Below are 126,703 nucleotides of genomic sequence, written 5' to 3' on the forward strand. Positions count from 1 at the left end.
ACTGCGTCCTTCCTGATATGACTTCCACGTGCCACTGACTGCACTTCCATGCGTGCTGGGCTCCACCTGGTGGCAGCTTCATTTGAGCTGTGCGTCTCCCTCTTTTTGCAGCATTTCCACTGTGATTCATTTGTAGATTAGATTGGATTCAAGGTGAGTTTCTCCAAAGGATCTGCCTTTAAGTGGGAAATCCAACCATACGTTAGGGAGTTCTATACTAAATTGTGACCTTTGACCTCCCCAGAGACTCCCAGGACGTCTTTATCGAGACTGACTAAACTGCAGAAATCCATTCCCTCCACAGAAGGCATATTCAGAGGCTTTGATTAGGAAAATATAGACACAGTAATGCACCGATACATAAGTTCAGGTCTCTCTTTGAAGTCAGGCCTCTCTGAAGGGTCATCAGACCTATCCTGTCACACCAGCTCTCATTACGACCTCCTTCAATACATCCATGGTTCTTCTCTGTGGTCTTCTTTTCCTCCCACCTCACTGGCAAGAGCTCTGATACTGAAAGCTCTGTTTAGGCAGACTGCAGTAAAAACTGTGTTAAGAACAATGTATGTAAGCGCATTTGCCAAAAATGCAGCCTTTAAACTTTCTTCAATCACCTAGCAACAATTCAGCTTTTCTGCGTGCATTCACATAGTCGGGCTGTAAACAGGGTCAGTTAAAACAGTTAAAGGTGTGACCTCCTTTTAGACATCAGAAACAAGTCAAAGGGCCTCTGAGATAAAGAGAAGACAGATTATTTATTTTTATCCAAGTAAGAGGTTCTGTGCTTTACATGAACTGTGTATTTGTGCAAGTTTACAAGTACTGTTCAATTGTTCTTCAACTCAAATATGTAATCAGCCAATCACATGGCAGCAACTCACCTCATTTATTTATGTAGACACATCAAGACCTGCTGAAGGTCAAACTGACAATCAGAATGGGGAAGGGAGGTGATTTAAGTGTGTGCTGGTCTGAGTGTTTCACAAACTGCTGATCTACTGAGAGTTTCCCACACAGCCACCAGAACAGAGTGAAAGAGAGAATCTCCAGTGAGCAGCAGTTCTCTGGGAGAAAACGTCTCGTTGATGCCAGAGGTGAGAGGAGAAAGGCCAGGCTGCTTTGAGATGACAGGAAGGCAACAATGACTCACATAATTTCACAGCTGAGCAGAAGAGCGTCTGAGTGTAAAATGCTTTGAACCTTGATACAGATGGGCTGCAGCAGCAGGAGGCCACACTGCGAGTCACTCCTAACAACAGCAATCTAAAGCTACAGTTCAAACAGGTCCACCTAAGCTGGATATTAGAAGACTAGAAAACGTCGTCTGGTCTGATGAGTCTTGATCTCTGCTGTAATATTCAGAAGGTAGAATCAGAACAGCTCCCTCTCCTGGTGGTGTAACGTGTGGGGGATATTTCCTTGGCACACTTTGAGCCCCTCGAGCATCGTTTAAACTGAACGACCTGCCCGAGTGTGTTTGCTGACCACGCCCATTCATCTTTTCACGGTTTCTTCCAGCAGGATTATGCACAATAACCCTCAAACTGGAGTTCACTGGACTCAAACGGCCTCCACAGTCACCACCAGTCTCAGCTCGCTAAACTGGAACAGGAGGGTGTGCAGCCAACAAATCTACAGCAACTGTGTGATGCTGTCATGTGAATATGAATCTAAATCTTTGTTTCCAGCACCTTACAGGACAGTTAAAGCAGCTCTGAAAGCAAAAAAGGGGGTCCAACAAAGTGTCAGGTGAGTATATTCCACCCAAACTTGTCAGTTGAGAACACTTTAACCCCCCCATCTTACCACTTTTACAATGTTGCTGCTCATGTGTTTCTTTAGTGCCACTAAACAGGAGCGCAGAGATGATGAGGAGAGCGTCGGTAAGCCAATGTCAAAAGCTTTATTGTCAAAGCGTTACACAGATATTTATATATGTATATATAAAAAGAGAAGAAATCACATTTTCAATCAACCTGCAGGCAAATGTGACCCATTACAGCTGATTCACCTTTAAAACAAAAACAAATTACGGCTGAAATCGACACTAGAACAAAGCTCGATGCTCCATTTCTCATCGTGACCTCTTGGATTCTCGTATTCGTCGTTAAATCTCCTTTTAGTGCGATTCTCAGGAAGGAAGGCTGCCCTAACATCGTGCAGCTGAACCAGGCAAAGAAACGAGGAACTAAAACAAAGTGTTCGAGCTCTGACTCGACTGTGCCCGTGGTCACGTCGGTACAGTTACACTCGCCATGCAGCTTCTGAACTACGCTCAGGAATACGGCGCTAAGCTTGAACTACCAGAATCAAAGTGTTAGAGTTCGGCTACAACTAGAAAACTTTCAGCAGCTCTGAAAAAGCAAACACTTCAGTGACAGCAGGGACGCGGATACATTTTCATGTTTTATTACTTTGTGAAGCATAAAGGGCCATAAACACCGCTGACCCACGACACAGTGGAAAGCTTCATTTAAAGTGAGGTACAGATAATACACGGTGTTACATAAGGGACCCTTTGGTTAAAGTGGAGGCCAATGAGTGCTGGGCTCAAGGTTAGCAATACTGAAACTGAGAGGGGGGGGGGGGGCACAAAAAACTAAAAAAAGCTCATAAATACAAAGTTGGTCTTCGGAGGAGGAAGTGATATTTCTCTGTCTGCTGGGTGAGGTGTAAAGGGCAATGTGGGCGTGACCTTTAAACAGTCACATGGGCTTTTGGCTGAAAGCCATCAGGCCTCTTTTGTTTTCAGCCTTAACTGGAGGAGGTGTGCCCGAAAGCGTTGGCCCCGTGGCCTGACGAGCTCCTGTTCTCTACAAGGGTACGTGGCTGAAGAGGTAGGACACCGACTCGCCGTTGTGGGTTCTCCTGATGGCCTCCGCCAGGATCATGGAGATGTCGATGACCTGCAGGAAATAACGAGTTTGTAACGTGAGATAGAAAGTAGCACAAATCACATCTGCTGCAAGCCTCCTCCAGCCTTGCTCTTCTTCTTCTTCTTTTTGTTGCGCGGCAGCCGTGGCTGGCCACCCTGTTTCTACAACTGTTTGTGTATAAAACCTTTTTGTTGAACACATTTTAACAATGCTCTGGCCAGTGTTCGTCTAGTGAGCACAGGCTGACCGATCACCGTTTACCCCAACATGCTGGGTGTGAAGCACTCACAACAATTTACTCTGGAGGAGGCTGGAAAGTTTCCTGAAAGGAGCCTGATACGAGTCGATGAGTCACTGATGACAGCGATGCTGAGGGGAGTTGTTGAGCATTTGCAGACCTTTGCAGGTCAGAGGAGGCTTGGAGAGAGCAGTGGAGGAGAAAGACAGTAAGAAAGAGATGATGAAAATATGTAGAATGGTCATAGGAAAGAAAGAAAGAAAAATTAAAACCAACTTAACATCCATTTTTGTAAAGCTACATTTTTGTGTTTTAATTCTCAGGAATCTGGAAGTTTCTAACAGAATTAAAGAAAACCGACTTACAACAGCAACATTTCCCTGAAGGACAGAAACTGCAGACAAACAAAAGCTCAACCTGATGCCAAGTGTTTACCTCAGCAGCTGTCAGCTAAGAACCAGGCCTGTAAAGCTGAACAGGTCATACCACTGGATGTCACTGTTGTATTATGATCTTACACTGTGGTTCTACTCAAAAGCTGAGCATTTGTAACCACAGCAGAACTACATGAGGGAGTTTGAGGACCTTCAGCTGCAGTTTTACACCTAATTAGCCAAATGTAGTTCCTGGAAATCCAAACAGGATCCACACTATCCACCGCTGCAGGTCTGGACACCTTTATCACTGCCAAAGTGGTAAACTGGTAGAATAAGCTGCTGCACTGCTGTAGCCAGTGACGATCCCAACCAACCGAACATCAGTCGGTTGAGTTCTGTGCACCATCTCATCTAAAGACGGCAGCTGTTGTGTATACCTGTATTTTCGGGCAGGCCTTCATCTTCTCCTCCTGCGGGATGGTGTTGGTCACCACCACAGCCTCGAACGGGGCGCTGTTGATGCGAGATATGGCCGGCCCTGAGAATATGCCGTGCGTGAGGATGGCGTAGACCTTCACAGCTCCAGCATCGATTAGCCTAAAAGTGGAACAATTACCAAAAAAAGTCACTACATTTATACATAAAACGAGCCAAAGACAAAACCATCTAAGTGACACCGACTTGTCGGCAGCGTGGCAGATGGTCCCGCAGGTGTCGGCCATGTCGTCCACCAGGATGGCCACGCGGTCCTTGACGTCACCGACCAGCACCATGCGGTCCACCTCGTTGGCCTTCTTCCTCTCTTTGTGGATGAGAGCGAAGTCCACATTCAGACGGTCCGCGATGGACGTCACGCTGAGCGGGGGACAGGAAAGAGGAGGGACATGCACAGACTCAACCCTTAATTGCTTCTCAAACAAGTCGACTACAAAGCTGTGACTGAAATCCCCGCAGTGCGCCCTCGTTTCTCTACAGGATGACATCAAATAACTTCCAAAATGGCAAGCAGTTGGCAAACTAAGCAGATGATAATCACCGAGGTTCTGCTGATCTCTCCTAATGTCACTGTGAAAAGACTTGGAGCTAAAGCTTGAATCAGCACATCAGCCATCTGCAGCACCAGCAGACCCTGAAGTACGTTCACTTTCCCCCTACACTAAACATTGAAGTATATTTTCTACACTCAATACAAACGAATGGCCAAACAGATGGGGGGGGGGGGTCAGTGCAGTCTGTGTGTTCTTGATATGACCAGGTGCACGGCCACTTTCAGGACCTTTGATGTGGTCGGAGTCCAGTGTTGGGAAGGTTACTTTTAAAATGTATTCCATTACAGATTACAGAATACATGCCCCAAAATGTATTCTGTAACGTATTCTGTTACGTTACTCAATGACAGTAACGTATTCTGAATACTTTGGATTTCTTAATATATTATCATGCTTTTTACAACTACGTGAATGTACTATTGCTGTGTGATTTATTACTATTACTGAAGGTCCGCGACTCCAAACTGTAGTAAAGGGACCTCTGACTAATACGGCGGGGTCCCTGTCGGCTCGTAGCCGAAAAATAGCTTTACTTTGTTGTGTGGGTCAACTTTTCTGGCGAGAGACAGAGAGAGGCGTTGAAAGGCTGCTCCAACGGAACTTATTGTTTCGGAGGAAAACAGGAACACGGTGTACAGTCGAGTCTTAACAGCTTACTTACAACTGGGCTCGTCAGGCTCTCTTCTTGGCTGCAGTGGTTATTATTATATTTACATGCTTCCAGCTCCTGTTTCTGCTCGATGACAACTCGTACCTTTCCACTCCCCTTTTTCTCCCTCCTCGCTCACAGACACATAACGTGTATGGCAGTCCATTCTCCCTGCAGCACGGACTACACTGCCCATGATGCTACATTCTTTAGAGCTATGCTTGTAGCATTCTGCCTGTTAGCTTAGCACAACAACAACAACGAAAAGGCGCTCTCTCACCCAGGAAACACACAGTCGCAGAGAGAGAGAGAGCGTAGCCCTGTAACCATGGCAACCGTAACGCTGCCGCCTGGAACAGCAGAACGTAGCTGTCAAACAAAACCCAAACAGTCCTGACCCGCGACAAAATGAAACAGGAAAGTACTGCCCTGTAATCCATTTATTTCAACAAAGTAACTGTACTCTGAATACCACCTTTTTAAACGGTAACTGTAACGGAATACAGTTACTCATATTTTGTATTTTAAATACGTAACGGCGGTACATGTATTCCGTTACTCCCCAACACTGTCGGAGTCACATCCCTCAGAGTTTTGTCTTAGCCACCGCAGCACGATGCTACCTCCATCATGCTTTACCAGTCATGCACCAATCAGATGACACTGGGCAGGTGATAAAATATAATGTGACACATAAGAGCCTTTTGTCTGTTTTTTATTGCCTCTTTTCCACCAAAATAGACCCAACCGACTATTTCAGTTGTTTTCCATTAGTACCACTTCAATGTGGGTGGAGTTGTTATAGCAACGTGGCCGGGATGTCCTGTGATGTCATTTTATGTGACACAAACACAATGGGGCACATCGAGGTGATGGTACACCTGCTGCTAAACAGATGGTAAACATCTGCACCTTGTCGTTGGTTAGTGTGGAATAATTTTCCTCGTCCAATCGGTGGCCTGCAGTCTGCTGACGTCACGTCTTAAATGCTACCACCTAATAATGGGAAACCCTAAAAACAGAGATGAGCCAAGTCAAGCAGCTGCTGGTGGAAAAGAAGCTTTTTACTAAGGGGGAGCTCCAGTCCAGCTTTTATGGCCTTTACTCCCCCAGCGTCGCTGTTTGGCCAGCGGCCCTTACTCCCCTTCAGGAACCTTCCATGAGGCATCATTCTTTTGCAGTGATCCCATAACGTGTGCTCAACACACTCCTGCCTCAGCTCTGTGGGTCATTCCTTCAAGCTCATGATGTGGTTTTTGCTCAGTCACCATCAGCACTGAGGCTTTACAGACACGTCGTTGCTGAGGGCGAGCAACACAGCCCCAAAATGACATCACAACACTCACACAGAAAAAAGAAACACTGAACCGTGTTGTATCGGCGACTGCAGCTCGCAGACGGCAGCATTTATTAGAGCAAACACGACTTTTCCAATGAGCCGCTGCCACTGACGACACGCTGTTTAATTTAAAGAGTAAATCTACTGCTGCGAGGTGCCAGCAGCTGCAGCACAGTAACACAACTGCAGTGACATAGCATAAAATGAGCCTGCACGAGACAGTCTCACACTAGAATTGAAACTGAAAACATTTTTCTACCTGGGATCTTCGTGTTGGGTCGAGCGCTTTAAGGAGTTGCTTAAAGCCCTCCTTTACCATCACATCAGTAACTTTCATCCACAGCTCGAGGGAAAGGACACGCAACGCATTGCTATATCGCTGATAACGCAATATAATGATACAATTGCGTACAGTCAGATATGGCACAGCCTTGCACGTCACACTCTTGCGCACCCAAAGCTGGACTCCAGTCATGATCCAGAAACCTCTCAAAGACGCTTAGGAGACACAGGCATGATGGGACATGAAGTTTGAATTTGAAGACGGCACAAATAAATAAAAACAGTGGTCACAGTTCACTGCATACAGTCCGTCTGCAGCTTATTAGCATTTCACATCATGCAGAGATACGTGGTGCTCCTTAACCCCGCTATCTCGTGTCGCTGCGGCTTACCGTTTGGCTCCTCCTGCATCTGGAGACACGATGATACAGTTCTTCCACTCAGGAATGTGTTCTTTGATCCACTGCAGGACGGCGGGCTCGGCGTACAGGTTGTCCACAGCAATGTCGAAGAAGCCCTTAAAAACCGGACCAGAGTAAAACGACAATTAGCTCTTTATGCATGCAAACACAACACGTGTAGCACAAATAGAACTGGATCAAAGCATACATTCACCTTCAAATCACTCTAAGAAACTGTTGCTGTGAAACTGGCAGCTTCGTATGAAGCTAGCAGCAGTATTAGGTCCATCTACAAGCACCTGTGCAGCCGTGTGTGAGACTTAGAGGTGCTAACAGGCAGATTTGATGGTCTTTATGTGGCGATTTCTCAGTCTGTACGTCAAGTTTGGCAGTAAGAGGTGGAAACACTGGTGCACCAACCTGGATCTGTGACGCGTGGAGGTCCATGGTGATGATGTGGTCCGCACCAGCCACCGACAACATGTTAGCCACCAGTTTGGCTGATATGGGTGCTCGGCTCTGAGGAAGCATTGAGACACAGTCGTTGGAGGCAAGTATGCACGGGTAAATACGCCGAAAGGACTTTCCCCCTCCTATATGGTGACCATACTGTTTGTATAATCATTTTATGTTGACTCGCAGCACCTTTGAACATTTGTGCTGATGTTAATCAGCCGGCTTTCATTTTCACACATTTTATTTACAAAAATGAAACTAAAGCTATAAAAGCTCCAGCAACCCAAATAAAACCCCTCCCTTGTTTTGCTACAAAGTTCAAAGTTTGTGTGTTGTGATTGTCAGCTGCTGAAGGCACACGTAGACGGCTCCGTCCTTGTCAGAGTCCTTGCTTTGGGGGTCACCCCAGCAATGTAGGTCTGGCTGCCGCTCGGGGCCTGTGCTGTTTAGCTGCTGCGTCTACTCGAGAGACGCGTCAGGGCTTGTTGACAGAACACTCGAATACGTGTTCATGACGGTGGAGCGGCGCTTAGGCCGGTGATTAGACTAAATGTGGCGCTTGGATATTCATGATGGCTAGATGCTCACTGCACCAGGATAAAGTGAGCAGCTGTGAGTGGAGTCTGAAGTACGTGAGATAAAAAGATTTGAGCTGTCAGGAGGACGTTCATTATTCACCTGAAACACATTACAGCTCTGTAGGAAGTTAGACCTGTTTTCTCCATCCATCTATTTCCTTCCACTTATTTATCGTGGAGGTGGGCGGCCTCAGGGATCCAGCTTTTTCAGCCTTGATCAAATTTAACTTAAAAATAATAATAATAATAATAATAATAATAATAATCTAGCACAAAATGAGCTTGTTGTTCAGAATGAATGTGGTAAATATGGCTATTATATCCTGTAGTGCAAAAGTCACAGCTCGCAGATTTGTTGTCGCTCGTGCAAACAGAACAGAAATACAACATATAGGACAAAAACTGAGTTTGCACAATTCTAATGAGCTTGAAAGTCAATATTTGCCTTTGTATTTCAACACAGCCTGAACTCAAGGCCGGCTGTCTTGTCATATCTGTCAGTAGTATGTGACTGATCCCCCCCATCACTGCTGCCACTGATTTTCAGTCCAGTTCTTGTGTAATCTGACACCATCAGCCTCTTCTCCTGTTGCCCTTCTTTAAGAACAGTAACCTGACAGCCACCAACACATGCACTATATTGGACAATATATGTACTACAAATCCCAGCGACAGCTTGGCTGTTTGTGTTGTGAAATGTGAACCGGGTTAAGTTTGTATAGCGTTTCCAAATGAACAGAATCTGGCAGGAAGCCTGAAATCGGCACGTTTTTAAAGTAGAATCTTTATCTGGTGTAAACGAGGATGAGGTAAGAAAGTGTTCACAGAGCTTTGACCCTCACGTGCTACGATGAGACTTTATTAGATAAGTGGAGCTCGGCGCACACGCAGGCAGAGTGAAGGTGGAAAGCAAGGAGGAGTCAGACAGGACGCTAATTCGCTGGATCAGAACCTCTGCAGGTGCTAATTAGTTGAAAACCGCGTCCATCTCGCTGCTTCGTGCAGACGTGATTCTCCACACTCATCACACCAACAACTGTGGCAACACAAGATAATGATTTACAAGATCAGCAGCTTGAGCCGGTTTCTGACACGTCAGTCTGCCTGCAAACCGACGCCGCTGCTGACCTTGAGGGATTTCTTATTAAAACGTCAGTGCGATTAAGTTAATGCGTCAACCTGCCAGAGGGGAAGCAGAAACGTTCTCCGAGGACCTGTTTGGTCTCGTTCTTGAGATTTTGAAATCTGCATTTTAACGTCTCCTACAAAGACAGATTTTCACTCATTACCCAGCAGCCTCCACTCGAGCCGGCGCCCACAGGACCATTTATGTTTGTATAAGCTCACAGCTGCACTGCAGCCTGTGACTAAATGCCAGTTTACAGTAGGGCTGGGCCATATTATACCGTTCACGGTAATACCGGTATAATGTTAGGCAACGATAGGAAAATGAAATATCGCGATAGAATGGGAGTAAAACGCGCATGCGCAGTGCCTTTGTTTTCATACGCACATGGCCGATTGTTGAGTGAAACAGATGAACCAGAATTGGTTTGTAAAAATGGTGCAACTTCAGTGATGTGGAACTGGTTTGGTGTTTGTCCGTCAGATACAGACAAAGCACATTTTTTTGCAGAACATGCAAGCGGCCGTCGTTATTGTCGTATTTGTCGGACTAAGATGCTCTTAAATCTGGGAGTAATCTGGGTCCTAAACTCCGTATGCTTCATGTCAAACAACACTGCAGCATCACTAAGAGTTAAAAACTGTCTAAATTCTTTCATCTTTAATAAAACGATCAGCATTGCTGCTTTACCAGGTGTAACTATAAAGTTTAACTTCCAGGCATCCATGAAAACAAAAGTTATTACATTTAATGGAGTTAGAAGTTAGCAGGAAGCTAGCGGAAGTTAGCTCGCTAGTTTCGCTAGTTACCTAAGCATGATATAGCATGTTCTGACTGAGAGATTTCTGAAAAAAATCAAACGTACAGCTCTGCTATCACTTCCAACATAAATGAAGACAGGAAACTAAACAGCAGTGATGTTTGTAGGGTTACTGAAGTTGGGCTAGCTGGTATATAATGATGTGCTACGTGACCGCTAGCGACACAGCTATGTTAGCATAACATAAACAGTGAAGCTGGAGGACGAACACTAACACTTTTCCACTTATAAAAGTTAACGTGAAGGTTCTTCATGGTTAGAGACAAATGCAATCGCATGGCAGGATGCTGTAAACGGACCAAACTTCAGTCAGGAGAACAACTGAGATAATCCATCCACAATACGAGGTTAGTCATTAATATACTGCAGCAACATGGGAATAGAGCAGCTGCCAGAGAATTCAACATTAATGAATCAATGGTACAGAAGTGGAGGAAGCAAGAAGAATGAGTTTAATAAAGTTTGATTTATCTGACTGCTTTGTTTCGCTTAATGTGCCTTATAATCCCGTGCACCTTATGGTCCGAAAAATGCGTACTGCACACTGCAGTTTAATGTTGCAAAGCACCTCTTTTTAACTTCAGTGGATATTATACATGGTTATGCTCAGGATATGTCAGCCCATTTCTACTGGAAATGCCTTTTGGTTAAACTTTCAGCAAGGAATTTGCATTTGCACTGTTACATTTTTATAAAGCTTTAATGTACATAAAAACCAGCTTCTTGTTTAAGTGAAAATAAATGGAAGGTTGTCTTTTTGCGCTAGTAATGTTGTGGAGTTGTATTTTGTCTCGCATCAATTATATCATCAGTTATATCGTTATCGCAAATTTTCAAATATATATCGTGATAAATATTTTTGGCCATATCGCCCTGCTCTAGTTTACAGGATTAAAGTCATATAAATATATATGTGGCTCGCAGGAACAAGCAGAGGTGACGTTTGTACTTTTGGTTCTGAACTCTTTCTGGTGTTAGGGTTTCAGAGTGGTGAGGCGTTTACCTTGTCCTTCTTGTCCTGTCGGGCGTAGGGGAAGCAGGGGATGACAGCAGTGACACGGGATGACGAGGCGATCTTGCAGGCGTTTATCATGATTAGCAGTTCCATTAGGTTGTCGTTAATTTCCCCACAGCCGCTCTGAATGATGTACACGTCTTCACCACGCACACTTTCCCCAATTTCCACACTGTATAACAAAAATGTAGGCAAAAGAATATATTTTACATCCACACAGACACACGACCCTGTGATCTTTGAGTAAAACGACCAAAGAAACCCACAAGACTGAAGAGACAATGAGACATTTGACAAAACGACCAAAACCACACGTAAACAGACAATTCAACCAATGTGGTACAAGACCACAGAGACACAACAAAAGCCACAAAGACTTTAAATGACCACAAAAAAAGAGAGATGAGAAACAAGCTTTAGAGTTTCTAAAGACGCAGAACGTATCCTCAGAGTTACCAAAGAGACTCAAAGCAAAACAGTCAAAAAGATTCAAAGTCACCAAAAAGACTCAAAATGACGCAAAAAGGAAAAAACGCATAAAGAAAACCCACAGCGTAAAAACACTTCCAAAGAGATACAAGTCAGAGGCACAAGACCACAAAGAGAAACTAAACAACACTAAAAAGCCACAAAGAGACTTTAAAAGACTCGAGACAGAATATAGCCTCAAAACAAGCCCAAAAATCTCCAAAAGGCCAAAGATGCAAAATTACCAGAGACATAAACTGAGCACAAAGACAGAAACATAACTTTGGTGTCTTGTTGCTTAAATCCAGGTAAAAGAAAAACTCAAGGATGGATCAGTCAAAACAACAACAACAAAAAAGCACTCGACCACTTTATATTATAAATCTGATATTAAAACTACAGGATTCTGTGATGCTCAGAAAATCCCCAACAATACATTTACCTTTATATTGACACTCACACAAACTGCACTGTGGGACACTGCAGGTTTTAGTGTTAAAGGCCAAGTCTGGGCTGAGTCCCTCTGCTCAGGTTGAACATGTGAAGCTGACACTGTGTGTGTGTGTGTGTGTGTGTGTGTGTGTGTGTGTGTGTGTGTGTGTGTGTGTGTGTGTGTGTGACATTCCTCTGTGGGAGATGACCAAGTCCCGTCAACCTCAGTCATGTGATCACTGCACGCACAGCTATGCAGAGGGAGAATCACGATTAGACAAACAGTTAATAGAACTTAATTACATCAGCAGAGGCTGTGCAAACACTGATACTGTATATCGCTCCAAGTCTGCAAAGTTAGTCCACTAATAGCCTCAAATTCTCCCTTTATCCTCCATGTCTGGGTCTTTCAACTCCATCAGCTTGAGCTGAGTAACAGAGTATTTTCCCCAGCCTGATCATCAAGGGAAAAAGAGCACAAATAAAAAGTCTCCATGCCGTTTTATTCCCAGGGATTTACGCTCTTGTTTTTGTCACAAAGTGAAGTCTTAGTCAGAAGATTTGAGAAGAGCTGCCATCGCCTCCCTTTATTGTGAGAGGATGAGAAAATAATCTTTGTTTTGTGTCGCACAAACAGCTGCGTTCCCAGGAGAGCAAACACGCCGCAGATAATCAAGAGTTTCCCTGGATTTTTGTTTTTTAAAAGCTGTGAATGGAAAAAGGATCCAGACACCTTTAAGAGAGACTGCAGATGACCAAACAACAGATGCAGTCGAGTGCATCACACAAGGAAATCCTCTCTGAGTAACCCCCCCAGCAATGAAATAGTCACTGCAGCCCCCCCCAAAAAAAAAATCAAGACACTACATTTCTCGTGTTACTCCATCCAAAAGAAGCCCAGCAGCTCCATATGTGCTGAATTTGAAGCTGCTGGGGGCTGAGAGCTCGGGGTCAGCACAAGCATGCAAACATGAAACCAAAAGGTCATCATCCCGCAGGAGAGTTCAGACAGGCTGCACACATTCAAGTCCACAAGCAGTAAAAGTAATAAAAGCCCCGTGGAAAGCTGAAAGTTATTAAACAAGGGTCGACGCATGCGTGTGGGCACTGGATAAACTAATGGTGAGCTCGGTATTGTGGATATAAGCTCAAATTAAGCGCATGTGACACAACCAGTGGACAGTTAACCATCTTCCCTCATACACAGAGGCAGCAGAAACAAGCTGTGCTCTTATTTAACATGTAACGTATCTCTGTGGCTGCTGTGGACTTTTTAAATGTATGCTAATGCCTTCAGATGCCTTTAGCTATATTTCGGTCTATGAAGTTAGCAAGCTAACTCAAGAGTGTGTTAAAATGACAGCGGGGTAAACCAGCATCCATTATCGGACGTAGTTGACCCCCGCACACCAGCGCACTTTAACCGAGACAACGACGAGCGAGGCTTGAATCAGTTATACCGTAATAACCACAATTTAACTTAAATTATTTAACAGCAGTAACAGCCTGTTCCCTTCTCAACAGTAGCGTTTTCCTAGCTAACAGAAAATCCCTTTAAATGGCTACAAAGCCGAGTTTGATAAGACACGAGCTCGTTGTGGAGTTTGCGACGCAGATACAAAATACGGCATTAAGTGTTACGTGACGCTGGTTTACACCTGTTGTTTTGAACGCACGCAAGACAGGTGAACAGAGCATTTTAAGTAATAAAACAAGTCCTCAATGATAAGGATAGCGCAGGTGTCCGATAAAGGACGCCCCAACTTTAGCAAGCTAACCTGCTATGTTTACATGTGGTTAGCTAGTCACGTGTAGACGTGAATAGTAAACTATTGTTAGCCAGAAGCTAACCCTCCCACATGGGGACACCGAGCCAAAGCACTGAGGGCAAAAAGAGAAGACAAACCCGTTACGCGTTAATGTCAAGATAACTAGCATAGTCTGCAAATCCCAAATATACTCACCATGTCTCCTGGTTGCTGAATTTCTTCGTTATCACTTTCCCCAGCTCCAGTCCCAGCCGATCCGCCACTTTCTGGGACAGGTCGTGGTGGGAGCTCCCGCTAAAAAGCACGATGTTAGGCATGTCCAAAAACCTGGAGCTGCTTGTTCGAGAAAAAGAAAAATGAAGAAAGGTATAAAAGACACGAGGTGTCCCCGCTTTAAGGGTGCTTTGGGGGGAAGAGAAGGGGGAAGAAATGAAGCTTAAGGTTGGAGAGTGAGCATCGCACCGCTGCTGGGACCGTCGGCGGAGAGGAAATACGAGCTCAGCGTTTACACGGTGAGGGGAAGTGCCTGCCCCTCATTGGACGGCAGAGCTGTCCACTTATGAATGAAGAACGTTATCTCAAGACATCTTTCAAATCGATCTTTTTATTGGCTTACACTGTCCCAGGTTACCCCATGTCTGCTCAGATTTCACCGTGTAGCATGTGACTTTATTACCTTATAAATTAACTCCTTAATATATTGATACTATAATCAGAATCAACATTTTATTGCACAACAAATATATATGCTTTCCCATTTAGTGCACATTAAGCAATCTTAAACTTTTATTCTATTAAAATAAATATATATATATATATATATATATATATATATATATATATACTCATTTCCATTTAGTTTGTCGAGAGCATCGTAGTGTAAAATGCCCCAGCTTTTATGCTGTTTTAATGTGCCAAACTAATTGTTAAATATTCTTATGAATTAATAACTACACAGCTATTATTCATTCCAAGAGAAACAAGCTTTCCTTTTTAAATTCGCTGTTAATTATTAATACCCGAAAGCCTTTCCTCATGCTATTCTCATTAAGGCTCAATCCATCTAAAATCCTCACATCTTTCCAACATTTTCCACTCGACGAGCCCAGATTTACCCAAATATAGTGTGGTTCAACGTTTGAACAAACATAATTGCTGTGAAATTGTAGTTTTATATATGAAATACTTTTCTAGATTATTTATTTTGAAAAATTGTCCATCCAACTCCTTTACCTTTCTTTTTTCTTTTTTTGACTTAAAATCTGAGCCAATGTTTGAAAACGACACTGGCGTCAGACACTATTAAAGATAAAAGCCTGGAATTCTCACTGGTGTTTGTGGGATGTGTAACGTGGGACAGATACGTTGAAAAATAGCTGAGTATGAAATATTTTTAAACATTCAAGCTGTCCTGTAAAGTCACACCTATTAAAACATACCAATAAAAATTAAAATAAAAAAACTAGTGATAATTTTGAATGGTATATCGTTGCAATTCACAAGCATGCAAAATGAAGCATATAGAATATTTTTAAGAAAATATTTTATCACAAAAGTGAATAAAGTTATATTTTCACTCAACTTTCATGCTGGATTGAGCAAATATGACAACCCTTACCAGAAAAACAAAAATATCAGTATATAGTTGAATCCAAATAGAACAGAATTCTGGAAATGGTAACCATTTTAATAAATAATATTGTTAAATGTTTGCATATTCATATTGAGTTTTGAGAGCTACTCTACCTACTGTTGTTGGACTTACACTGCCCTGGAGGAATCCAATATTTCACGTAAAGTTTTTAAACAATAGTAAAAGCTATTAAAGGTCAACAAGTGCAAATAAAAAAAATATTGTACATAAAAGTAAATATGTCAAAATCGATCTATCAGCAGTGATTAGATCGATCTGAACTTTGCAGTATTAAAGTTTTAGGCAAACCAGAGATGGAGCAGAAACCGCGTGATGATTTGAGACGACTGACGAGCTTTTATTCCTGTGACCCCGTACGTCATTTTGCTTCTAAGCTATATACAGAAATGCAATCAGATGAATGCCAGATTTCTTATTTATCAGCGTTTTTGATCTTTCAAACTTTGACGTTTAAATCATGTTCTAGACTAAATGTTTGACCACAGCTGATAGTGACTGCTTGGCCTTTGCCCAAATGCAGCCTGCACACTTGTGACACTGGGTTTTGTAATTCGATTTACTACTCAGAGAGAAGTCATCTGAGACTTTATGCCTCTCGTGGTGCTCTTTCTTGCCGTCACGTGGTGGCCAGCTAATTTTTCAGCTCAAGAAAGAGCATGACTCCACTGTCTGCAGATACCCTGAAACCCCTGAAACCAATACTACTGATTATTTTGGATTGATTTGCACTATCACAGACTGAGTAATCATTTCAGTTGTGTGATCAAAGAACATCATCAGCTAGAACGTGACCAGACACCAATGATTGTATTGATTAGGTCCAGAATCCTGGTCACTGAGGTCAAAACCTCACGAGGTAGCAACAAGTTACCCCAATGCTGTCAATGATGACAAACCAATAACACGACTGGAGCCGCTCGTATTTTTCAGAAATATATTTTATAGATGATGTCAGAGATGAAATGTCCAAAGCGTAGGTCCCAAAGAAAGATAACATTTTTCATCAATAGAGACAAACAACAAACAAAAAATAACTTTTTTAATCCATTTACATGTAAACCAAGAATTGCTCTTGAGCCACAGTGGTTATATATATGTATAGAACTGGCCGAGGTGGGTGTGACAATCAAACGACGATGCCCTTTTCCCCCCCAAACCTTTTTCTCAACTGATTTCTCCAGTGCCCGTTTAGAAATCTTTGAAAGAGGAACATTCTTTGGGAGCGTCTTTAAGGTCTGAATGTAGCAGAGGTTTGGCAAAGCACGTTTCTCTCAAACACAGTTCATACAAGTCGTAAGTGCTTGAAATCACTTATCCAATAAGAATGATATTAAATGTTTCTCAGTGGAGTCATTTGGACAAAGTCCTTTGAATTGTTTGCCCACCAGAGAGGAAGAAAAAAAAAACATCCCTCCTGGAGCTCTTGGGAGCTGCCAAGGGAGGTTTTTTTTTTTGTTTTATGTTTTTTTTAAATATATAAGTCCTCCAGTGTTCTTCTTCTATTGTGCAAATACACTTTTTGTTACACAGACAAGCAGGCATGCTGACTCACAAACCATGCAAAGAGTTAAAGTTTGGCGCGAGCAGACAGCAAAAAAAGAAAGAGTAGTAAAAAATCTACAACTTAAGCAAGTAACAAGTGGAATGTTTGGTTAGAGATGAAAAATATCAACTTAACCGCAAATCTTACAAGTTTAGAAAATTATATCAACTCAAATTTAGACATTTCTTTCCTCTGGCCTGTCCTACTGCTCATCCACGTCTATTATTCTGCTGTAAGTGGACCAGTTTTGGTTGTAGACAGCTGGGCCTTCTCTGGCTAGAGTTGGCCTGATAAGGGATTTTTAAGACAGATACCAATATTTTTTTTTTTAATGTATATATTTTGAGATATCGGCTGATATTTTTTTCCTTTTAAAAAACCAAAAGAAATTTCCCTAAAATTTGTTAAGTGTACTTATTTATTTACTTGTCTAAGCTCTGCCCGACTGTGCTGGGATTAGAAAACTCAGCCTTTTCTGGCCATAGCCTGACTGATAAAGGATTTTTAAGACTGATACCAACATTTGGTGATCTGAAAATCCGATATTGTGATATACCAATATACGTTTTTCTTTTGGACAAACAAAAAAATTTACCCTAATTTTTTTGGGGGGGTGTACTTACTTATTTATGCTCTGCCCAACTATGCTCAAACCAGCTGGTTGTCTTTGTGGCGCTGCATAGTGGCCTCTGGTGGACACACTATGTAATGTCAACACTCATAACTTGGTGAAGGGTGTTTCTCTTCTTTATTTTTTAAAATTCTCATTTATTGGCTGTTATAAATGCCATTACCAATAGTATGGCAAATAATTATGGTTGAAGTTTTGATAAATCAATTGGGGTTCAAAAAAAATGGGACTCACCTTGTGATGCTCAAAGACATAAAAGATATTTTAAAAACTCAGCAACGTGTCCTCCAAAAATCAAACGTCTTCATGGATAATTTATGTATAATTTATTTCTACTGACTAGATCCGCTAGCCAAAAGAAGTATGCAGATAGTATTAAAGCTCATATTGGGTTCGTTTAGTGTCAGGACAGCCACTGAACATGAAATCAGCTAAAAAGAAGTTGTTGATTTTTGATTGTGAACTCCTGTCAATCCTGTCATATTTGCAACAGTAAAGTGTTAACACCCGTGGAACGTAAGCCCCTGTTTATTAGTTTTAATCATTTCCTAAACTGTAACATCCAAAACCTCAAAAAGTTGCCATTTTATACAGAAATGGGTCAGAACAGAAACTCAGATCTCCCGAGTCTCCACTGACAAAAATAGCGAGGGCAAAAATACATCCGCATTACCATCTGCAATATGGCATCTAAGCCTAATCACAGTTAGATGGTGGATGTATTTTGGTGGAAAGAAAATAGCTTCTACATGTAGCTCCTCACAGCAAGATTTGTGGATATTTTTGTATAAGTGGGTCATCTTTTTTCCTCTTTTTGAGCAGCACAAGGAAACTTCTTTTTAGTCCCATTATATTCAAAAGCCACAGGAATGTCTACAGCTGATATCATCAACAATGGGCAACTCGCACCGGAGCAATCCGACTGGATAAATCACTACAGGCCAGAGGAAAAACACGCTCATTTGATTTGGGGGATGAAAAGTCCCTTTAAAAATAAACATGACAGTCGTCTTTAATCAGGTGTTTAACAAAGCAGTTGACAGATGGGGGCTCATTCGAATGTATTCGATCTACTCTTCGTGTCAGGTCAGTTCAAAGCAGGAAAAGGAAGAAGGAAACACCGACGTCACGGACATGATAGTGCCACACATGCTTAGAGAAGGACTTTGAAATGATTGGCTGATGTTTTCCATCCCGAGCTGCTTGAAAAACAAAAAGAAAGAAATCCTTTCGTTGACATAGGTGTCCCCTTCTTTTCTTTTCCCACCACAGAAAACTCAGCTAGCTACATAAGGTGGCCTCTAAACGTCGTTTTGTTTGTTTTTTGGGTGTTATCACAGTTGAAAGGTAAGCGCATGTCGCACATGCACCAGAGGAAATGTTAGGCAACAAAGTGATCAAATGTCTTGACTCTGTAGGTGTTTAAAAAGTCAACCGCGGTGCCGCGTAGCGACCACTGGAAAACAGTGCAGTCGATGACGAGTTAAATATGCTGCTTTTTCAAAGTTCATGGAGTAACATCTTACACCATACTGCTTTTCTTTTTTTGCTCACAATATCATAGCTGTCATTAGTTTAGAGTACATTTATAAATTTTTCCATATACAAATCTCCTATAAACAGTACATGTTATAAATACATCATTGATGAAAATGCAGAAAGGCTTCAGGGAGCCGTAGAAAGAAAGAAAGAAAGAGTTGCTCCTTAGTTCTGATAAATACAAGAAAGAAAGAACAACAGTACTAAGGACGTGAATGGCAGCCCTATAACTATTCAGAAAACGGATAAAAACACAGAACAAAATCTATGGATGAAAAAGTTAGAAAAATAATTTTATACAGTAAAAAGTAAAAAAAAAGAAAAAAGGAGTGGACACGCTTACCAAACACACTTCTGACGTTGCAGAATTGACAAGTTGATGCGAAAATCATACATGTAAAATACAAACAAAGACAATACTCGATTACTGCCTCTCAAAATATATTCAATTCAATATACATGGCTGATGTTTAGCTCACAATAGTAACCAAGGTAGTTGCCAACCGGCAAAGCATGGGCTCGGCACACACCTGATCTGTGAAGGAGTAAATCAGTAAACATTGAACTGGGTATTGGGCGCCTTGTCTTAAAGGGCCAATACGTGAAATGTTTGTCGGCTTGCCATCTAAGTGGAGTTAAGTGCTGCTGTAAATCCAAACTCATGCTTTGGCTTTCTCTTGCTTGGCTTTCTCTTTTGGATAACATTCAAAATATCTTGCAGGTAAAAAGAAACAAAGAAAAAAAACATGTCTGGCCTCTCTGCTCAAATGCATGCGTTTTACAAAGCGACGACTTCGATTAAAGGGAAGCTACATTAAAGGCTAAACCTTTTCTAATTCCTTCTTTGAAGGTCTCCATGTTTGCACCTTTAATTTTTTTCCTCTACTGAAGCTGGCAACTACCTTTACAAAGCGCTTTCATTTCCTTCTTTCTTTTCTTCCTTTTTTACAGAAAAATAGATCCATCCAAAAAAAAAAAAAAGTAAAGTAACTCTTCAAGAGAGGCCGTGAGAGACATAAATGCTGTCTTCGTCACGTTCCAAGTAAACATGCTGAAAGATTGTTTGCTATATTTTTCATCACCCCCCCCCCCACAAGAAAGGACTTGAAACTCTCCTCCGTCTCCCGCACCCTCGGGCCGATTCCTCGGCGAGAAAAATCTTAAGGCAATCTTTTCCTGAACAATCGTGAAATCCAGCGGACCCTCACCAAGGCACTCCTCTAACTCGTCAACCTTCGACAACAGGCTGGTCCGGCGAGGCGACGGAGTCTCACCGTTAAAATCTTTGTAAAAGCCTACTCAAACTTCGGCCCAACCAAAGTCCACAGTGAACACATTTAGTAAAATTATCTTCTCGGTTGCCATGATGCCCCCCCCCCATTTCTTTAGGGAGGGAAAATAGTCAAGAAAAAAAGAAAACAAATCCCCGCGCTTGCCTCTTGACAGCTGGGGACGTCTGCTGTCCCCGTGTCCGTACTGGATGTGGTCAGAGGGCAGCCGCGTAAAGCACCGTATTTTCTGCACAGAAGTGTCATCGCACCTTTCGGTGACGAGATCTGATCTCGCCCCTGCCCTCTCCCGATCGCTCCGCTCCAAATACGCTCGCCCGCTGCCGTGATCACTTGATCAGCCGCCGAGGGCTAACATGGGGGTGCGAAGACTGACAGATAAAACGTCTCTGAGCGAGCGCTTGCCGGTATGTTTAAACAAGTTTTTTCCAGTTCAGTCCTCCTCTGTCTTCTGATTGGCTCCCTACTCTTGAGGCTGAGCCCACCCCCTCTCCCTCGTTTTTTTTGGCCGAGGGGCCGCCAATCAAGGTGACTGACGTGGTGAGTGGGGTTATTGGGGACTAAATGAAGGGATCAGTCGAGACTCTTTGCTGCTCAAAGAGGCGTTCTCCGGAGAGGTCAATGGTAACGCGGTGACACCCTCACGTTTTCGTCCACTACAGCGGCTCCTCCTCTTCCATGGGCTCCTCCTCAGACCTGCTGAGGAGATATAACACAGAAATATTAATACTAGACCTCAAGCTGTCATTAACAAAATGCCTCCTCAACTTTACCAGCACCATCGAGGACTGAAAGAATGGGAATCCAGTGTGGAAAGATAAAACTGCAATTCTTCTAGCGGCCACTTGGGGTTTGCTCCAAAAGTGAGTCAATCCCCATCAACTCTCATGTTAAAATAACTCTACAACTCTAAAGCAGAAAAAACATGTTGGCAGCTGGCAACAAAAACAGTTTTGGTCTCGATAGCTTATTTGCTATTTCCTGACACCTACACACAGGGTCTTTTTTACTGATATAGAGGCATTTAAAGGTTTTTAAGACTAAAGGCCATGACACACCAAGCACATTGCAAACTGTCCCCCAACTCCCTCAAAAAACCCACGAAATTCCAAATGTTTGGATGCAAATTTGTTGTGTAACGTATGTACACACACTGACATTCGTCCTCATAGATTGCACTGTGAAAAAGACTTGACTCAACATCAAGCAACGATGAGCAGGTCCTGATGTTTTACAGTTAAAGTTGTGTCACGATCGCTTTCACGTATGTTTCATGATGTCAGTGAAGCAGTTTGAACTCAGAGCCAGTTGACCCAAAACAATGTCCAACTGTGCGTCTGATAGTGAATATTGATTGATATTAAATAGTATTAGTATTCCTACTACTATTATTAAAATAGTATTGTTTTACTATATGATTGTATATTCATTGTATATTCAGTACGAGTGCGTTTTGAGCTGAGTGTGTGTTTGGTGTGTACGGCTACATTAAAAATAGGTCATAAACTTTACACATCTGGTGTGTAAAGGCCTTTAAAGTTTGCATGATTGATCGCGTCTCTGACCTGAAGTGGTCGATGTGGCGGCTGTTCGCTGCATGGTACGTCAGCTAATTTAACTTCGTAAACTGGACCTCTGGACTGTGTTTGTGCCTTTTGGATCACATTTAATGCTATTTTCTGACAAATAGCACACATTGCTTCTTGTAATTGCACTAACAGGACGTTACTCAGCACTTGTTAGCGGGTAGATCTACACCCATGCATCTAAATCTCTCCTTCAAGCCATTCAAACAAAGGGTAGCATCAGGAAAAAGTTCCTCTCTGCTTTCACCTTATATACTTTTTTTCTTCTTTTGTGCAGATGATTTCAGCCATTTTAGCATCCTGAAGTCAGTTATTTAAATATTAAATGACATTAATTTAAGACCTTAGCAAGAGTGAAAGGGCAGATTTACAAGATGCTAGTGAGGGCTGCTGTGGTTTGGAGATGATGCCCCTGACAAAAACACAGGAAGCTGAGTTGATGCTTAGATGTTCAGAACAGAGAAGATTCATGGATGTAGTAAAGGAGCACATGTTGGTTGGTGTGACGGAGGAGGATGTGGGGGACAGGGTGAGGTGGATCCACTACGGTACAAGAAGTAGAAAATGTTCTTGTTGGCTCTTTGTTTAGGTTGCTTTATAAATGACCTTTGACCCTATCTAAAGACAAACAAAGTCACTATGATTTCATCTATGTTATCTCTTTAAAGGCTTTAAAGTTGTAAATATAGTCCAGGGAGTATATTTACAAAATATACGTGCAGTTGATCAGTATATGCAGAAGTTGTTCAGTAAACGAATGAATCTTTGAGTTATTCGGAGGTTTTATTGGAGGTTTCCATCAGGATTAAATATATTTAACAACACGTTACTCCGACTGCAGACTTGATGTCAACGACAGAAAGTAGTGACTTTACTGTTGCCGGGTTTAAAGGTTATATAAAGTGTATAACTACTCTTAAGTCAAGACTATTGCTCTTAACACTGTGTTTACTTGTGGTTTTGGATCCTTACCTTTGCTCCATGGCATTAGAGTTGGCCACAGAGAGAGAGGCCATGGCGCTGACGGCCTCAGCCTCCTCCGAGTCTCCCCGTTTGGCTTCCAGCAAAGAAAGCCCCAGCCGCGGCGAGTAGCGCTGCACCGAGCGCCAGTACTTACCTGAGAAGACGGAGCAGATAAAAGACAGGAGGGAGAAAAAACAACAAACGCAGAGGAAGTGAATAAAAGTAAAGCATTAAGAGGGCTGACCTTAAATATATGAAGCTCACACGAAAATGAACCAGAGAGAATCTTAAAAAGTAAAAATAGATATTCTCTAATAAAAATGTTGCAGACTTTATTTTGTCACAGAGAAATGACATGTTGAGTGTTACTCAGCTTGCCTTTCACGTACTACTTCCATGAAGGCTAAACCCTTTGGATTGTTTATGAAGCTACAGATACAGATTAGGTTTCTAATAAACTCTGTCCCTGTGGGTATCGGTGTTATGAGTCGGTGCTCCTGCAACGGTCAACTCACTGTGAGTCTCCAAGACTTTCTCCAGAGAGCGAACAGCGTTGGGGTTTGGCCTCTGCTCGAGGACAGCCTTGGGCAGTGGGTCCAGCTGCATGGGACAAAAACACAGAGAAAACACAAACATGAGCGTGCAACAGCTTCAACAGGATGACCTGCCAGCCTTTTTTAATGAATCTCAGCCGCTCCAGGACAGCGACGTCTATCGACTGCCCCGGAGTTTAAGTGTGGATCAACAAATAAATACAATAATAATATAAAGACTATTTTATAAATAAATAATATAAATACAATAAATATATCTAAAAAAATCTAATAAATAACAATAACTATTTAAGAAAACAACCAGAAAGAAATGAACCAGTAAAATATTGCTGCCCGGCCTCAGAATCCTTGTTGACCCTGTGGTGACATTTGAAAGTTCTGTCAGTGTTTCCCGACCTTTCGGAGCCGTTCCACATATTCCACATATTCCACATATTCCACATGAGAAAAATCCCACAGCACACCACCAAACAAATTTCACAAAAAGCATATTGATCATTTTTCTCTGGGCACCAGGCTCTGTTAGCTTTTTTGCTTTCTTTTGAACACTGCTCTACGACTCCCCCCTCGGGCACTACGACTACTTTGTCGTTTCAAATATTTATCGATTGCTATTACGTACTGCGCTGCCTCACTCACAGCATGACTATTGTGTCATTTCTTCTTCGTCTTCTGTTTCACTGGCACTCGGCAACCTATTTAATTAGAGCAGGTAGTTGTACTGCCCTCTAGTGGAAGAGACTGTAATTGTTCTGCCCGTTACTCACGCCGGTCATTACTGATCAGGTGGAAGCAGATAATCTTCCACGGCACACCTGATCATTTCTCGCAGTACAGTGGTTGGGAAACGCTGTTCCAGGTGACTTTCTTCTTGAGTCATCGCACTCATCCCTCCTTGAGCCTGGTTATTTTCGAGGTTTCTTCCTGTTAAAAGGATGTTTTTCATCCCCACTGTCACCAAAGCGCTTACTCATATTACTATAGGCTCTTTACCTTACAGCAAAACGTGCCTTGAGGCAATCTGCTGTTGAGATTTGATGCTATATAAATAAAATTAACCTGAATTGTTGTGTGTCCACGCTGCATGCCCGGTTTTGTGACGACTTTAGTCTTCACGGCTGGAGAGTAAAATGGAGTCGACTCACACTATTAAAACTGGCTATTTTAGCTCCACCCCTTTAAGCCAAACTTCTTCTTATTAGCTAAAACTTGCATACGTTTTGAGAACATACAGAGCCGAGATGTGTTTACTTAATCACTAACTTCTCCATTTCTTCTCATGTCCACTTCCAGTCAGTTATCATGTGTAAGATGAGCAGGAACAAAGGAGCGTGGTCCGAGTCCTGCTTCGACCGGTCTTTGTTTCTAACGTCGACCCTTTGAGACGTCCTTTTATTAGGATTCCAGCCTTGCGTGCTTTCAGAGTGACCTCCTTACCTCCTGGCCGAGCAGGGCGGCCACGCAGGCCTCGGAGGCATCACAGATGGCGGTGAGGTCGTGACCTCCCTCTAGAGCCAGGACCACACGGCCTCCGGCGAGGGTCATCAGCTGCCTTGTCAGATAACCGAAACCTGAAGAGAGTTTACAGGAAGGAGGTGAATGCACTTAAATGTATCTGAATGCCTTCCACAGCTGCTGAAGTTCGTTAACATTTTAGCGCTCTGTTAGACTCGGCTTCAAAGCTCGGTCAGCAGCGTGCGCGCGTGTGGAGCGGCTGGAGCGCGAGATAAGAAACACTACCGATAATCTCCCACTCACATTTGGATGTCAGAGTGTAGCCGCCCAGCGGGGGAGGGTGTCCCTCGACGGCGTCGAAGCCAGAAGAGACCAACACGATGTCTGGAGCAAACTCGCTGGCTATCGGCATCACCACTGACCTGCGAGTGGAAGGGCGGGGTTCAAAGATTAAACAGTGCATCAGCCAACATCTCAACATCATCTGCACAAAGGCGACGCACAAAGGAGAAGCAAGCTTCAATCATTATTGATTTCATGACAAACAGTTGCTTCATTAAAGTTCGACAAATTATTAAAGCTGATTATTAATGAGCGTCACACAGTTACTTTTATTTGTTTCATGAGATAAAAAGCTGAATATATCTGTTTCATCCAGTTTCATCTATTAAGAAAGTATCATGTGATTAGTTATGGCCGTCCAAACAGAAACATCCACCTGAAGAAACATTTGGTATCATGACAAAGGAACAGGAGCTCTCAGAAAGAAAACTTTGTGATGCTTTTATTACAACACGCTGACGTCTGACCATTTCACCTTTCATTGTGTATTTTCTTATCTTTACCCACATGCTTAGAGCAGAGCCTGAAACAGTAAGAAGTTTGTCACAGAGCTCTCTCCACGCTCTTTCATATGATGAATATTAATCGAGATGGTTTCTTGAACAGTTTTTAAGGTCAATTTTGAACTTGCTAACAATGACGATCAAAGTCAAACACTCAAGGCCCCGCATATTGTTGTGAAGTCTGAAGGCCAACAAACAAATGGAAGCCATTATATACGCCCTCCCTTTAAGGGAAAACTTTATTTGGGAGCAGGGCTTTAAAGGCAGGGCGCTTAACTCCGAGGTTTGTCGTCAAAAGTTAAACCGACCCCTCACATGTGCTGAAGGTTTATCTGGTACCTGAAGGCAGCCAGGTATTCTGCATCTCCCATGGGCGGGTCGAGACCTCCGGTGAAGGCAACGTTGACGTTGAACCCGACTCCAGGGCCACTGCCCACCTGTGGAGAGGAGCACAAACTTCAAGTGAGTGTACGACACAAATAAAAAGGAAAATGTCCTTTTTTTAAGCTTTTTAGCTTCTTTTGGGTAATTACAGGATGCTTCTCCCTACTTCAGATTATTTCTTGCCTTTTGATCAAGATGTCTTTAAAAAAAACTACGATTAGAACAGAGCATTAATAAAGTGATCCTTGGAGAGAGTTCAACTGGAAACGAACAAGATACACCCGGAGCCGACAGATAACATAAACTTGGAGTGCGACCAGCTTCAAGAAGTGTGGACTGAAAAAACTGGCAACCAAACTAAAAACTGTCAAAAAGCTGAAGTGGACCAATTATCATTATCCTTTGCAGCTCCACGGTTTTTATTCTTGGACTCGAGTTCATGTTTAAAATGATCTTTATTTATTTTATACTCCTCAGTTCAATCGCTGTGTGGAACAACTCGTTTTAGCTCGTCTCCCTTTAAGGCAACTTTTCTTCATCACACTGAGCCATAAAACACAGCGTGAAGCTGACAGGGCTAAATTATACACAATTTTATCTTGTTATGTGAAGCTGGCCATATTTAATATGCGTACCCTGGCCACCAGGTCAACTGTTTATTGAGGCAACTATCTAATCAGCCAATCACGTGGCTGCAAAATCCCAGCAGATCAGGAGTCCAGCCACGTTCAAAGTCACTTAAATCACCCATTCTGATCTGACTTTGAACTTCAGCAGGTTGTTTTGACCATGTCCACATGCCTGAATGCACGAGCTGCTGCCATGTGATTGGCTGGTTACATATCATTAACAAGCAGCTGCACAGGTGTGCCTAATGAAGTGGCCACTAAAAAGTAAAACAGGTCACACACTCACCTCATCAGGTGCTCCGCTTCCAGGGAAGAAGTTGCCGTCGTCGTAGCGATGAACAGAGATGTAAAGGACGTTGGGGTCATCGTAGAAGGCTTGCTGGGTGCCGTTGCCATGATGAACATCCTGAGAGTAGAAGAAGAAAATAAATCTAACTGGTCTTAAGAAAAGAAAAATCTGCATCTTCTGATTAGCGTCACATGACAGAGGATCATGTGACTCACCCAGTCCACAATGAGGATCTTGTTGACATTCAGTCTCTGCTGCAGCAGTTTGGCTGCGATGGCCACAGAGTTGAAGTAGCAGAAACCCCTGAAACAGCAGCAGACGGAGGGCAAGAGCTCCTGTTTGTTATGAATATCTTTGCCAGAGCTCCATTTTCATTTTTGTAATGGGACAATTTAAAGACTTTTTGAGGAGAATATGGAAAATAAATAAAGCAGGGCCCGAGAAAGCTGGCAGAATAAAGGCTCTCAGGATTTTATGTGCAAATAAACTCAATGGTTTATGTAATTTCTATTCCAGACGAGCCCGTTCCAGCTCTGGCTTTTGTATACGTGCAGATTAAGTGTCTCCAAGTCAGTGTGGTGACGGCTTTGGCCTTACATGGGAGTGCTTTCCTCCGCATGGTGTCCAGGAGGGCGGACCACAGCGAAACCATTCTGGAAAAAGAAGAGGCAGGAGCGACAGGAGTCTGTTAGCACTGATCACTGTTTCCTCTGTGATCCTAACCACCATTAAAAAACATCATAACTTAGCCTTTAAGTGGGAAACTATTACACACGAATCAAATGAAACGCTGAGAGTGTGACAAACATTAAATCACAGCAATACAAAGCGAACGGAGGGTTTAATAACTGCAATAAGGCTGCAACAAGTTTTGGGTTAAAACAAGCAATGATGGCCGTTTGTGTTTGGGGCTTCCCACGATGCACTGAGCGCTTAATCAGGAGTTATTATTAATCCTGGTTCTCTTCCACAGAATCTCTGCCAGAGGCTTCTTCCTTTTAAAAAGGGAGTTTTTCCTTCCCACTGTTGCCAAGTACTTGTTCATAGGACATTTCTGCAATTATTGTAGAGTCCTTATAATATAAAGCGCCTCAAGGTGGCCGTTGCTGTGATTTGGTGGTATATAAACAAAACTGAGCTGAGCTCAGTGAGCTGTGAAACATGGGGACTGCAGGTAAACTACTCTGCAGTTATTGATAAAGGTGAAGCAGCCAATACGAATTAAGCTGCGTGCTCTATTTTTTCTAGAAACTTCTTGCTTAAACTTGTGAGTGATGCTCTCAGGTAGACACCGAGTTGTCTGCAACCACTGGCCAACTGTGCATGGGGAGTTGTACCTATTGAAGCATGTTGGTGGTAGCAGAGACGCGTTTACTTTGAAGGCAAATGATTTTCAGTGTGAACTGCACTGATTAAAGTTTCACTACTGCTGACTCACCAGTTTGTGAATGATTGGAGACAAGCTGACAAACTTCAAGAGATTGGCACAATCTTTTAGTGACCAAAGCAATCACAAAGATGTTTTGGACTTCACCTAGCGACAGCAACAGACACATGCTGCTACTTCAACCACATGTTTCAGTAGCAGCATGTGGTTGCCAAGACATCCAGAAGAAGAAGAAGAAGAAGCTCTGAGTAGAGACCCTGCTCCTTCTCATCAAGAGCCCACTGAGGTGTTGCAGGTGTCTCATTAAAATGTCTCCAGGTGCCTCCCTTCAGAAGCTTTCTGGGTACCCCCAGCTGGGAGGAGACCCCGGGGCAGATCCTGAAGTCACTGGGGGGGTTATATATATCTCATTTGGCCTTTGAGCATTGTGGTATCTCCCAAGTGGAACTGGAAAAAGCTGAAGAAAAGGACATTGGAAATACCAAGCTCAGCCTGCTCTGGCTGGGTGATGCAGAACGAATGAAAGGGGGTATCTTAAATTTTAAGTGGCAACTTTGGGCTTCACTCTGAAGTTTCAAAGACTGTGGCAGAACTGCAGCACATAAAACACATTAACTTTGCTGCATCGCAGTGGGAAACAGAGCAAGAAGCACCAGACAGGTGTAATCAAGGTTACCTTTAGCTCTCCAGTAGCAACTTTAAAAACAAGCTCTACCACCGAGCCGACGGCGAGGCGAGCCGCGCTGGAGGAGTGGACCTCGTTCCAAATGGTGTCGCTGTCCACCTAAGACCAGAAAACCGAGTCTCATGTTGATAAACTGGCTTGGAAACCGATGTTGAATAGTGCAGGAAGTGTGAGCTGTTTTAGCCCCTTTTAAACAAAGCAAACAAGCATTACTTACCCCCACCCCTCCACACGGGAGCCGAACAAACATAGGAGTGATTGAACCTGTCGCAGGAAACAAAGATTCAATTTGACATTATCAGCAGCTGAGTGTGAGAGAGTGTGTGTGTGTGTGTGTGTGTGTGTGTGTGTGTGTGTGTGTGTATAAAGGCTTACAATCAAGTTTCTGTCGGAGTGGGTTGGTTCCATACAGCAGGACGTGGGCTTCAGAGTGAACTGTCTGCAGCTCTTCCAGAGTGGCCTTCCTCCCACGGATGCACTACACACAGACAGACACACAGATGGATTCAGCTCACATAAGCGGTTCACTACTTTGTGCGACGGCTGGTGGATGCTGGATATCTACATTTTTTGCAAGCCTACCTCACACTGAGCTCTGAGTCCAGTCTCTTGCAGTCGGGACCAGATGCTCTGAATGCGTCCCGCATGCTCCGGGTGGCTGTTGGTGTTGCCGCACATGCACTGATGCTTCTGCATCAGGGAGTCATACACGAGGCCTTGGAAACACATGGAAACATTCACTACACTCGTTCAAATGCTCGTACACACTGATTGTGAAATACCACCTTCATTTTTGTTAATCTACACAATAGCGGTCTAGATGAACGCCTTACTCTTTTATTTTGAAAAGCTGAGGCATCAGATCCTTGTTTGATATTCGCTGTTGAGCTGTGCTTTTCCCGCACATTTTTCTGTAGTTTGGAACTGAATCGGAGCAAAGTAGGCCAAACTAAAAATATCTTCAGCTGTGGTGCTCGCATGCAAGAACTGTCACAAAAGTGCGCTTCCTAAAAGACACGCTGAAGCGGCTGGGAGGAGATTTAAAAAAAAAAAAAAAGAGGTTTCTCCTCAACGAGTGAAACAACAGAGTGGGAGAGACAAAGATTTTGGCAAGATTCACTGATCCAGCTCGTCTATTTCTGCTACCAGATGGAGGCTGGAACTAGCCCAACGTTTTCTGGCCAATTCACCTGATTTCTGGGTGATTTTTTTTTCTTTCCAGTCCCGAGTGCATTAAGATGGAAATTAAACTCACAGGGAGGCGGCTAAACTGCCGATGAATCCTACTGGTTGCTTTACGGCGATTGTAGATTTGAGTTAACGTGTAAGCAAACGAGCACGCACACAGTACGTGATGCTTCAGTGGGAGGAGAGGAGGGCGATGCTGACCTGTGGTAAAGCGAGGCTTGACTGGAGGATCGGGCGTGGGGACGCTGATCGGGAAGGAGGAAGCGGAGGCCGGAGATGACTGGGCCCTGGACAGGGGGCGGTGTCCCGGGAAGGAGATAGAGAGGCCGGCAGCTTCCATGGAGGCCTGGTAGTTTCTCAGTTGGTGAATCCGCTGCTGCTCCAACAGCAGGGCCTGCTGCTCGCACGCACAAAAGTGAAAAATAAAGGATGGGAATTCTGGAAAATGTTTAGATAATAAAACTCTTTGATGCTTTTTTTTACTGCAAGCGCAACTTGTGGCCAAAAGGTGGCAGCCAAAAGAAATAATCTGGCTTTGATCGTCCCTTTTGCTTCTTAATCTCATGAACGCTGTGCCATTTCTTTCAAACCACCCCCCGCCACACTCCAGGACTTCCCCAGGAACACCTACAACCTATCTAAGCCAATCAGGTGCTCTAAAAGTTAACTCCTCATCTTTTACCTGTCTGAAGAGGAGCTCCTGCTCAGCCTGCCTCTCCCTCTCCCTGTGCTGCTGCTGCAGCACCTCCTCCTGCAGCTCCTGGGGGTCGGGGGGCTCCTGCTTGATGGTGACCCCGTGCGGCAGGCCTCCTCCGTCCTGGTGCTCCCTCAGCTCCTCCTCTGTCTCCTCGGGGTGGCTCTGGTGCTGACGGCCCACGGGCGACTCGCTGGGCTTGGCCATCATCTGCGGGACACGGCGCAGGCAGAGAGAGAGAGGGAGACACAGAGAGGGGAGTGAGGGCGATGATGCCGCGACGTGAAATTTATTTCACAATCGAACAGCGGGATGCGACAAATCCAACGTGTGAGGCTGCATTCAAGGCAAACGGGTACGCTCTCCTCTGAAACAAATTCCTGGCAGAGCGCTCTTTCCTCTCGAGCATTCTTCTTTTAACAAGCTTAATTTGGATTACTCAGCCAGATTGGTGTCTTGCTCATTTCAAACCTATCCTTTCTAATTGAATGTGAGTAGCCGCTCTCCCGACTGTACTCCGGGGCAAAATGTGTCTCGCAGAACAGAGACATTCCCCGCTCCCCGTCGCGTCTCTTTACAGTCGACTCATTCTGGGCCCCCCGTTAACCGAGCGGTGACTCAGTTGTCTCTTCATTCACTTTTACTGACACGAACCGCTAAAAGGGCCCGAGAGTACTCGCCTCCACAGAGTTTACGATATGAAGGCTGAGAGAAAGAAGTGTTTGCTGGAAGTCTCAAGAGTGAGCTACATTTACAGGTGTGTGTAGTTGTGTGTGTGTGCGTGTGTGTGTGTGTGCGTGCGTGCGTGTGTGTGTGTGCGTGCGCGTGCGTGTGTGTGCGTGCGTGCGTGTGTGTGTGTGCGTGCGCGTGTGTGTGTGTGTATGTGTCTGTGCGCTCCCAGAGCTGCGAGCCTCTGGGTCCCCTTGGCTCAGTGCCAGGGGACAGCCTTGACGTCAGAGCATTCACCAACTCCCTTTCAACCTCCTCCTCCTCCTCCTCTTCCTCCGTGTTACTGTTCTCGTCTTCTTTGCATCCAAACAGACGTTTCTTTACCCCCATTTTTCACGTCCAAGCAGCCAAGTTAAAGCAGACATAAAGATAAAAGACAGGAAACGTTCTGTTTTTATTAAACTTGGTGCTAATCTGACACTAATCTGACACTTCCTGGTTAAATAAAGGTTAATAAATAAATAAATAAATTTACACTGGTAAACTGGCTGTTTGTCTATAGCAGTAATTAACTGATTACATTTATATGTGACTAATTATTAAATGAGCATAATGTTAGACCACAAAATCTACACTCAGGTAATACCTGTGTTCATATACAGGGCCCAGTATTCAAGTTGCTTTAGCTTGTCTATAGTCTCTGCTGCAACTGCAAGCCACTTTGCAACCCACATCCAGCTCCAGCTGCTCCTTTGTGTTGTTTTTAACATCTTTTACTTTGGAGTTAGGCAATCATACACTTGTTCTTGACTGGCCTATGTTGTTATCTGGGCTGGATTATCCAATGAGCATACAGTATACTCATGTACAGCTTGGTGCCCATTCAAGAGCCAAATGACACCAGAACTGTTCGATGTTGAAACCATATATTATCGAAACAGATATATTTCTTTATCATATCAGTTACATAATTAGTAGAATACGGTAGTCCGTATTTTACCTGACACTTTCTCCCCTACATTACAGAGGCTAGTGGTCTCTCCCAGGTATAACAGGAAAACGGGGGAAAATGGCATGTGTAACTTTTATAAAATTGCCATTTTTTAATAAACAAACTTAGGATGAAAATATTTCCCTTAACTTTAAAGTTGTTGAGACGTTCAGTGCGGTGAGATGAAAGGTAATCCGGAGGTTAGCAGCTCACAATCACAATCAGATTTATTAGCTAAAAGTTTGACTGGAGCCAATCAGAGAAGAAATCATCCATCAAATATTATTATTTTACTTACTAAATTTTGACAGATAAACAATGTTTACTCCTCTGGGCTCTACTTCATCACTGTTTCAACACCCGTCCAGAAGCAGTACCGTGGTACTGTCAAGAGGTAGGTACGGTCTCGCTAGTTCAAACTATTCTGTGTATATGTATGCAAACACTCCTGTATGTCGGATTACTGAAGAAAGAAAAGAAGGAAGACGGTGGACGACACCACAAAAGGCAATAAATACACAAGGTAATGAGGCTTCCCTTTAAGGAACACAGTGAAGGAGAAAACCCAAGAGTGCAAACACAACAAACCCAACAAGGAGACAAACTCAAAACACTGTGAGCGATAATCCCCACAAAAAACCCCAACTCTGTGTCAAGACCTTGGGACCATGATAGTTTTGAAGCTTTTGCTAACACAGATATTTTATCTGAAGTTCAGAAACATGACGACATCTTCTCTCACAGATACCTGCTCTTCCTGTCTTAGGGTTTCCACCTATGTGCACAGGAGTGTGGGGTCGTCCCAAGCCAAAACCATATCGTCACTAGAAAACCTTCTTCTGACTATAGTTATGTTTCTTACTAAACTAATTTTGATACGTGATCCAGGCCATCTTGCTTTTTGTGTGTGGTTTGATCTTTAGCATTATTCTGCTATTTAGCCAAATTAAACGCTGCTTTTATTTGTTCGAGCTACACAAACTGTGCGCACGTCTGTTGTAAAATGGTATGGCTTCTCAGACAGCAACTAATAGAAGCATGTTTACATTTAGGTTCTTCCATTTCTCTGATCCAGCTGAGGTACTATATATCAGGGGAAAGTTGGACATGGATGACTTGTATAAAGAATACCATGTAACGGATCCACACTTGCAGGAAACTGTGGCTAGAAGAATCTGGGCAACCTTTCTTCAAGGCAGAAAGACACCAAGTATGGCTGCCGTTGGATGTTTTCTCTTCTGAAATTCCTGTTACAAGTGCCTTTGTAGAGTTTTTCCTTTTTGGGCTGACCAACAGAGCCGGTGTGCTCCTTATTAACAACGGGTTGCACCACAACAGGTGGTGCTACATGTTTTTAATTTTTTTTGTTTTCCATTGCCTTTCCTGACATAACCCCAAAGGGATTTCTGTCTCCTCCTGGGATGAACTCGGGATCTTTCGCTTGTTAAACCACCAAATATGTAAACCAGCTACACTACGGCGCTCTGCACAACTCATAAAGTGTGAAACTCAAGTCGAGAGGAACTTTGGATACAGTTGTAAGAAGTTGTACACCTATGCACTCCGGGGGAAGGCCGTGTTGGAATCTGCATGCTCACACAAAAAAGTACAAAGTGAAGAAGAACATCTAAGGTAAGATGAACTTTGAGGCTATAGAATTGACTGTTTGTGCTGTTTCCAGCGTGGTGCTAGATTGTAATGCTAAACCAGTGCAGTTCTTGAGTTTCAGCCAGCCTCTTTCCAGGGTGCTTAAGTGCACAGCGTGTGTGGGCATACCTGCTTTTGTTGCAGTGTTGCACAAAACTGAAAAGATCCGATTTTTGTTCCTGTTTCCTCCTGACTCGTTTCAGTTTTTTATGTATTCTCTTTACATTTTGTGCATTTTAAAGTGAAGTAACTGAATTGGTGTTAGCAGGATGGCTTTATGAACTTTAAGCCAATAATGACTTTTAGGTATATGGTTATACTTCAATATGTGGTGCTAAAAGAGAAGTTTGAATATCTTAAATGTGGTGTTTGTTTTACAGTACTGCCATGTTCATAACGGTTGCTTGAGAAAAAATATGAAGTGTCACCTAAAGTGCAAAAGCAGGAACCACTGAGTGTAATTCTATTTAAAATAAGAATGGATTACAGTTATATGAACACTTACAATGTGTGGGAGAGTCAAACTGTATCACTCGGCCTTTTAGCTCACCCTCAGTTCATATAGTTAATAATGCATCAGTAGTGTAGTTTAAGCCCTCATAAGCATCTTTTTTATTCTCTTTGTATGCTTTGAAAAAGTGTCATTTAAATAAAGGGAATGACACATGCTAAAGGCAACCTACACTCAAACATATTTATGGCTGAAATGCTGGCTTTAGCTAATTTGACTACATGGCATTTTCCATGTAATTGTATTACAGAATTAAAATGTAAAATGTTACATTTAATGAAATGCATTCAGCATTAGCGTTAGCCAAGTAGTTAGCTAATGCTATTAAAGGTTTTCACTAGCAAACCAACAAGAGCAACCTAAATTTGGCTAACAGGAAACCTAACTTGATCATATATTCATTCTATTGTATCCATTAATAAAGAAAACACCTGAAATGATAACCATTTTAACATAATACTAGAGATACATGTTTGCTATTAGCTCGTCAAACTGTCTGCCCAAAAACACTTTTCTGTGATTTTGCTTTTTTTCTACTTCTGTTGTATTTTATTCAAAATCCACTGTGTTTAGTGTCCTTTTGCGCAATTTTTCTATTTGCTGATATTTTAAGTTACAGTGTGTATGACCTCTCAGAGCCACCGTACTGCTGTGTGTCATTTTAAAAAGTAGCGATACATTAAATCAAACTTTTTCACTACCATAATACTGAAGGCTGTGCCCTACATTAATAATCTCTTTGGTTTGCTAGGATCTGGTTACCCTAACCGTAGCACCGGTCTTCAAGTGAGGATGTAATTGAGCTGAAGCTGACACTTTCGTAATGCTTAAAAAATGCACAAACCTAACAAAAATGACACATTTCATGAATGTTCATGTCAAAAAATGATGTTGTGCCTAATGCACGTAAGTAGATGAGGACAAATTTTAGAGGAACAGTGCAAAAGACGTGGTGACAGAATGCAAGGAAGGCAAAGACTAATCTGGATCATAGCTTTTCAAAAACAAAGCTATTTGCACACATTTTAAAAATGAGGTAGCAGTGATGTTTAGAGGTGCTGGTAGGCAGGTTTTGCTACATCAGGACAGAGCTGGGCCGGCTGTAAGCTGCACGCATAACAGTAATCAACCTTCTCATCCAACTCTGGGACACAAAAACCTGTTGCTGACCTTTTCCTTTACATGTCAGAGATCTCCTAGTATAAGAGTTTGAAACCAAAAGGACTCGAGTTTAGATCAACTTGTCAGATGTAAAAAAAAATAGTAAATCTTATCTATATCTACATTCACAGTAGATATTTAAAGGAACAAAACCAGCTCTTTTATCCCCTCTTGTATTAATTTGACAGAATAACATGCTAAAATAGAGATTTTCTTTCTTCTTTTTGTCCTGGCAAAAACAAGCAGAAAGCCGTCCTTAGCGTGCCAGAGGCTGTTGAGAAAGGTGTTTGTGTAAAAATCTGCCACTTGAGATCTCTGAAACATATGAAGGGAGTGAGATGGAGCAGAGCAGTGCGGGGGAGGTGGAGGAGGAGGAGAGGAAATCCCTTGTTTCATCCACCCACCTCTCCTCCAGCACGTACCCTTCTTGAATAGGTAAAGCGGCAGCTGCTCTCTTCCTCCATGCCCATATAAGGCAGAGGCTTCCGGCGCGGTTGCCATGGCAGCGCATGGTTACCTCGCAGCCCGTGGCAACTGTCTCGGCCACAGTCGCAGAGACGTGGATGCAAGCATTCACACACACACAGACACACACAGCTATACATGTTAACCCATACCTGCCTCCACCTACTCACAAACAAAAATACTACAGAGAGAGAAAGAGAGGGCAGAGGAAAGTCAACAACTTCACACACAGCCAAAGCTAACACATTATTGGCTGTGTAGCCCGGTGCTGCCTACGCAAACTACTACACTACAGCTCCAGAGCTGGCCCTCTGAGACTCATAGCCTCCATTAATTATCAGTTTATGTGAACGTGATATCAGATTTCTGGCCACTCGAACCCCCTGCCTGAGACGACATGTTATAAAGCAACATGGATGCATGATTCAACAAAACGGCACCACTTTGCATTCAAACGCGCCCGGAGACAAGCTGCCTTTAAAACAAATCACAAGTTGAATTCAAACCCAAATTGAATACCTTGTTTAGGTGGAGCTGCTGCTGCTGGAACTGCTGCTTGTGCTTCTCCAGGAACTGCTGGTGCTGCTGTTGGACCACCAGCTGCTGCAGTGCCAGGGCCTGCGCATGAGCCTGGGCCGCGGTCCCCTGGGGCAGCGGGGCCGACTGGGTCCTCCCCAGGGGCCGGTGTTGCCGCTGCAGTTTGGTCATGGACGCTGCTGACGACATAGACAGGCCGCTTACACCTAAGACACAAACAAGGCAGACGTTACTACATAAGGCAGAGCAGATACCAAAGCATTGTTTCAAAGTAGTCTGGCAAGGCGCTTGATTTCTCAGTAACAGCAGCAGCATTGTTTCAGGCCAATCCGGGCCCTGCGCTTGATGCATTATCTTACAACGTCGCTTCAGTTTCGTGCAGCTTTTTAGGAAAATGTGCTGAAGCAGTGTTTTGTCAATGACATGTCTTAAAGTGGCTCTGAGCACCGGAGCGACTATTTAGACTAGGTGTCATAATGATTCATGGTTACTTGAGTGTGCAGTCTATTCTGGCGGTTAGCTCAGGGGAAATATGACAGCATTTCCAGAGTGGCGACCCTGTTTTTCCAAATTAAAAATCAGAAGCGAGAATCTGAACAATCGAATCACGAACAGGTTCACGTCTAAGCAGAGGGGCGGGGAAGCAGGTAAAGTCCAGCTGGCTTCGATTACAGCTCACAGGAGTCTCGGTTAAGACTTCCCAGACTGGAGCGAAAACACCTGAGGAAAATCCCGAACTCTTGGTATAAACCGCACTGATGAGAGCGCTCATATTCTAGATAAATATGATGTGTTCCTAATGTTGTCGTTGGACCTCGGATTAGTTAGCAGATGTATTTGCGAACCGAATAAAAACAACCATCTGTGCTGCAATACTGTGAATCTCCCATTGTAGTGACACGAGATCATCTCAGCAGCTCAGATCAGCTTGCGGAGTGTCGCAGCACTGAGAAAAAGTAAGAAAGCAGACGCGGAGCCTCAGAGGCACCACATCGCTGTGCTTTCAAACCGATAACTTAAAGAGAAGGAGCCGGGGAGGAGCTGACATGAAACACAAGAGTTAGTGTTAAGTTTTCATGGTTAAAAGTGCGTCTTTCTGATAAGTAGCTTGTTGCTGCACGTAACGATTCACACTCTCCAGCTCTTGGCCTGTGCGTGGGCATTGATACATCCTTGTCTGTACGTTTTTGGACAAGAATACACGCATTCTCATACGTGCGTCTGTATCTGCGTCACTGCTCATTCACTGCTAATGCCCCACTGAAAATAGACGCAGTGTGGTAGTGAGTGAATGAGCCGATGAGAAAGGGCACACAATGGACCCATGTCATACTCAGACAGCATATGCTGACATATGAAAGGAGCTCATTAGGTCGAGCTAATGAATGGACGTCTGTCAGTGTGAGGGGGCACACAGCGATGATGGTTTTATTTTTCTGCACGTCCATGCGTGTGTGTGCGTGCATGTGTGTGCGTGCGTGCATGTGTGTGTATGCATGTGTGTGTGCATATGTGTGCGTGTGAAACCAGATGGCTGCAGGAGCAAAAATGAATATTTTTACTTTTCGTTTACGTTGCATTTGATTCTTTTGTTGCTTTTTCTCAGCTACTGCTGCTATTTATTTAACATTTAATCAAGCTGAGGCTGTAAAACGAAGCAGTAAGTACCAAAAACTGCAGTTCCTCTAATGGCCACTTGAGACCAACTCTAAAAGTGTTAACTCTAAAACTCTAACTCTAAAAATTCTCCATTAACTGCACTATTAAAATGTCCAACTTTAGAGCAAAAATAACATCTTTACAGATATTTTGGATATCTACAGCCAATTTTAGCATCTGTGACAACTACACAGGTTGAACTGTTATACAGCACTGTGGAAAAGTCTTCAGCTGTCATTCATTTCTTTATATTTTGCTAGGAAAACGGAAAATAAATGGAAATACAAAAAAAAGGCGTAAAAACAGAGTTTGTACAATTCTAACAAGCCTGAAAGTCAATATTTGGTATGGCCCAACTTTATTCTTCAACACAGCCTGGACTCTCTTAGGGAGCTTTCGGTAATTTCTTTAAGCAGTCTTCAGGGACAGTTCTCCAGGCTTCCTGAAGGACATTCAAAGCTCTTCTTCGGATTAGTCTTACCAAACAGCTAAGACAGTAAATGAGAGCAGGTACACGGATTCTGCACAAAGACTTAAACACACAGCGCGACCCGCGGATCAGAATCAGTGAGATGTCGCCTTTCTCACAGTCGGGGATGAAAGCCGACAGCTCGCTGACTCTGATCTGTCGATGGGTCCGCGCTTTGTGTTCACGCCCTTTTTGCGCTGATTCTGAAGCTGTTAGTTTTATCTCTCTCCAAACAATACTGACTGAACCAGCAGCAAAAGAAGATCCAAACTACACTTCACATAAACATCGTCATGAATTCACTCTGACTTTTACGGTTTTGCTTCGACCACGATGCACAGCTCTCTCTCTCTCTCTGTACTTCAAGAACAGTTTCCCGTCTAAAAATCTGTTTTCTTCGTTATTCGCTTTCTTGTTACGCACAAGTTTACAGCACTGTCGGCCAACGTTTTTTTTTCGTTTTATATACTTCCGAAAAAAAAAACCTAATTTCTGCTGTTCAATACTGAACAAATTTAAACTTTTTAAAATTATGCAAAATGCAAAACGCTGTGTCTCTAATAAAACCGCTGTAACTTCAGAGGTGATGTTCATGTGTTGATTAATGGTTTTCTTTCGTTTTTTGATGTACTGCAGATTAGAGCTGGGCGATATAAGATTTTTTCATATCACGATATGTTTTTTTCATTTCAGGCGATAACGATATCTATCACGATATCAGCCAAATAACTATATTTGTAAGATTTAAATGTGCCGTTGCTCACAAGTAAAATGTGAAATAATCAGCAGCTTGTTTTTATTTAAATATTTATTTCCCATAATAAGTTCAACAGGGTAGATGTACTTAAGGAACATGAGACTTTTTCAGATAAATAAAGGCAAATATTGCAAACTACACAAAAGGCAGCCGCTAAAGCGTTTAAGTTTCAAAATAGAACAAACGAAACAGACTAAATTGTCAATTCAACTTAGAAACAAAATATTAATTCTAAAAATAAATCTTAGTTTGTTTTACAGAAGAACAGACAAAACTGACTAACTTTTGTCAATATCAAATAAACTGAGAACTAAAAGGAAATTCTCAATCTCTCCTTGTTGTATAGCTGAGCTTTTCAAACAGTTTTAACAGTTACTTTAGTCTGACAAAAGCCGAATGACGAATTAGCGCTTCCAGTCAGAGACTGAGGCTACGTCCACACGTACACGGGTATTTTTGAAAACGGAGATTTTCCGTTTTCGTTTTAAAAAATAATCCCGTCCACACATAAAGGCAGAAATGAAGGAAAACGCTGCTATGAACATGCCAAAGCAGCAGGTGGCGCTAGATTCCTAACCGTGCCGAAATGTTGGCCAATCAGAAGTCTAGAAGCCTCGGTGGGAAAAAGTAAACAAAGCTGGGGCATAGAAGCAGAACCGAGTCGTAAGTGTGGAGGGACAGTAACTGTGTGTATATGTAAGCATTTAACCACTGCAGAGAGTAGAATTAACAGTATTGTAGAAATTCATTTCACCGAAACAATAACGTGGCGCACAGTGTGACGCATGCACCAGTTTATTGTATTTCCAGACTTGCTTTCGGCACATTTACAGTGCACGCTACTCTGTTTTTTGTCAGACTTGAAATAGCCGAAATACCTTCACACTACGGAACTTCTATGGCTCTTCCGTTCGACAATCTCTCCGGCGTTGCAACCATCATCTGTTTTCTCTTCGGTCACGCTCGGTTGATTTCTCTAGTCGGCACACTCATTTCCTCCATTACCCGCTGGCTGCTTCCCAAACAAACACACGTGCGGCTTGACACTTGTGCTGTACGTAACAAGTCACGCGACGTGACGCTGCGGCTGTGATTGGTTCGGCTCTGCGCTACTTAATTTGGATTGGCTGACCTTTTTTTTTTTTTTTTTTTTTAAGAGGACAAGAGCGGCGAGCTCTATCGCGATAGTTTAATTTCTCTATCGAGTAAAAGTTATATCGCGATACATATCGTTATCGTTCTATCGCCCAGCTCTACTGCAGATTATTTTTATAAAATCCAGGCCAGGAAAACCTTCATGTTTTTCTGTGTTTTATCTTCAGCTACTTTGACACAAAGGCCTCTGCTGTGACGCTCACACCTTTGATAAAGTCTTGCGTGTGTCAGCTTCCTTTTTATAGATACAAAAATATGTAAATGTGCTGATCTGAATTATAATATTTCTGACTGTCAAAATTTCCCAGATTCAAATCGAATCGAATTAAATCGAATCGTGGATCGAATCGATTCGGGACCTTGTGAATCGGAATTGAATCGATTCTAGAAATGAGTGACGATACCCTGCCCTACCTCTAATGTTTCATGTGTCTGAGCGAACACAAACTCTCTGAGCGTCCCTTGGACCACTGTGAGCAGCAGCAGACGTGTGCACTGTGGTCACGCCAGCATCCAATCCAAGTTACATGTTTATTAAAATAATCTAATTACAGCATTTATGTTAGATTACTTTTAATTAACTGCTTTAGCCCACTTACAATGAAAAGAAAAATAATCTTGTTCATGACCTGTAGCATGTTAACACTATTGGAAGTAAAAAAAAAAAAAAAAAAAAAAAAAAAAAATATATATATATATATATATATATATATATATATATATATTTTTTTTTTTTAATAAAGCTCTGACTTGTATGATGAGTCTGTGGTCTGGGAGAGAGTCTGTAACTCTGTCTGCAAATACAGTAAATAATGCCCAATGTTGGGCAATTACCGGTAACTATAGAGTTACTTCTTCAAAAAGTAACTGAGTTATGCAAACAAAGTTTTGCAGCTGTTTACCTAAAAATGCAGCCAAGGTGTTTTTAAACAAACATTTCAAACTATTTACAGAACAATCAGCTGTTCTGCATCAAATCTGATGCCACACAAATTATTTGTGCTGCTCCAAAAATAATTTGTGTCCACTATGAGATGAAGGAGAACAACAGCCTGATACCTGCAGGCCTGACAGCAGCAGATGTGTCACTGCTGTAACACCTGTAACACTCAGCAGGCGCCTCATTGTTCTGACACACAACAACACTACTGACTACACTACACACTAACTACACGCTAACTACACACTAACTACACATTAACTACACGCTAACTACACACTAACTACACATTAACTACACACTAACTACACACTAACTACACACTAACTACACGCTAACTACACATTAACTACACACTAACTACACGCTAACTACACGCTAACTACACACTAACTACACAAGATTTGTGCTAAACGAATAATGAATCGCATCATTGGCTGGACTGTGGGATAAGGTGGCATCGTTCTGATCCCATACAGGAGCAGCCAGTCACTGACTAAGACTGTAAAACAGAATTGTTAACGTATTTATTTTAATTTCAATTCAGGTTAGATTTTTTTTGTGCGCAACGCAGATTTTCTGTGCACAGAGACGTGGCAGCAGCTTAGAGGGAACATTGATGCTGACAGTGTTTCCCTTACTTAAGAACAGCTCTTTGACATCCATCCTAGACGACCTCTGTCCGGGTTCCTCAAATTTTTTATGACCCACTGCACAACACGCTAAGACACCAAGTTTTCAGCTAATGTCTCTTTGGAATTAACTTGTTGGTGCAAAAAACAAAACAATTTTATATATTTAGCTAATCATGCTGCTACTTTCAAAGTCCTTAAAGATATAATTAAAAACTTGCTCTTTGCTAACTTGTCTGTGCAGACACATGCTTGAATGTTTCATGGTTCAGTGTTAAATAACTTAAACAAAAAAAACATTCCTCTGAAAACAGTAAGGCACATGGACTCCGTCACTAATGAATCAAAAAGCAACACAAAATTACATGGCTGATTGTGCCACATGTCAGTGGCATGTTTAGTTACACATTATCGCTCATTAGCAGGTATCTGCGTCTATGGATGCTCCTTGGTAGCATCAGTAAATACCAACACCCTCTTGTCTATCCCCCAAAAACCAAGATGAGTTTGAACCTTCAAGATATGAGCTCAGTTGGGTGATAACTAACTAACTCTTGTTCAATGTTCAGTTTTATTTAAAGGACACTCCAGGGAAGCAGCTGTTTTCTCCTCTAAGTATATGTTGTTTTAAGCCTGTTTATCTAACGGGGGCAGCTTGCTGTCCCCAGGGTTCAGGTAACACCCGAGGTCTACCCTCTCATCCAGATGCGGTCATGTCGGCCTTCAGATCACTATAGTGATTGCAAAAAATAGCTAATTTGGAAACCAGTGGCTATCGCCATCTTTCATGTATATATAGTCTATGCTTTAAGGTATTTAATAAAAGCTGAATTGTTTCCCCTACCTGTCACCAGGGGGCTCTGCGCTGGACTCTGCTCCATGAGCACCATATGTTGGAGCAGGGGACTGTGTGCACCGTGCCCGCCTGTTCCTGCTCCAGCCTCGGCCAAGTAGGGGGTCAAGTGGCCACCGGAGAGGAATGGAGGGCTGAGGGAGAGGGCTGGCTGCAGGCCTCCATCCTGTTGGGCTGAGGTCACCTGGAAAAGAGCGTGCAAGCATATTTGAATAGATAGTTGGAGACAGTGCACTCTAAACAAAACAAATTCACAGTTAGAGAGATGCACAGTCTGCAAGCTGTTCAGTCAAGTTTCCTCCTTACATTAGAAGCAGCAGTGGCCGTGGCAGTGGCTGGCAGCCCCAGGGTGATGTTGGGTAAAGATGGGGAAGTGTAGAGGGACAGCTGGCTAACGGAGCCACGATCAGCACCGCTGCACAGCCTCTGGGCCAAAGATGCCTGGAAAACACATTTAAATGATTTATCTGTGTTTGCATCAAGGGAAAAAACCTCCTGCACACAGATAACAAAAAAAACCAAACAGCACACAGAAGAAAAAGTCCACACACGGGGAAAGATCTACATTTGCACCCTCACTGCTGATGTAAAACTGTCACGGACAGAAGCCTCCTCCACACTGCCTGAGTGCCCCTAATGGCTGCCACAAATAGCATCTTGCCAGCTCCTCAGCCTGCCTCCTTGTCCACAGAACAATAATCCGAACATCCCTCAATCACAGCCTTCATACGTACTCCAGGCTGCAATGTTTTAAAGCTAATAAGAGAACCTGCAGCACATCGCTGGCACAAAGGAGCCAGGCTACAATTTCAGAGATCAGGCTTAATAAGTTTTATGCTAAAATTACAAGAACAACAACAGAAAGATAAATGGCATCTATAACAGCAAATGTATGCGTGTGCGTTACCTCCGTGTTGTTGGAGACTGACACAGTGATGCCGTTCTCATTAGGGATGTTGTTGGAGCTGTTATTTGGAGAGCTTGGGCCCGAGCCGGGTGCGCTGCTACATGCAGAGTCTGAAACGCGCGCAGACACACAAATCAAACACACAAGAAACCAGCAGCAGTGTGGAATGAAACTCTGAGCGAGCCGTTTGCTTGCCTCTTACCTGCCATGTCGAGCGAGCGTTTCTTGGCGCTGGTGATGGGACTGTCTCGGCGACGCAGCAGCGGACTGCTCCTACGCTCGCTTACCTTCTGCTTCAGCCGGGAGCGCAGCTTCAGGTTGGGCTCAGATGCTGAAAGAAGATTGAAAAGAGACCAAATTCTTTTTTTGAAATCCAATTTGAACTCTGTTATCGTAAGCGCATAAATACCTTAATGAAGAAAGCTTTGTGGCCAACTTTCTGCTCAAACTTCTTCGGGTTCGCTCAATTCTTTAGCTAACCACGATAATTAAACTAATCTTTCCATGTTCCCCCTGTGAACCCTTGACGTTCTCACAGCCCTGGTTGGAAATCACTGCACCGCAGCACTAACCTCCACTTCTGTCACCTCTGGTAAATGGGATATTTTGGTTTCTTGCCAACACCAGCTGAGGAGCAGCACCCCTGTCAAACCTCCTTGATGTTAAACAGATAACTGGCAGCTTTGGATGAATCAATCGGCAGGAAGTGAGAGTTACCTGAGCTACAGTCACGCAGACTTTCAGCTTAAACTGGGAGCTCTACACACTGATCAGCCGGGGGAGCACCTTCTACCGAGCGGCTCTGTTACGAAACCTGTTAGGTGGACAAACTGTTACATGCTGCTATTCATTTAGTGTACAATTCCCCCCGCCTACTGAGATGCTTTTGAACAAGCCACATTCTGATTTTCCCAAAGACGTTGTGGCCAAAAAGCAATTAGCTCCAATTTGGGAGCCGTGTCTGACTGGCTAAAGGTCTTTTGGTCTTTTGTGTACGCTGTCACGGACTTGTGAATGGATACTGACAGAAGGGAACGGCATGTCACCTCATTAGCCTTCATGGCTCAGACCATGAAGGCTAATGCTCGGTTTATTTTACCCTGCCAATCAGCAGCCTTGGATAATTTTTCTATTTATTATCCAATTTTCAGTCATCAGAGGATAGATAAAATCAAAAACAGGGCACTTCTAACCTTTATTATGACATAACCAGTTTAACCGTCTACTATATCTCTTTTAAGACTGACAGGATAGGTAAAAGCACCCAGAAGCTACCATCACCGGAGCAACTGTTCCTTTTGGGAAACGATCACAGATGAACTTGTTCCCGTTTGCAGTGTCAAGTAAAAATAAATGTGTGGAGAAGACACAAGTGTGAAATATGAGGTGTGAAGGTACAGTAACACAAAGTGGGAAGGAGAGCTCAGTCCAGATGGAGTCAAACCAATTAACGTTGAGGGGAGGTGGTTTTCAAAGCCAATTTACTACAAATCCAATAAAAACTCTGTGACTCTGCTTTAGATTTTAGATCTAAATTAAGCAAACCCCCCCAAAAAAAAGGGTCTTTGTCATAACAAATACAATATTTGGTCAAAATGAAAGCTGCTGATTAAGGCTTTTGACTTTTTGAATGCTGTGAATGTTCCGGTGTATTTCATCACTTTTCACCAAGCACAACAAGAGATTCTGATATGTTCTGTTTTAATATTTGTTCTAGTAGTAAAACTACTGTATCTACTATGGGTGCAACAATACACAAAATTCACGATTCGATATTTTTTCGATACAAAAAATGTTCATGCTTTTTTAATTTGTCATTTATTAAAATTATAAATATGTATTTTAACTCAAAAGTACAGTTTAATTTAATGTTGCTGAAACAACAAAGTAATAAAAAAAATAACTATCTGATGGAGGAATCACTCATCTTTGGAAAAGAGTTTATTACAGAGAAATGTCTCTTTCAAAATAAAAGCTCTACTATACGCTTCTTTTGGGCTATATTCTCAGCAGCATATTAAACATATCAGGTCCCCATAAGGAGAATCCTGTGCTAACGGCTGTCTAAATGACTCGGGTAAAGTTTGTAGCATGGTGCTGGTTGTTTTTGTCTGCTTCCACTTGTCTTTGCACTAGGATGCTGTCGGAGTAAATGTGCAGTCATATTCGTTGTGTTCCCACTAGTGCTGTCAGCGTTAATCTGAAATGACATTAACGCCACAACACGGCAAATCTCCGTTAACGAGCTACCGCGGATCGCCCCGTGCGTGAGGCTGGACGGCGTCAACACATTAACGAGCTAACTGCGCTAACGCACTAGCTCCCACCCATGTAATTGAGCATTGCGTGGCACATCCAACATACTGTTTTACTTTAGTCCATGACGCGCTTACCTTCAGGGTCATACGTCACATGAAAACCAAAATAGTTCCAAAGGCCAGCTCTGAATGAGGGTGGGGGAGGTTCAATTTGCCATGTTGCAACGAGCTTAGCTTCTGTCTTGCTAGCTTGTGCTGCGCTCAGTGGATCTGCGCTTGACAGTGCAGCCTAGGCGGAGTAGTCGAACGCAGATCCACTGAGCGCTCAACACAGACAGCATCGTCAGAAGGAAAGTTGATAAAATAAATTAAAATTTTTGTATTGTTCGATACATATGCGTACCGAACCGAAAGCACTGTATCGAACGGTTCAATATCGAGTATCGTTGCACCCCTAGTATCTACAGTACTGTACAAAAGTCTTGATCTACTCCCTTTTGGTCACATGTATGGAAAAACTGTATAAGGTTAAAAACACGATTTACACAATTCTGACGAGTTTGAAAGTTAATATTTCGTATGATAAGCTTTAATGTTCAACAGCCTGAACTCTTTATGCAAGGTTGCCTTGCTTGTCCTTCTTCAAGGACATTCAAAACTTTTTTTAAGTGTCAGTAATGCTGGGCTTCTGGCTTTGAGGAGGCCAAACCATGACTGGTCTCTGTCCAGGTATGCTTTAATCCAGCGGTCCCCAACCCCCGGGCCTCGGACCGGTCCGTGAGTCGTTTGGTACCGGGCCGCGAGAGTTGAGGCCCAGGTGTGAAATGTTTGGTTTTCAGGGTTTTTATCGGTTTTCAGCGTTATTTTGTTATCGTTTTTATCTTTAACTCTGTTTTCCTGGGTCTTTTCACGTGTGTTATGAATAAATCTTTTTTTCGGTACTAGTTTTATTTTGTTGTATTTATCCGCGACACCTTAAAGGCCGGTCCATGAAAATATTGTCGGGCATAAACCGGTCCGTGCCGCAAAGGTTGGGGACCGCTGCTTTAATCGCATTGGCAGTGTGTTTAGGAGCATGTCATGGTGAAAACTGAAGCCAGTGTCAATCGGACACGCCAGATTCTATTGCATAGTGGATGAAAATCTGATTATACTTTTCTGTATTCATAATTTCATCAATTTTGACAAGATCTCCAACACCACTGACTGAAATGCAGTCACAAACCATGACAGAGGCTCCGCCGTGTTTTTCACATGGCTGAAGACACTCAAGAAAAACTCTGAAAGACCTGTAGGCACCGGGGAACTACTGGATATAACCACTTAAAAAAAAACCTCAGACAAAGTCTATCTTCTTGAAAGCAAAGTATAAAGAAACATGTCTTCTGTCATGATCAATATTGAATGAGCACGACCTTTCGAGGAGAAAGAGTTTGAATAAATGCATCCATCAAATCAGAAATAACTCCTGAGTCGTCATTTCATTTACATCTTTGAAGATTCATGACAGATCTTGTTTTTCTTAGAATTTGAAAATACTAATAGGCATTTTATTTTCTGAAAGGAAAACAAAGAAATGGCACGACAGAAGAAGGAAGGATAACAAGTGGCCCTTTGAGTAATTAGATTTCTGCTTTCGTTATTAGCAGAGGAAAGAGGAAAGACATTTTTAAAAGTCAAAGCCGAGGGGAATTGACGAAAATGTCAATAACTGTGAAAATAGGTTTTCTCTGCTCTTTGAGGGCTAAAGAGAAAACAAGACCAAATGTGGTGCTCATAAAAACACACGCGGTGTTAAGGGAATCGGTTATATCTAAGGCTGCATTATCATGTTTCTTGGACCCATCTTCATTCTCTAATTTTGGCAATCATTGCACAGAACAGGCTAATTAATTTTACATTAATTAATTTTTTTAAGTTTGCTGTTCAAAATTGCAAACTCCGACTAGTGATAGTCTGAAAGTTGTATTATAAGCCTGTGAAAAGCAAGAGCACACGCAATCAGAGCGATATGGCTACATAAATGGTGTATTGTGGCCCTGTTAAACGGGGCCTTAACCAGGGCGCCCAGCTAGCATTCAGTGAGTGACGCCCCCACAGCCGCATGTTGCTTTGTATATACGGGAGATTTATACGGTCCAGTTATCAAGCAGCAGCATGTACTGTATGCGTTCTTGTATTCCACATGGGCATGCTGCCCAGTGAGGCCACAAAACAGCCTCGCTCATCAGTGAAAAGACAAGAAGGCTTCACTTTGTTTTCCCCTCTCATATCTTTATTGGTGTGTGAGAACATGTTCTAGAGAACATTGTTCATGTCGTGCTCTTTCACCCCTAAATGCATACAGAAATACGGTACAGTGAATGCACTTGATGTTCTGGGACAAAAGGTCCTCAGGAAACACCTTGTGTCACCTGACTCTTCTACCTTTTACACCTTTAGCTTGCTTAGAACTTAAACCATGTGTTTAGTTACAATTTTGCACCTTTCCCACAGCTTGGCCTTTAATAAGTTGAAATGTCGTCTGGTGTAGACTTCCTGTTCTGTTGTTGGACAAGTATAAAAAGAAAAAATCATCACCTGATGACATTTGGGTGGTTTTGAGATACAATTTCCAGCAAATATGGTTCCTTTTTTGCTCTCCACACACTGAGTGTACAATGGAGAACAAGTGCACCAAAAGCTAAAACATTTCTGGGACTTGTTCCATGCTGTAACATTCTGCAGAGTCTTATGTGTAGATTAGAAGTAGTCAAAGTGAACTGATGGACGAAGAATTACAGGTGAAAGGCTGCTTGCTGCCATAAGGAAAGCATGAAAACAATGAGTCCGTTTTACTGCTTACAGATTTGCTTGCATTAAATCTAAAATCTCACGCTGTTCAAGAAGTAACCACAGTTGTCACCAAATCAGCCGGGACTCAAAAAGAAAGCAAACTTTTTGGCTTGTTCTGTCGTTGCACTGTAAAATGGTAAAAAGGACGACGGGGAGATGCACAAAAGAGCGTTGTTGCTTCCTTCGGCCGTTGCTGGGAGTTCTGGGTTCCAGTCCTCTATTTTATGGCCTGGCGGTGATATAAAAGAGCCTCTAAACTCCACCAAGCTGCCATTACCATAAGTAAACCCCGCAAAGCACGTCAGTGCTGTGGGCAAATATCAGGGCGGCACAGGTTCCCCTCTCTCTCGGCAGCAGAGCACAATCCTCAGCCTTATAGAAATCCAGGGACGGGCTGACACTCCAGGGACGATCTTTTCACTCTCTGCCATCTTCCAGTTTTTCTCTCTCTTTTTTTTTTCCATTCTGCACATAAAGCAGATTTTGCTAAGTGTGTAATCATCGTGCACTTGCTGGATTTAGTTTAAATCCTGCATGCCAGCTCTCATTTTCTATGCTCTAATCATCTTTCTCAAGGAAATGATCAGCGAAGCTAGCAAGCACCTTCTTCATTCTCCTTTTTCTGTTTTCACTCATTTCTACTCATTATCTCCTTTTCTTCCTTCATGTTACTCGCCTCTTTCTCCCTCACTTTCCTCTCCTTCTGCTGATCTCCCAGGGTGGAATGCAGCTGTGTGGGCCAGTGTCAACTGTGGTCTATCTGTTGTCGTAGCCAGCAGCCTGCAGGCTCAGAGTCAACAGGGCTGGAGCGGCCTGCCACTGGGCTAAGTGAATAATTGCACTGTAAGACGACCGCTGCTTCACGGCTACACCACCGCACACACCACTCGCACTTCGCACACCCACACAGAGCTACACATACACACACACCTGACAAAAGCACGCTGAACACAGCTGGTTTTACTCGCTAAAGCTTTAAAGACATCTGATGTTTGAGCAGCAGACCCAAAGAATGACAGATTGTGCACCACAAGTAAACTTTTATCTATTTCTGTGGTGTGTGCAGCAGTTTTAACTGCTTTAATTCTTTTTGACATGATGAGCACCGAATGTGAAACAAAACTTTCAGCTCTGTTTTAGTTTCTGGACAATAAGAAGTGCATGCTGCGCTTGTGTGTACATATCTTACATACACTATGTGAAAAAGGTATTTGGCCACCTACACATTAAATTTACTAAAGCTTTTATGCTATCCTATCCTACAACCCTAAGCATCAGTATGGTGCAGCTACAAAAGCTTCCACCCCTCTGGGAAGGATTTCTACAAGAGTCTGGAATAAATCTGTGGAAATCTTTACCCATTCATCCAGAAGAGCATTTGTGAGGTCAGACACTGATACTGAACTCACATTTTTTGATCTAGTTCATCCCAAAGGTGTTGAACGGGGTTAAACTCACCAAAATGCATCCAACCATGCCTTTTCTGGACTTTATGTACTGGATCACAGTCATGCGGGAACAGAATAAGGACCCTCCCCAAACTCTTCTCAAAGCTTGTACTCACCTGGTGTATTGTTTTGTATGTGTATGTGCTGTTAATTTATGCAACTTATAATAGTACTGCTGTCCTTCTTGGCCAGGATGCTCTTGTAAAAGAGATTCAATCTTAAGAGTAGGGATGGGTACCGGTATCCGGTGCCATGATGGCACCGGTTCTGACATAAACGGTAGTAACCAGACCGAAAAGCAGCGCACATTTCGGTGCTTTTTTTTCCTGAGATGTGATACACTTTAGATTTTAGCCAATCATTTTACCTTTGCGAGCGTAGTAGGCGGGCCCAGGTACGTACGTTCTTTTAGAGCAGAGCTACAGATTAAAAATGCCCAAGGCGAAGCGGTCAAAGTCTGGCTGTACTTCACAGCAAAATATGCAAACTCAGCAGCAACAAGTGCTTTAAGCTGATACTGTGATACTGTCAAAGGAGGTAACACCTCGAATCCGATGAAACACCTGGCGACGCATAGCGGTTTTTTTTAAAAGCCGAGAAATGCGCCGTATTTGATAGCTTGCTGCGAGACCTCACACCGAGCACATCTACTGCGGGTTTGGTGCCTGTTATCGGACCCGGAGTTAGCAACATCCCCCAAGAACCCGAAGAGGAGAGTCCTGGCCCCTAGCCCTGCCAGTGTAGCAGGAATGATGAGGATGATGATGGCAGCAGCAGCCGTTCTTCTCTGCGTGAGTAGCTTAATGTTGTTCATGTATAATTTACGTTGAGTAGGCTAACCACGTTATTACATTAATGCATGTAAGGTGAACTAGCAAACACCGTCGTAGTTACATGCGGCTGTCTTCTTGTTTGATGGCAGATACTCCCTTCACCCTGGCCAAAAAGGCTAAAATGACCAAAGAAAAAGTGGAAAACAGTTAAACATGAGAGGTTTAGGACAAATTGTGTGTTCTCCATTCTTTAAGCACCAGTTCGAGCACCGTTAAAGTACCAGTTTGGCACTGGTATCGGATAAAACCTAAATGATACCCATCCCTACTTAAGAGTTTATTTTCTCCGGGTTAAATAGAGGTTTATTTTTTTAAAACTGCTCCAGAGTTTACTGGTAGTGTGCTTTATGCTTGGCATTGTACTTGATGTAAGGCAGTTGAAATTTCACCAACTGACTTGCTGCTTTGGTGGCACATTATAGTAGTACCACACCCAAATTCACTGAGCTATGTTGTTATGTAAAGGGAGAGTGGCTTTTTAAACATTGAAGAAAAGACACCTGCAAAAGCACCTGTGGAAATGTGGAAGTTTAAGAGGACCAAGAACAGAGCCCTGGGGAACTCCAAAGGTAATTGGAGTTCTTCACTACTAACACAGCCCTCAAGCCAGTTAGTCTTAATATTCAAATATCCAATACATTAAAGGAAATAACAGTAAATATAGCTGTCATATTTTGGTAAAAAACAGTAACTTTTTACTATTCAAACTATCAGTGTCAAGCTGATATTTCTTAGCGCTCACTGTACTGAACTACACTTACCTACACTTGCACTCTCTACTGCTCTCATGTAGGGAATGCTGGGAGACCCTGACAGCCTAATCTGGATGTGATTAATGGAGCAGTGCTCAGTGCCATCTAAATAATTCTAGATGTGAGTCTACATGGCAGCTACTGGACATTAAACTTTCAATGTGTGTGTGTGTGTGTTTGTGTGTGTGTAATTCTCATGTGTGCATGCAGCAAATAGATGAGTCTGCACTGCCAAAACAAAGTGTATCCACATGCGTATGTGTGTGTGTGGGGACCGCACCAGTCTTTCGCAGTGGGAAGTCATCCCGGGGGTTGTAGACGCCCAGCACAGGGTGGTTGTAGGTGGACACGCCAGTCTGTGGAGGCGAGCTCTGGTCCAAAGAGCTGTGCTGGGTTTTGCTGCAAAACACACACACACACACACACACACACACGCACACACACACACACACACACAGTATTAAAGGGGCCACCAAGATCACAAAACATGTGCAACAAGGCAAAACACCGATAACTCACTGTACACGTGACTCAATGAGTAATCCAGACAAAGCAACGAACTTCATGGCTGTCATAGATCTTTATGATTAAAGCATCATGCAAATCCCTTGGCAAGAACAAAGAAATGTGCTGCCATCTGTTCACTGCCTGCAAAATAAGGTGGTGTTTGCAGGCAAAGTTAAGCCGTGTTGGCTTTGACCCAAATGCATGTTCCTGACAAGCGGATGCACACACTTGTCTCTTCCAAACTGAGTCCAATGAGTGGAGAAATTTAGATTACAGAGAGAGGCGTAGAAAAGGAGAGAAGCAGGCAGATATAGAAAGATACACTTTGTGTTACTTTGAGCTGTTGAAAGTCAACACTTGTGGGTGTTTCACTGGGTCACACATCAAGATTATGTAACGTTATTTATTTGGTTTTGCGTTTGCAATTTGTGGTTTCAGTCCTTTTTTGTTGTAGCACAAAGACGCATGTAGTCATAGGGAATAATATTCGGATGTGCTACATCCAGGGCTGAACTTCAAAGCTAAATATGGTAAATGGTAAATGGCCTGTATTTATATAGCGCTTTACTAGTCCCTAAGGACCCCAAAGCGCTTTACATATCCAGTCATCCACCCATTCACACACACATTCACACACTGGTGATGGCAAGCTACATTGTAGCCACAGCCACCCTGGGGCGCACTGACAGAGGCGAATATATGTCAGGCCTGTGTCAGCAGTAGTGAGCGCTAATATTAATTTAAGGGCTGTGCTTTTATTCTACAGTTCTGAGTTATTTACACAGAGAGAAAAGTCAACTGCATATACATTTTCATACAAAATATACAATTTCCTTCACACAGAGTCAAACCAGGACTGCAAACTCCTTGCGAGTAGGAAAAGTTGGCGTCCAGTGATTGGAGTATTTATATATAAATATAACTGATGTGTGTTTGTATATTAAATTCTGTAGCTTGCATTGAGCACGCTGTCTACAATGTCACTGACGGGCAATAAAAAAAACATGTGACAGGAGGCCACCAAACCTAGAAAGAGGAAACAGCAAGTGTGCACACCTGCACAAGGCTCCCGAGATGCTACAATAACCATCCAAGGCCAAGTCTTCAATGTGAGGGTCCCTATCATCAGCTTCCAATATGCAGCTCTATCACGTGTGCGTGTGAGCATATGTGTGTGTGCGCGGGCTGCCATCTTTGTTTCATAACCCTGCTAGATCCATCTTTCAGTCGGGCTCACACAGTGTGGCAGGTGTGGAGGAGAGGAAGCTCGCTGACAGATTAAGATACAATCCAATACATTATTCAGCCGCTGTCAGAGACAGAATTACCATCCTACACTTAGAAAGACCTGCAGATGCGTTCAGGAGTCTTCTGCTGCTTACAGTCATTACAAAGAATCAGCGGCGGCTCGCGCACTGACAGGAGGGAGAATGATTTGATGTCAAACAAACTTTTTGGTTGAGTGTATCATGTGCATTACTAGCTGAGCTAATACCACAAAAGATGCTCCTCACCGGTACCAGTAGGGAGCGTCGTTGGGGAGGCCTCCTTGGTTGATGCTACGCTGGGCCAGTGCCTTCTTCTTATTCAGGACGAACTCCTGGAGACGCATCTTCACCTCGGTGCTGGCCACAGCGCCTGAAAGAGAAAGCCACGGATAAAGTCATTACAGCTGAATGTACGCTACATCACGAGCAATTACCATAACAAGTTAGCCACCGCGACTGAACTTGTAGGAAGACTGCGCGGAAAAGGGCCAAGTGTCCATGGGTGGTTGACGCGATAGTTGGATGTCTCATCACAATTCTCATAATCAGTTTGATCTTTTTCACTTAAGTGTGAAACGAACCCTATTACACTCTTCCACTGTAACATGTTTCAAAGCAGATACTGTCCTCATTAGGTTTTTAATACTGTGGGTGGCAGAGTGCTGCCTCACAGCAAGTCCTGGGTTAGAATCCACGACTTGTGTGGATTCTCTGTGAGTACTCTGGTTCTCTCACAGTCCAAAGACATGCATGGCTTTAGGTTAACTGGTGATTCTACATGTGAATGCGGGCGTGAATGTTGGCCTCTTGTCCAGGGAGTAGCCTGCTTCTCGCTTTATGACAGCTGAGATAGGCTCCAGGCCGCCCCTGCCACCCTAAATTGGATTAGTGGAAGGAAAGATGGATGGATGGACTCCAGTTTTAAATGGCTAATCTCTGTAATCACATATCTATTAGGAGTTGGTGGGCATGCGTGTTGTTGTTCCTGGGTTTTTGTTTCCCTTTTCGAGACGCAGGTAGGCGGGGCGGTGCTTGATGGCATTCCGGCGGCGTATCGGACGTCATCAGTGGGAGCATTTATGGAGCTGAGTAACGGACGTCTGGTGTCGCAGTATCGTCGCTTCCACAAGTGGTAACCTGCTTTTGCAAGATTAATCTGTTGCTTCCGCGCTACTGAGCTGCATGTTTTAAGATCCGTCTCCTGCCTGCTTTCCCTCTGCACCAGCCTGTCTCGCCACCTGCCTGTGTGTGCTGGCCCTCTTTGGATCTGTGACAGAGACTTACCTCGCGCCGGCCTGTGACCACTGCCATACCTGTATTTCAGTGTTTCAAGTAAGCTTTCCAACTCTCCCCGTCTGCCTCAGTTTTACTCTCGACGTTATCCCCTAACTCTGTTTTGTCGCTCGTCCTCAGGTAGCTCCGGTGCGCCATCTATCCTCCCGCATACCTCGGCTCCGTTTCATCCCCTCGGCTCTGTCTCCTCGCACATTTTCCCGGCCACTGTACATAGCCCCTTCCCTTGTAAATATTCCCCTGTCACTGTAAATAAATCTGCTTCACCGCGATCCTGTGCCCGTGTGTGTTTCTGCCACTAAATCCCCCCGTTTAAATTCCCCTAACAATATCTGCATGTTCATATGTAACATCTATAGGCATGAGATGAGACAGTGTAACTAGACTATCCCAGCTAAGACCTCCAACAGGAGAGATCTTATTCCTAATCCTCAGATCAGGTAATTTTGGATAACCGATCACTACATGCAGGTTAAAAGTTTAGAGTTCGTTTGGCGGTGATTTAGTTTTTATCTTAAACCAAAACTTGCACACATATCAACTGACTACAGATTCCTGAGTCTGGACTCCTGAGATATAGGACACTGCCCCCAGAAGCTAAGGGGGGAATCAAACATTGCCACAGCTTTGTACCATTTAACACCACTTATTGCACGAATACCTGCTCCAGTATTCTGAAAGCTGTTGCCACTCAGACAAAACATCCACATCACTGCCAGCATATAAAGAAAAGAAGTCAAAATCAGGACCAAAGATTTATTAATGTTTTCTTTCCAGAAAGTCCCATCTTTATCTTCAGAGGAAATTCAACAATCAGATCAGAATCAGAATCAGAATCAGAAAGGGTTTTATTGCCAAATGCTGAGCGGGTTTACAACATTAGGAAATTGCTGCGGTGCTTCAGTGCAAACATACTGTTATAAATTAAGCTTATTAGACTCCCTATTAGCAAGGACTTGGCAACAGTGGGAAGTAAAACCTCCCTTTTAACAGGAAGAGGGCTAATTTGTTCAGTTGTCTTGTATTTTCTAAACTTATTATGCATAAATCCCATCTGGAAGCTAAAATCAACTCGTCAACTGGAAGTCATTGAACAGTAAAACTTGAACGTCTGACCTTCCTCAGACGTTTAGGCAGAAATTAGTGTTTGTCTCAGTTTTCTGTGTAATCTGGGGTGCTCAATAGAAAGATACGAAAGTGGGCTTTAAGTAACTGCGACTATCTCCCGATTTTTAAAATGAAAAGAATCAGTTGAGAAAAGAATCAGCGGATTAATTACTAAAATAACCAATCAATCAAAAAACCATGCTCTCGTCTTACAGTGAATCAGCAAAAACAGACTTCTTGGATAAAGAACTGTGGTAAGAAAGAAAAACGCTACAAACTAAGAAATTTACAGACCACAAACTGCACCTTTGCAGATACACGTGAGAGCAAACACTGCAGTCCTCTCTCTTGCTCTTTTGGACACACACACACACACACACACACACACACACACACACACACACACACGATCTGTAACCATTTTCCATATAGTGTGTAAACGGCTCTCAAGGACTCCTGTCCACTTGCTTTCAATGAACTGTTGAGAGACATCCAGCAGGCAGCGGTAACAACTCGGCCCAGCTCCAGCCAAGGCCACCGGGCTAATACAGCTCGTTTACCACAGTAAATACACAGGTTCTCCAAGTAAAATGGAAATACACAGACATGCAAACACACACGCACAGAAGCGCACAAACACAACGGTCCTTTTGAACAGAGAGTTCTCGATAACTCTGGCAGATGCTACCAAGCTTCCTGACTGTATAGACAGGAAACAATAGCTCACAGTAGTGGTGGTGGTGGTGGTGGTGGTGGTGGTGGGTACCCTACACACGACATTATATGCTGTAACTGTAACACTGAACTGAGTGTGAAATCAAATGCTGTTCATAACGTAAGCTACTAATATGGGGACGACAACCTCTAATTATTGTTTCCAGTGTTATCCTGTTGATGCATCCCAGTAGGTTAAGTTCTGTATGTATTTATGGAAAACATAAATGCACGCAAGTCTCTTGCTTTGGGGACACTCATATGGATCCTATAAACCTGAAGGTATTTATTAAACTCAGAGGAAAGACTCCCACAAACAGTGGTTAGCAACAAGCACAACTTGGCTCCTGTTATGTTTTAGTTAAACCCAGATTAGATTCATTACTGGGTACGACCCACAGAGATTCACAGCAGATTCTGTTGTGAGTATAGATGTGGTAGAGAATTCTGTATGACAACTGCAGGTTCGTAGGAGCTTTGATCAGCTTAGATAGTGACATACTGAGGCACCAGTGGTGACAAAGTGTGAACTGAAGATGAGAGAAAATAAATAAGTTACATTTGCTGTTATACTGGTTCAATATATGATTTCATATGGTTTTGCTGTTCAAACTGGGAAAGTTGGCTACAGGGCGCAGGCTTGGCTTCAGATTCAGTTTGACTGCTAGCGCTCTCAGTATCACTCATCTTGCTTCAACTTACTTTCTTGGCCCCTCTCCTTGTTCTTCAGCAGCAGCAGCTTCTGTTCTCTCTGCTGCTTCTCCAGCTCCTGCTCCCGACGGTGGTTCTCCATCTTCCTCTGATGTTCCAGCAGCTCCTGCTGGTGCTTCAAAGCCAGGAGCTCCTGTTGCTGCTGCACGAAGAAAGACCACAATCACATTAGCAAATATTCACCAAACGGGCGACTGATTGCAGATAATTCCAAGTATCCTGCACGGAAGTTTGGAACTGTTCCTTATTAGCCCTCACATCTATCTGTCTACATATCATGAGATGAGATAAGATAGGCTTTATTAGTCACAGAGTTGGGAAATTCACATTGTTAGAGCAGCAGAGTGAACACAGCAGGAATAAATAGGTCAACAACAATACGAGCATGCAAAAACACAGAAAACTACAAGGTTATATACAATATTTACCATATTCACAAGAGCTTTATGTTTCCTTCTCCGTAATCACCACACATGTCCAAACAACAAACTCATCCCATACTTTTGTGAGCATGTCTCACTACAGTCACTGCTGTTGCTATGCTACCTACCAGTGACCACGTGAAACTCACAAATACGCTTTTTCTAATAGCTCAATTCAATTTTATTTATACAGCAACAAATCACAATGACAGTTACCTCAAGGTGCTTAATATTGTAAGACAAAGACCACAATAATGCAGAGAAAATTCCAACAATCAGATGACCGCCTGTAAACAAGCATTTTGGTGACAGTAGGAAGGAAAAACTCCCTTTTAACAGGGAGAAACTTCCAGCAGATCCATGTGGCCAGCTGCTGCGACTGGCTGGGGTCGGTAGTATACAGTAGGCTACTGTATATGAAGAACTATTACCACTTGGGTCATTCCACATAAATCAACCGTTTTTTAAAAAGTTCCCACGTGACCCCCTCAGAATCACATCATTGATTTTTTATGTATGATACAATTAGTGCAAAGGTTTTACACTCTGAGGTGGGTGAAAGCATTTTTGAGCCCTCACGTCTGTAAGAACAAGAGACAGACATTCAATTTTCAGGCCTAAAACTCAGCTCCAGATGTCACAACCTGAAGCCAAAATCAATTTCTGTTGCATCAACTTGACAGGATATATCACATTTTCAGTAGCAAAGCTGCACCAATTTAATGTCTATGATGCAGAGGAGCAGGAACAAGCATTAGTGCCTTAGAAGTTTCATTTGTGGCTTTAACCTCAAGAAGGGAATTTTGGGGGTTCATTTTTAAAGGTCATGTCAACATGAAGGATTGGTTGGTTGATCAAAACAGGTCACGGCATATGAAAGGTCTCATTGTTTACCTACATTTTGATCCTAGGCTCACCTTCAATCCATGATTACTTTCTTATATAGTCATATTTTCACCTTGTGGCTGTGAAATGGTGTTAACTTGCTCTTTGGACGCGCTTTTTGCACCGATCGAACAACTTTAAGTCCCGAAGACGTTTTATTTCCCCACAATCTGAGCGCACATAAGAGCCTGAATCACAGTGGCTCTTCCAGATCAGTGGATCTGAGTATTAAACACAAGTGTCACAGCAAATGGATGGTCCATATGACATGTGACATCATCATCATATGGCAAAAGAATCTGAACAGGAAACAAAACAATCACCGTCTGTGATCCCGGACATTCTGGGTGCTCAAATTCGAACGACTTTTAAGAACGTCAGGAGCTTAAAGGAAAGAAAATCATAGCATGATGGTGAAGTTTTATATGCCTAAATTAAATATACTAAATCTATTGCACCAAAGAAATCCGCTGATGCTACTGGCTCACTTCACGGACTAAACCCGCTCGCCTTATCAGATACCATCACTTTGCAAAGATCTTAAAAATGCAACCATTTCATTACTTGGTCGTCTTTAAAAGTCGAGTAGTCCCATTTCTGCTTTGCTTGAGTTGCCATCTGAAGTAAATACATCTGACAGCTGTTTAAAGAAAAAAAAGGAGGGGGAAAGAAATAAAACCTTTGCAGTTCTATAAAAAAAATCCCCAAAAACCTCAGGCCAGAAGCTTAAGCCTTTAAATAAATATAAACAATTTAACAGGGGGATGAGGCTTTAGTAAAAAAACACATAATCCAATCTGCTTCTTCCTCAGAAAAAAGACAGAAGAGCATCTGTTAAATGCTCTGAAATCTGCCTTCCCTGTGCTTTTATACCACAGAAACAAACTCACCTGTGCCCTGACGGCTTGTGCTGAAACCAAAAAGGTCAAAAATAAAATCACAGTAAAAGCCAACCTGTGCTTGGAGACACCTCTTCATCCCACTTGAGTGTCCTAAGACCCAGAGCCTGACTGTGGATAAAAGGCTGAAGCTCACTTTCACCCTTTTCGCAGCCGTAATTTCAACAACGTAAAGTACAGAGTCAAGCCTCCGAATCACTTTGTAATATGGAATAAATAGGCAAGCTGCCTGCACTCCGCCAGCAACATAATGACCTCTCGCTGATGTGCCAAGGAATCAACACCCTGGGCTCCTTTCTCCCTTATCATTGTGAAACCAGTGGCAATATTTGATTAGTTTACTGTAACGGCATGTAATCAGGTCGTGATGGCGTCTTTTTATTTTTTTAAGAAGTGTAAATAAACGCTCAGTAGCCGGGACATGCGCTCGTGTTTACCGCCAGGGTAAATCAAATGCTCGAGACCGGTCTGTGAATAAATTAGCGGCTGAAGGTGAGAGGAAGGTGAGGTGGGGCCCGTGAGAAAAGCTCATCGGCTGTCTGGCTGGCTTCCAGCCCGACGCCTGAATCCTTTTTCCTTTTTTTGGTCTTTCAATCGAGGTTGGGGGATAAGGGATTGAGTGGGTGGCAAGGCTCAAAGTAACCTCGCCACCCACATTCACACAGCCCAAACCCCTGTGGCTCACTAGGCCAGAGATGTACACAGCGCTTTGAGGGCCCCGAAAAGCGCTATATAAATGCAATCCATTATTATCATTATTATTATTATTATAGAAAATGTTGCCACTTTTTGACTAAATACTCTGAAGAGTTTCCGACTGTCTCAATTTCTGAGAGTTCCCCGTTGTTAGCATGTGAATCAGCGTATGTACGCCTGCTGCTATGGGTACTCGAGTATGTGCTACTGTGGGCATGTGTTCGAGTGCTTGCTGACATTTAAGAGGATGTTTAGGTTTTAATGGCTGTAGATTTCTGTGCGTGCGTGCACACAGGAGCTGATTGAGGACAGGCCTCACTGCTCAGTCTGTGCGTCACTCTCCTCCATCTGCGCGCCGCCACAACTCAAACGCACCTTCAGATATCCTCGCTCATCCCTCGGCATCACAAAAATGACAAAACAGGACGGAAAACTTTGGTGTTCCTCCACCGCAAAAGAAGTGCGTATTCCCGCTCCTCCAGAACATCTTATGTACGCGTTCCAGCAAACGCGCGTTCCAACTTCTTATCTGACGCGCGTCTTTTATTTTGACAGCGAATGCGCACCTGCGGACCACTTATGTGCAGCCCTGTGTATGGAATTTACAATAAATGCATCATAATTCCCTATAGTCTGAAGGTTTTATATATCAGAACATAGTAAAAATGTAACCTGGTCCTTAGCAGCTCTTAACATGAGGTGAATACAACCTACAACAGATTATTTAACAAAATGCAGAGGTGCACCCTTCCAGCTTTCTAAGTCCTGCTAATCATATGCACTTGATTAGCCGATCACCAGTAATTCTGAGCACCTCTGTAAAAGCAGAAGTTTTGTAAGGTTGCTGGTCTGGAGCATTCAGTTGTGTGTTAACACGATGCCAAGGAGGAAAAAACAAAGGCAACTCGTGCTGCCCATCAGTCTGGGAAGCATTGTAAGGTCATTTCCAAACAATCTGAAGTCCATTATTCTGCACTGGGAAAGATTATTCACAAGTACAAAACATTCAAGACAGTTGCCAGTCTTCCCAGGAGTGGACAATTCACCCCAAATTCACCTCAAGGTCAGTGCGTGCAATGCTCGGAGACGCTGCAAAAAACCCAAGAGCTACATCTCAGACTCTGCAGGCTTCAGTTAAAATGGTAAATGTTAAAGTTCATGACAGTGCAGCTGGAAAAAGACCGAACAGGTTGGAGGGTAACAAGGGGCAAATCTCTTTTCTTTAAAATAACAGGACAAGAACAATTTCTGTTTGCAAAGCTGCATCTGAACAAAACACAAGACTTCTGAAACAATGTCCTTTGGATGAGACCAAAGTTTGACCATGACGCACAACAACCAAATACATCATACCAGCTGTCAAGCATGGTGGTGAAGGGCCACGATTTGGCCTCAGCACCTTGTAGTCATCGATACAATGATGAAATCCACTCTATACCACAGTAGAGTCAAAGTGAGGTCATTGTGGGCGACCGTGGCTCAGGGGGTTGGGAAGCGCATCATTATTATCTGTCCAACAGATAAGGTTGGACCCAAACGGGGTCGTGCAACAGGACCATGATCACAAGACTGAATGGATCATTTTACACGTCTAGAAAGGAAAAAGATACAATAGAGTGAAATTACAGGAAGAGGAAAAAAACAGTGAAATACAAAAACAAAAAAAATTAAATGAAGAAAAATGTAAACCAAAAGTAAGAGACAGAAGAAAGTAGGAGGAGCGGATGACACACAAACAAATGAGGGAAAAGTTTAAATGTGAAGACAGAAGGAAGAAGTGAGAGAAGGAACAAGAAAGGAGAAAATTAGAGACGGGAAGAGCAAGGGGAAAAAAGCAGAACCAGTAAGGAAGAAGGAAGCACAAAAAGACAAAGGCAAGACAAGCTCGAAAGAAACGAGAAAAGGAAAGAATAAATAAAAAGGTTCGTAAAGAGGGAAGCTGAGCACCAAGAGATCAAGAGAGCAAAGACTTGCATGTGACATTCAAACTAATGTAATCCTGCACGTCGCCATCTGATCTTCTGCCCCCACAATCCATTTTTAGACAATTTATTCTAAGTCCTGAAATAATAAGTAGTTCAGCTGTATCTGCGTGTATTACAATTCATATTACAGCAGTATTCTTCTAAAAAAGAGCAAATACTGGAATATCTTTATGTGACATTTCTGCCTCTCGGGAGCGCTCCGGCGCTCTCGGGGGTGGGGGGCTGATGTATTAAAGCTTCGGCGTGTGGGCGTGATGATCTAGATTCACTTTGTATTTCCAGGTCACTGTGACATGTGATCCAAGCTCCAGCGCACACTCCTGTGCAGCTCTGTTTATGTTCCCCAAGCGTCCGGCCCGGGCCGTTCACACCAAACCGAACTTTTCACTTTTTCACGTCGCCCTGAGCACACCGTATATTTCTGGATATTTAAAGTAAGGCTACAACAGGGCTTGTGCATAACTTATGTAACACCAGGGGAAAAAAGTCTTTCGCACATTTTCCGACTTCAACCACATGCTCATATTGCTCTTCTCCATCTCTGGAGTTAAAATAAATGAAGGCAGACTGCCTCCTTGTTCTCTGCTCCCTCTTCACTCGCAGCATTTAAAGGTCTCACAGGCTGAGTTTAGTCTGCTAATGAAGAATCCCGCGGCAGACTACATCAAAGTCTGTCTTTGCTTTGTTTAGGACAGTTTTAAATAGGTTTGAGTAACAGGCCCGCTGCTCTGCTTTTACACTGATGGAAGAATTAAAGTGAAATCAGTGTCCAACACAGCGTTTGTTCCTCGCTGACAACAACAATATTACAACCTGTGTATTTAAAACAACAAAAAAATATTAACAGTTTTACTGCTTCACTCTTCAGGGCTTATTAGCCGCATTTACAATGATCGTGGAGAGAGCCGATGCTTACCAGAAGTCTGACAAATTTAAAATTAGTAACCAATCGATACAAAAAACTCAAATTTCTTTGATTACCCATTTGCAGCAGTGTCGATACCTCAAAACACTGAACATCACTCTGAGGAATTTCAACAGGTCAGTAAAGCTCCTGTTTCAACCACGCTGACGTATTTAAAAGTTATAATAAACGTCAACACATTAATGTTAGCCGTTTAGCTATTAGCAGTTACCCAATAGCCATGTTACGGTGAATTTACGGTAAAGTGGGTAGGTATTAGGGCCGCCACGATTTGTCGACTAGTCACGATTACGTCGACTATCAAAATCGTCGACGACTGATTTAATAGTCGACGCGTCGTTTGAAACTTTGTAAGATCACAAAAGACGCAGGAATAATAGCAGGATTTAAGAGTGTAATAACGGACTGAAACAGAAGATGGCAGCATTGCATGTACAAGGATGTCAGCTACCGTTAAACCCCGAAGAAGAAGAAGAAGAAGAAGCAGCTGTGTCCCAGAATTCATAGCGCGGCCCAGCGCAGTTTCCAACAATGGCGGCAGCTAGTTAGTTTTAATATTACTCTTATTATTCTTTCTGGGTCACAAAATAAACGTTTAACATATTTTCAGGTAAGAATGTAGCTGTGCAAACCTCAAATATCTGCTCAGTTTATCAGGACACCACATATTTTCAAAAGCGCTCCGACGTTTTCGGAGACGTCTGTTACCCACTAGCTCGATAGCTAGCCGGGGGCTAGGCTCACTAGCGCCGTGAGAACACCGGACTCCCCGCAAATCGTTTTCAAACCCACCGCCGTCTTTCGCTACTCAGGTTAAATATATATGAGTCACTTAGATAACTTAAAAATGTTATTGTTTGGCTTTTTTTTTTTTAGTATTTTATTTGTTCCTGAGTAAATTGGTTTGGCTGAGATTAAAGTTATAGTTTTTACACAGCTGAATAAACGTCAAGCAGACAGCTGATCATCAGAAGTGTGAGATGCTGGAGAATTTACTCCGGTGTCCTGTTATATTTTAGATAGCAAGGAGTTTATTAAACTTCACCGAAACAATCTGCAAATTTCATTAAAATTGAATAAACTATCATCTTGTCTTTATTTTTAGTTAGCACATACCTTAAACACTTAAAGCTGTAAGCTAATGATAGTTATATAAGAGTAGATGCTGCTGGTGCAATAAGCTGTAGTTTTACGTCCAATGGATGATGATCTGATTAGTCGACTAATCGCAAAAATAATCGGTGACTAGTCGACTATCAAAATAATCGTTTGTGGCAGCCCTAGTGTGCAGTCCTCCGGAAAGACCGCGACCAGGTCTAATGCTGATCTGTTGAGCTGTGGACCAGAAGAGGCTGTTGTCTGTCTGTTTTCAATACTCTGCTGCTTTTAAAGCCAAGTGTTGAATATTTAAAAGTAGAATGGGAGGCAGAGCCTGCAGCTTTCAGGTCCATCTGTGGAACCAGCTCCCAGTTTGGATTCAGGAGGCAGATATGATAAATCATATAGTTAGGGCTGGATCAGGTGACCCTGAATCCTCCCTTAGTTATCCTACAATTGATCTAAGCTGCTGGACGCTTCCCATGATGCACTGAGTGTTTCTGTGCTTATACACCTCTCTGTATTTGGTCATTAGTTATGATTAATCTCTGGCTCTTTTCCACAGCATGTCTCCTCTCAACCACAACTAGTCTGATTCTGCCTGAGGTTTCTTCCTGTTAAAAGGGAGCTTTTCGTCCCCACCGTCTCCAAGTGGTTGCTCATAGGGGAGGGTCTGATTGTTGGGGTTTCTCTGTCTTTACTTTACATTATAAAGTGCCTCGAGGCGACTCATGTGATTTGGTGCTATATAAATAAAACTGAAGTGAACTAGTTCGAGTGGGAGTACTTGATAAAGGTGATGCAACACAAATAAGGCTGTGTGTATTATTTGCTTCTAGAAAGTTGTGCCTATCTAAAGCGCTTTTACGACTCTTGTTGTGATTCGGCCCTGTATAAATAAAGTTGAACTGAACTGAACAACAAATCTGCAAAACAAAGAATGAAAAAGTCAAAGTCCAGACCTCAAACCGACTGAAATACTGCGGTCAGACATTAAGAGCTGTGCATAAACGAGTGGCTGCAACCCACAGTAAATGGAAGCAGACTAAAACAGACTAAGACTGTGAAAAAATTCCCCCAGACTGATAAAGTCATGCAGAAAAAAAAGGTTTGTCTACAAGCTCCTGAATCATGGAGCGTGCCTACTACTGAGGGTGGATTTCAATCATTTCCGAACCGGATCAGAACAGGGTTGGAGGGGTGAACGCGCTGCTTTTAAGTTGAAATGTTCTGAACAGGCGGCACAGGAAGCCTCCTACTGGATTTTAGCGTGTTCCTTGTCAAGTCTAGAAAAACATTTTCTTCCAGCATTGTTAGCAGCCCTTCCTTTGTTCACAGACGGACTCACAGGTGAACTAGCTGTGATTGGTGGAATCACTGTGCAATCACGTCCAAATAATCCTGCCGGGCCGTCACAGCTTTAACTGCTCTTCTTTTGGCTGCTGTGAAACTGCAGCTTTAAGGACTGCTAGTGCCATTTCTGGAAAACGTGGGCCAAATTTTTCAGATTTGTTTTGAATGCCTCCTTTTTTTCCAGCACTTGAACTTCATTCATTGACAAACACGCGGCCGTACCTGAATGTGCTCCTGCAGCTGGGCCTCATGCTGGCGGGACAGCTGCTCGTGCTGCCTCTGGAACTCTGCGATGAGGATCTGCCGCTGGATCTGCTGCTTCTGTTTCAGGGCCAGCAGCTCAGCCTGCAGCTGCTGCTCGTGCACCGATGCCGCCACCACGCTGCCGCCACCGCTGCCGCCGCCGGGCTGGCCGGGCGACTGCTGGGCGGGCGGGGAGAGCGAGGACACCTGCTGCTGCTGCTGGTGATGGTCCACGCGCAGATCCATGGGGATGGCGGCCGGCGGGAGACGAAGGGGCAGCGCAGAGTTGATGTCGACTGCAAGGGAAGATGACGGGAGAGAAGAAGAAAGGCATCTGCTTTTTTAGTTTGCTCCTGACAGGTGGTGACACCTCACAGCAAAGCAAGCTGCCAACATTATCATCACCATCATCTCACCACAGATTATTAAAACATTCAAGGACGTATTTTCTAACCGAAAGCCTCTCCAGACACTCAGCGAGCATCAGCTCCTCGTGTATTTTTAGCAGCATCACGAGCAGCAAAGTAAAGCTTAGAAACGTACAGATTGGGCCCACTATCACGTGAAAGCAATTAATAAAAGTCTATTGACACCCAGCAGCAGAAAATAGGAAAAAGGAGAGTGGATCCCAACGGCTCTCTGTAACATGTTCACATGTGTCACATTGATCCTGTTCTCGAGCACTTAAAGCTGCAAGGTTGCGTGGATGAATGGGATTAAATCAAAGCCCTGCTAACTGTTGTTCTGTGTTTCTACCTGCCTGAAAAGCACCTGAAAAGTCACTCGAAGCTCTGCGGTTTCACGCTCCCCAGCAGCTGTGCAGTTTTAGGACGGAAGCATACCTGCGTATCTGCTCACCTTTATTTCAAAATCCGGCCTCAAGTGAACATGCAATGTAAGGTCGAAGGATTTCCCCTGATAATAAATCACCTTAATAGCCACATATATGTTGCTTTTTCCTGCTTATACCACTTCCAGGAATGTTTTCCAACAGTAACCCCTGACCTCTGATCCCTGAGAGAAAGTGTTAAATAAAGCTTTCATAAAAATAGCGCCCTTTTGTCCCCTTGTCTCTTTTGTATATACAAGGAAAGCCAAACAATCCGGTTTCGTGTGTAATTGCAGAAGCCCGGCGTCTTCCCACAAAGATCGCATTGACCTGGAGCCCGGCTGCGCACAAATCACTGCCCAGGAAGCCCTCCAATCAGGCAGCTTCCTCCCCATTTAATCTGAATAAATAGGAGTCGATTGGCTGATTATTTACCTACATGTTTGCAGAGAGTGCAGCGAGAGCCAGAGATACTTTGTGTTAATAAAGAGGCAAACACGCCATCAGCGGCACACTTAATAGGAGGGTTCAGAGCCAGGTCTGCTCATAGAAAACACACAGCGGCACATTTACACTCTTTTTTTTTTGAGGATATCGTATTCGTGCTCGACCTTTCAAACAGCCACAAACTGATCACATCTTTGTTTTCCTCAGACAAACCTCTGAAACATTTCCAGTTTGTTCCAGGCTCCAGCACAGACGCACTCTCGCTGCATCACAGAGACGTGTAAAAAGCCTCTTATGGAAGATCCTTGCAATGGATTGCAGACAGACCACAGAAAAAACTTCTGAACGTCCTCCAGTGTAACCGCACATCTCAAACGACTCGGCTTGCCGCCTTCTTGCCGGTGTTTTCCGTGTGCCGGGGTGAAACACATCCACATGGTTGCCGCCATCCATGCCATAGGAGAACAGGGCAGCAACACCCAGCGGCTCCTTAAGGACTTGTCGTCATGTGGGGGATTTTAAAAAACAACAACACAACGTATGAGTCAGTAGTCCGCGCTGGTTGATTTGTTTCAACGCTGCAGGACATGAGGTTTGACATTTCCCAGTCATGAGATCCCTTCTTTTAGCCGGCTATTGCTTTCCTTCCAAGAAAAGAACCTACATGGTTGGATTTTTTGTTCTTTCATTTCCTTTTCCATTTGTGAATCTGCTTAACAAGGTACCCAATATTTAATTAAAAATGGAGCAACGCCCTGAGTTTTGGCTCCTCTCTGGCCCTTTGCTCATGTTAGAAGCGACGATGGTTACAATCTGGAAACCGACCAGCAGGCGAGGAGGGAAGGAGCGAGGTGAGCTCGTTTAAGACAGACGAACTCCCACAGCCGTGAATCACTGTGCAGAGCAAAGACGGAGAAGCAGTCCGATCTAAAGATAAATGAAACGCATGGAAAACTTTGGGTTTTGCTTTTTAAAGAAGGAACCGGCTGCTGAGGTTGTAGTGAAACTCCCGCTGTCAGCCGTAATTGTGAAGGCTTGATGGAAGATTTCCATGAGATTTACAAACTACACGAAATACAGGCGTGTTCCCTCCTGATGTTTCTTAACATAAAAACGAGGAACCAGCGATTCTGCGTTCATCCAAAAGCAGAAGCAGAGAGAACCTGACCCAGCGGTTGAAGCTGTATCATAAAGGGCGTCAGGTAGTGAGCACATCTGACGAGTGTCTAGCTGTGTGCCTGAGGTAAAATAGTATTATTTGACTTTTTCCATATGATTTTATTTTCAGCACTTTTGAGCTACAAACACGCTTGTTGCCAAATGCAGTGGTCTTATTGGTCGAATCTGCTCATTTGGATCAGAAAAATCTGAAAAGCTAAACGTATCAAATTCGTGGTTGTGAACCTCTGCATTAGTGAGTCCAAAAAAACTGTTTTACACGCAAAATGATCAAATGTTACGCGTCTAAAGGCCTTAAAGCAGCTGACGGATAGATGAATGTCTCTACCTGTTCATGTAATGAATAACATCAAACTTCTTTGTGACACATTGCAGGAGCTGTAAAAATCACTCACAACTATTTAAAAGAGAAACTGCTCCACACAACAGTCCAACAGTATAGGACCAAGCAGTTAAATGCACATGCTGTATTTAAACTCTGGACCTCCAAAGGTCCTGAAAAGATTCACGATCTTATCACACCCTTTGAAGAACTGAGGCGCGAGTTTAACCTGTACAGAACTAAAGTTATCAAAAGCTTATCAGCATAATTCTTTCAGCAGGCTGCCACAGACTGAGAGCGTTGGCCTCTTCTGCTTTGAAAAGTTGCTTTTCTTGCTCTTCAGTCATCATTTTTCCTGCGTCTGAACGAGCTACTTCACAGTCCTCTGCTAGCTGAAGGTTAAAAAGCACTCCGTGCTGCGCTTTCAGGCCTGCAATCTGACGTCCTGGTTGGAATAAGGCCTATTTCTTCGTTTTTCATTCATTTTTTTCCTCATCTAATATTAGCTATAGCAAGTGCTAAGAGAGGAGTGGGGAAAGCACACCGGAGATGTGTTTACGGCTGAAAACGACACTTATCAAAGTGCCGCGGCTCCTAATGCAAATCCATAACTCATAAACACACTCTCTCCCCGAACATTGTGTTCTTCTGCCACAAGAAAACACACACAAGCCTCACACACACTCTCTCGCTGATGGTCACGCACAAACACACCTCACATCTCAGGCACCGGCGCTAATTGCGAGCCGCACAAAAGGAGAAGATGATGCAGAAAAGACGAGAGAAAGGTGTGAATCAGAGCGGCCGTTAAACGCACCCATCAGTGCTCTCCTCCTCCTCCTCTTCGTCCTCTCCTCCTTGTTTTTCCTCCTCCCCTCTTCCTTCTTCTTCCTTTAGGGCCGTTACAAGGAAGGATGGTACGTCCTGCACATCTGACTTGTCTTTTCCAGCTCAGCCTCTGTCACTTTTGGCTCGGCGTTCGCCCCCCCGCCTCCTGTTTTAACCTGATGGGCGTCTCTCTCTCTCTCTCTCTCTGCTCCTTTCTCTCTCCTCCCCTCGTCCCTCGTTTGCCCAGTGGTGACATCACAGGGCAGTCTCAGGCATGCAGCCTGTTTATTCTGCAGCCCTCTGCTTTTCCAGGAACCAGCGTCACACACACACACACACACACACTCTCTCTCTCCTCCCATACCCTCTCTGCTCGCTTTACTTCTAAGGCCAAGGAAAACCCTCCATGCTCGCTTGTAGACACCGATGTCTCTTCCCCCCTCTCGCGCTCACTCGGCGGGCCGTCCCATCTGAACCGGCTCGCATGCCTTTTTTTCCTCATCCGCCCCCTCCCTCCCCCTTTTACTTGTAATAACTATCCCCCCCCTTGCGGTTTTAATGCTGTGAGCTCGTATTCCCAGCCTGGAATTTGCCTACATTTCCCAAACAAATAAAACCGCAAAATGGTTTCAGGTGAACAGAGTGAGGATCCCAGACGTATTAATGCTGCAGGATCGTAGTTAAATTTGGGATTAATGTTAAACACTTCAATCAATTATATCTCGACCAACTCAGATGAATCTAAAGTGGCTTTTTTTTTAAAAAATCCCAGCATCTTCATTTTATTTTGAAATTCTGTTCAGAAGAACAGCTGGAGGTGCACGTGAGCTCTCTACTGCAACATCGCTCTGATGACTACCTGGCTCTCAGCGAGCACAGTGTTTGTCCTTCATGCAAACTGCTCTACTAAACTAAAAATAACTGTCAATAGAAGAGATGTGAATTTGGTATTTACAGCTTCCTGTCCTACAGGCGAGTTTTACATTTACAGCCTGAACGTTTAGCTGAGCTCTGAACAGTAACAGCTACTTTTTATTAGGCATTTTGTGACCAAACAGGTTGACAAAGTCAACAAGAAAAAGTCCATCTTATGACATTTAATGACCGTAAACTATAAAATATATGCTTGTAAAAAGTATTTAAAGTATATTTAGAGGTAGGTTAAACGTTTAAATGATACAATAATATTTGCACACATGTCATCCTGCTGCTCTGGCTGCAGAGGTTTCATTGCGTTATAACAAAAGCGTCTACGGGACGCACAAACTTGGTAAAAGTTAAGTGCAGCAGCTCAGTGAGTAAATGTAAACAGGCTAACTGGGAGGGAAACTACTGACACGTTGGGCCCCAATCACACAGGCCCAGAGTTGGTTGCTGGAGATTTCTGGAAGTTGCTGTGAAATCAAATGCTGACACCAGCCGAAGACCTCATGAGGGAAAACGGAGTAATCTATGACAGGTTGCTACAGTGAAACTGTTCTTTTTTGTTTTAGGCGCTAACAGATTACCCTCGTCACCGGTAGTTTCCAGACAAGTGTGTGCCTTGCATGCAAAGCACAGTGACTGACCTCACTCTAGTGACTGCCAGCAACCTCCAGCAACCAGTTGCCAACCAGTCACTGAACATACAGTTTTCCATAGAAATCGGTGGTTACTACTAGTTTCTAAGCCTGCGGCACTGGGGCTCTAGTAGTCATTTTACAGCATTAATCAGCAACTTTTTGTAACTGATCAGGAAATACAAACTTTCCCAGCAACTTGCCAGATGATCCGTGCTACAGGTCTCACACAGGCCTAGTGAGCAAGCGACCACTTTTTGGAGGTAAAAATGACAAATGCTTATGTTTGTGTTTGTGTGAATATCCAAACCAATTCAATAAATCAATACAGCTCTCGAGGTAACTGTTTAAAGGTTTTTCAGGTAAAGTGTGAAGTGGAAACACATTAAGTTCTTTTTTAAGCTCCTTTTCATGGAAAAACATGAATGTATGACAAACTGTGCATATGGAGAATCTTCACATCACCACTGATTTCTCTTCTGCTGAGTCTGCTCGCTCACGCTGTCTTTACTGTGGATGCTTTATTATGTGAATGACTTACATTGGTCAAGGTCAATAAACTGCATACAGTAGATGTTTATTCACAATCTTATTTCGCTTGAATGAACATCAAGGCAGCCTCGCCTTTACACGTCAAACACACGTGACGTGATCTTAACTAAGCGCGAGCACAGGAGGGGCATACTTCAAAAAAACAAAAACAAAGCAAAAACATTCACAGTCAGTGAAAATCCTTTGAGACCGACCTGCTTCTTAAAAAAAGAAAAAGATAAACTCTGGTATCGGCACGTCTCCGTGTACAAGCACTGACGTCAAACACGTACCTCAGTTTACTGATGTTGGCCAGATAGAAGATAATATGAGGGCACTTCCACCAAAACCAAAACACTAACAAACGTGCCGTCTCTGCGCGACCGCAGGGACTTCCAGGCTTCTTGCGCAGCTGTACCTGAATCAGACTTGACAGGAGCGAGGACTCCAGCTCAGTTCCAGTTTGTTTCCTCTTGGATCAGCTCAGGCTTCAGAGAGGAAAGACAAAGACGGCTGAAGCCTCAAATCTCTGTTCCCTTTTTCTTCCTTGAAGTTTACACAGAAGATCTCTGAGCATCAACGACAACCTCTCTGACAGCACATAACCTAAACATTTTTCCCTCTATCATCTAACAACTTTGTCCCCCTTTGCCACCTTCCCTGTCAGCTGTTCCTCTACCCTGTGTCCCCTATCCTGCAGCCCTATTTTGCGTCCTTACCCGCTCAGCAGCTCCCTCCCTCCCTCCTCTCCACCTTTCTTCCCTCCATCTCTCCGCAACAAATCACAATCTGTTTACAACCCCTCAGGCGCACTCCACAACTCTTCTGGCTCCAATTGCGGATCTATTTATACCAGACAATGCAGAGGGCTGGCGTCTCTGATTTGAGACTCGGATAGCACAGCGTATATCCCACGGTCTGACTCGCTGAGCTCCACACTCATTAGGCTTAATAGATGTCATACTGAGAGCCGAGCGGAGCTGTTTAGAGAAGCAAAATGTGACTGAGGTCGCTCTCTTTTTTATTTTCTGGCGCCGTGCAAAGAGACAAAGAACAGGTTTCACAGTGAGTTTAGCAGCAGGATGCGACGAGAGGCAACAAGTAGCACATCTGTTGATGATGGAAAATAGCTGCGGTCGCTTTATCGGCCTCTGAGAGCGGGCTGCGTGAACATCTCTTTTAGTTTTTCTCTCAGTGAGAGCTATCAGAGCAAGACTGGCTCTGAAACGGCCCGGCGACCTCCAAAAAAAGAAAAAAGTGAAAAAACACAAACAGACCTCGGGCAAAGTAGGGAAAGGGAACAGGTAAGGCGTGGCGTTGGGGAACGTGTCGAGGTGCAGCAAGTCCTGCTCTTCTGAATGCAAGCCCCGACTTGTCGCCGTCTCAATGACATCACAGAGCGGTCTGCGGCACCGCGGGCTAACAGGAAGGAGACGGCAGAGACACAACATGTGAGATCTAGAGCGGGGCGACGTGTGAAGCCGAGGTGCGGTACGTGCAGAAGTCCTTTGCGACCAGGCTTTAAATTAAGCGTGTCAGACCTCGCTATCTGGGATGACGCACAAATAGAGGATGGTGAGGGCTTCAACGCAAAGATGCGTTCAGTAGAGTAGGTGTGCACTATCAGAGAGAGGTGAGCGCTCTTTGAACTACATCTACTTCTGCAGGGGGAGGAGGGGGAGGGGTTGTCAAATTTGTCAGTTGTCCTTGTTTAGGGCATCAGCTGATGATTCTTTATATCATCAGCTGATTTGTTCATATTTCAGATCAAGAGAACATTTGTTCTCATACTTCTAATGCTACATTCAATTTAAAGTGACAACAAAGCAGTAAAACAGGAAGTCGGCCATTTGCATTACTTTATTTCTTTATTTATAAAAAAATTTGAATATTATTTTTAGCAACTCCTCTTCAATCTGCAGACATGGAAACCCAGAGGTTGAGCAGCAGAACCATTAAACACAAATCAGTAGCAAAAAAAAAAAAAGGTCGTGAAAGGAGGAGCTGGGGTCCAACACAAGGGGCGAGGTGGGTTGCAAAGCAGCTTGTAGATCCCAGCAGCTACGGGCAGCGTGAAGATACTTAAAAAGTCAACCTCACATGAAATTGACCAAACAGAGCACAGCACACCACCAGCTGGTCTGACGTGACTATGGATGAGCTCGACTTTGAGGCCTGCCCAAGCTAACGCCGTGCAGCGATGTCATTTTTTGATCGAATGATCTGCCGACTATTTTATTCTTCAATTTATTCCTTGGACTAGAGAATGTCTGAAAGCAGTGCCACTTTTTTTCTCAATTCCACTTTTCAAACGTGCCTGATATGTCTAACTAGCACTTCAAAACCTCCAAGCAGTCGGTTTAGCATTACATAAGATATGTCAGCATCCTAACAAACAAGAAGCTGGCACCAGAGTCTGCGGCTAAATTACGACATCGCTGCTTTGAGCTTCTGCAGATTTGCAGGAAACGCAATTTATTCGGTTAAAAAAAACAAAACAAACACAACGCTGGTGAAAAAATGGACCTGCACAGCTGCGTGCAGGTGCACCGACCAGAGCTTTGCACTGTGTGCTAAGATGCAACCACCAGCATCTGGTTACATTAGGATCACATGACAAAAGCGGCTTTAATGATGCAGCGATGTAGATGTTAAGATTTCCCGCAGCTCTCGCTTCTCAGGAGAAAGAACCGAACGGTCCGGGGTCACACCAAAGCGGAGGGCCCCGAGCCGCTCTGTATCCAAGACAACAGATTTGGAGAATATCTGATGAAGTCACTCCGGCAGATTTCAATATTTTATCAGCGCAGCCGGAAGGCGCGCAGAAAACAACCCCAACAGAGAGAGCGCGTGAAGCCCGTGAAAGACCAAGACGCTTAGGGTCGAACCAAAGATGAAACTTTGCTGTTTGCTCCCCTGAAGCAACAGGCTGTTCGAGCTTACAGCACTTCTTCATCGCTGCTCTGGGAGAGCCGTGGAAAGAGCAGCACGGGAGGAAATTTATGAATCAGCCTTTTGCCATTTTTGTTTTCTTTTGTAACTATTTTTCAACCACGACAATCCAAATTGTTCTGTGTTAGAAGCATTAGAAGCGCCCTCATTACTGAATTAGATAATGCATTATGCATATATTACCTCAGACTCATTTCTCCTTCAGATTACCTCATCTCTCCATCTGTGCCCCTTTCACTTCTGTACTCTGGCCTCCCTCTGCGCTGCTCCATCTCTCCTCTCGCTGCTATGAACTCTCCACGCTTGTATGCTGCTAATAAACACTTGACGATTTGAGCATACTCGGGGTGGCGGGGTTCACAGGAAGTGGTGTGATTTGTTTGGGGGAGATGAAACTGTGTGGAATAGTTTGTTTTGGTGTAGTTTCACGTGAGCTCGCAAACACACTGCTGGATTGTCATTCAGCAAAAAAAACCAAGAAAAAGGAAAAACAAACGGCACGCTGAGACACCAGCGTAAATAAAACACAGAAGTACGGCGTCGTCCCGTCAAACGCCGTCAACCTTCAGTCGGACAAAGTGCAGAGACATCTCTGACGTGATGGCACTTCACAAACGGCACGACAATTTATGACATCCCAGGAGAAACAAACACGCATGCAAAGTCACACAGGATGTGGTTAATAGTGAAATCACGTCTGTTCACACACACTCTGGTTTATAGAAGCTCACACACACATACACGTGCACCCAAACAAACATCCAGAGTGTCCAACCTGTTGGGATGTGGTTGAGCGCCGATGTCTTCAGGACCTCGAGCGGCTGCTCCTTTCCCAGGATTCCCTCTGTGGGAGAGAGAGAACACTCCGCTTCAAATATGGTCCGCAACATTGAGACAAGCTTCCAGCGACAAACCTAATCGGGCAGTTTTTTAAAAGAAAAAAAAAAGAAACAGAGCCACAGTGCAAACAAGCGGGCTTCAGGTCATCTGCGCTGCGGCCGGCGCGTGCAGCGGCAACGGTACCGACACCTGAGCGCGTTCCATTGGCCGGAGAGAGAAAGCGAGTGGTGAATGCGCGGAGGGTCTTCGCGACCGCAGGAGTGCTCGGAAAAGCTCTGAGGGGACGCCGAGGGGCGCGCGAGTTCGGCATGCGAGAGGAGAGGAGAGGAGTTGGGGCTCGACTGATGCTGCCTGTGCTCAGCATAGCAAATGTGGCTGGCAGCAAGCAGCGGCGGCAGAGAGGGATGAGGGGGATGGTGGTGGCGGGGAGGTGGGGGGAGCGATGGAGAGGAGGAGAGGGAGGGAGGGAGAGAGGTAAAAATAGCTCACCCTTTTGTGTGTAACGGCACATGCAGGAGCACACACAGGCACACACACACAACGCACATGCATACAGACACAAAGACACTCCTCTAATGTGCATGTGTGCGCATGTGTGTGTCTGTGTGTGTGTAGGCTGTAATTATAGTGGCAACATGAAAAGGCTTTTGTAGCTGCCGAGCCCTGGGAAGACATGGCTATAAAAAGCAGAGCCACGGAGAAGGGTAGTGGTGGAGGAGGAGGATGCATCAGGGGATGGAGGGGGTAAGAGGGGAGAGAGGTAGAGGGAAGCAGGGATGATGAGGCGATGGAAAGATGGAGGAAAAAGCAACGAAACGGCGAAACGAGAAAAAAAAACACTGACATTGAAATAGTGCATGCATTGCAACCGCACACAAACCTGCGACTACTGCTGCTTCATCCACCCTCTATATGTGTGTGTATTCATAGTAAACACGAGCACCTGAGCCATCTGTATATAAATACATTTACATCTAAAAATCCTGAGCACAAGGCTCAAAAACATCTGAGGGGCACAAATATGCAATTATTCCTTTTGGACGCGAGATGAAAATCCATGTAAAATCCCTCCGGAGGCATCAAAAAGAAAAAAAAAGGAGAGGGAAACGGGCGAGCGTCTCGCTGTGCGTGATCTATTTCTGGAATTCTCTCTGGACCAGACGGGCACATACACACAGACGCACGCTCTTAATTAGCCTTGAAGCTGCAGGGATGCGTTTTGCGCTGATTATGTACGTGCATTCGTCTCGCGCCACCTTGCGCGAATTGATGCACCAGTACCCCCGAACCCTCCACCTTCAACCACCCTGTCCCCCCAACAAGTGAGGGCTTGGGCGTGGGCTTGAGTGTCACATTTGGCCCTGTTGAAACAGATCTACACACACAGGTGACATTCAAATTCAAACTCCTGCAGACTTTATGTAAAGAGCGAGGAAATATTACAAGGTGGTCAAAGCCTCTCCAAAAACAAACCCGTCCGCATCGGTGAGAGCCGATATCCCCTGACGTTCCTATTCAAATGAAACACACGCTGCTGCATTTTGCAATGGAAATGAGGTGCATCTGCCTGTGCATGACACCTGTGGCTTGGAGTAATTCTACGCCCTGCTTTTGCACAAATTGCTGGTGGGAGCTTTACATCTCCGACTTTTAAGTGTGGGGAATTGGTGGAGGGGTGCGCGTGTCGTTGTCTGTGGTTAGTTAGACAAAGCGTATAAGCTTTCAGCCCCAAACCGCAGGGTTGATACCCGACACTCACGTGGGGAGGAGGGAGCATAGGTGTGTGCTGGAGCACTGAAGAGGGAGAGTGGGACACACAGCAGTCGGAGAGCAACGTAATGAAGCGATAACCCGCCAAAGTAGTGCCCTATACCTTGGCGACAGGATCCATCAATCTTAAATGTAGCCTAGTTACACAGCAGAGCCCCCCCCCCCCCCCCCCCCCAACACCTCAATGTAGCTCCTTCATATCTCCCTTTCTCCATTCCTCTCCATCCTTCAGTTCCACTGGGTAAGAATCGGGAGACAGGGAGCCATAAATAGCTTCTTCTACCCTCAGGCAGAGAGTTAGTCGACTCAAGTTAGCGTAGCTGCATCAAAAATATGTTGTCATAGGGAATATAAATGGGTGGGGAGGGGGGGGGGGTGCAGGACTAACGAGCTTAGCAAAATGGTGAAGGGGCTCCGTCCGCCGCATCTCCAAGGAGAGACAAGAGGCAAACTTGACCGGTCCTGGCAACGAGAGCATACTGTATGTTGACAGAGGCCTTTGTTATGCCGGAGAAAAGAGAATGAGACGTTTGTCTGCGCCGCTGTGGCATTTGCAAAGCGAGACAGTGACTGAGAAAGAGAGGAAGGATGCTCCGGCCCTCATTACATTCAGCGCACTTCCGTTCTGGCTGCTCTGTCCAGGGTGACTCCAGCGAGCAAGGTGAACCCGACAGGAACAATACGATTAATCAAACACGCCTCTCCTTGAAGAGGCTTTTTCCTCTGGGTCCCAGATTCGCTTCCCAAGGGCACCGGCTGACGTCAGGGACCCCGATAAAAAGAGAATGAGTGACCCCTGCGTGAGCCCCGGCCAAGTTTGCGTCCTGCAGACGGTCAGAAAACAACCATCTGACCTTTCGTTTCAAGCTGGAAGACTCGGAAAAACAAGGTGGTCACATCTTACATGTGACAGAAAAATCAGAAATTGGTCATTACGCTGCAGACGCGTGTCCAAAACGCTGTTTTGCTGTGTAACTGCCACAGACCATAAGGGCTTGTGACTTACTTACGTGTGAGATATGTTCAAAAAAGCCGCACATTTAAGATAACGCAGCTGATTTAGAGAAAACCACCAACGCCACACGGTGAAGAACAACTGGTTTGCTTGCATCATAGCAAATAGCCCAGGCCAATTTGACTTCCACAGCAGTCAAAATCTTGAATACTTGAAGTCATGTTCAGTACGTGCAGGCCTGAATTCACTGTGCACCAAAAGCAAACAATGCCACAACATTCAACAGAGGGTTGTGGCAACGGGCCTGTTGCCACTGCACACAACTGTACAAGAACGGTCCCATAAATTGGCCCTTTCACACTCCGTTTCGACTGTGGCGCATAATAATGATATTTGCCACTTCCTTCGACTATGATCTCAAATATGAGAGCGCCAAATGTGCATTCATAACACAACCTGGTTGGAACCAAGACAGCTGCCGGATTGCTGCTTGCTGTACTTTTACGATGTTTGAATCTGCAGCCTTTTCAGCGTTTACCAAGCAGTAAAAGCATTCAGGGGTTCAGTAATGCACGTGCACCTTTCACATCTGTGAAGGCACCATTAATGCTGAATCATATAAATACAAGTTTTGGGGCATTTTAAAACAGAAAGGCCTCATCACTTCAGCAACATGTTTTACAACAGCATGGCTCGATTCACCCCAACATACATACTAAATCTACTGTGCAGTGAGGCAAAGCGACACAAACAGAGCTGCAATCGACTTAAAAATCAACTTCAGCGAAAAATCCAGTCAACACTGCTTTATGAAAATATGGAAGACAATTAGAGCATCTTAAAAAATGGGGTGTATATTCCCCCAAAATAAAAAGAAAGATATTTTAAATAGAAGTAAAACTTCGTATTTTTCTGTTTTTGAATTCTTAGGTTTTTCTCAGAAATTCAGAATTCTGACATTTTCAGAAAAAAGTCATAAGTCAGACTTTTTTTCCTGAATTCCGACTTTTTCTGAGAATAACCTTTTCTCCGACATTATTCTCAGAATTCTTTCTTTCTGGGGAAAAAACCCCCCAAAGAATTCTGAGGTAAGAATTTTGACTTTTCTCTCAGAGTTGTGAGAAACAAAACACACAAAAAAATCTCAAGCACAGGCTTTTGTTCAGTGGCCCTAATCCTCTTCCGTACAAATCCCTATCAACTGGGATTCTCCTGATGCCAGTGATAAGCTTTTCGATATCATTTGAGAGCAGCTGTATGGTTGTATGGAGCTGCATGGTTCAACTTTACATTTATGGAGACAAAAAAAACCCAAAACAAAACAAAACGAGAAAGCTTGCAGAAAAGTGAGAGCTTCCCAATAAGTTATGAACATATGTTAAAACTCTGTAACTTGATTCCAGCGTTCGTCGAGCACGTCATCGTCGTGCTGGCTGTTGAAGGCAAAAAGAGTTTCCAAAGCGTGCGCTGTTATTCGTTTATTTGGTGACAACAAAAGCAGACCTTAGCCCGAATTAACCCACAAAACCTGAAAAGTGCAAATTATTTCAACTGACAGCGATCTTGCGTCCATCTTTAATATTCTCTACTTAATGGGCAGCCATGATGGTTGCTAGGAGATTTGTGATGCAACCGTAAAGCTTTGCTCGCTGGGCCTTACAACAGCAAACACCCACAGCATCAGAGCTCGCAGTTGCTCCGCACCTACCATGCACGCACATCTCGACTCTTTAAGCGCTCGTGTGCTTCGAGTTCCGACAAAGATGATGCGTTGATCCTCTTGCGTAACCGTAGTATTTCCTTGATGCCCTGGCCAGACATTTGTGCTTCGTGTCAAGCACTGTGGAGCACCATGTCAAAAGGCACAAGGATTGGGCTCCCAGGCAGCAGTGTAAACCGTAATTGCCGCTGACAGCATGCTGGCAGAACACAGTGTATCCCGTTTCTCAGCTGGGACTAGACAAAAGACGCGGGGACAAAAGATGCGTCCCTTCATTAGCTCATGTTCGCTCTGCGCTGTCTTTGTCCTGCCACCAATTAAAACCGCAGCTTTTCTCATATGCTGAGACATCATCCTGCATAAATAGCATGTTTTAGGTGTTATTATTATTTTGGAGGGAGGACAAGCATGGCTGCAGCAGCAGGATGCTGGTGAGGACACGGTGAACCTTTTGCATCCAGGCGAGTCAGACGCTGCACAAGAAACCCCCTGGGTTTGTCCTGGGATGGGACTCTCATGTTCAGCCAAGTTGGTGGCGCATGGGAGGACAGCGCTGACAAACCGTCTGGCTGGCAGCAGCCTCATCTGTGTTCACCGGGTTCAGCGAGAGAGAGAGAGGGTGCGGCATTTGTGGGAACACGCTGCTGAAGTGCATTTTGCAATCTGCCACAATTTTGTAATTGGGTTTCGGAGGGGCAGAAAACAACATGTCAGCACAAGTGGACGGCCAGGCAAACGTGACAATGAGGCTCGAAATTACCCTCGATGAGGCTCATGCACCTAGCACAATGACCGCCCGCACAAAAGAGCCAGCGGTCGTGTCACGCATGCACTCGCCCCGTGCTCCATTTTTAGCCGCACGGCAACAAAGCGCTCAATCACGGCGAGGAGAATCTACACGGGAGACCAAAAATAATGATCGTTTGTTCGCCGTGCTTGCACGTGCACATCTCTTCTGTGTGTGTGCTTCTAAAAATAGACTCGGGGATAAGCCGGGCCCTCTTCATTGCAGTGAAAGCTTTTAACCCTTTCACCTCTGGATTTGAGCAGAGACTGCGTGCATTTGGAGAAAGAGGCTGGACAGAGGTCAGTGAAAGCAGAAGGGGGAAATAGAGTTAGAAGAAAAAATGCATTTAATGCATGAAACACCTTTAAACTTTGGTCAGCTGCTGCAAGTGGCTTTCACTTTACTTGAAACTCCTGATATGAGCTTCCTCTATTTCAGTGCATCTCAGCAGCCAAATACAGCTTTACTGTAGCAGCTCTGATGGACCAGTGAGGAAACACTGTCATACTTATGTGAGCTTCACTTTCCTCAGTTTCTCTTGTAATAGGATGAAGGAGAAAAAAAAGGTTTCTTTTTCACTTTTTCCATTTACTAGTTGGGACAAGCCACCGATCTTCCAGTCCCAACCCCATTCCTTAAATCTCTATGCTGCCGCTTCCCCAATAATAGTATCTGGTAGGTGTAATAAAAAGCAAATCTATAATATAGACGTATAGCCATCCAGAGATCTGTGTGCATGCCTGTACTGTGGTGGTTGTCAAGGCAAGGGTAAATGCTTCTCAGAGCAGCAACCTGTCAAAATAAAGGGAGGGGGGGGGGCTTTAATTTTTAAGTAAAAACGAAAGGTAATAAATCACCTTTCTGGCCCTGCCATGTGCGATAAGGCAAACTACAAGACTGTCAGCAGCAGTGCGACAGTGCGGGAGCCTGAGTTTTTTATTAAAGCCTGCCTTAATAAACTTGCAAAATTAGTTTTTGGTCACGACAACAATTACCTAGAAAGTATGAGGCTACGTGTCTGGGGATGTATTTTTTTCAGCACTTTAGATAGGACCGAGAGGAGAAGCAGTGACAACACAAGTCGCAATGCTGAGGATGCAAGTGTGTGATGGACCCCTGGGAAGGTGATGTCAGTGAAAACTGCATGGATACACACTTGTACTGTACAGCAAGTTACAGTGGTTTGGGTCTCTTGAGTCAGATTTACCACAAGCAGCATGAGGGGGGAAAACCCTGCACCACGGGTAAATGCATGTGCGTGTCTGTCTATGCTTGACGTCAGCAGAGGTCCCACGGCATACCTGCGAAAATTCCCCACAGGCCTGATAGTAAAGGTGATAGTAAACACACGACGAGGGTCTGGAGCAGAACTCTTAAACTAAGACAAAGTGGTGCAATGTAAACCTTGTGAAGACCATGTTTAGGTGGAAACTAGCGAGCTAGCTTCCTGCTAACTTCTAACTCTGTTTAATTTAATAAATCCTGTTTTCATGGATGTTAAACTTAATTGTTACACCTGGTAAAGCAGCAACGCTGATCGTTTTATTGCAGATGAAAGAATTTAGGCAGTTTTTAACTCTCGGTGATGCTGCAGTGTTCGTTTGACTTTGGGACCTGAAGCAGACGGAGTTTAGGACAGTGTTGCCCACTCCTCAGTAAGGAAAATCGCTATTGGCTGTCCTGCAAGTCGCCAAATGACGTCATCGCCTAATTTGCATAATTGGTAATGCTAATGTAATTGTAACCTACGCTGTCGGAGAGAGAAATAACATCGTGGAAGAGACAGTAAAAAACTTCCTAAATGCAGTTAGAATTTATTTAGAACTACAAATTTAATTTCTTTTAGTGATTATTGCTTTTGGCTTTTTTGGTTTGTTTTGTTTTTTTGTTCCAACCCTGCTCCTTTACCCGGGCTTGGTGTGATGCATCAGCCACACAGGGGTAAATTAGTCCATTTTTTACTTTATTAGTTTGCTTTGCAGTTTTCTTCATTAATCATTTGGTTAAACCTAACACTGGTATTATGAGGCGCGCACATAGTAACATTGTGTGTTTCTCTTTCTTTGAGTTACCTGGGTTTGGGCGGTGGCTGTTTCCTGTCTGGGCAAAAGGCGTGGCCGAGGACTTTGGGAACAAAATGCCTGCTCAGCAGAACTAACCATGGGCTTACCAGGAGCAGGGGTGTTTTAGGTTTAGTTAGGTTATTCTGTGCTTAGTTAATATTAGTGTGTGTTTTTATTTTCCCCCTATTGTGTGTAAATGGTTTGGCCAAATCATTATAAAAGCTACTCTCATGTGTCTTTGTAATTAGGTCAGTTTGTGAGTTGTGTCTCACTTTGTTTTGTTTAAGTTTCTGGAAATTACTTTTCGTAGAGTTATATTTAGTTGACCTCTTTTATGGGCCTGCTAAGAATGGTTTTGAATGTTGTTAGTTTTGGACTTTGAGGGTTAAAATAAAGAAAAACCTTTTTGAAGACACTTTTTCGCCTGTGTCCTCTTTGCTTTGGCTGCTTGGTCCCTCACACTTTGACCGGCAAAAGTGACCCAAAATAGGCACTCTGGTGGAGTTGCTTTGTGTGTGTGTTTATAAATAGTTTTAAACCTTGTGATCCACAAAACAGCGTACGAGTAAAAGAAGAACTGACTGCGTTACAGTCAGTGCGGGAGCAGCGGCTTCGCTCATGCGCGATTCATTTGCAGTTTGGACGCACAGCCGTGAACATCTGCTGCCCTGATAGCAGCGGGGGGAGGACTATCCTCCACCCGTGAGCGCTTTGGCACGGGTGCGGTGCCCACGGCAGCACCGCTGCTTGTTGAGAGTAAGAGCGATACGCTCTTACTCTCTCTTACTCTCCGCGAGGCTCCTGACTACGGTAGCCGTAATGCTCCGACAATGCACCTAGCAGTGCGCATTCATAGCTTACCAAAGTCGTACTAAAACATTTGACATATTTCTGCACGCCGTGTGCTACGTAAAATCGGTTCGAGGTCAGTAAGCACAACCATAATTCATAGATAAGGCACACTGTCGATGTTTCAGAAACTTAAAGGATTTTAAGTGTGCCCTATAGTGTGTAAAAAATGTTATACAGAAGAAAAGAAGATATTGCGATATATACTGTTACCGCTCATGCTTCAAATTATACCGTGATATGGATTTTAGGCCATCTCGCACAGCCCTAGTTTCTAGCTACACAAGGCAATTTAATTTGAAGTCCCTGTGTTTGAATAACCATGTTTATCCATTATATTTGCCCTCATTAACCTGCTGCCTTTCACTTATTACAGCACAACAAGGATGACTCACTTCTATATGGATTCGATACCCACTGCACTGCACAGCAAACATCTTCAGCCATCCCACATAACCCCCCCCCCCCAAAAAAACCCCCCAAAGATAAAAGAGAGTGTGGCTCCTGGGAAGCAAAATGCAAAGCGCTCTTGAGCAATAGTTCTCAGCCACTTAACACTGGCCTATGAATCATTCAAGCATAGCCACCTAACCCACGGGATGAACCAGTTTTTATACGTTTGGCATCCACAAGTCTGCTTGTGTCCCTGTGACATAACTTTTGGCATTGGACAGTGAGCGCAAGGGTCCGCACAGACCTGCCTAATTTTTTGTGCTCGCGCAGACTCATTGCAGAGAATTCACATTACAGCAACTACAGTGGATGCAAAAGTATTCGGCCCCCTTGAACTTTCCCACATTTTGTCACATTACAGCCACAAACATGAATCAATGTTATTGGAATTCCAGGTGAAAGACCAACACAAAGTGGTGCACACGTGAGAAGTGGAACGAAAATCATACATGATTCCAAACATTTTTTACAAATAAACAACTTCAAAGAAGTGTAACGGGGACAACTATTTGACTGCCGGTTCTCCAGTTGTCCTCGTCTGAGTACAATCCAGACTTAACACAGTTTGACAGGCATAAAATAGTATTTTGCAAACACAAGGTGATTTCCAAAGAGTTGGCACCCAAAGAGTTGCCATATCTCAGCACAATTTGCAGAGTGTCCTCAAACAATCTGAGGAAATTGGACAAATGGAAGACGTACAACTACCTAGAGAAGTCATGTCGTTAAGAAATAGGAAAAAGTCTAGCAAACACCTGGTTCAGGACCTAAGAGATATATCTGAACCTTCAGCTGATCCATCTACTGTTCACTGAAGCTTCATCAGAAATGGCCTCAGTGGAAGGGTGGCTGTCAACAAGCCATTCTTTAGAGAGGAAAACACAGAAAAGAATGAAGTGTGTCAGATTACAGAAGAACTGGACTGACAACAAGTGGCAACAGGTCTGATGGAGTGATGAACCCAAATTTGGTCTCTGGTTCATGTCAATGTAAATATGTATCTCAAGTCATCACAATGGATGCTCTGGCAGGGTTTGGCGCCACATTTCAGTCAGTGTTGGGGATCCTGACGAAATTGATTTAATCATGAACACAGAAAAGTACCATCAATGATTCCACTGCCAAATCAGTAAAACTAAACCTGGATAGAAATAGACACGGTTAGAGCTGGACGATATATCGAGTTTTTAAAACATATCGATATTTTTTTATACGAGATATAAGATGTGACAATATCCTTTATATCGATATAGTCTATGTTACGTTATAATTATAGTTGTGGAGCCGCAAGTTTGCCTCTCTTTCGTCCACTTTTGTCTCTACGCAACGTTACTCCGCCTCGCCTTCACTGAAGACAACTCCCCCCTCCTCCCCCATCGCTTCACGTGCAGGCAGCGACAAGACGGACACGGCAAATCTCCGTTAACGAGTTACTGCGCATCGCCCCATGCGTGGGGCTGGACGGCGTCAACGTGTTAACGAGCTAAACATGCTAACGAGCTAACAGCGCTAACCCTAAAATCCTTTCATTCTCTCAAAAGTTGACAGCGCGCCTTAATGTATGAATTCTGGTTGTGCTTGATGGCCGCGAACCGATTTTATGTGGTACGCGGCGAGGAGCCTCGCGGAGTGATACGTACTGTGCATCAACGTAATATTACCATACTGTGTGTGTATAAGGACCATAAATGGCACCTGTAAGAGACGTGGTTATGAAGTGGATTTCAAACTCCAGGCTGTCAGTCACGCAGTAAAACTTGGAAACAGAGCAGCTGTAAAATCTGTCTGTCTTTGTTATTACGCTCAGCGTCTTTTAGTTTACATTTTGACTGCACAATTGTGAGCTCTTTGTTTAGCACAAAAACAACATTGTTTTATTTTATTTATGGAGCATGATTATTTAATGAATGCTCATAATTTAATTTTGAGTAATTTTTCATGTACATCTGTGCTGTATGTTAATAAAAGTGCTTGTGTGACATCTGGGACACAGCTTTAACTAAGAACTCTCTTTTTGTTCTTACTTTATGGCTTAAAAAAAATATCGAGATATATATCTTATCCTGGAGAACTATTCTTGAAGACGACCTAAAGAAATTACAAGAAAGCTAGCTTTGGGTTCAGGCAGTGCGGAAGAATAAAGGTGGCTAAAACGAATATTGACTTTCAAGCTCATTAGAACTGCAAACTCTGTTGCCTTATACACTGTATTTTCATCTGTGTTAGGAAATGTTTCAATAAATCATTGTACCTAAAGAGTTTTTGAGACTTTTGTCTAGAAAAAAACTAACATTTTAGCTAACGTCCTTAAGCTTTGCTACAATACAAACTCAACACTGTAACCATGTTAAAAAGTCCCAGTATTTCACTTGTCAGAGACCCTTCATTTCTTAACAGGGCTTTTATTATGAAATGTTTTCATGCATCTAAAATAGCTGTCTTTTACCCGTTTGTGCTGACCACCTCCTCGGCCACATTCACAGGACTTCTGTTAAAATTTGGCTCTGTGTTTATACTTGTAGAGTTTGAAAAACATTTAATGGAAACCAAACTAACCACCTATTTAACTTAACCTCGGCAATGCTCCACAAAACCTAATACGTCAGCCACGGAACAATATTTAATCAGAATTGGTCAAAATTTTAAACTGTCACTATCTGAAATAATGAAATCAAAGAAATCTTTAATTCGTCATTTTTAAACATGAGAGCAAGTAGTATGCTGATGAGCTGTCCACAGAAAATATTACAACATCCTGTTTCCTGTGATTACTAATAATATAAATTTCTTGTCATCCAAAATCTTAGTAATTCAGTAAACACGGAAGCTCAGCAGAAACATGGCTGACATATAGAGAGCTGGGCCTGAGCACTTGCTTCCATCTCAGCTCTTGGCTTCAGTAGAATTCACATGATTTGATGTGGTTATGCTACTCAGATATTAAAATGTTTTAAATTATACATGTATTAATCTTCTAAGTTCAAAAGTTCAAAGGAACAAGAGAGATGAAAGAAAATTAGATTATGAAGTTGTTTCTTCTTCCTAACCCTTGTTCCTTGTCTGGAAGGCAGAAGTCAGTACTGCATGTAAAAATGGTTTTATAAATCTAATATGAAGTCTGTAAGCTAAAACTAATGCAATGTAATACAGCCTAGCAATAAATCCTACTTTTGTGGAGGTTATAGTGTTCCCCTTTTCTCAAAAATGTTTTAGAGATGCTGAATCAACTTTATGATCATGACAAATGATGTCGTTTGTGGTGGTATGGAAATAAACTTTATTATGTAGAGAAACTATTGCATCTCTGTTGCCCAGTTGGCAAAACCTTACATCTTTCTCCATTTCTGATATAGTACTACACCACTAAAAACAGTCTCTTGAAAACATGTGGCCATACAAGTCACCATATACTGTAGATCTTGATTTAAGATACTGGTTCATGGTTCCATATGTTGAAAATGTGTTTTTATTGGAGTCTGGTGCTTTTTATCCATCCATCCATCAATCTTCTACCGCTTAGCTGTCCCGCTAAAGCCGTCTCAGAAGAGAAGCTCAGACCTTCCTCTCCACAGGCAGCTGAGAGCTATAATCTCTCCAGAGTGTCCTGGATCTGCCTTAGGGCGTCTTCCTGGGTGGACATGTTTAAAATACCTCTCCTAGGATGCCTCCAGAAGGCATTCGACTCAAATACCTCAACCACCATTTTAATTTCTCTAGCACCCCTGAAACTAGAGAGCCACCCAGCTTTACAACCCATTAAGAATATTTTTCACAGTATTAACACTGGATATCATTACTGAGATAAAAGAAACCTTCGCCAAACAAAGCCTCATCATCAATATCTTGGTCTTTTGAAACTGCCTGTGACGTGGAAGGGGTGTATCTGACTTCACTGGCTAATGCTCATTAGTAAAAGATAAAACCCAACCATCGCTACCTGTTATGATGGGCTGCTATTAGCTATTTATAAATATTTCGGTATCAAATAATTTTCATTTACTGGCCGATGTATGACAATTAAAAAACAAAGGGGAGACAGCACAAACATGCTTCATTCACTTTAGGAGTGTTGATGTCGCATAGTTTGTCCACCAGGGGGCACACTGCAACCTCTGTGTTGGTAACAAATATGTTTGGAAAAAACAAACAATCAGCAGCCGATATATCTGACAGTTAAAATCACCAAGTATCGGTGTCAAAATTCCTGCACCCATCATGAGTTACAATTAACAAACCTCCTTTCTGACGCTGCAAATGACCAAAATTTATAAATGAACGTCGTCTTTATTCCAATATAACTTCAAGCTAGCGGCTAAAGTCATAGAGTCATCGGGAAAGTGTTTGTGGGGATTACAGAAGCAAGAGAGCCGAGGGCTGTTTTCCCATAGAGCTCTACACAACCAAAGGAATCACCCCCTGCTGGCTATTAAAGAGAATGCAGACCTGCATTCTCTTTAATAGCCAGCAGGGGGTGATTCCTCTGGTTGTGTAGAAAGCACTTTTCTAAAACGATTGAGCGATTAGCAAACTAAACTAAATATTCTGTAGTTGGGTTCAAAACCTTTTTTTCTCTTTCATAATATCACAATTTTCTTTTTAATAAGAAAGTTTCACTGTTAAGTTAGCTCACATATCTTACAAGCTTAGAACCAGGCAAATGTTAATGTTAATACTGTTTTACCTGTTCGGCTGATAATCCATCCACTAAATCAAAATAAAGGCATTTTTCTGTTTATGAGTGACACAAATCACATTTTATTACTGGCAAAAGCTGTAAAGTAGCAAAAAAACCCTCCATCGTATCTCTCTCCTAACCTACTGTGCGCTCAGAGATGCAGCACAGAGGCCAGCGCAGGTCTGGTGCTTTAGCGGATTAACTGGGTGCAACTCTGAATTGCTGCTAGGAATTCTCTGCTACTGCTCTCTTCATGCCTGGATGCCATAAACCGTCTCGTGTTGCTGTGTAGGGCTGCCACAAACAATTATTTTGATAGTCGACTAGTCACCGATTATTTTTGCGATTAGTTGACTAATCAGATCATCATCCATTGGACGTAAAAGTACAGCTTATTGCACCAGCAGCATCTGCTCTTATATAACTATCATTAGCTTACAGCTTTAAGTTGTTAAGGTCTGTGCTAACTAAAAATAAAGACAAGATGATAGTTATTAAAATTTTAATGATATTTGCAGATTGTTTCGGTGAAGTTTAATAAACTCCTTGCTATCTAAAATATAACAGGACACCAGAGTAAATTCTCGAGCATCTCACACTTCTGATAATCAGCTGTCTGCTTGACGTTTATTCAGCTGTGTAAAAACTATAACTTTAATCTCAGCCAAACCGATTCACTCAGGAACAAATAAAATACTAAAAAAAAAAAAAGCCAAACAATAACATTTTAAGTTATCTAAGTGACTTATATATGTTTAACCTGAGTAGCGAAAGACGGCGGTGGGTTTGAAAACGATTTGCCGGGAGTCCGGTGTTCTCACGGCTCTAGTGAGCCTTGCCCCCGGCTAGCTATCTAGCTAGTGGGTAACAGACGTCTCCGAAAACCTCGGAGCACTTTTGAAAATATGTGGTGTCTTGATAAACTGAGCAGATATTTGAGGTTTACACAGCTACATTCTCGCCTGAAAATATGTTAAACGTTTATTTTGTGACCCAGAAAGAATAATAAGAGTAATATTAAAACTAACTAGCTGCCGCCATTGTTGGAAACTGAGCTGGGCTGCGCTATGAATTCTGGGATAGGTTGGGCCACGAAGTATACACCCGACCCATCCTTCAAATCTGGGGAAATGAAGGGCGCATTTGTTGGAGTCTTTGGATTTGGACAGTCTTCGTCGTGTCGCTGTAACGTAATCGGCCTACAAATGCGGGCACAGGAGGATGCGGTCCCTGAATTTGGACACAGCTACAATACCGGACACAGCTTCTTCTTCTTCTTCTGGGTTTAACGGCAGCTGGCATCCTTGTACATGCAGTGCTGCCATCTTCTGTTTCAGTCTGTTATTACACTCTTAAATCCTACTACTTATTCCTGTGTCTTTTGGGATCTTACAAAGCTTCAAACGATGAGTCGACTATTAAATCAGTCGTCGACGATTTTGATAGTCGACGTAATCGTGACTAGACGACTAATCGTGCCAGCGCTATTGCTGTGACATCCCTGAGGCTTACAGAAAGATGCTTTACTACAATCAAAATCTGCAAAAAGATCCAATGATGGAACCACATCTATTGACCTGAAGCCTTTCTATCAAAAACATGATGTGATAACGATGTCAGGAGGAGGAACAGGTTTACCCCAAGATGATGAAGATTTGGTGCACAGTTGCATTAATTCTAGAGTTTATCACAAGTGGAACCAGAAACCCAGAGAGTCGGTGTTCTAGCATGATCTACAGTAACTTGCAGACCACTTCCTGGAAGGTTCATAATTAACAGCAGTAGCTCCATTAAAGCTACAGACACTTTTACAGAGTGGAGCAGAGCTCAAACCAGGAGTCCATCTAACCACCCATCCATTTTCTTAAGTGCTCATCCAATTCAGGGAGCCTATCCCAGTTATTATAGGGCCAAAGGTCAGGTACACTCTGGACAAGTCGCCGGTCTATTGCACAGCCAAACCTGATGTTTATAAGCATCGTATAAACAGTGATCGGTGAAAACATGAAAAAAAAAATATTCTGGGGGAACACAAGAGCGTTTAACTTAGAAACGGTTTTAAAAGTGTACTTTTAACCTACCGGTAGTAAGCAATATTTGTATATACCAAAAAGCAAAGGACAGGAATGACTGTACCAAATTACTGCTATTCCCTGACCATAAATCCTTTTTTAATGCAACCGCAGCACGACTAGCTTGTCTAAGACATAAATCAGCGGATGTGTGAGACCTCGAGAGAATTATCTAATCTTGGGTACCAGCCCATGCAATGCAATGTCCTGACCCTCCTCATTAGTGTTTATTTTAAAATTATGTTATTTTCCTCGCCGATTTGTGGCGTTTCCAAGCTGCGTAAACCTAACGGGCGCTTGTAACCTAGATACCGCTGAGCCTTCGAGGAAAAGAGCACTGTGTCAAGTTCACCGGTTCAGAGCCATAAAAGGCGCTCACGCCCACACAGACCCTGCAAAATAAAGCAGTAAAAAATCTAATCTGAACACACTTTATGTCCCACTGTCAACGTGCTTTTGATAGCGTTCGCAGAACGTGTTAATTATTAATTTCCCCCCCCCATGCAACAATGTAAAGTTCAAACCTCTCATTCACAAAATAACACCTGCCACTTACTAAGTAACCATTCAGTGGCCTGAGTGCATGCTTGTGTGAGAGTGTGTGACAGTGTGTGTGTGATTCATTTGCAGGCCAAGCGGTAAACAATACAGGCTTTCCTGGAAAGCCGGCGCGATTCTGACTAAGATGAAAACAAATCATTGCCAACGAGCGGCATCACCTTCCCTCTTCAGCAGCACTGCAACACCAGAGGAGGCCAGCTGCTCTTTTTTTAACATCCTCCTTTTCCACTCACAACGCATCCAGCCCGCATATCAGTTCCACAATAAAGCGTCTCTCTCGCTCTCTGCACGCTCCCAACCAACCGGCTTCCACCTCTAAAAGCAGAAATCAAAGACTGTTGGTAACATCAAGCGGATTTAAAGTCTGGTTTTAATATTTCAAATACTTTTAATAAAGGATGGATTTTTCCACTCCGAGGTAGTCCTCCTATGTTTATATGCAAATGGTTTATGGATCGCAGGAAAACACGCGTCTTCTTCTTTGTTTGTTTTTCACCTTTATTGGACAGTAACAGTGGAGAGAGACAGGAACCACCCAAACCTTTTCATCCATTTCTCTGTTACTTAATAATTAATACGTTTTGCCCTTTCTTTTTCGGACTTGTGTAGTTTATTGGGCCCTGCTTCCTTTTATTTTTATAGGCGGAAGCCCAGAAACTGATAAGGGTGCTCGCCGAACGACCACAACCATGAAGGCTCCCTCAGTCATCACGGAGAAGAGCTCAACACCTGCCGAGGACCTGAGCTGATGTTTCTGAATCTGCGTGGGCGCTGCAGGACTCTATACTCTGAGCTCTTATCAATCCCGTGCGTGACATTTAGAGAGACAACCGCCCTGTTTAACACCACACACCGAGCACGTTAGCTCACCGCTAAGCACGAGTGTAAAACAAATGTCGCAGGCTAATGTGTTAAAGCTCCTGGCACACACAGCAATCACTCCTGTGCAAACACTCCAGCCTGTTTGCTGACCCCCTTTTTTTGTTGTTGTTGTTGTTCTTGGAAATCAAACCTGAGAATCTGTTTTATATTTCATTTTTCTGGGAAGAGATTTGTGATAAATGATATTTAATCTAACCTAATCCTGCCAATCTAGCTGCTTTAAGAAAATGAGTAAGTCCTGGAAGGGGAAAAATAAATAACAGTGCTTGCTAGTAAGCTCATTTACAGATTAGAAAAAATGGCAAACACACACACACACACACACACAGCTTGATTGGAAATAAGTGCAGAGCAGAAGAAAGTTGGCAGCTTTGGATCACACTGCACAACAAAGCCGTGGATCTGAAAGTCTCGTTGTTCACCTCGAGAACACAGGCGCTGTTGTTTTAATTGTGACTCTAAATGAAAGTAATTGGCCTTAACGGTGATAGCGGCAGACAGTCTTAAAGAAGCCTCTCCTGCATCTGCAGTTATTAGCAGAGAGATCTCCGGAGAGATTCCTCCCTCTGTAAATACTGCTGTCACACACATTTTCATGAGGGAAAAAAAAGAAACAGAAGGCTGACAAGTGCCGCAAGGTCAGCGTCGCATTCCTTTAAAATGTCTCCTGGCTTGCCTCTCTCCATCTCTCTCTCCGTCTCCCTCTTTGCGAAGCTGTCATTCAAACGAGACAAGCAACACCTCAAATTTGACGCCCACACTTGGCAGCGCTCTCGAGGGCCGGGATCGCCTCCTCTTGAAGGCTTTCCCGCCAGCAAACAAGACAGCGGGAAACAGCCGCTCAACAGGTATGAGTCGTAATCTCCGGGCCTCGCACAAAGAATCGCAGCTATTTCTGTGTCGGCGAGAGGTGAGCTAACAGGGGGCATCCCTCTGCACGCTTCCAGCGGAGGGGGGGTGAAGCACGCTGAGGATGCGAGAGGGAGCGGAGGGAAATTAAAAAGGGTTCATTTCATATTGTGACAGGAGCTGGTTAGTTTATCTTCTTCTATCAGCCCAGAACAGAGTGAAGCTTCCTGCCCTGGCTCCTGCTCACAGCTGGGCATTGATTCAATATCACTGTTTGCTTCGTTCTAACAGTCGCACTGACATCAAATAATGAGTGGTGTGTTATTTCAGAGGTTTTTGGAGGAAAAACAATAAATAAATAAATCAAGAGCAGCTATTGATCGTAAAAACCCCGTGAGCCTGCGTTACCTTTTCAGTTCCTTTACCGAAGCTGATTTTTCTCGTGGAGTTCAGCTACTCTCTGCTAAGCAGATGCGGTCTAATGAAAGATATTTTGGGAAGTGAATCTACACTCAAGAGCAAAAGGTGAGGATCGGTGTCTCGCAAGTCTCCAAAGTGCAATGTTAAATCAGCCCTTTAAGGCATCTGTAAACGTAACGAAATGAGCCGCTGCGTTTAACTTTATTAACGTCCATTCACAGCCTTAACTTAAAGCTACCATAACTCGATTTGAAATGCTTACTTACCACTTTTAAAGCGTTGAAAGACCTTTCCCCGAATTATATCAACCACTCATTAACCCCTCAGGCGCCTAGGCGCTCACTTATGTTGTGCAAAAGCCTTGAGCCACCTCTGGTTTCTTTGTGTTTCGCTAGCAAAATGAGAAATAGGTGCAGTGACTTGTTGAAACACGCAAATATGCATGAAAATGCAGTTTCTAAGAGAAAAAGAGAGTTGGCTCTACTCTCAGGAGGAGTAAGGAGCTCTCAGCTTTCTTGCCTATATTTTGTCTATATTTGTGTTTTTCATGGATTCAACCAAAAATGGTGTGTTTTTGTTACAGGCTGCTAGTAACTGAACATGTTCAGGTGTGAGTCACTCTCACTGCTCAGTCATCCTCAAACAGAAACTGAAACTTATTTAAAAAACAAATAAAAACATACTTCTAGGCTCACAGGCCTACGTGCAATTAATGTAGTTACTGAATATTATTTGACACTTGTTATCTTCCGTTTGACACTTCCACTGTCATCATTTAACGTGTCACCTTGCATAAATTAGCAGTTATTAATGTCAAAATCGTTGCTCGGGATTAGCAGTTTATTAGCTTTGTCAGCTCAGCGGATGACAATGAGTTAATGTGTGTGTGTGTGTGTGTGTGTGTGTGTGTGTGTGTGTGTCTGTGTGTGTCTGTGTGTCTGTGTGTGTGTGTGTGTCTGTGTGTGTGTGTGTGCCATGCTTACATATATTGTGGGGACCAAAAACTTGGGAAGTTACTATACTGATGGGGACCAAATGCTCATCCCGAGTCTGAAGGCATTTTTGAGACTCACTACAATCAGGTTCTGGTCAGGTTTAGGGCCAGGCATTCATTTTTGATTGTTAGGGTCGGGGTAAGCGGCTCTAGGGAAAGCATTATGTCAATTAATGTCCCCACTAAGATAGTAAAATACGACTGTGTGTGTGCGTGCGTGCGCGCAAATATTGCACAGCTCTAATCCAAGTTTATAAAGGAAACACTTAGGGAAAAGGAAAGTGTGTGACCTCTCTGGCTGATCTATAGTCATCTTAAACAGCGTGCACATGTAAGGCCAAATATCCACTCTACCCTCTGTGATGTGCATCACATGTGGCGATGCTGCAGGACTGAGGACGCCGGCTGAGACTACGGCTCGCTCCGATCCCTCGGGGCCCAGCGGTTGCCCCAGCTGTGGTATTTATACTGCACACACTCCCAGGTGTATAAAGTAAACACAGCCGACGCTGTCAGGTACCGCGTCGGCCAGTGGCAGGAAGCTAACCTTTCTCATCCACCAGCTGGTCGCTAAATAATGTATCAGCTCGCGGAAGTGCAAGTGAAGGCTTCCAAAGCAGCGATCAGTCATCAACAAGGAAAAAGGGAGGCTCTTTTTACTAAGCTGATGCCGTGGACGTTTTTCTCTCGCCCCTCCGGAGCTCATTCATATTGAATCGAGCCCATTAACAGTTATAAGACCAGATTAAAATGCTTTATTGCATTTGAAGCGAGCCACGATCCGCCTCTGTTCACAATCAAAGCGTTCGCATACGCCAATATGGCAGATGTAGCAGCAGACAGATTTCCCTTAATGTGACGGCGCCGAAGGGGATACATTTTCATTAATCTGCACATGACAGGTAGTTTTTTAGGTCTCTAAAAATGGTTTTAAACAGCATCCTAGACACACCTACAATTCAGCCAGGCCCACTATAATCAAAAAGGATTGCTGTTTCCACCTGCAGGGTTTCTATTTGGTGGTGTGGAGGCGAGGCAGGCATCAGTCACATCAGATATGACAATAAGTGGAAGGTACAAGAGGAGCTGGGTTGGGGGTGGGTTGCAAAGCGGCTTACAGGTGCAGTCTCTGTACTTCTGTATTTCTGAAACAACATTCACAGACTTTCTCTTTCTTTTTCTTCATGTATTAAAAGTATTTAAAGCTTTTCTCTGGTTTAATTCCTGTTCTGCTGCAAATACGTCGTGACTACAAGGCAGACTGATACATTAAACTCCTGGATAGTGAAGCAGCATCTGCATGCAGCTGTAGACTGTGGTATTTGTTTGTTTAACACAAGGGCAATATCAGCCGGACGCATGTGCCTGGCCTTTTACTCCTGTGAGAGTTAGAAGACTGAGCAGGCCCTTTCCACCCGGTGCATAACAGGTAAAAAGTGGTAGACAAACATCTTACCTTGGTGGCTGTGTGAAGTCATTGCTGCCAGGTCGGTCAGGCAGACGTCCACGCAGTACGGCGAGTGTGCACCCAGCTCGTCGTGTGAGTGTGTGTTCACTGAAGGACAGATGTCTGTGTGTGTTTGAGTTGAAGTACGGATGTGGTTTACAGGATGGTGATCAGGAGCCTGTTAGCCTGCCAGAGCTGGGAGGAGGAAGACAGTGTGGGTTTGAATGCGTGTTCAGGCTGATCCAACACTCAGGACGGTCAAACGGGAAACAGGAAGCAGACGTCCGGCAGCAGCCAATCTCCATTAGCTTATTGATCCGGCAACTCCAATCAGAGTGGCAACTCGCTGTTTAGCACCAACCTGTGGGAGGATGAAAAGGACAATGTTTTATTTAAACGCTTCACGTAAGAGAGAGCAAAGGAGAGACACCAGCTGGCCTGTCACAGGTCGGTGCTGTGTGTATGCTGCTCCATAAGAATAAATAGGAAACCTTTTTTGCAGGAGACACTACAGCAGAAAGATGCTGTTCACATGGTTTGCACTCCCAGGACCGTGCAGCACACGCAGCATAACAGCTGAGCACACGGAACTGCATTAGCAGAAAGTTAAGAAGCAATTTCCCCATGATATCGTTTCCAAACAGCGCCGATGTACTGTAGCTACATGGACACGGTATTTTTATACAGCATATGAACCGAGGATGTCAAAGTGGGCGGGACCAGTGAAGCTCTCCTTTCTGTCACTTTAAAGTTTAACTAAACATTTAACCCCTCAGACATTTCATTCAAAGAAAACGAGCCGATTTCAACGGCACGGTTCATGTTTTTTTTTTACATCATAAAGTAATTCTGCTTTAAAAAATGAAAGAAATCTGCCAGCACTGCTCTTCACGGCCAAATTGTAAGAAATTAATGTGTAAAATGACAGAAAAGGTTCTGTTAGCTCAACGCCAAGACTTTCAAGAAATTATAAGACAAAAGGTTTTTGCTAATACACAGAAAATATCCTGGGTTTTCTTTTTCATTAGTGTTTTTTTTACTGTGAATCTTTTTAAAAAATCATAAATTTCTAAATTAGCAAAAAACCCAAAAACATTTCTGTCATTTCACTGTTTATCTATTACTTCTTTACTTTAGCGGAGCATGAATGTGTCATGAATCGCTGTGTGGCAGGCAGGAGATGAGGACTCAAAGCGCAGGACTCACAGACTCAGGGGGTGAACTCAAAATCACAGCTTTATTTGCTGGTCACAGAAAAACGAGCAAACTAAGCTAAACTGGGGAAACAATGACCTAAAACTCACACAGACACAGGGCGATCCACACAGCAAGAGGGTCGACATGACACTGACTCAGAGAAACGGGGTTTAAATACACTGGGAAGTAACGAGGGGGATGAGACACAGAAGGAGGGGACAGCTGGGAGAAATCAGAACTGACGAGACAAGGGAGCAAAGTAGGATACACTCACATGAGACACAGACCTTCAAAGTAAAACAGGAATTAGCACAGACGCAAACTAGACTAGAGGAGACAGAGGAGCTAAGAAACACAGACAACACCAACAACAAAGAGACACAGAGGGCAGCTACTAAATACTCAGAGAACTAAACAGAATACAAGAAAACCAAACTAAGACACAACACTAAAGAACAAGCTGGGACAACAAAGAGAACTAAGAACAGAATACACAAGAAACTCAAAACACTGGGTCACTGACCCAGGACCGTGACAGAATGATTGCAGGGGAAGCTCTTTATAAGCTGTAAAACTTATTAAAGTCTTTGGCGGGTCTATTGTGGGCCCCGGGCCTTACGTTTGACACCCCTGATATGAACAAAGCAGGAGCGGTCCCTAAAAATCCAGTATCAGCCAAGCTCTAGTACTCTATTCGATCCAGATATTACAGACAGTTATATAAGCCGTGATATTTACTGTATTGTTATCAGGTCTGTACACAAGATGACTGCAAGGACTGCTGCTAGTATCAAAAACAACACGTGCATCCTTTAAATGCCTCTCACTCGCAGTTATTTACAGCGTTGATCTTATAGTGATGCGCCAGCTGCTGACTGAGGACATATCACTTACATTACAGACAGATTTAGCTTGGTCATCTATAATTGTTGCTATAACTCTAGCAACATGCGTTTGTAAGTAGAAGTCATGAGTTAACTACAGCTAGTAAAGCATCTTTTAGGTCTTTTATTGCATAACAACAGATTGAGGCCCAAAAATAGCCAACGCAGGTTTGCACAATTAATCCTTTCTCATACTTGCAAATAAATCAGCTGGTTAATGAACTAATGGTTTCACTTTGTAAGCAGTCTTAATAAGAATAAACAACTTTCACAATACTGGAAAGTCTTCTGGCTGCAGGGATACAAAATCCATCTTAACGCGGATTTGCAAACATTTCCAACCTTAGCAAATCATCAAATCCTGCTCCTAGAAATGCACCGGTGAGTTTTCAGAGTAAAATACAGAGTTCCAAGAAGTCAACGCAACCCCGGGTTCAATGATACACTGCGAGGAGCTGTAAACCAATCAGGCAATAAATAGCTTTTCCTTGAGATAGCGTCTTTTTGACTGAGGCGCACTGGGGATTTCACAAAACTCCCCAGTAGGATGCACTGCGTTCACGGCAGAAATTGGTGGAAAGATCCCATTAAAAAGCAAAAGAGACAATGATTCTGTTATTTGCCTGGCAGGAGGCTCTTCTTTGTTTTTTGGGAGGTAACTGATTTGTCTTCTTGTTGCTTCTGGAAATATACGATTGTTCTTTTCTTTGTTTACGGAGAGTGGCCTGGATTCCTTGGGCCCGGAGCACCGGTGTCAGATGTAATAACAGCTCAGCCCTAAAGTATCAAGTCGACTTTACTACTAGTACAAAATTCAAGGGGCCAGACTGCCCGGGGGTGAGGTTGAAAGATTTGGCCGCGGAGACACGAGGGGGTATGGGGGCAGCGCCCTTGTGTGTGTGTGTTTGCAGAGGTCTCAACCGTCCTCTGAAGCAGGATGGGATGTGCATGCGAGTGTGTGTGTATGTATTAAAAGGAAAGGAGTGGGGGTAAGGGGGGACTCTCAAGACAAGAGGACCAGACACTGCAGCCGCAGGACAAATTGGCCCCCCCAAACCAAAAAAAAGTCGGTCACTGCACAGCTCACGCACACTTGCGCTTTGTGATGGAAAAGCAAAGCAAGGATTGGTGGAGGGAGGGCACAGGCAGGCAGGGTAGGGTGGGGGGGCTGTGTGTGTCATGCTGACACTCCAGGGGGGCTTCATGCAACACCAATCCCCCCGGGGCATCTCATCTGTCTCGGGAGGGGTACTCATATGTGTGTGTGTGTGCGTGTATCCCATAGGCCATTGTCCCTAAAAATGAGCTTGCTTGATGCAGGGTGACAGATCTGGGGAGACAAGCCCTGAAGCCCAAAGTGAGCAAAGAGTGAAAAAAAACAGAGTGATGCTTCAAAATGACACCAGTATTAGCAAAAGAGAACGCATGTAAGATAAAAATAACCCTCAAAAGAAATTTAATATGCACATCACAGCTACAGATGACAGCCACAAGCGCACAAAAAGGTGGGTACACACAGTTCCTCCCCCTTTCAGCCCAAACCCAAACTCTCAAACACGACAAACGGCTTCATTCACCTTCCCAAACTAACGTTTCCCCATAAGAACTATTTCGTGCGGAAGGCGACACTTTGAATCGACCCCTAACGCGTTGCTTTGATGTCGCTTTAACGGCTCCGTACGCCCCCATTCACAAAAAAACAGAAAGATTGACGCATGCAGAGAATTACCACCGCCCATCCCGAACCATTCACACACACTCACACACACTCACGCGGGCCCCTACCTTCATTTCAAGCAATTTTTCCCTTCCTCGCCATTAGCACGGGGAAAAGCGACAAAATGCGCACGAGCTCAGTGTTTTATCGCGTTAGAGTCTTTGGCTCTATAAATAGCTCAGCAACAATCGGCATAATAAACACCGCCTGCCCCCCCCCCACACACACACACACATACACTCCTCCTGCCTCTCCCCCCTTCTCCCCTTGTTGCCAACACACTTCCCGCCCGCAAATAGTGCAATAAAACCGTGAAGGATATTTTGTAGCTAAATCGTTACAAGTCGCAAAAAGAAAAGAAAAGAAAAAAATAATAATTTCTACCAGGATTCAGATGTGACTCAGACTCCGAGGGGAGTCGTTTAAAACGTTCAATCGCAAGCGAGAGGGCGAAAGCGAAGATGAGCGGAGTGAAAACTTCAGCCGGACATGGTTTTTCATGAAGCCTGCCCGTGCATCGCATCCCTGCCTTGGATATCAACATCAAAGCGAGGCTACACATTCAGCCACAGCGGCCACAGGCACACCAAAACAGCTCACCTATACACGGGCCGGGAGGAGGCCAGTCGTCCCAGCATGTGTCCCAAAGCGGCTGGCCTTTCATAAAAAAAAAAAAAAGAAAAAAATCTCTCCCATGTTAGCACTCCGAGGCTTTTTTCTCCTCTTTTCCTCAACGCAGGAGGAGGGGAAGAAAAAAATCATCTCCTGACAGATTCCGCCATACTGGATTTTTGTTACAGCCCCAGCGTCACATGGAGCGCCCCTGCATTCACCAGAGGCGGGGTCAGGCTGATGAAAATGTGATCATCTACGAGCAGACAGCGTGGTATATGTGTGTGTGTCTGTGTGTGTCTCTGTATGTGTGTGTGGCAGGTTGGATAAATGCTTGTGATTATGGCCGAGGAAAAGAACTTTTTCTGGGGCGTGTCCTGTATTGTAATATCCGTGCATGCGGTTCCCCGAGCGTCACATACACGCATTACCATGTTTTTATAACTTTGCAGCTTTATGAGCCAGCTATAGATGTGCATGCACACACTTTCCACTTTTACTGCGTTTTTATGGAATCACGGGATCATTATCCCCTTCCTGTAGTGCACTATAATTAGACACTATTGCAGTTTGTTGCATCCCCCCCCCCCCCCCCCCCTAAAAATATTGCTTTTAAATGTTGGGATTTATTATCCTTTATTTTATTATTACTATCCTGAGGCACCTATGCTACCTTATGGCATTTATCGTGATGGTCTGCTCCACGTGATCACAGCTATATATAGCCTGCACATCTTCAGGCCAAACGTTTATGTGTTTATGTGGATGACGACATGTGCATAGACATATGTGCGTACGTATCTATGTTTAGTTATATATGGGCATGTGTGTGTGTTTAATTTTATGCACGGTGAGGAAGCATTGCCATCATTTTGTGATGCTTGCATAATGGCAATAAAGAGTCTTGGATCTTTCATTTTTCTGGGTTGTGATCATTAATCTGCTCTTTCGTGTTCTGCTGATTGACTTCTATAAATGACTTTTTCTAATAACCTTATCTTAGTTTATAGAAGCTTTATCTGCCTTAGTGTCATTACTACACTCCAAGAAGGTTCTAGTAGTAGCAGTACTGCAGTGCTATTGCAGTAGGCCAATAGAGTTTTAAACTGGTATCTGAGCACTTATGTAAAAGCAATACTTGTTGCTGCAACAGAACAAGAAAGAGCTTGAAGAACACTGATGTCAGTCTGTAGACTAAGTTCCAGTCAGTGTACTGACATCAAAAGCAGAAAGAGACCAAATCCTCAACAGTAACCGAACATTTCATAATGCGTCATTAATCTATTTATGTTGTAATTACTATGTGACAGCAGTTTTCTGCCTGTAATGCAATATTTCTAGCCTTACTTCAGTTGCTCAGCGGCAGCAAAATGGAACAAACATTTTTATCCAATTCCTGTGCATTGCAACATGAAACGCCCTCCATGCTGCCTGCTCTAATCCAATATGCTTTTATTTCCATTACTCTGTATTTGATTGTGCATCTCAGCAGCCACCCACAGGCAAACCTGCAACACTACTGCCTGCCTCAGCTGACTCAATTACTGTAATATGCTAACCAGTCTCTATATAGGCTACATCTGAGGGCGGAGACAGCGTTATTATTCACCCAGTGTGAGTAGACTACAGAGCTCTGCTATGATTTCAGTCTGCTCTAATAACCCTGAGGCTGCTCCGGTGGCTCGCTGAAGTCTGCGGAGACGCTTTGGAAAGATTTGATTCTGAAGTTGTTATTCAGGAAAGGAAAGAAGCTCATTTTTTATTTTCATGAACATTGCTCCAACACAAATATTTTCAATATATTTGAAGGAGAAATGTTGATTCTAAATTTTCTAAACTTGTCTCCCAGGCTGTCATGTGACGTGCGATAATTTTAGCCGTCACATCAAGCAACTAAGCCATTATTTATCTAGTATGTAGATGTTTTAGCATCTTTGATTTGAATTTTCCCAACATGACTGAACTGTCAATATGTGGGTCAAGTTAAAATCTAACCCTACCTCCAGGTTTTATATGGCTCCAGGCTTCATCAGTAAAGCACCTGTTCTAAACTTTTTTACCCATTACCGTGAAGAACTACACTCATCGGCCACTTATTGCCATGTACACCTGTTCAACTGCTTGTCAGCACAAATGTTTTATCAGCCAATCACATGGCAGCAACTTCACAGAAGATAATGCACAGCGGCTGGGACCTTAAAGCACACGGCTACTGCAGCAGAAGACCACACAGGCTGCCACTACTGTCAGCTAAGAACTGGAAACTGAGGCTTCATTTCACACAGGCTCACCAAAAGTGCACAAATTAAAGACTGAAAAAAGTTCTTTATTTCTGCTGTGACAGGTGGTAGGGTCACAATTTGGCAAAGATTAACATGAAAGCATCTATGCTGCATCAACAGTTCAGGCTGATGCTGCAGTAATGGTGTGGGGACATTTTCTTGGCACACTTTGGGTCTCTTACTATCAACTAGGGATAATTTAAACGTCACAGCCTACCTGAGTATTGTTCCTACCGTGTCACACCTTTGTAACCACAGTGTTGTGACTGTTACACAATATATGTTAAATGTGTTAAATTACTCTACCTTTTATTACTTTTACCTAAGCTCAATTATAGTTTCGTTCCAACTAACAGGCTTTTCAGATAGGGCTACTTTTATTTAACACATTCCTTCTTCCTCTTTCAGTTTATTTGCACCATTTATAAATTTAAAGTACTTTTAATATTGGCTATTTGGCTAGCATTAACAGTTAGCCTACTTTTACCTTAGCCCGCTATTTAATGCGTTTGTTTGTTTTTTGTTGAATTATTCACCTGTTACATTTTCAAACATAATTAATTAACAGTTGCAAATTTCAGTCTTTCACTCCTTTTAGGTAATTCAGTTGATTATGTGTATAATTTACACACAATCAACTACTTTAGACATGTTCTTCTAGCTGGCCTGCTATTTAGCATGCAATATTTGTATCTAATATTAGCGTAACTATTTTAGCAAACATACACAAAATTTGTCACATGCTTTAAATTATTATGTATTTTTCTATTTTATCTCCAAGTAATTTATAATAATTTAGAATTACATAGCATCATACTGGTAGTTTCTTTTATCATTAATGTTGGATGGAGTTGGTTCATTATCATTTTTCATTCACTCTCCTCCTCTACAGGGAGATCACAGGTCAGGGTCCACCAGCAAGTCCTCGCCTTGCTCAAGGGCACCTCAGCTGGGGCAGATGCTTAATTGCCCCAGCTGACCTTCTCTTTCTCACTGTCAAGGTTTTCACTGCCGTCAGAAGACCTTCTTTATTAGTTTTAACTCGGGCCAGCTTTGTGCTGCTCCACTACGACTTGCATTTATTAATCAAGGTCGCTCCTCCTTTGCAGCAGGCCCCTGAGGGACAGCTGTATCCATAGCAACAAAAGATGATCATTTAGGGATGAGCTAGGGAGTTTCAGTTACGTAAGGCAGTCGGACTTGGAGGCATCTCTGATATGCTCGTGTAAGGTCTTTGGAGCTGTTGACCTTCTTTCTCTTTATGTATGCAGACATAAGATACATTTACCATCTAATTACAGAACTTAGACATGACTTTCCAGTTTAATTAATATCTTTCAGGGCCAACTGCAAAATCATACCTTTCTCTACGATATAAAAAATAAATAGAAAATAGAAAGGCAACTACCAAAAGTTAGTCAAGTTAAGAGTGAAAAATAATGCTAATGGCTGGTCTGACTAAACGTTTGTATCACATGACAGTCTATCCAGTAGTTTATTACTTTTGTCTTGAGCAAAATGACACATTTTGTTTGTAGCTGAGCAAATGCAACGAATAAACAGCTGTAAAAGCTGTGTTAATAAGAAGAATCATGGCTCTCGGTATATTTGGAAGGTAATATGCCCTCATTGTCTCATGCTCTGCACAAAAGCACAGAGTTTATACTCGTGTTGTCGGGGAGCACAAATTGCTCTTGGACATCTGCATCTGTATTGTTTGTGTACAAGCTTTTGCTGACGCAGACATGCATAAAACAGTCAAAAGTGCGTGTACGAGCAAGTGTGTGAGTGCGTCCAGGGCAATGATGTCAAAGCAGGGATTAGATTGGCTTATATTGCCCAGAGCAGCACATTTGCAATTCAGCAAACACACTCGAGTTGCCAAATCACTGATTGTGTTGACTGTTTTGCATCCAGGGGAGTAGCCATCACCTCCTTCCACTTTAGAGTTTAGGTCATGAGTGCTTCTTTGGAGCATGATGTGTTTAAAAGCATCGGTCCAAAGAACCTTACATGGTTCTGGCTAAAAACACAGATCCTGAGTAATGTTGTTCCAAAAATACACCATGTTTTTTGGCCAGAGGCTGGGAAGAGGAGTAGTAATCAGGCTAGAAAGTCAACAGGCTGGTGAGCGTGCAGGGCCTGCGCAAACCTCGGCTGTGCTACCACAGCAGACACATCACACACGGGCTGTAGACCAGACCACTTGCAGTGCACACACAACTGGCTGTTAGTGGTTTGTGAAGGGAAGCCGTCGTCTCACCCAGCGCGGTCCCACATGAGTCAGTCGCAGCGTGCAGACAAAGCTCGCAGACCTCAGTGTCATAAAGAACCTCGGCAGCCATGGAGAAAGCGCTTCTGAACATCTTCACACCGCATTTGGCAGCGTGTGATCGGCCTGCGCAGCCACAACTTCTAACGTATCGGTGGAATTATGGCGTTTGCAACTTTTTCTCTGTGTGTTAGGTTGCGTGCGTGTAGAAAAAAAAAACATCAGGCCCTTCCAGGTTTCCTTGAAACAGGAGCGTTTAAGAGAGAAAAGAGAGCAAATGAAGCCATAAAGAGTTCTTGTTAAAAAGAAGCAGAGCCGAGGCTTCTTACAGTCGAGCCAGTTAGTCTAAAAGTTTCCATCAAAGCCCCGCTGAGCTGCATGGAGTAATTACTTCTCACACAGCAACAGCTCCCAGGCCTTATTACTGATACTGTTTTTATGTGCGTGTGCATGTGTGTAAAAGGTGCATGTACTGCACGCGCTCACTCGTGACAGACGAATATGCCTCCATGTCCCATTCAGGCAGAGTGTGCGTTTCCATGTGTGTGCCTATAAAGTAATAGCACCCCAGATTGTCCTGCTTTTTACACATAAACCAGCTTGCTGGGGCGATAAACTGAGAAATGTTGTTCTGACGGGTCGCTCTCGGTCTTAGCTGTCCTGATGACGGCAGAGGGGAGCCCACCCAACATGATGTTCCAGAGCATCTGGGTGTTAAAAAACCAAAAAGCAGACTTAAAAGCCTTTCTGAAGAGCACTCCTAGCAAGAAGAAAAACAAATCAGGCCATCTATTGGCACAGTTCCCAGTTCACAAGATAAATCTGAGATATTGTGAGAATCAATAAAGTAACTGGTCTGATCATTTTTGGCTTTTTGGTGGTTTCAAATTGGAGCCTTTGACTAATTCTTCTGACATGAGGTCAAATTGACTTATTTTCCTACTGAGCAGCAGCGCTCATTAGCGATCCACATCATTTTCATAAGCAGTCCATGACATATGAGCTGTAGAAATGCCTGCCTTCTCTTGAACATGATAGAACCACTGTGTCGTTTTGTTTCATGCTGGCATGCTTAACAGGCAAACTCATCATGGTGAGCATGTTAGGATGGAGTGGAAATGGGCTGCTATATACGCTCACTGACCACTTATTTAGCTCCACTTGCTCCGCTGTTTATTAGCAGCGGTGTCGAATCAGCCAATCGCATGCCAGCAACTCCATGCATGTGGGCATATAGACATGATCAAAACAATCTGCTGAAGTTCAAAGTGAGAGTCAGAGTGGGGAACAAAAGTGATTTTTACATTACTTTTAATGCGATATGCTTGACATTTTATACATGGCTTTGTTTTTGTGAACCTACATCCATTCCCAGTGTACAGTCACATTTATCTCAATGTGCAGGTTTTTGGACAGGAGGGGGAACCCAAAGAGCCCAAAGGAAACTGACTTGGGCATAGCAAGAACATGCAAACTCCACGGCAAAAGGTCCCAGCCCACGAAGAGAGAGATTAAAACCCACAACCTTCCTGCCGCGGCGCCTCCGTAGGCTCTTACGTTTGCTTTTTTGAAAAGCAAATGATGTCTAAACACTACATTTCCATCTGAACTGTAGTGAAGTGGGAGCATGAAGCAAACTGTGTGTCCAGCAGTTCACGTAGCCGGTTGCTTTCCACCGCTGGTGACGTTTCACCTTGAAACCACAACCAAATATCCTGCCCCCCGGCGAACAGGAGCTTGTGGAAAATCTGTCTGTAACCTCGAAACATGTGCTAGTAGCGGCGAGAACACAGGCAAGGCTGCAGAAAGTTTCTTTGCAGCTTATGATTGATGTTTCAGTGAACATCCTGAGACTGCATCGCATGTTTTTTTGAGGTCATGTGCTATTTCCTGTTGCTCCTGACCAAAGACTGTATAAACAGTCTAGCAGTAAGCCTGTATATCCACCATCCCAGACTTTATTCAGTTGTATTGTCAGTATTTTCATTTAAGGACCACATGGGATTGAGAAACTGCTAAGCCTCAAAGAATTTCTACCTGCTCTTTTAAAAGGGGAAAAAATCAGTAGTTGCCATATTTTGGTATGAGAATGCGTTAATTTGATTACACTGGAAAATATCACCTCTTGGAAGAGCATTTGCATCATCCTTCCAAAAACAGATGTCAAGCAGCTGCACTAAAAACGTCCAAAAATGGGATTCATATTGCCAATTTAATCTGACAGCGTTAGAAGAAGCACATAACCAAAGATTATGCACGTAGGAGTCGAATGAAGTTCTTTTTATTGGCCTGACAGACCGAAAAAAGAAAAGAGAAAACAGCAAAAATGGATTTGAGAAATAAAGCAGCTCCGACCGGCGTTGTAACTAATGTCATCGAACTTTCCAGGGAGAGAAAGCCTCTTCCAGCGTTAGTCATAACCCAACAGAGAGTTTATAAATCTCTCGCCTGCTGCAGCTTTAAAACGTCTAAATAACGTACACCCTGATATTTCCACATCTCGCCACCACATCATGAGATGGCTGTATTTTTCCAGGAGAAAGCTTGAACACGGAGGGCCCGGGCAGCCAGTAAAACTTATTTGGGCATGCAGTCGCCGAGTCCTGCCAGCAGCATATAGCAAAAGACATAAAACTCCAACCGAAAGCCTGATGTAGACAAACTGTGCTAAGTGTTCATAAAATATCTCCAGCCAGGGAATGTTTGATGGAGGGATTAAGGACGGGAGAGAGGAGCTCCTTTTAAAATGAGCAGACCTGCTTCGAATGCTTTTCCTGTGGTGTTATTGCATTCTGACATATGCCTTCTGTTTTAATCACAGATAGAAAAGGGAGCTTCCAATAATTCCCAAAGCGCACGGAGGTCAGAGGTCAGGCTCAGCGTACGTGAAGCTGATGGGAATTGGGCCTTGTACTTCTTCTCTATGGCACCTCTTTTAGGTTTGAAGGCTCAAAAGCAGGGAAGCCAATCGCATTTTACATAGTAGGCCACATATAACCCACCTTGATCTCAAGTGGGCTGAAGTGGTGAAACTGCCCTTTCAGTCAGTGTAAAGAGATTTAACTACACATTAAATGCCAGCGATATCTTAATATAAGAAAAGGAAGTGTAATTTCAACAGCATGTCTCAGTTTTTCCACACGATAAAGAAATGTTGCTTCAGGTAATGAAATAAATCTGCCAGCATGACTCTTTGGGTATACAGTGTAAGAAATAAATGTGTAAAATTACAGAAAAAGTTCTAGTATCTCACTGCCCAGACTGTCCTGTAAGTATAAAATAGAAAGTTTTAGTAATTTATAGTCCTAATATAAAACTGTGCTACCACGACAATAACAATAACATCACAAATTAATTTTCCGGCAAATCAAAATCTTGCTTCACCTCCTGAACCTGTAATAACAGGTGCATGAATTAGAGTTTTGTGACCCTGCATTAAGCGTTTCACTGGAAGGCAAACTGAGGTCTAATCATGCAGGGAAATAAGTGAAAGGACAATGGGCTGATTATACAGCTACAATGAGGAACACGCCACTGCGATGTTTTATGACACCAAAGATTGTCCTTACAAGGATGTTTGACTTTGATGTTTCTTACAGAAAAATTCTAAAATGTGTAAAATACGAAATGTGCCGCTGATGAAAATTAAGAATGGGAATTAGTTGTGCTACAACAGGATCACAATATTTAGTGTCTATCATGATAAAGTTATTTTGTGATACTCTATACATTATAAGACAGCAGCATCATCTGTGTGACAGGGAAAATTACACTTGTAGAATAGCAAAAAAGAGAAAGAATGTATTAAGTTGCTGCATTGTGATATTAAAGTGTGCTTATTTTATCATCATAACAGTTTTAATATTGGATTTTACTTAATATGGTGTCAGTGCAATTAATCAATCCTCTGAATCACTTTTCATTTTATTTTATTTTTTTCTACTATAAGTCAGTTCACTTTACTTTCTTTCCCCAAAAGGAGTCATGAAGTTCTAATTCTATTTAGGCAAACTGGTAATATTTGGCATATCAGTAATAAGGACACAACTGAGCAGCTAATAAAATAAATGAATAAACAGATTCACAGACAAGCGTAATTTAGAAAACAGTAAATAGTTATTTCTGAGGATTTAGGCTGATTAATTTGTTTTACGTACGCAAATATCTTTTTTTTTGGTCTGTTTGTATAGAGACTTTAAATTTGGGATTATCTAGTTTTAACATAAACCACGTAATACTCTGAATGCAGTATATGTTAGTTAGTTAAACATATAACAGGTAACTGCTGTGTTTCATTAGCACATTTTAACTGTTTGTTTATACACTCTAGCCTGTGCTTGTTACCCATCTATTTGTATGTATTTTTAAATAGAGATTTGATTTTAATATGACTAGAATATACTTGGATAGTAAAACAACATTTCTCACATAGTTAGTGTTACTGTCAAATATTGGTCATATTTTTTTCTTTGAAACTGACGAATCATGAGTAGTCCTTCAAATGTGGTTCAAATTATTATAAGACCTAAGAATGATTGCGTTGTATTACAGCTACTACTTACACTGATGCGACTACCACTAGAGATATTTTAAATAAAATCCTTCTGAGAATTTTTAAACAGTAAACTAGGTAGAGATACGAAATTAACTGACCTAATTTTGGATCTACAGACGTTTTAATCATTTATTTTCCAAAAAACTTCTATTAATACAGTGTGTTGTGTCCCCATGACCATTAAAATGATTTTATTTTATCATTTCATCCATAGAAAATTAAGTAAAAACTAAACTTAACTTAATATAACTGTACAAATAAGTGTTCTCAGACAAGATGCCCACGGGGACTTTACTATACAATTACTTGTATTAAATTATTAATTTTAATTTTGCTAATCCTGCCGGTCAGCCAATATTTTCCCGCCACGTTGTGTAACTTTGCCAATGGCGCCATCTTGCGGATTACATCGTGAATGACGCTTTATGCGAGCGACTCCCTACGTCATAAGTATGCGCCAGTCTCTCTAATCTCGACAACGTGAAGAAAACATGGGAGTCAGTTTTCCTTCTGACAGGTAGTTTCTTCTTTCTGAGGTCCTCGCGTCACTTAAACCGACGTTAGAGAGTCAGAGTGTCATTTTGAAGCTTACTGGGAGCCGCAGAGCGCGAGGCCGTTCAAAAGTCACGTGAACCGAGCTTTTTTGCGGCTGTTTTGCTAGCAGCATGGACAACTCCGAGGAAAGTGCCATTGAGCTCCACGGAGATGAGGAAATTATTGAAGTCATCGACCTGAACGACACGGAGCCTGGCCCAGGTGGGTCTCGGCAGCACCTGTCCCGTCTCCTCTCCCGTGACAGGCGGGACAAGAGCAGATATAGATCAGGTGACCGTCGTGTGCTGTGCTTTTTCTCTCGTAGATGATTTGGCTGATGACTTGGAGGACGTCGACTTCGATGACGCTGGAAACGCAGGTGATGACAATGACGGCTGGGAGACTGAGGACGAGATGGAGGCTGAGGCAGAGCAGGACGACAGCGATCTCACCTTCAACAAACACACCGGTGAAAACCTCCCTCGTGTCTCTGCTGCTGCTCTCTGATTGCTCCTGGCTGCTTAAGGTTTAAAAAGGTCTGACCCTTTTTCTTTCTTTCTTTTCTGTCCAGGCTCGGTGTTCTGTGTGAGTTTGGACCCAGCGACCAACAGCTTGGCTGTGAGCGGAGGGGAGGATGATAAGGCCTATGTTTGGAGGGTGAGCGATGGGGAAGTTCTGCTGGAGTGCACAGGTGAGTGTAGAGCTCAGAGGGTTGGATGATTTAGGGAAATCACTGTAGTGAGCTGGAACTAAAGACAAAGGCGTTTGTTTATGCAGGGGGTAGATTGGGGGTGATCACATAAAGCTTTCTACCATGGCAATTAAAACATAAGCACCAGCACAGCATGGTTAAAATCACAAAATGTTTAGTTACAGTGTGGTTTGGCTTCATTTGTGGACGCAGGTGAGGAGCAAACATGGGAGTCTTTACAAAAACTCTTCCTGCTTTTCCAGACTTAAACACAATCCTGGTATTCTCAGATAAAGCAAAAACAAAAGAAAATGACAAAAAACAGGGTAATTAGCATTTCCAATTACTCTGGGAAATAGGCATCTGCAGATGCCAACAAGGGTTGCATCAATTTGGGGCTGGCTGTGGCTCAGAAGGGTGAACAGGTTCTGGTCCAAGCTGCCTTGGTCAAGATACTGAACCCAAAGCTGCTGCTGGTGCATCCATCAGAGTGTGAGTGAAAGAAAATCCTCAAAGGCACAGACTGAAGCTCTGTATGAATGTGTGAGAATGGCTCAATGTGGCTTTGTGTGCTCTTCTAAAGTAGAAACGCACTAGTGCATTTATTTGCATAGTGTGAGCGCTGTGTTGACATCAACCATGTGTGAAATGTGTCCACGCAAGCATTTTCAGATTGTTTACATAAAGATGTGGACACACTGTGATGTCCCAGATGGGCAGGACAATGGCCAAAACAGGAAAAAAAAAATCATCATGCTCTTTGCCCTCTGTGCCTACACAGGTCACAAGGACTCAGTGACGTGTGCCATGTTCAGCCATGACTCCTCCCTGGTGGCATCCGGAGACATGAGCGGCTTGATTAAAGTCTGGAAAGTAGAAACTAAAGAGGAGATCTGGTCCTTTGAAGTGGGAGATCTGGAGGTAAGAGTGTGTGCGTGTGTGTGTCTGTGTGTGCGTGTGTGTGTGTAATAGCTGTTGCTTTCTATCTCAGTGGCTGGAGTGGCATCCCTGTGCTCCAGTGCTGCTAGCGGGAACGAATGATGGCAACGTGTGGATGTGGAAGATCCCCGCAGGAGACTGTAAAACCTTCCAGAGTTCGGCCTGTCAGGCCACCAGCGGCAAAGTCCTCCCCGATGGTGAGAGATGGGATACAAAAAGTCACCCCACACAGTACCCCCAAAAACCTGCCCACTTTTAACCACAGTTAGAAAACTCTTGCCGTTATTTTGTATGCTATAATTTTATGGATGTGGTTTTAAATGGATGAAACTGTCATTTTGTGCACTGTTTTACCTTTAATGCCCCTCAGTCCTCAAAAGTCTTGTAATTTATATATTTTCTCCTCCAGGTAAACGAGCTGTGGTGGGTTATGAGGATGGAACAGTACGCGTGTGGGACTTGAAGCAGGGAAATGCTATCCACGTCATTAAAGGTGGGTCTCACACATGCTTTCTTTTTATTATTAAGGTGATTTGTGAGTTTAATAAATCAGAAAACATATTAAGTTATATCTTGATTATAGGAAATTGATGGCCAGATGACGGAGGTGTGTTTATGAAAGAAGGTGTGTTATTGTTAGGGATGGGTATCGTTTAGGTTTTATCTGATACAGTACCAAACCGGTGCTTAAAGAATGGAGAACACAAACTTTGTCCAAAAACCTCTCATGTTTAACTGTTTTCCACTTTTTCTTTGGTCATTTTAGCCTTTTTGGCCAGGGTGAAGGGAGCATCTGCCATCAAACAAGAAGACAGCCGCATGTAGCTACGACGGTGTTTGCTAGTTCACCTTACATGCATTAATGTAATAACGTGGTTAGCCTACTCAACGTAAATTACACACGAACAACATTAAGCTACTCACGCAGAGAAGAACGGCTGCTGCATCATCATCCTCATCATTTCTGCTACACTGGCAGGGCTAGGGGCCAGGACTCTCCTCTTCGGGTTTTTGGGGATGTTGCTAACTCCGGGTCTGATAACAGGCACCACACCCGCAGTAGATGTGCTCGGTGTGAGGTCTCGCAGCAAGCTATCAAATACGGCGCATTTCTCAGCTTTTAAAAAAACGCTATGCGTCGCCAGGTGTTTCATCGGATTCGAGGAGTTACCTCCTTTGACAGTATCACAGTATCAGCTTAAAGCACTTGTTGCTGCTGAGTTTGCATCTTTTGCTGTGAAGTACAGCCAGACTTTGACCGCTTTTTTAATTTGTAGCTCTGCTCTAAAAGAACGTACGTACCTGGGCCCGCCTACTACGCTTGCAAAGGTAAAACGATTGGCTAGAATCCAAAGTGTATGACATCTCAGGAAAAAAAAGCACCGAAATGTGCGCTGCTTTTCGGTCTGGTTACTACCGTTTATGTCAGAATCGGTACCCATCCCTAGTTATTGTGCATGTCATGTGCTGTTATGACTCCAGGGGGAGATGCAGCTGGCTTTAGTTTAATAGTGTAGATTCTGGATGAAAGGAGTCTCGGTGCTCTTTCCCACATTAAAGTTACATATAAACAGATGAAAAGCAATAAAAGTAGCAGAGCATATTACAGATTTGTTGAGTTATGGCTCAATAAAAAGAAACAGAAAAACTAAGGTCTTCTGTAAATAAATTTGTAGCTCGTATTTGGAGAAAGTTGTTTAACATGTGTAAACAGTTGTAAACAACGAGGATGAGCAGCAGCAGTAAATGTTGATCATAATTCTTGGTTTAAAACAACATTACTGTGTGAAAGTCTTTTGTCTTCTTTCAAGCAGCCACACTTTCTTGTCATTTGTCTTGAGCAATAGTTTTTCTTTGGACATTTTTTTTCCTCACTCATTTTCAGTCCAGTCTTTGTCCCTGTCAAGAAGAATTTTTCCAAGCCCCTCATCACCGAATGATTCAAACATTAAAAAAAACACAGCTCACGCAAGGGATGAACCAGTTCTACACGTCCTTTATCTTTAGTCACTTTGTTACTAGCAGTGTCTCACAGAAAGGCATCAGTTGTTTTATATCTGTGCCAAAGATGATAACGCTGGAGACAAACATAAAATAGTAGTTTTTGCGCCAACAAGGCAATTCCCAAAGAGCTATTAGGCGACTGTTTGGTACATCTCAGCATGGTGTGCAGTGTGTCCTATAAATTTAAGAAAACTTGCCAAGTGGAGGATGGAAGTGGCAGGCCAAAACAATCCTCTACAGCAGACAAGCAGCATGTGGAAGTCAAGAAAGTGAACGTGAGAGAAGTGGCAGGTCTTACAGAGTGAGGCATCCAAAAGGACATCAGGCCAAAGATACAACAGTGAGTGTCTGCAGCCGTCTGTAAGACACGGTAGAGGCCGTCTCATGGTTTGGGCTGCATTTGCTTTTCTATCTTGAAAGCCTCTTTTTGCCAAGAACTTCATTTTCCAGCACGGCAGTGATCCAAACATGGCAGTGCAGTAAAACCATACCTGTGTAGAAAAACATAGTGGAATACTATCAGTCATGGATTGGCCTCCCCAGAGCCTGGACATCAACAGTATTGAAGCAGAGTGGCATCATGTTGACACAGAACAGATTGTTTTTACCGGTTTCGTTTTTCTTCTAGCAGAATATACAGAAGTGAGCGGTGCTTCAAGACGTTTACTGAGATGCATGTAGTTTATGCTGTTTGTCTCCTAACAGGTCAGGATGGACACCAGGGGGCGCTAACCTGCCTGGCTTGCAATAAGGACGGCTCTCTGATGCTGACAGGTTCAGTGGACGGCTGTGCAAAGCTCATCAACATCACCACGGGAAAGGTGGGTGCCACAGCCAACCAATACCAAGCAGGCAGGAAGTGTAGTGAAGCAGGTGCTTCCTGTGTCTGACCTACGTGTCTGTGTGAAGGTGGTCGGCGCGTTCTCTGTGGAGGGAGGCAAAGGAAAAGGCTCCAAAGATGAAGAGGAATCGAACTCTGTGGAATCTGTGGGATTCTGCAACATGTGAGTGGGCTGCACACTCGCAGTAATACAGAAGCATATCAGAGCCTCAGCTCCTCCTCAACAGTTTCACCTTTGTCGCCCTTTCCAGCCTGCCGCTCATCGCTGTCGCGTACTTGGACGGGACTCTGGCCATATATGATCTCTCCACGCAAGCCCTGAGGCACAGATGCCGTCACGAGGTGAGAAGCGGCAGACAGCGGCACAGTTTGTGCACGTTTAGTCTGGTCCCGCCTGTGTTCATACTGGTCTATGCTCTGTGTATTGTGGGGAGGCTTTGCAGTCATATCAGAAACCCTCCCAGGGTTAGGGAGGTTTGTTTGAAGGGATGTTGCTTGTGTGCAGATAATGTGACAGAGAACATTCAGTAAGGAAGTCGTTCTTTGACAGTTTACCGAAAAAGGAGCTAAAAACATCAACTCTCTTTCCTCCAGCCTGTAATAAGCATTTACTCTTTATGTTGCTTTAAAACTGGTGTTGGTGTCGCCTTTGCCTGTTTTTCATCGCGCTTTGTGTTCCTCCAGGCTGGCATCGTTCACCTGCAGTGGGAACAGTCTTCTTCTGTGGTGTCCACCTGCAGTTTAGATGGCGCGCTGCGCTTATGGGACGCTCGTTCAGGCAACATGGTGGCTGAGTACAAGGGCCACACCGCAGAGATCCTGGACTTCACCATGAACAGGTATGATTCCACAGCACACTGCCAGGACTGTGTGCCCTGCTCAAGGGCACTTAAGTGCATTAGAAATTAGGGATGTGCAGAAGTAGTCTTTCACTGGGAGGCACCAGCAAAGCTAGTTATTCTAATTTTGTGAATGCAGAACACAATTTCTGGCTGTGAGAAAGTCTTTCTCCTTCCTGATTTAGTTTTATTCTTTTCTCTTTTTTGCATATTTGTCACACTTGCATGTTTCAGATCATTAAAAATGTTGTTTATGAGTCAAAAATAACTCTGACAAAGTGCAGTAGGCTAAAATATCTCAAAGAAAAGCTACAATCCAGAGAAACAGCTGAGAAACAAAGTAATTTACCTCTCAGTCTGGAAAGGGTCTTACATTTCTGAGGCTCCACTGAAACACAACAAATGGAGAAAGCCTGGAACAGCAGTGAACCTTCCCAGGAAAGGCCGACCTGCCAAAGCTACTCCAAGAGCACATCAACGACTCAACCACGAGGTCACAGAAGAGCCCAGAACAACATCTAAAGAACTGCAGGCCTCACTTGTCACGATTGAGGTCAGTTCATGATTAAACAACAAGAAGAAGACTGGATAAAAATGGCTGCTTCACTGGTTTAGGACGACTTGCCGTAATTGATGCAACCATGAATTCTGCTCTCTACCAGAAAATCCTGAAGGATGAACTGGGCCAGTAGGTCATGCTCTGAAGCTCAAGTTTACTGAAGGATCGTTGTTGCACTCATGTTACGCAGCAGAACAATGTGAAGCACAGCAGCTCGTCTGCATCTGAATGGCTCAACGAAAAAGCCAGAATGAAGGTTTTGGAGTGGAATCGAAGTCTGGACTTAAATCAGATGCTTTGGCATGACCTTAACCGTTCGTGCTCGTAAACCCTGTAACTCAGCAACTCGGCAAAGACCTGGATGTCCAACAGTAATGGGTGATCACAGAATCATTTCCATGGTGGAAAGAAACCTCTTCACAACAGCCCACCAAGTGAACAACTCTCCAGGAGGCAGGCGTATCCAAGTCTACTGTAAAGAGAGAAGACTGCATGAAAGTAAATACACTGCAAGGTGCAACAGCTCATGATGCAAGAATAGAAGGCCTAGATTTGACTCCCCTATAAAGGCCAGCACAGTTTGGGAAAACCAAGAAAAGCTCTACCAGAATGATGGCAGAAAAAAAGTATGGAGAAGGTGTGGAACAGCTCATGATCCAAAGCACACCACATCATCTGTAAAACACGGTGCTGGGAATTTCCCACCCTCCCACTGCATGCTGATGTTTTTGATGCTGCTCTCCACTCTGGCTCTCCCTGTGGAAATCCAGAGGTGAAAAGAGCAGCAGTAAGACCCCACAGCGCACAGCTGACGTCATTGATGGCAGATTGTACTCAGCAGGAGGAGCAGATGAGGTGGTTTGTAAAGCTACTTGAAGATGCATATCAAATTACATCACAAGTCCCCCCCAGTATGAGGTTTTGCAGTTAAAAGCACTGAGATCAGCTCCAGCTCCAGGATTACACATGAGTGTGAGTTTGAGCTGCTTGAACGACTGCTGTCCAGGGACAGCAGTCGTTCCCGTGGTGACGAATAACTCTATGAACAAATGGCTGACGTTGCAACACAAAACTTTGTTAAATCACTGAACTATTTATAATAAAAATCCATGTGAACTCAGCCAACTGTGCGCAGGGTTCAAGTAAATATTTACTCTTTGTTTCCACTGTCTCTTAATCACATCCTGGCTGTCCTCGTGTCTCCGCAGGGAAGCCACTCTTGCTGTAACCGCTTCAGGAGACAACCAGGTGAAAGTCTTCTGCCTCCAAAGACCCGATCGGTAAAAGCCGAGACAAAAGACAAATCAAAGAGAAGAGAGAATATTTTAGGAGATGAGACTTTGTTCCCGTTCACTTTTATCCTCAGGATGTTAAAATGCTCTCGTGTGCTCCTGAATGATTCTAATCTGGTTTTTGTTGTAGGACCGTAGCAACCAAAAGATTATTGTTACTTTTTTGTTCTTTTGTCCTCATAGCACTTGATGTTTGCTTCATGGGCAGATGTTTAAGCCTCTTCAAGTAACTCTGAGATTCTTTAAAACACAATGTTTCTCACTATTTTTGTCCCAGAACACTTGTCAGTGATAAGAAAGTCAAAGCGTTGATGCATCATAGTGTCCTGCCTCTGACATCCGCTGTTATGTTCTGTCCTCCAAATGAATTTAGAGATCAAACGATACAGAAAAGAGGATGTGTGTGGTCTCAGCTCTCAAACACAGATTTTTTTTTTCTTTAATGTAAACTGAACTGTAAATACAAAAAATAAATAATATACTTTCTTCTTGGTAACACTTAGAACTTGTTTCTTGTGTTTGCTCCAAACTTAGTTCAAGTTTCTTACATTTATCAGTGATGACGAGCTGCATGATGAAGCATGAGGTCATTTTGATGGGAAAGCCTGCAACTTACTGGAACTTCTTTTAGTTCAAGTGGTCTCTAGTTGGTTCGGTTTCATCTTACATCTGTTTTATCTCGAAATCAGATTTTAAAAAGAGGAGGATGTGAGTCAGTCTGAACAAGTCACAGCGCCCAGTGAAAGCAGATTTTCCCCAAAATGCAGCTTAGATTTAAAATAAAAGCAGGAAACTTGACTTTGAAAAGCCAAAATAATTAATTTGTTTGAGGTTTAAAAACAGATTGGATAAAGAAGTTTAATGTCACCTAGGAGCCTTAAAGCCTTCTGTCTGCAATGTCCGCAATTCATTTTGTAAATAAACGCAACTTTAACATTAACCATGTCTATTGAACACTAATCTACTACTGTGCAAAAGTCTCGATGAACAGCGCTGTATCTGAAAGTCATGACCTCAAGAAATGGGAAAAGAATCCAGCAAAGACCTGAAAGATGCATGAGGACCTTCAGCTCATGCATCTGCTGTTCACCAAAGCCTCATCAGCAATGGTCTCAGTGGAAGGGTGGCTGTCAAGAAGCCATCCTTAATGAAGGGAAACGGGAAGAAAAGACTGAGGTGTCCGTGGTGGAGTCGTGAATCCAAAGTTTACAGTTTTGGTTCAAATGGTGAACAAAGGTCAGGAGAGCAGGACAACAGTGAGTGTCTATAGCTGTGTGTAGGACACGGTGGAGGCTCCGTCATGGCTTGGGGCTGCACTTCAGCCAGTGGTGTTGGAGATCTTGTGAAAACTGATGAAATTATGAAGAAAAGTAATGTCAGATATTGATCAATCATACGATACCATCTGGAAGGTATCTTTTTTTATGGTGAGTATGGATACATGCTCCTCTAAGATCCATAAAATGACATGTGGTGTGCCTCAAGGGTCGGTTCTAGGCCCTGTACTTTTTAATTTGTATATGTTGCCTCTCGGCGGTGTCATCAGTAGGCATGGAGTGAACTTCCACAGTTACGCTGATGACACGCAGCTGTACATCTCCGTGTCTCCTGATGACACCAGACCAATGGATGCCCTTTTTAACTGTATCTTGGATATAAGATCTTGGATGGCAGAAAACTTTTTACAGCTTAACCAGGACAAGACTGAAGTTTTAATCGTCGGTCCTGAGGCTCAGAGAGAGAAACTCTTGTCTAAATTAGAGGCATTTTCACTATGTCCTTCGCTACAAGTGAAAAACCTGGGTGTTATTTTTGACTCTGAGCTTGGTTTTATCCCACATATTAAACATGTAACCAAAATTGGATTTTATCATCTAAAGAATATAGCCAGAGTCCGCCCTATTCTCTCTCGGGCCAACACGGAGATGCTGATGCATGCTTTTATTACCAGTCGCATTGATTACTGTAATGCCCTGCTCTCTGGTCTTCCTAAGAAGAATATTTCAACTTTACAACTCTTGCAAAACTCGGCAGCTCGTGTGCTGACGAAGACCAGAGGGCGGGCCCACATTACACCGGTTTTAGAATCGCTGCACTGGCTCCCCGTGTGTTTCAGGATCGATTTTAAAGTTCTTTTATTGGTTTTTAAATGTCTTAATGGTCTTGGGCCTTCTTATCTCTCAGATCTGCTTTTACCATACGAACCCTCGCGGACCCTGAGGTCCTCTGGTACTGGCCTTTTGATTGTCCCTAAAGTCAGGACACATACTCACGGAGAGGCAGCTTTTCAGTGGTATGGTCCTCGTCTGTGGAACAGCCTGCCGGAGGAGCTCAGGGCCGCAGAGAACGTACATGTTTTTAAGAACAGGCTCAAGACCCACCTTTTTAATTTAGCTTTTACTTAGCGTTTATTTATTTTATGCTTATTTATTCTATCCTGTTATTCTATTATTAATTTAGGATTTACCTAATATTTTTTGATTTTATTCTTATTCATTTTTTAATCTTCTTACTCTATTTATATTTATATTTATATTGTATCCTGTTCTTATTTATTTTATCATTTTACCCTGTATATATCGTATTGCGTCATATCTCCAGTGTTTCCTCGGAGGGCGCTCTCTGCACCGGGGCTGTTATTGACCGTGGCTGCTGGGTCTCTGGGGTCCTCTCAGCCTGGTTGGGGGGCTCCTTGGCCTCCCTCCTGCTGTGTGCCCAGCCCGGAGGCTGCGGTCTGTGACCGGCTCCCGGTGCAGACGGCTCTCTGTTATAATGTTTCCTCACTTGGCTCATGCGAGCTCAGCCCAATTTTTACTCTTTAAGTGTGCGCGTGTGTGTATGTGTGTGTGGGTGGGGGTGGGGGAATATATGTGTATTGAGAGTGTGGGGAGTGAGTTGGAGGGTGGGGTGGGCTGCTTTTAACTATGTAAAGCACTTTGTGCTACATTTTTTCTGTATGAAAAGTGCTTTATAAATAAAGATTGATTGATTGATTTTGTTTTGGTACTGCAACGATCCCAAACACACTGCCAGTACATTAAAAGCATATCTGAATAGATAAAAACACAGTAAGTCAAGGATGGTCCTCCGCAGAGCTTGGACCTCAGTATTATGAGACAGTTTGGGATCATCTTGGCAGCTATTTGCGGTGGAAGACACAGCTGGATGACAACAACTGGCTAAGGTCCAGTGGGACTTTAGGCTGCAGTCAAGACAGACAAGCAGCTGCTGGCCACCATAAAGACATAATGGTGGTTACATTATGTAACACCAGGGGCTGAAGGAAAAACTTGAACAGATGTCAAAGGTCCAAAGGGGTTGCAGTGGTAAGAGAAGTGTCAGCAGTGTTGCATGAAAAAACAAAGAAAAGCTCAGTTTAGTTTATGTGAAAGTTCCTGTAATAATTAAATTTCACAGTGAAACAAGTGGCTGGTTTTCAGGCACTTTAGTAGCCTGAACCATATTTTTCACAATCAGGAAACACATTATTAGCTGACCGGCCTCTCTGTTGCTTCTTAAAATAGAAAGCCAGTTTGACCTTATGTGTTTACATTAGTGTGTGACAGAGGTCTGTTACACACAAAGGTCGTGAGGTTGTACTGCATTGTTGCAGTTAGAAAGTAGGGCTAAAGGACTCTGTGCAATCACGTATTCATGAGAAAAAGATTCAGGAGTGAGCACTGAGAAGACCGACTGGTTACCCAGACGTTAATAACGTATCTTACTGAATCACACTGGTTTTCTTCAGTTCTTCACATTCAGTTGTTCTGTTGTTCCTGCCCTCTGCTCCTCCTCTCCTCTCTCAGCCTTTCTTTAGGATGACGAAAACAAGCGTCAGCCAGTATCCTGTGCACAAGTGGTTCTTCCTTGTACCTCAGTCCTGCAGTGTTGTCTGTATCTGTGGTTGTACATGAATAACTCACCCTGACAGGCAGTCAAACAGTTGCACGCATGAACGTTTGTGCATTGTGGTACATTGTTTTGGCAGATATGATATTGGGATTTAAACCAATGGAAAAGTGCTTTCATTCTCTTTTATATTCAGGTTATAAAGTATGCAGTACAAACTGACCAGCAGATCATTTGTCACAACAGTGTATTTGGCCTTACAGGTGCAGGAGGCCAAATACAAAGGCTGGATGGATTTCCACCTTTAGACCTTGATGGGGCCACAGTTTGATATATTAAATTGCAGCTGGTATTCTGTGAGAAGTGCTGTGCTGACAACAGATGCTGAACAAATCGGCCGAGCAGAGAAAGGCAGGTGCTAATGCCAAGGTAAACATAAGTGGAGGAACAGGAGGCAAGTGACAAATCCATTAACAATACCACCTCACAAAGGCAGAGAGCAGTAACCACAGAAACAATCAGGGCCAGAAGAAGCTTCAGGAATCAGTTTATACAGGAGCTACATAACCTCAATGATTGTTTCTTCTTTTTACTAAGAAAGGTTAAAAGTTGGCATATAAAACTTTGTAGTTCTCAATTATGAGGGTAAGGGATGTGAAAGAAATCTAAAGCTACATCATTTTTTTAGATCTACATGTAGCATTAAAATAAAAGTTATTAGAGCTCCACCCAATGTTTTTGTTACAGCTCCCCTAAATTAACAATATTGGTAATGCGTGCTGCACAATATCGTTTATTACTTAGTATCTACTGATATCTACTGCTAGCTAGTTTATTGTGATGGTGCCGTTTTTTTTTTATTATGTTGCTCTTTGTTGTTTGCTTTCTCTTCTGTTTTTTTTCTCCATACAGGTGACCCAGATGTTTTGTTTTTTTTTTGTTTGTTTTTCTTTCTTCCCCCCCTTCTCACCGTCTCTTCTCCCCTTTGGTTTTCTTTCTCTCCCTCTCTTTCTTTCATTCTTTCCCCCTGTTCTATCCCACAGTCATGTCTGTCCCGTTTGTAGCAACTGAAAATAAAATAAATTCATAATTATAATAAAGGTCAATCAAATGGACCAATATGGCAAGGCCCTGATGATCCACTTGGTAAAATAAATCCGCTTGGCATCTTTCTTGGCCTTAAGACAACAATTCTGATGGCTAAAGATCCAAACGGGACACAAAAAAGAGAAAAAAAAAGAAAAGAAAAAAACCCCCAATATTGGTAATGAACAAAATCATTTTATCTTTTTGTAATTCACCAGTATACGCAAGCATTTTAATTTAAATGTTACAAGATATCATTCTTGTTGCTATCCATGAATTTTCAAATTTACCGTTTCATAAAAAAGAGGAAAAAATTATAAAGAAAATTATTATCTTTGATTAAGATGCCAAATTACAGTTATTTATTAGATTGGTGAACAGGAAGAATAATTTTAGTTGTGAACGTTATGCATGATTAAACCTGCTCAAATTTGGGTATTAAAATAAATATTCACGTTGTTATTTGACTTATAAGTAACGATGCATGTTTTAGTTTTAAGGTTTTAACAGATTTCTAAAGTATTTATGTAAATTATATACGTATAGGTCATTGATAAATTACGCATATTAAAATATGCAAATTCTTGGTATTCTATGACAGTTCACATACTTACCAAGCAAGGCTAGCTTTTAGCTAAGGTAGAGTAGTTAGCTTTGTTACTTTTATTTTAACATTATCATTAATATGTAGGTGTTTCATGGTGTAACAAAGTGAGTTTCTATAGTGAAGAATTAAAATTGAGTTAAAAGTATTTTAAACATGAAAGTATTGAATGGTTTAGCCTGACCGTCACTCAGCTAGCTAAAGTGTCGCTGCACATTGTTATTATATCACGATTTACAATTTTGTTTGTTTGTTTGTGTGGTTCAGAGAATTAGACATATTTATGTAATATAATTTATGGTAATCCAAAAATGTATAGTAATTGCATTTTGGGTTTGTAATAGAACTCTTACAAAAAACTGACTCCATAAGAAGCAGAGCTTTTAAAATGTCAATAACATCCCTTTTTTGTATGTTGTTAAAAGAATTCTAAATAAATGTTAAGTGAAAAAAAATGATAGAAAGTGGAAGATGTGAAAAAAAAGTGACAAAACAAACAGAGAAGTTCCACAGAAGCCAGCTAGGCACTATTATCCCGACCACATTACATTCCTCCATTGTATATAATAATAAACCAGTAGATCATTGATTTAATGTTGAGTAGTGTTAAGGTTCAAAATTGAGGAGGGAGAGTACAAACCACCCTTGGTCCAGAAGCTCTTGGTCAAACAATGATTTTTAATGAATACACACGTGTGGGAAGACAACTCTGTACGCCGACAGCAATTGAGCTTCAACTTAATCAAAGCATGAACAGATATTTTATAGCATCAGGGTTTGATTTACTGACGCCCCTTCATGCGTCACAGATACATTTTATACATAGATCAGATCAACACCACAATGACTTTTCACCCAGAAGATCATCTTCTATTTTCATGGCTGGTACTTTCCGTTCTTGTCTTAAAGTGAATTGTTCCTCTTTCTTGCCGAGACATGACTAATCTCTCCTCTAAATAAATCTAACTCATGTGTGTGTGTGTGTTGACCCCACATGCTCTTTGTGTCACCTCTTCACCTACTAACTGTCTGTGTCTCGTCCTCAAATGCTCTTTCTCAATTCACCTGTTGCACTTCTGACCTTTTACCAGACCAGAGGCTCACTGAGACTATATGTATGTCTTCTACTAAATAAATGTTTTAACCAAGAACCTCTACTAAAACCTTAATATAAAATGACCTGATATAAGTGTTTTGTAAGCATGTATTGCGATTCCTTCTATGGCTCCAAGTCACTTGCACAATAGATTGTCCGAACATCGCGCCGAACAAAGCTTCCAACCCCCAATTAATTGACCGAGCTCCAACTCTTTAATAAGCACAGATATGCATTGTGTATAAAATAGTCATAACTGCACCTGAAATACAAAATTAACATCATCATAAACATCTTAAGGCCATCTTAAAGCTATCTGTTACATTGTTAAAGCCTCGTCTTAGCCTGCTGCTCAAAATAACTTCCTGCTTCTGCAAACTCTCTGCAAGCCTGTTTCCTGTCAGCCTGTGACTTTTAGCCTTTCTGAAAGACACACACTGTTTAAACCTCTAAACGCAATATAAACTCCAGATTATATTATTAATGCAATGGTAATGATGGCAATTATTTAACAATAGCAGTAAAATAATTTCCCTGCTCCACAGTAGGATCTGGTTTTCTGAGAAATCCAGGATGCACCATCTTCTCATTTGTTATGTGAAGATGTTGTGCTGTCTTGTCCTCTCTGTGTAGTGTCTCTCCAGATGTCCCAGCCTCAGGAACGTTTGTGTTTAAAACCCATTATCTGATTGGAGCTCGTCCATCAATACAACCGTAGGTCTGCACAAAAGTAGAAGGGAAGGAGGACTCTGTGTTTGGCTAATAAAGCAGGTCACTTCTGGCCTTCCATCCACCACTGTGTTTAAATATTGTACATGTGTGACAGCTGTTATGAATTCTGCTGTATACACTATTGTACATATAGGTCACATCATCTTATTTTACCTTTGACCTGCTTACAAGAACTGACGGCACTGCTAGGTACCATGACAGAAACGTGACAAAATGATCTGTTTATGTCGCTTTACAAAAGAAAGGAAACAGACATGTAAAGAACACTTGTCTCTTGTTTTTGAGCAGCAATAAAAAAAACTTATATCAAATAAAAATAACTTCAACGTATGGTTCGTTATACTGAAAACAGTAGGAATATAGCTATTTCATACCATTAAAGTTAACACAATTCTCCTGTTGGTCAGTGCATCTGGCTGTTAGGACTGGCTGAAACTATATGTTTTTATTTACAAGGTGAATATGATTTTCACCACTGGCCACTTTGTTAGGTACATTAGTTCTGCTGCTCCTTAATACACATCCTTAATCAGCCAATCACATGGCAGCAAATCGATACATTTAAACATGTAGACATAATCAAGACCACCTGCAAAAGTTTAAACTTAGTGTCAGGAAGAAAGGTGATTTAGATAGCTTAAATGTGACATGGGTTGTTGGTGCCACATGGGCTGTTCTGAATATTTTACAAACTGCTGATATACTGGGATTTCAACACACAATCATCTCTAGCCTGAAAAGAGAAACTATAGAATAGCAACAGTTCTCGTGGGGAAAATGTGTTGCAGACGTCAGAAGTCAAAGGATAATGGTGTGACTGCTTTGAGCCGAAAAGAAGGTAACTCTAACCACTTGCTACAAGCAACGTTTGTAGAAGAGCATCTTTCAAATCTTGAAACAGATGGGCTACAACAGCAAACAGTGGACCACACTACTTACCACTCCTGTCAGGTAAATGCAAGAATCTGATGATACAATTATACAATTATACGCAGGCTCGTCAAAATTGGTCGACAGAGGACCAAAAAAACGATCCATGGGCTGATGAGGTTTTGCTGTGACATTCAGATTTGGTAAAAACATCTTCTAAGTATGACTCCATCCAGATAACTGCAGATGTAATGGTGCAGTGATATATTCCCTGCATGCTTGTGACCCATTAGTATCAACTGTGCCACAGCCCACCTGAGTAATACTGATGACCACAGTCTTAATGACTTCCACTGGATAACGTGCCATGTCTCAAAGCTCAGATGATCCCAAACTGGTTTCTTCAACATGAAAAAGATTTCAGTATAATCAAATGACCTCCACAATTACCAGATCTCAATCATATAGATAGAGCGTCTTTTTAAAGCA

At 43.1% G+C, this 126,703-nt stretch overlaps 3 protein-coding genes across 5 annotated transcripts; 1 reads left to right on the forward strand and 2 right to left on the reverse strand.

The window, feature by feature from the left end:
- Positions 1-1,889: 1,889 nt before the first annotated feature.
- Positions 1,890-14,417, reverse strand: LOC309701349 (ribose-phosphate pyrophosphokinase 2-like). The gene is made up of 7 exons (XM_082525478.1): positions 14,071-14,417; positions 11,195-11,378; positions 7,632-7,730; positions 7,203-7,327; positions 4,173-4,346; positions 3,929-4,088; positions 1,890-2,906 (listed from the first exon to the last, which is right to left on the reverse strand). Exons 1-7 carry the CDS (start codon positions 14,190-14,192, stop codon positions 2,814-2,816), a joined length of 957 nt encoding a protein of 318 aa, XP_082381604.1. The 5' UTR covers positions 14,193-14,417; the 3' UTR covers positions 1,890-2,813.
- A 2,032-nt stretch (positions 14,418-16,449) lies between these two features.
- LOC309701486 (histone deacetylase 4-like) lies at positions 16,450-101,521 on the reverse strand. Of its 3 annotated transcripts, XM_082525724.1 has the most exons (27): positions 101,158-101,521; positions 96,769-97,120; positions 76,198-76,266; positions 66,755-67,071; positions 58,261-58,411; positions 54,691-54,814; positions 52,950-53,068; positions 44,746-44,874; positions 44,544-44,653; positions 43,943-44,077; positions 43,628-43,820; positions 37,154-37,377; positions 31,179-31,400; positions 30,698-30,893; positions 29,891-30,024; positions 29,684-29,786; positions 29,526-29,572; positions 29,300-29,407; positions 27,834-27,889; positions 27,452-27,539; positions 27,234-27,353; positions 26,274-26,371; positions 25,393-25,511; positions 25,072-25,205; positions 23,596-23,680; positions 23,090-23,234; positions 16,450-21,230 (listed from the first exon to the last, which is right to left on the reverse strand). In XM_082525724.1, exons 2-27 carry the CDS (start codon positions 96,788-96,790, stop codon positions 21,188-21,190), a joined length of 3,291 nt encoding a protein of 1,096 aa, XP_082381850.1. In that variant the 5' UTR covers positions 96,791-97,120; positions 101,158-101,521; the 3' UTR covers positions 16,450-21,187. The 3 variants fall into 3 exon arrangements, with proteins under 3 accessions (XP_082381850.1, XP_082381848.1, XP_082381849.1); XM_082525722.1 differs by lacking the exons at positions 96,769-97,120; positions 101,158-101,521 and adding an exon at positions 92,326-92,422; XM_082525723.1 differs by lacking the exons at positions 66,755-67,071; positions 76,198-76,266; positions 96,769-97,120; positions 101,158-101,521 and adding an exon at positions 64,138-65,200.
- Positions 101,522-110,697: 9,176 nt separating this feature from the next.
- Positions 110,698-118,473, forward strand: aamp (angio-associated, migratory cell protein). The gene is made up of 11 exons (XM_082522870.1): positions 110,698-111,034; positions 111,138-111,281; positions 111,384-111,503; positions 112,285-112,424; positions 112,495-112,639; positions 112,852-112,935; positions 115,152-115,267; positions 115,356-115,450; positions 115,539-115,629; positions 115,972-116,126; positions 117,894-118,473. The coding sequence occupies exons 1-11, from the start codon at positions 110,944-110,946 to the stop codon at positions 117,967-117,969; spliced, it is 1,257 nt and encodes a 418-aa protein (XP_082378996.1). The 5' UTR covers positions 110,698-110,943; the 3' UTR covers positions 117,970-118,473.
- The last annotated feature ends 8,230 nt before the right edge of the window (positions 118,474-126,703 follow it).

The sequence above is a fragment of the Aulonocara stuartgranti genome (genome assembly GCF_965226115.1).
Source record: "Aulonocara stuartgranti genome assembly, chromosome: 23".
NCBI classification, from domain to species: Eukaryota; Metazoa; Chordata; class Actinopteri; order Cichliformes; family Cichlidae; genus Aulonocara; species Aulonocara stuartgranti.

Bases quoted from the DNA above. Each gene is read 5' to 3' on its own strand.
- LOC309701349 (XM_082525478.1), bottom strand. From the start codon at position 14,192: ATGCCTAACATCGTGCTTTTTAGCGGGAGCTCCCACCACGACCTGTCC. The intron at 11,379-14,070 runs GTGAGTATATTT...TTTGTTATACAG, and splicing joins TTCAGCAACCAGGAGACATG to TGTGGAAATTGGGGAAAGTG. The intron at 7,731-11,194 runs GTAAACGCCTCA...ATGCTTCCTCAG, and splicing joins GACAGGACAAGAAGGACAAG to AGCCGAGCACCCATATCAGC.
- LOC309701486 (XM_082525722.1), bottom strand. From the start codon at position 92,407: ATGCGTTGTGAGTGGAAAAGGAGGATGTTAAAAAAAGAGCAGCTGGCC. The intron at 27,890-29,299 runs GTAACCTTGATT...TTCTTTTTCCAG, and splicing joins TTGCTACTGGAGAGCTAAAG to AATGGTTTCGCTGTGGTCCG. The intron at 25,512-26,273 runs GTACCAGATAAA...TTCCACTCGCAG, and splicing joins GAATACCTGGCTGCCTTCAG to GTCAGTGGTGATGCCGATAG.
- aamp (XM_082522870.1), top strand. From the start codon at position 110,944: ATGGACAACTCCGAGGAAAGTGCCATTGAGCTCCACGGAGATGAGGAA. The intron at 111,504-112,284 runs GTGAGTGTAGAG...GTGCCTACACAG, and splicing joins AGTTCTGCTGGAGTGCACAG to GTCACAAGGACTCAGTGACG. The intron at 112,936-115,151 runs GTGGGTCTCACA...GTCTCCTAACAG, and splicing joins TGCTATCCACGTCATTAAAG to GTCAGGATGGACACCAGGGG.